This window comes from Nipponia nippon, unplaced genomic scaffold, assembly GCF_047370975.1.
Source record: "Nipponia nippon isolate SJK-2023a ecotype South Korea unplaced genomic scaffold, ASM4737097v1 scaffold_6, whole genome shotgun sequence".
NCBI lineage: Eukaryota > Metazoa > Chordata > Aves > Pelecaniformes > Threskiornithidae > Nipponia > Nipponia nippon.
The window spans coordinates 28462382-28586438 of NW_028262380.1; the positions used below are offsets into that span (position 1 = coordinate 28462382).

General features: G+C 38.1%; 1 protein-coding gene across 1 annotated transcript; it reads right to left on the reverse strand.

Annotated features, from left to right (window-relative positions):
* Nucleotides 1–59294: 59294 nt before the first annotated feature.
* Nucleotides 59295–121624, reverse strand: GABRG1 (gamma-aminobutyric acid type A receptor subunit gamma1). The gene is made up of 9 exons (XM_087736808.1): nucleotides 121430–121624; nucleotides 104107–104255; nucleotides 96204–96271; nucleotides 80610–80830; nucleotides 77725–77807; nucleotides 76288–76425; nucleotides 76008–76160; nucleotides 72665–72876; nucleotides 59295–67682 (listed from the first exon to the last, which is right to left on the reverse strand). The coding sequence occupies exons 1-9, from the start codon at nucleotides 121519–121521 to the stop codon at nucleotides 67404–67406; spliced, it is 1395 nt and encodes a 464-aa protein (XP_087592934.1). The 5' UTR covers nucleotides 121522–121624; the 3' UTR covers nucleotides 59295–67403.
* Between the last annotated feature and the right edge of the window lie 2433 nt (nucleotides 121625–124057).

Sequence of the window (124057 nt, forward strand, 5' to 3'; positions counted from 1 at the left end):
TTTGTGGGGAAAAAAAAAGCAAGAGTCAATAGACAGGAAAGGCATGAACAGCATTTTTTTTTTTTTATCCTTACTTGAACTTAGATTCCCCATTAAACTCTTTCTGGTTTGGGTCTCAAAAAATTTTAATGATTGAACATCACTTAAGGCAAGTCATATGTAATTTAGTCATGGCAGGAGTTGAAAGATAAGATGTAACAGCAAACTAGACATCTATTTATAAATATTCTTTTTTGTTTTCCCAGAAAGTTATCAACATTGTACTAATTCTGCTCCCACTGAAGTCAATAGCACTTTGAAACTAACTACAACACTAGCAGAATTAGGGAAAGTGCTGAATGTGTTTCAGGAGCCTACTTTATCACTTAAATGAGAGCATAAACATCGGATGAATTCTTTGCCCTTTTTTTCCCTAAAAATTTCAAACTGGCCATCCAGCTCACACAATGAACACGAAACCAACCAATTAGCCAACAAAAAATATTTTCAGCGTATTTAATGATCTGAGCCCATGAGATTTAAAGGATGACTTACAACTCTAGGTTTGCATAAAGCTCTGACATACCTACGGTTAGCAAAGTTGTTGGGTATATGTCGCAAGAGAAGAGTTAGAAATCACTCAGACAGATCTGACCTAGAGTTAGTTTATTGAGTTCTAATCAGTTAATTTAGGTATGTAAAATATTTAATAAGTACAGATGGACTGGCAGTCAATACTCTACTATTTACTACACTTAAAGTTAGTATGGGATACAAAGATTATTGCTTAAGCTTACTATAAGTATCTTAAAAGTTGCACGCATGCAAAAAATGTCACTTACCAACCCATCGATGTCTGGTGTCAGGTAAGGGATCACTCAGCCTCAAGGGGTAACCTTGAGAGGCGTCCCTACTCAAGGGGGGATCACTGCTGCACAGTCAGCTGCTATGGAGGGAGAGCTCAATGGGCCCTGATGGCTGCAGGTATTTATAGTGTAAAGTGGTTGATTTGTAGTCAGATTGTCTGTTGTGTCAATGCAGTTTCAACTGTTTATCAGCCCAGTATCCAGCAAAACCATTTTTTTTTTGGGGGGGGGGGGGGTTGGTGCTGAGTTGTCACTGATCGCCTTACACAATAGGATTAACTTTGCTTCGGCCTACTTGCTGAGCATCTGCCTGGACCAAAGTTCTGTTGGTTCAAACAGGAGGAGTGCATCTGTCACAGTATATTGAAATAATTAATCTAGAACTATAGAGACTCCTTCCTTGGGAGACTTTCCAAGATTGTAGAACAAACTCTCATATGAAATAAAAATGTACCACAACTTTTTTATTTTATGTTCAAAGATAGTTTTGAGCTTGCCTCCAGTAATGTAGACATATGAAACAGAAAACAGATATTATAGACTAACAGTGAAAATCAGTCCCAAAAAAACAGTCCACTGACCACACTGGTTCTTTTCTTCTAGAGGAGATGTGGGAGATAAGGAAGAAATGCTGTGATACAGATATTAGTCATAGAGATAAATACAACACTGGAAAATTTTCAAATTCTTGAAGTGATGTAAAGGACCTGTGTAGAACAGAATGGTCTTCTGGGAAAAGCAAATGAGCTCCAGAAAATTGTTTTGAAATTTTTGTTAGGTTTTGCAGTGAATCACAGTTTAGCTTCCATAGGACATATGGCAACACTGTCCATGAATATCATAATAATGTTATTGAGCCTGTTAAAAAAAAAAAAAAATTGACCTGGTTCTGCCCTGATGCTAGAAGTCTGAGTGGAAACTACTGGAGAATATTCTTGCACAACTAAAATCCATTAACAAAACATACTGCTATGGGAGTCATGGTCTTGTGCAGAGCAATTCCCTGTGTAGCAATTAAAGTATGATGATCATCAAACCACTTTCTGTGTCAAGCAAAAGGTCAAATAGCACTAGTAACTGATGAGCCAGAATACAGCTTTTAACCAACAAAAAAGTATTGATGGTAATAGTGATCTGTGGAGAAGTCTCTTCCCTCCTCCTCCTTGTTAACAGAAAAGTTACTTTAGGAACATGCCATCCTCCAGCACCAGTGTGCTTAGTTGGAAGATTTTTATTAATACAAAACCTTTCAAAAATGTCTTTCCAATTAAGTTAGATATGAAGAAATACTAGTGAAGATAGAAGAACAGGAAAATTTCAACAAAAGGAAAAGTATCTATGTAGATAAAATTACCTGAAAATTTATCACACTGCTGAGATTCTCAAAACTCTGCTTGTTGTGGTTTTGCCTATCTGCACAAAAGACAGCCAAATATTATAATCATCCATTTCTCTGTGTGTGTTTGTACCCTTTTCAGACTGTAGCCTGTACACAAACCTCCATCATCTGCTTCCCAAAGGAGTATACTTTCTCCCACTTTTCAGTGTGATGCTTTCTTCTTGTTGAAACCATTCCTCTTAGTATGAACAGCTAAATATTATTTGGAGCAGACATTCTGCCTAACCTTCTGTAATCTAAGGGGAGGGCCTTAATCAATAAAAAATGTCATTGGCTTATTCATCTTCAGTGTTTCTTCTGAACAGTGTTTGTACGTGGCAAGTTACTATACAGCCTCGTCATGATATATCACTCTGTGTAGTTGAAATTAATAAGGACTGCACACTGCTTAAGAATCAACAGCCCTAGAAACATCATGGTGTCTATATCCTTTGTATTTCAGTACAATTGTTCATTGAATCTGACATCTTTAATGGGAAAGTGGTCATTTTAGTGAGACTTTCACCAGAAACTAGGCCTGTTGCATGGATCTCAAGCCTTTTCTCACATAACTTAGTGGGCTGTCACAGAACCCAGAAAAGTCAAAGCTTGTGTGTTAACAGTAACTTGGTTCCCCTTTGGTGTAGGACAGAAGATTATTTTTTTTTACATTTTTTACATTTGGAAGTGCCTATTCTTAGCTGTGTATTTTGAAACTGTACTTACCCTATCAGTGGAGAAAACAATTAAAAATTGATTAAGAAATTAATTTCCTATGATTGCTACTGTCTTAATACATAAAGTATTAAAATATTTCCAACATATGTTATTTAAAATACAGCTGAAAGAATAATAATACTCTGCCTCATTGATTTTTTTAAAAACAGCAACATAGTAATCATATTAAGAAAAGGCGTGTTAAAAATAAATGGCCTGAAATTTGGCAAAATGTCATTGGCTGCTAATGAGGTGGACAGGCTGTTCTATCTGCAAATCAATGCCAAAAGAGGATGACTTTGCTTCTAGCTAATTGTCCAACTAATGATCTGCTTAAGACAGCAAAGTACATTGTACAGAAGTTATCATTTGCTCTTGAAGACTGAATCTTTTGTTATACAATCACTTTTTCTCAGTCATCAGAAGACTTTCAAAATTCCAGAAAATATTTCATTTCTGCTAACACAGAATGGACAATCTTTCTGGCTAGCACTCTGCAATTAAAGGACATTAAAATGTTTTCCAGTTATTACAAATTACTTTGAACATCAAGTAAGTCCATGTAGAATTTTTAAATTTTTTTTAAAGGAAGAATGAATGCGAAGGATGAAGACTTTAAGTTTTTGAAAGCAAATATTTTTTTATGCAATAATCTCATAATTGTGACAATCTGATCTTGTTCAGTATGAAACTTAGGACAAGAATGCATTCATAAAATGGAAAACTACAGCTCAGAAATGAAGAAACATTCTCTGGTCATAAATATATCACCTTAAAACAAATGGTGACAAAGTGGAAAAAAATCAAAAAATATTTCTTTCATTGGTATATAATAGCTCTTAGATACCTGACACTACCTTGGTTTAAGGAAACAAAATTACTTTCATCAAATTCAGCCACAGTTTTTGACAAAAAAATCAACTTTTCAAGATATTTTCAATCTTGAATCTAGACCGAAGGCTGAATATGGATTGGTTTTAAGTATTATAATCTGAGAGTTTTATTAAAATGTCAGTGCATGCTTGGAGAATTTTATATTAGTGGTATAATACTGACTTTAAACCTGGTTTTCTTAAATGTCTTAAAATGTCTGGAACATATTATGTCCAATACTACCTCAAATGCAGTATTGGAATATTTTCTTTGTTTAAACAGTGGTAGACGGTTTTCTAAATATTGATTTTGCCAAAGCAAAGCTTCAGATGAAGATTATTTTCTTTTATATTGTACATGTGTGTTTACTTTTTAAAAACTAGAGATATTAAAGCTAATCATAAATACTGCAGTTCATTATAATTGAATTCAGCATTTGAAGGCAAATCTATACTTCATAGAAAAATGAATTATGTGCTAAGCACTTATCTAAACTGTGATTCAGAAAGAACACATTGCAAATTCTCTTCTTGCTGTTTTCCCTTTTTCCAGCAGAAAAAAAATGTTCACTTACTTCTCAGAGACATACTACTGGCCTTAAATTTGAGAGAGGCGAAAATGGCATTGCTGTCAAAACAGAAGACTTCTGGGAATGCACAGAAAAATTCTCAAGTATCAAAGTAAAACCTGTGGAGGTAAAAGGTATGAAAAAGCATATCTAGGATTTGGTGGCAGGTGCCTGAGGTTTCAGGATTGTAACTTTGAGTGAAAGCACAAAATTTAAATCTAAGTTCCATATTAAGCACCTAATACGTGTGGATATAACTACTGTTTAAATTATCCTGGACTGTACAAGACAACATTGGCTTTAATTCGTTTTTTGCACGTGTGCCGAAATGACTGAAATACAGGCTACCGGAGACCAATTCAAATGCATTATACATCCAAATAAGCAAAACTATTGATGTTGCTACTGCCTGGCAAAAGGAATCTTTATTTGCTCCAGAAAAGGATTCTCTTACCTTACAGATTAAAAAAGAAGAGAAAAGGAAAAAGCAACCCTTTATTTCCACAACAGTACTTTGAATGATATCTTCATTAATTCAATTAAAGTAAACTAGTTTCATGGTATTCTGGGTTAAGGTCACAAAGAACTCACATGACATTAAACGTTGTCTTAACAATCGTATCACATCAAACACACTAGGGAAAATCATCCAAATAATTATGATTCTGAAGCCACTTCAAATTTTCTCAGGATTACAGAAATTCAGAGGAAGATCCTCAAACAGGTTTTACAGAAATTCAGATGAAGTTCCTCTAACCAGTTTAACAGAAAATCAGAGGTTTGGATGTACAGTATAAGCCTGATTCTAATGCCAGTTGCCCAAATCTTCCTCTAATTTAACACCATGAAGTGCAATTCTTATTTACCTCAGTCTGAGCAAGATCAGAATCAAATTCTATACCGAGTTCAGGAAATCCCTGGTTGCCTCAAGTAAAGGAAAGTTCAGACGGAAATGGGGAGAAAAATGTGCAGACACAGGAAACACTTTCATGTGTTCTTGCATTTGCTGATCCAGTGCTTACCAAACACTCTGCTCCCTCCATCTTTTCCTACTCTAGCTTTCCCAAGCTGAAAGAAGAAAATTAGCTGACTAAAAGAGCGGCAAAGAAAGAAGGAGAGAGAAGGAAGGAGACATGTTAGAAACCAGCTTCTTCAGCAGCCTGCAGATAGAAAAATCTGTCTTTCCTCTACTGGAACCTTCCTAGATCACTACCATAAACTAATTAATCTCACATCGGTAAGCAAGAAGTGACTTGGAGCTTGGTAATAATAGTTTAGTTGCTGATTGCACTGATCACAGATTTCTCCCACTTGAAGGGCTCTCTCCCATCTCCTCAATCTCACCAAAAGGAAATTCTGATTTATTAGTAGAGATTGATGGGAGTAGGGCATTACTCATTGCAGGGGTTTTATTTTCCTAGATGAGAAACTCAAGAGGGACTCATCAGTAAATATCTGAAGACAGGAGCAAAACCTAGTGCAAGTCCTGGTGGAGGAAGCATTTATATCTAACCTACTGGGAAGTCAAAGGAAACAAAAAAGGGATAATGGGAGATGCTGGAAGAAGGAAGATGATGAGAGAGCTGTGGAAAGAGAAAATTAACAAGTCAGGAGAAAGTAGTTCAATGAGAAAGAGAAGCAGCCTTTGAAGCTCATGAAGAGGACAGAAGTCTGTTGGGGACAGCCTAGGAACAGGAAGGGAGAAAAGCACAGGGTCCACCTCCTTTAATCTGGTCTCACAAAAAAGCAAGTATGATTAGTACAAGCTTACTAATGGAAAGCAGGGACCCTTTTCTTTAGGTCTTTACTTATAAAATAAATCCGACTAGCAGGATGGAAGAGCACTTCTATTTTACAGGGGTGAGATGGATCTTACCAAGATGGTAGCATCATTAACCTAGCACCTATGGGAGTTTTTGCTGCCAGGATCAGCCAAAAGGTGGACGAGATAGAGGAAGAAAGGGATGGCTCAGAGTTATGTCAGTAGGGGGAGAGGGAAGCCTGAGAAGTCCTGAAAACACAAATTCTTCAAAACAGATTCTTTTGCCTGCTGTGAATGCTTCACGTTCTTTAAAAACTAAGCTTATCATTCAGTGTACCAACTAAATGTTAGTGCTGCACAGCACTGTGAGAGTGCATCAGATGATTAAGAAAGGTGTACCTGACAGCTGTTGAGAAGTGTTCATTAAAAGCAGGCAGAAGAGCACAACTCAAAGGTATTCTACCGGGATCAATACTGTGTTTGAAGTACATTCAACATTTCACTGAATTAACTGAACAATTATTACATATAAACTGTGCAGGTAAAACAAAGGGTGGTAGCATCGTAAATAGTAGTAGTGACGGTGCAAAAGACAGGGCAATATACCTATTGTGATAAACAGGAATTAATCACACTGAATGCATTGTTTTCAGCCACAGACAAAACTACACATATGTGATATGAGATACTGAATATGTATTGAAAAAAACGTCAAAACCATATGCTTTTAAAACATTTTTAAATGCTTTTGAAAGAAGAAATATAACTGGGATTACTGAGTAACAACAGGGAAGTGATTTTCACTTCTTATGGCATGATGAGACAAATACAAGCATAATGAGTAGCAATGGGGGTTCATGCTACACAAAAACATTACTGAGAAATCACAAAGGGTGCAGAAAAGTATTCAAAGGCTGGAGAAAATGCCTTCCTGTGCAAGATATAAAGAATTCAATCACTACAGTTTATGCCAAAGAAAGTTAATGACAGTGGCTTCACACTGTCCTAGAGAGAAAATTTCTGTTATTAAGGCACTGGGTGAGCTACAAGTGAAAAGAAAGGCAAAAACCGATGTCTGGAAGCTAAACCAGACAAATCCAATATGAAAATGCACACAGTTTTACTACTGATTAATGACTGGAAAAACAATTATCAGAAGAAGTGATAGATTTTCTTTCTCTCTTGATTTCTTCCCTTTAAGACTGCATTTCTAGAAGTTAAACTGTAGCCAAACCAGTTAATGGCCACAGGAAAGGGGTAGGCGGAGATCAGCTGCGTAACTGTTTACTGATTCTTCTAGACTTAGTCATTCTAAGTCTTTGAATGCATCTCAAATTTAAGGGCACTTACTATTCCTTGCTTCACTGGGTTTTGGGGGAGGGTGATGGAAGGGGAGGTTAATTTGTCCCAACAATGGTCACGAAACCTTTCTCAGTGAACTTCTGCTGCCCATTTGTATTTCAAATGGCAGCAAGCTGTAATGCTCTTGTGCTTGACAAGAAGATGATAAGATCGGCTTTGAAAATAATGACAGTTTGGGGAAAGTTATTCTACTTAGGTAGGTAACCACTGCTTTAGATGCAGAGGCCACCACAGGACTTGACAGTGGAGGGAGAAGCCCATTTCTTACTGACCTGTACTTTACATCGCTGCAACAGAAGCAAAAGCTGTCCCTACATATCTTTCTTCTAGAGTTAGCCCAGACTGGAACGTCCTTTACTTTGTACAAAGGTATGGAACACATAAATTATAGAAAGTATGTATTCTTTTGAGTAATGTGCCTATCTGATGTGACCCATCTCCAGGTTCTTGTCCCTCAGGAAATCTAGCACACAGGCAGCTAAAGGGTAATTAAGGACAACAGTTGCTTTAATCATGAATGCCTTTATCCATCTTAGAAAAGCAGCTCTATATGCTGTTTGTTAAGAAGTGTCTCTCAGTGTCAATCGTCTGCATATATTTGCTGTTACAACCTCTAATCACATAGCTGTAGCTTTTTCATACAGAAGGCAGATAATGAAATTTTGTCTCTTTTGTTCTATGTAGGGTTTATCAAAGTAATAATTGTCATCCAGCTTGGGCTTATTTGGGATATAAGATGTTCTGGGCCTGTTTCTCAGGATAAGCTTCCTCTGAGAAGAAGAGATATGTGAATGGTGGTTTTGCCACCATTTTTCTTCATATTATCTGTAAATATAGCTGCAGCCATTTATACTGTCAGAAAGAGCAGAATACGTAAAGGTTTCAAAAATGTCTGGTTTACTAGTCATGCTACTGATTGTGCACTGTAGAACTGTGTGGATGGACACTTTCAAAAGAAGAAAGAAGAAACTCTCATTGCAGAATTAGTGATAGAAGGCACCTGCCCCTATAATGGACTTCATGGGTTGGAAATGTTGATTTTTAACAACGTACTTAACCCGAAATGGTAAAAATGAAGCATTTTAACAGCTGCTGCATATTTTACAACTGATTTAACTGACTATGCCATTTGAGACATGAATGACATTTCAGCTGACAAAGTTCACGATAAATTCAGCTGCTGGCAGTGCAATTATCCCTAGTCATTTATTCATCTGTATGTTTCCAAGCAGCAAGATTTCTGTGTTTTTGCAGATGTGATAGTCAACTATGTCTCTTTCTTACAGGATGATACCTATGTTTCTTTTTGTCTGTTAATTTGTTTTATTTCCAACAAAATAATGATTGAACTTGGTATAGTAGGAAGAGTACATTCTTCCTAGAATAAGAAATACAGTACTGAAGAGTGGAAACTGGAGCAACTACCTTTTACAAATAATGCAGTAATATCCAAAGAGTAAAGGAGAAAGTTGAGTATTATCTGTCAGAGTTTCTCAGCAAAACAACCCATGAAATCTCTTGCATAATCTGTGAAAAATAGGTCAATTTGAATTTCAGTGAATAGGTTTAAATATGAATTTGCATTTTTGGATGAAAATAAAGCATAAGCTTGTAAATGCTTGTCTGCATGGAATAGTTACTGAAGCATAATTACACTGCAGTGATTTCTTCACACTAACTCTGTGCCTGGAAAACCTCACTCTGTGCTGAGGGATCCTATGCTGAGTCCCCCTCTAGATAAAGTTACCTCGTTTCTGTAAGTGTAGAGAAGCCTCGGGAGATTAACCTTACTAGGCTAAAGTTAACCTTTGTGAATCTAATCTACAGGTGCTTGTGTGCTGTAATTTAGTAGCTGCCCAGGAAGAAAGTGCTGCTATAAATTATTTCCCTCATTTACTGTGAATTAACTGGTCTGTGAAGACACACCGTAAGTCACCTGGGTACCTTTGAAATGTATACTCACATTTTTACCTTCTCAGAACAACCACTTTCTTGTCATACTCAGACATAACAATCAAAGTCTTGACCTTGACCAGGATCTAGGAAGCAGCAGTTACTCAAAATCAATCTTTAGAAATACTCAAAGGCAGAAAATCAGGTTTTGGAGCAGTTTACTTTCTAAGAAACCCCTGTAGGTTCCTGGTTGATTTCTAGTGTTAGCTACAGAGACAGTAATCATAAAACACCACCTAATAGTTCATGGCACTTATTTATAACACTAGACAACACTGCATTTTGTGACGCATTTTGATTGGTCAACTAAATTTAATGTGAATTAAGACAGGAGGGGTCCTGGGTTTAAAAACATGTTGTTTCTGTTCTGATGCGTATCAGCAAAGAGCACTTTCTGGGAGTAGGAAAACAGACATATAATGGACACCTGAAGCAGCTGAAGTTGATTTCCTTGGATCTTGTCCTTTCCTAGGACATCCTTGAACTAGAAAAAATAAAGTAACAATATTGTTTTCTATTTTTGATTTATGCCTTTCCCTGATATAGGTAAATAGCAGTACTGCCAGCTGAAGATGTGATCTTGAATTTTTATTCTCTGAAAGTGTACAGAATGTTTAGCAAATTCTATCAGAACTTTTCAAACATTTTGTGCAATGAGTTTTGCATCTTAGCTGTCGTGGTTTAACTCCAACCGCTAACTAAGCACCACACAGCTGCTCGCTCACTCCTCCCTGGTGGGATGGGGGAGAGAATCAGAAAAGTAGAAGTGAGAAAAGTTGTGGGTTAAGGTAAAGGCAGTTTAATAGGTAAAGCAAAAGCCACACATGCAAGCAAAGCAAAACAAGGAATTCATTCACTACTTCCCATCGGCAGGCAGGTGTTCAGCCATCTCCAGGAAAGCAGGGCTCCATCACGCATAACAGTTACTTAGGAAGACAAAACACCATCACTCCGAACGTCCCCCCGTTCCTTCTTCTTCCCCCAGCTTTATGTGCTGAGCATGATGTCATATGGTATGGAATATCGCTTTGGTCAGTTGGGGTCAGCTGTCCCAGCTGTGTCCCCTCCCAACTTCTTGTGCACCCCCAGCCTGCTCGCTGGTGGGGTGGTGTGAGAAGCAGAAAAGGCCTTGACTCTGTATAAACACTGCTCAACAATAACTAAAACATGCCTGTATTATCAACACTGTTTCCTGCACCAATCCAAAACATAGCCCCATACTAGCTACTATGAAGAAAATCAACTCTATCCCAGCCAAAACCAGCACATAGCCTAGAGATCTATACATCTTATTTGAATTAGTACTTATTTTTATTAGCAAGAAACTATATTTGTAATCAGATGGGTTAGCAAAATCAATAAGCTGCAGCATTTCATTTTTAACACTATTTTAACATCGCTTTCCAGACTAAAGGAACAGTGAATGTAATTCTAATTCATTATATATAAGGCCTCTGGTCTAAATACAGAATTTTCTTTGAGAAGAGCAGAGATACTTTGTTTGAATTATAATAGCTGTTATTCAGGCTAATGTGTACATCACAGATTTGTAATGTGATAATTCTAAGTGTACTAGCCTTATAAAAAATTTACATGAAATCTGATGCTTTATAAAGGTACGGAGGAGAGAGAAAGAAGAAGAAAATAAGATGACCCACCCATCATGGTTATTATGTGGCAGTTGATTTAATTCTGTCAAACTTATAGTTCCAGGTCTGATATTTAGAAACCTTCATAAGCCTAGAGACATACTTATTGACTTCTGAATTAACATGTGTAAGATAAAAGCAAATGCAATTCTTAAACCATTACCATAGCAACATTATTAATGTTGTTAGTTAAGACTGCAGCAATGTTTCTATTTTTTACAAAAAAAACCAGTGCTTCTTCCTTTTTAGTAGTTCATATAAAATGGAAACTGTACAGAAATATTTACTTCATGTCTGCCTCACAATGAGAGATTATCATCTCAGATAATGTTGCATCTCCACTGAAATGGTATAAAATCTTTGGTGACTGATGCATTGTATTAAAATTTAACACCCTAAAATAACAGATCTAAATATTTTATTTACAGCTGATCCACAAGCAATACTGAAAATTCCAATAAATCTTCTCATTTGGAGTGTAAAGCCAATATACTTTCTACCCATTCCAGCAGCTGCTACATAAGGATACCTTTATGTACGTATGCACACTGAATTTGCTAGGCAAAATTTTCAGTATTATTTGCCACAAATTACTTCAGCTGATTATTTAGATACCTCAATATTTGCTGCCTTCACAGCAATAGGACTCACAGGACAGCATTTCTAATTGCTGTTTGCAGTTACTCAAAGGTAACCAATGTAATCCTGTTTCTGTATATGCTGTATGTAGCAATGCGTGACAGTTACATTTTCTCTTTGTTCTAGATTATCAGAACTTTTTTTGCAATTTGGCTAGATGTCTCCTACTATTGCTACCTCTTTCTTTTCCTGTGAGTTTAAACCCTAAAATATAAATGTATATTTTTTAATCATGAAAAGAGCAAGAGGTGAAAAGTATTGCTCAGGAGATTGTTGAGTGAAAACAAGACTTATATGGTCTACTGAATCCTTCATCCTTTCAATATTATGTCAACATTTTAATGGGTGAAAAAATAATTTATATTAGAATAATATCCTAAAGGGTAGTTAAACAGCTACATGGGAGTAGAAATGCACATAAAAATCACAGTGAACGAGAATCACAGTTCTCTCTGATGCTCTCATTTGCACAGCACTTGGATAACTTTCCTGTGCATTTCTGGGTACCTGCGATGGAAACTGCAGAGGGAGAAGTAAGTTCCCATAAAGCTGCTGTGTCAGCCAGAATGATTGGCACATTATGCGCTCTGCCTTTCTCCTTGCATGTACCTGCTTCATCCTGGAAGGCATTCTAGGCTGCAAGAGGATGGGAAACAAGGTATTACTTGTAATCAGCCAAGAATCCTCGGCAAAAAAAGAACATTGAGTTTTTTGCCTTCAGCCAGCTTTAAACATTTTTTTTTTCCCCTTTTACTGCTGTGTGTCTTCAGGAAGGGACAAGCATTTGTCCAGGCCTTACATAAAATACATATAAAGTACTTTCTGTTCCCAAAAGTAATAAATGCCCATTCTGAACCAATTTATTGTAGTCAGCCTGAAATGAATAGCTTTCTCTTACTGCCAAAATCTTCATTTCTGAAATCAACTACATATTCTCACTAAGAGATCTTTTTACTGTAGTGAGGTGTTTATCTGCATGCTCTCATTGGAAATGACATTACTTCTAAATGTGTCCAAATGTTCAGAATTTGGAAAAACATCCAGAAGTGACATTTTACTTGTTGCTTTTATATAACCAGATGTCATACTGATAAAAGGGTGCTAATCCAGAATAATTGGGTTTCTGTGAATGCAAGGCACCAGCAAGGATGAATTGTAGCAGGAAGGGTGAAACTCATCATGAGATAGCAAGGGACTGTCTAATTGAAATTTGCAAAGTGAAGAATGAATCATGTTCTATGTCCTGGAATGCTGTGAAGCTTTCAAAGGAAAAAAAACCCTACTTCTTTCAGAATATTATCCAGGCTGCTTATGTGATCTAGCAGGCCATCTCTGAGTCAGTTAGCATTCAGTATACGCTAACCTTCTGAAAAGGAAATTTGTCTTTTAAACTCTCAATGACTGCATGTGGAAGAGGTGGGAAAAAAGTATCTGGTTGTTACATGAAATGGAGGTTTTGGTTCTTTAATAATAATGAAAAGACAACTTCCCTCACTAATTATTTTTCCAGTGATGTTCCTCAGCTGATATATCACAGAAAGCAATGCAGTATTTTTAGCCTTATACATTTGATTTAGACATGCTCCTCATTACAAATAAGCCACAAAAATTGTGTGACACTGACTCAGTTCACAGTCCTATAATTTACCTGAAGTACTAAATTATTAATAATTGCTCCTCAGTTGTAATTAGGAACTTAAGAGAGCTGTTGGATTAACATTTCTAGTCTGATGGCCTATTTTTTCCTTTCCTTTCAGAAATGCAAGTGTCTCTGTAGGTAGGTAATGAAGCATACAATGACTTGGCATCCTTATAGGGATACTGAAGCAATGTTCCTGGGACTTCTGTTACCCTAGTATTTTTTAAAGTTTTCTTAACCCAGAAAGCCTTCTTGCAACAGGATTAACCTCTTTACAGATGAATGACTGTCCTGAGTCAGAACAAATGTCCCTCTGCTAAACGTCTCATCCCCAATGGTGGTCAAGAACAGATGCTGAGGGATGAATACTAGAACAGGGCAATTGGGCAGCAATGCTTTCCCAGAACACTCCCCCAGCCTCCAATATTTTACAGTTCAAGGACTTATTCTGCCAGAAGTTATATTCTTGTATTTAATAGTCCTTGGGGATTCCACTGATTTGTCTAATGGCTTTTTGAACTCATGTAAGCTTTTAACAATCGCAGCATGTCATGTCATGGAGCTCCATAGCTTGACTAGCTACCATGGACAGATGCACTTCCTTTAGTTTCTTTTGCATAAGCCTATTGATAGTTTCATCTGGCCCCTTGCTTTTGTACTGGAAGAAATAGTGAACTGCATCTTTTCCAAGAAGTTTATGTTTTCACAGATTGTTACCATGTTTGCTCCACTGTTTCTTTTCTAAGCAGAGAGTTCTAGTTTTCCCACATGTTCCTTGTAAAAAATTGTTCTATATCTTTGATTATCTTTGTTACCCCTCTCCAAAGATTTTCTAGCTTTACCACAGTCTTTTTGAGAAGGGAGGGGTGTGGGAGAGGCAGATGTTCAGAGCTATGCACATCATTCAAGATACAGGAGTACCTCAGATTTATACAGTAGGATAAAACATTTTTGTTAAAAGCCTAAGATTTTACTTCAGAGTACTAGTAGCCAGCTTACAGCCCAGGAGGTTTTAAATTTCCAGCTCATTCCCTTGCCAGCAATAAAATCTAAATTCTGTTTGCTTACTCCAGTAGAGCGCTATGGCAATCAAGTCCTCCCACATGCTTCTGGAGTCATGTGTGAAGAGTATACAATCAATACTGCTTGGTGTCTATAGTAATATCTCCCTGAGGTTTGTGCTACCCACTGCTCAGTCAAGAAGAAGGAATAATTGTTCCAGATGTTCACAAGTCAATGTTATCAGTGGTGTAACTGCACTGAAACCAACAGTGACCTGATAAGTTGCATTTAAAGGAAATGCTGGCTTCTCATGGGGAAAATAAAGCTTCTGCTCAGAATCTAAAGGCTTTCAGATTATTTCAGCTTTATTTCATTTTGTAAAGTGTACATGGCCCCTGATTATCAGCAGCATTTTCTGCTTAATTTAACTTGTTTTTATCACACAGTCCTATCAGTTTAAAAATTCCAAGTTCCTAACTGGCATGCTCCTAACAATGAACTGTTTGCTTATATTTATTTTTTTGGGGGGGGAAAGATGATGATAAATTATGTTTTCTGGGAGGTGTTAACATTTCTGCCTCAAATCTTAAGCGGCCAGAAGCCGGAGCTTACACACTGACTCACTGTCATTCCTAATGATATTCCATGCCTACAAACTATTATCTTCCTCAGATCAGCCAGCAGTCACACATGAGCTCGATGAGAGCTGCCAGGCTTAACAAAATAACCTTTCCTTTCTCTCCAAAATATGTTCAAAACCAAGCTGGACAAGACTGTAGCCCAAAACTACTTCTAGTTTCAAGCACAGAAATGAGGTACAGCTCTTCTAGTATCCTATTGAACTGGCAGCTTTCAGTTGTTTCCTCTGGTGGCCGATAGTGTCCACAGTCTGTCCTATTTGGATGAGGACAGGTCTTGGTGGTTTGGGGGGATTCTTTTGTTTGTTTTTTAATGTGAATGCAACAAAGTTCAGAATGGCTTTCAAAATGAAATTCTGCTGTTCCATATTCATTATCTCACAATGCTTTCCAGCTTAATTTCCTCAGTTGCAATGTAAAGATAATTTCCCCTGACTGGAAGCCCTGTAAACACATGCAAGGATATGTGGGTCACTGCATAGCCATGTACTTGGAAACGCATTCACGGTAGCACTGAGCAGGACACTTGACAACCCTTTTAACTGCCTTCATACCTTTAAGGAACTCAGTATTTATGATTATTACCCCTGTATTAAAATTAAATATAATTCATAATATTTGAATATTAATGTTATTTATAATACAGTGACACACTGAAGGAAAACATTTGAATAAAAATACCTCTAAAAATAGCTCTGGAGTCCTCAGCACAGGAAAGACATGGACCTGTTGGAGAAGGTCCAGAGGAGGGCCACAAAAATTATCAGAGGGATGGAACACCTCTCCTATGAGGACAGGCTGAAAGAGCTGGGGTTGTTCAGCCTGGAGAAGACAAGGCTGCAGGGAGACCTTATTGCAGCCTTTCAATACTAAAAGGGGGCCTACAAGAAAGATGAGGATAGTCTTTTTAGCAAGGCCTGCTGTGACAGGACAAGGGGTAATGGTTTTAAACTAAAGGAGGGTAGATTTAGACTGAACACAAGGGAAAAATTTTTCACGCTGAGGGTGGTGAAACACTGGAACGAGTTGCCCAGAGAGGTGGTAGATGCTCCATCCTTGGAAACATTGAAGGACGGGCTGGATGGGGCTCTGAGCAACCTGGTCTAGTTGAAGATGTCCCTGCCCATTGCAGGGGGCTTGGACTAGATGACCTTTAAAGGTCCCTTCCATCCCAAAGCATTCTGTGATTCTGTGCTTCTCTTCTCTTACTTTGAATTATCATTTAAAAACACCACTGTAAAGAACCATAAAGCTAAACAGTGGTGCCTTACTGCATAATTTATGTCTTTCAGCCAAAGATTTGGGTTGTGGACAGAAACAATTAAAACTCTACAGAAGAAAAGATTTTTTAAGAAATACTGTAACTCTGGGCGATAAGTTTCCATTAGGGTCAGTACATGAAAGAATCCTCTTTTCACCTTGCAGACTGTTATAAGTCATTGTTACTCAAACCCTGAGGCAAACTCTGCTGTATAATTGAAAAAGAGAAGCCACTGGCCAAAAGCATTTCCATGGGGAGAACTGTTGTATGTTTTTCATCCAAAATATTTTTTTTCAAACAAAGGATAATTCCATTCAATAAATTTAAGTAGTGGTAGGAAAATCCTATTTTACATGACTTTTAATGCAACATAGATCTTATGATTTTGTTAAAATGGAAAATCTAGAAAGTTATGTTATTACAATTTTTGTCTAAAAATGGGATTTGATCAATGTTACCCAATGTATAACTACCAGCAAAAGCTCAGCTAAATTACCATGCAATTTAACAACTTTAGTTCATGCAAATAAAAACCTCAGATTTTGTTACTCAAATTCAAAAGTGAAATTGTAGCTTACAGCTCTGGATGTTTCTCACCAGAATGCACAAAATAATTGGAAAAATGATGTTCTTTAAACCCTATGAACAGCGTACTCAGTGCATAAGCAACTCTGACACCACCACCTGGAAAAATACTCTGTTCAAAATGCCACTCTTCTCACATCCCAAAGTTTTGTTTCAGGGTAATTATTGACATCAACATTTTAGCTGACAGTCTCTGTTAGGAGCATCGTAACAGCAAACATTTCTATGCAGTGTCACTTTCCCATATGTTAATGTCCAATCATGCCCTGATGTTATTGGGTAGGAAGTCTGTAAATCCTGAAGGGTACTTCACCAACATCCTTCCTGCCCCAGAAAGCATTACCCTATTTTGCATAGGAGTACCAACACTTAATCCAGTAATAACAATTTCAGTGACAATCTCTATTCCAGGTTTCTTCTTCTATAGCTTTGCCTTACCAAGCGCAAAACCATATCTGAGTTCTGTTTCACAAGTACTCACAAGAGCAATAGATTCTTGGGGCAGGATAATCACTGCTGTGTTGTATTGGTTTTGGCTGGGACAGAGTTAATTTTATTCAGAGTACCTGGTATGCTGTTGTGTTTCCAATTTGTGATCAAAACAGTGTCGATAACACACTGATGTTTTAGCTGTCGCTGAGCAGTGCCTGCACAGCATCAAGGAGCTGTTTCTCATGCTGCCCCACCACACGAGTAGTCTGGAGTGCGCAAGCTGGGAGGGGCCACAGCCAGGACAGCTGACCCCAACTGACCGAAATGATATCCCATACTGTATAACGTCATGCTCAGTAATAAAATCTGGGGGAAATAAGGAGGAAGGGGAGACAGAGTTACGCTTGCGCACTCAGCTTTTGCTTTACCTATTAAACTGCCTTTATCTCAACCCACAGGTTTTCTCACTTTTACCTTTCTCATTCTCTCCCCCATTGCACTGCGGGCAGAGTAAGCAAGAGGCTGTGTGGGGCTGAGCTGCCCACTGGGGTTAACACGCAACACCTATTGTGCAAAACTATCATCTCTTTTCCTCAAGAATATAAACCTCTTAACAGTTTGTTTTCCTGACTTTGTGTGGAGTTGCAGTGACTTTCAAAGTCACCAATGAAGTCCTACACAGTCTACTCAGATTAAGCACTTTTCCAGTAATCATCTCCCTATTCAGAACTAGATGAAAGACGATGACTTTTGTAGTATTCTCCCCCTGGGTCCCTACAGCTCTCTTTGGAGCATAAGACCCAAAGATTGTTACTGCTGTAAACTTTTGGAATTGTAGACAGGTAGTTAAATGTGAGACTTACCTTTAAAATCACTATTAGGGAAAAGAGATTGCTGAAGAAAAAGCAGCTCAAGTGTTTTAGATTATCTTTGTAGTCTTCAAATGACAGCAGAATACAGCATCTGCTTTTTCCTAAATGTGAACTTAAAAACTGAGAAATTCTTTCAGTTCTTTTAGATAGTATCTATGCAGTAAACTCAAGTTTATCTAAGATGCACCAGGAAAAAAAAGTTAAAGACAGAAAGGTACCTGGGGTAGAAGAATGGTAGAACTATAAAATCACCCTAGAATAAAGTGAACTAATAGACCATAAGCCATAAACTCACCTCATGTAGTCCAGAAGAGCCATGATGGGAGAGAAGAGTGGCTGGCTGAATGTTTCAGAGACATGCTGAGCATTTACACCTCTGTCCTGTTTTCAGCTGGGACAGAGTTAATTTTCTTCTTATTAGATGGTATAGTGCTGTGTTTTGGATTCAGGATGAGAATAATGTTGATAACACACTGATTTTTTAGTTGTTGCTAAGCAGTGCTTATACTAAGACAAGGACTTTTCAGCTTTTCATGCTCTACCAACTGAGAAGGCTGGAGATGCACAAGAAGCTGGGAGGGGGCAAAGCCACGACAGCTGACCCAAACTGGCCAAAGGGATATTCCATACCATGTGATGTCACGCTCAGTATATAAACTATGAGAAAGCTGGCTGGCAGGCTGCTGCTCGGGGATGGGCTGGGCATTGGTCAGTGGGTGGTGAGCAATTGCATTGTGCATCACTTGCTTTTTATATTCTTTTATCATTATTATTATTATTATTAAACTATTTTATTTCAATTATTAAACTGTTCTTATCTCAACCCAGGAGGTTTTTTTTTCACTTTTACTCTTCTGATTCTCTCCCTTATCCCGCCAGGGGGGAGTGAGTGAGCGGCTGTGTGGTGCTTAGTTGCCAGCTGGGTTAAACCCATGACAACCTCCTACCAACTTCCCCATTCAGATTCAGAAAAAAATGTAGGGAAATGGAATAATGATCATGAATAGGACAAAGAAAAGGTGATAACAGTAAAATCAGTAGTGTTACTGCATTATAAAAGTGTTCATTAGTGCCTTTAATATCTATCAAAGATTTATTAATGCCAGAGATTACACAATAAGATTATACATGTTTTTCAGTTTATTTGACAGGCAACCCACTAATAAATGAACATTCAGGTCTAATGATTTGTCTGTCAAAGAGTAAAATTATGTGATGTTTCATGAATTGTGCAAAAATATAGATGCATTATGAGAAAAAGTCTGTGAAGTGACCCTCCTGAAATGCTTTAACTGCCCAAACAGTTACTGTGTAATTTGCTGCAAGCTAAATTCACTGAGTCATCCTTGAGCTGTCTAATAGATGAGATAATGCACCGTACCGGGGTTAATTTGACTAACACGCATTTTTCTTTGGCATCTTCAAGCCTTGAAAAGAAGTTATAAAGGTCAAAGTTTAAAAAGTTACCTGTTATAAGATTTTTTTTTTTCCTAAGAAAGCAAACTAAAAAAATCTTAATTAAGATAATAAAGATTAAAATTATTAAAAGATTAAAATGATTATCATAATAAAGATTAAAAAAATTGCTCCATTTTTTACATTCTTTGAGAATTAGATAAAATATTAATCAGAAAAATATAAGCAGAAAGTCCTCTGTAGCGGTATGAGACACACACCTCATAGGTGAACCAGAGTTGACAAGTTCTGACAGCTTTAATAGTGGCTTTGTCTTGCTGAAGTTTGCCATTTAGGCTGGAAATAATCTTACTCTTCCCTTTAGAGCGGCACTCATTATCAGTATCCTGGCAAAGTATCAACTGTTGAGTCTGAGGACAGTAAGGAAGGGACAGTGGGGAAAGAAGGAAGTTTTTGCATTGTATATGACTCAGCCAAGTTAGAGCTAAGGCTTGTTCTTCCATGACATCAGCAAAATTCTAAGCCCTATATTCTGCAAAATGGCAAAGATGAAAACCTGTCTGAAAACTATTTGATTCTATTTACATAGTAGACAGGATTAGGAATCTCTTTCTGTGGATCAGATATAAATGATGTGGATCAAATATAAATGATCAGATATAAATGGATGTGCCAGTTCTGAGAAGATGGTAAAGCAATAGCCACAGTTTTGCTGTCTTACCCCAGGTTAGTTATTATTCAATGCTTGCTCATTCTTTTGCTAGAGTGTTGGTCTTAGACATTATGAGTTAGTCCTCTGTTATTAAAAGTATCAGATCCCATCTGGATTTCAATTATTCTTTCAGTAAACAACTTTTTTTTCCTATATTAACCTCGCCAATCTTTTAATCTACCCTAACAACAGAAATGATCACTGAGATAGTCAGGAAAGAGGTGTAACTTTCATAAAATTATTAAAATGACCCACATCAAGGTCTTGTCAGATATTTTATGAGACACATTATGGGTTCATTTCTACATGCATTGAATGAATGAGAAGGAAAGCAAAATAGAGCCTGAAGTCACTGAGGGAAACACTGAGTTATTCTACCAGAGCATAGTAGGCTGCCCTAAGAAAGGGAGTAATTTTTGGTCTTGAAAGAAGAAAAGTCATTAAGAACTAGTCTTCATTTTCCTTGGGGCCATTTGAAGTGCTGCTAACCACCAAATATCGTTATTTTTTTTTAAATATTGGGTAACTATACTATTATTGTAGTAAAAGTAAGCTACTAATTTTTTCTAAGGTCTTATTATTCTATCTATTATTCATAGACAGTGAACAGTCAGAGTAGCTATCCCTGCATACCACATCCTGATGAATGAGCAAGATATTCAGCTGCCAGTGATTAATTTTCTGCTGCTGCAGTATCAGTCAGGAGTAAACCAGGTTAGTATGTCAGACAGCACACTAGAGAAGACTATATCACCTCTTCCGTATCTTTCAGTGGAACAGAAGTTTTGATTATTCATTGGCAGCACTGACAACCACCTCTCAGCTCTCCACATTTCCACCCATCTCCCTCCAAAAATACTTTTAAGTTTACAAAGCAATTATGGAGTCAGCATAGGATTCAGTTCTTCACATAAAGAGATGTAAGAAGCTGTTATGCCTACCATATTGTATGCTTCTGAAAGATGAACATTGTACTGAAGCCTATCCACAGCTGAGGAGGTTTCAAAACAGGCACTTTTGCATACCTAAGGAAAGGTATCTCATGAAAAAAAAAAACTCACAACCTAACAAAAAAAAAATTATGAGCTTTTGCAACATGCTGAGTATATAACTGTCATGACATAAGCCCCATGACAATGGGGCTGCCATAAATTGGAAGATGGATTGGAACCATGATGTGTAAGTGCAGAAATAGCTTCTATTTTGTGAACTTGAGTGTGGAATAAGAAAATTTGAAAGCAGAGAAACGCAACTTTGCAGTAAATCTTTTGAGATCTTAACTATTGGCAGCAAGGAAACACCTAGGACAGGTAAGGTCATGGGCAGAGATGGAGAAGAGAAGGAAACATCACTCCCCAGGTGTTCAGCAACACCTTTTCATTATTTAAGTTGTTCCCCCTGCTCCTTTTCAAATATAAAAGTCAAAAGTTCCATGTGTGGAGAAATCACAGGACACACCACGTCTGTTAAAAGAGACCTAAATTCGACTACATTAAATATATGTCAGACTGTGACAGTCCTTGGCCATATTTCCGTGCAACAGGAACATCTCCTTTATTGTCTGCAACTGGTTTCTTTCTCAGCTCCGGACTGTGTATGCGTAGCTGTTGGTACTGAAGAGGGAGTTACTCAAAAGGTATTTAGCAACTAAAATGCCAGCCAGGAAGAAGACAAACATTGATGAAGTCTCGTCTAACATCAGACTCCCTGCACTGAAAGGCTTCCTCCTTGTAACAAATGTTTGAGTTAATGGGAGGCACTCTGCATTTTCAAAAGCAGTCTTAAAGTTAACGCAAATAACAGTGTCATTTCACAGACTGTAGACTACTCCTGAAATTCCCACGGTACTATCAGAATATTTCTAAACTGGAATTGGTTAGATGGTAAAACTGCTACATCAAAAGCACACTGCTCTGAGCCTCACTGTGGAACCTTTATTTTTTCATAGGATTCAAAGAAAGAAAATGGATTTTTTTGCAGGAAAAGTCTTACTTTGAATGACGCAATGAAGCGTGAATTATTCAAGCCTACATGGAAAAATTTCAACTGCACGTATCTGAGGGAATTACTGACTCCTCCACACAAGTCTAGGTGAAAGCAAAGCCTCTAATGTAGACATAAATTTCCTGTTATCTTTCTCTAGTTCACTACAACACTAAGTTTGGTAGACTTCTCTATTCCAATTTCATTTTGCACACAACTAGAATGAACAAGCCCCAATTTATGAAGTTAAAAGATAAAAATCTATATTTATTCATTTACTCAGACATTTAGAATTTCAAATAAACACTCAGTCACTTAACAGGGGATTTGAATGGCAATTTCATATAGGTAAGTTGAAAAGTAGGACCATGAGAATTTTGGTATTCTTTGACTTCATTTCAAGCCTTTGTCTATTTGTGCTTATAAATGCATTGTAACACAGCTTCAGACAATATGGACAAATGCATCTTCACTGAAGCTAGTGGGCTGTGTCCATTTACCACCAGCTGCAGATCTGGTCCATAATTCACTATTTTGCTGAAATGTTCTATACAATGAAGCGAATAAATAAAATTTATACCCTTGTGCTTAAAACCAAGCTTTGGACAACCAGCAAGAATACAACTCATGCCAAACCATCTGCAAATCACAGGAATGCAGTTCAGCCCCTGCACATCCCTCTTCCAGAATATAAACTGGAGTATTTGCCACTTTCTCTCATAAGCTTCTTTGTAGCTAACATAGGACACAAAAACTCAGCTTGTCCTCAGACACAGAAGTACCCAATAGATACTAACAGGTGCATGCTATCTTAATGTTAGAACAATAAATGTAGGCTTAAAAATAATTGTCAGCTTTTTCCAAGACATCTGTTATTTGATTTTCTCCATTTTGACAGGTAACAGTGGGAAAGTTTGTCCAGGCATCAGTTAGAAGAAGGTGACTTAAAAATGTTAACATTAAAAAAATCCTTTTTTCATCAGCATTTCTAGTTCTCAAAAGGAAAGGTAAAAATAAAAGCATTTATTTCCCCATGGCTTCCTCTGGATTGCAGTTAAAACACCGAATTTGGATGTCATTTATACCAACGATGTGAGTGTATTATTTCTAAACATAAATATCTGTAAAAAAAATACCCAAACACCCTATATGAGTGTTAAACACAGGGAATTTTTAACAAAGCAGTGAGAAACACACTAGCAAGCTTGGTCCTTGTGTCCTGCTTAGGTGACAATGAAGAGCAGATTCTTTGCGCTGAATGTTGTAGAAAGGCAAGTTTCCAAGATGAAAACAGGGTAGGCTCACTCTTCTTGGCTTGGCTAGGCTTCTGCCTTCTCCTTGGTCTTTCTGTTCTCACTGGTGTCAGTGGATCCCACATCATCTGCCTTCTGGGAAGTGCCAGAAAATGTCTCTAGAAGGATCTGTATAATGTTGCTCAGCTGCAAGTTCTGGACAGTTGGTTCATTTTGGTTAGTGTATGTCATTAAGATGCAGCTGTCATTTAGCTATTCACAAGTCAAAACATAACTTTGCTCATCTAAACTGATGTCTTCCAGAGCATCACCCCTGATTTGAACTTTAGCATTGGCATGCCATGGATCGTTGCTAGGATCCACTTTCAGTGAGATGCCAGTCAAGATCTGTTTTTTTCTGAGAGACCTTTGGGTACTTTATAAGTGAAAACAAGTTAATAAAGTCTAAGGTCTTTACAAAGAACAGGCTGGTCTCAGTATTCTGATGGTAATGACCCAGGAGAAGAGCATTTACCTGTACTAGTAAAATTCAGTATTCATTCTCATAATGTAGTCATGTTTCCAGTTCTAATCAAAAGGAAATACTAGCACCCGTTCCTATAAGGGTGGGCAACTGCCTGATAAGTACCGGTAACAGTAGCTGTATTCCCCACCTCAATTAATTTCACTTAAATATGTCAGATTGATCACTAGCTCATGGTTCTCCTACTTACTGTAATTAATACTGTGCTAGCACCTCAAAATCTAATCCACAAGTGGATTTGTCACATCTGTTTTAGCACATACAAAAACCATAAAGACCAGAAAGAGCTCTTGCAGGCTCTGCAGTTCTGATCTTAAGATTTAGATAGTGTGTACGGGTAAACAAACAAAACAACTTCATGACTTATTCCCACTTCTATTATGTCAAGTTATTTTCACCTTCTTTTATCTGCACAGCTCTGTGCAACAGAAGGAACATAGAAAAGTCATATTATTTTTCAAAGTTACCACCTACTGTTGTAGATTTATTTTCTTCTATTCATATTCATAATGTACTCCGCAGTTTTAAATGGACCAGAAATGGTGTTTCTATTATTTGTCTAAGGGACTTACATTACACTAATGGTTCTAAAAGTGAAAAGATTTAACTTCTTCATTATCATTTACAATGTATTATTATAGAAAACATCAGTACCTACAAGTGATAGCTATTCAAAGTTTACATATTGCAAGACCTCTGAGATAAGACAGCTTTGTTATGCTCATGGAGTGCAACTACCATCTCTGGAACCCGGTATGAAATAATGGCTTCTGCACCGTAAGCAATGTTCTCTGTTAGTACATCCTGAACTAGTAGATAGATGCTATAGAGAAAATGAAATACAAATGGAAATATACAGCTATATTAAATAGACAGAAGCTGGTTTTACAGGTTTCCCAATGGAGGAAATAGCCTATTACTTTCTCCTTCTGCTAAGCGAGAATTGGGTTTATTGACTGTAGTATTAGCTAGCTTTGTAACAAATATTTTGTGCATGGATTTCCTTATTGTATTTGTTTTGAGTTAAGTGCTTTGGCATCATTGAATTAAAAACACTACCTGTTCTCTCCTTCTCCAGTACTCAACCTTACTAAGGTTTTAAATAACTGTTAGATCCCATTGGACAGACTAATTTGTTTCATATTATGAACACTAATGAAGAAACTGTACAAACTTGTTTGAAATTTTCTGGAACTCCTCCAAGATGAGTTTTTCCCCTACTATTGAGTTTTAGCAGCCAAAGTACACTGCTGAGAGATGTTAAACCTAGAAGCAATAACCGTTCTTCATATATGTATATGTATGTGCATATATGTATGTGTGTACATATATATTTACAGATTTACATTCTTTCCCTGATCTGGAACTCTGAGCAAGGAGGAACCAGATCAACAGATGATATAAAATGACCTAGGAAGCCAGATGGATGAAGTCCAACTAAATTTATACTACAAAGAGCTGTAGACCTCATTTTAACTTTTCAATAATCATAAACAATACAATTGTTTTTAACAGTTGTACTGTTGACAATACAAATTTGGACAAAAATGTTGACAATATAAACATTGACATACATTTATTCCCCCCAGAAACTAGTAACATACAGTGAACAACTAAAATAAAAAGAAGAAAAATACAGCAGACTTATGAAGGATGATTAGAAGGAGCAGATAAACATCCATTTTGTTAAAACAAAAAAAAGAGTAAATTCTAGAGCTGAATTGAACAGGATAGATTACCCTGTCATCTATAAAAGCCCTTTTCCAAGATATATATACATACATTATATATATATATGTATATGTACACATAAAGATATAAAACATGAGATTACCATAAGTATTTTCATCCATTATAAATGTTTTACCTTTAAAGAAACAAGCTGACTCTACCTTGTCAGGCCCACCTCCATATTCAGAGGCATAGAAATACCAAATTAAATACAAATTTCACCATTCTAATTATCTTCTGTAAAGCCTAGGCGAGCCCTGAACTTCTGATTGCTATACGACTAAGACACAGCTCACAAACAAAAAAATATCATCTTGTTTTCAAAATTATTTCCTTTCTGAATGTCACCAAAGGTAGAAATACTGATAGGGAAATAAGCCATTTCTATAAAGGTATGCAGAGTTTTCAGGTCAACACCATATCAAATATCTGTAGAATACCTCAGACCTCCAATTTTATTTATAGAGTCATAAAATTTCAAAAAATACTTTACACCACTAACATAAAAAAGAACAAAAATAACAGCAAAAAGTAACAAAAAAGGACTTGTAAATGGAAGCAATTCATGTTCCCCTTATGTTTATTCTTGTTTACCATCCTTTGACACTGCCATGTTCAAAAAAACATAAAATACCTTTCGGGTTCAAAAAAACATAAAATATCTTTTACATAACTTAGAACTGACTAATGTCCTTTCTGATGTATAACTGAAATCTGCTGATTCCCTTTCTTCTCAAAGCTGTTGAAATATTTGCAAAGGCTTGTTCTATAATCAATACACAATATTTTTCAGTACTTCTAGATCCCAACTCATAATTGTTACAGACAAATTATATTAAATAATATTCTTAATTTCCATTGCTTTCAGTAGAGCTATCCCTTTGTTTGTCCTACCTATCAAGATGAATTAAAAACAGAGTTAAATTCCACTTAAAATTGACCATGGAACAACAACAACAAAATGAAAAATTGTAATTATTATGGTGGTGATGATGATTAAAAAAAAAATTTCTGGTACCCACCAAACTGTAATCAGGAGTGACCTCCTTGGCCAGTTTGGCTAGTAAATCAGCATTATCAAATTCAATGTCTATCTGAGTTGCATTTGGTTTGGTGACTAGATTATAGATGTAATATTCAGTCACCATCCCTGCTTTACTGAACTTGGTGACTATCTCGGTTTAACCATATGCAGCCCAGAAGGCCAACCATATCCTCGGCTGCATCAAAAGAAGTGTGGCCATCAGGTCGATGGAGGTGATTCTGCCCCTCTACTCTGCTCTGGTGAGACCCCATCTGGAGTACTGCCTCCGGCTCTGGGATCCTCAGAAAGACATCGACCTGTTGGAGTGGGTCCAGAGGAGGACCACAAAAATGATCAGAGGGATGGAACACCTCTCCTATGAAGAAAGGCTGAGGGAGTTGGGGTTGTTCAGCCTGGAGAAGAGAACATTCTGGGGAGACCTTATTGCAGCCTTTCAGTACTTAAAAGGGGCTTATAAGAAAGATGGGGACAGACTTTTTAGTAGGGCCTGTTGCCGTAGGACCAGGGATAATGGTTTTAAACTAGAAGAGGATAGATTTAGACTAGATATAAGGAAGAGATTTTTCATGCTGAGGGTGGTGAAACACTGGAACAGGTTGCCCAAAGAGGTAGTAGATGCCCCATCCCTGGAAACCTTCAAGGTGAGGTTAGACAGGGCTCTGAGCAACCTGCTCTAGTTGAAGATGTCCCTGCTCATTGCAGGGGGCTTGGACTAGATGATCTTTAAAGGTCCCTTCGAACCCAAACTATTCTATGATTCTATGAAGAGCAAGAGTAAGTCTGATGCTGAAAAGCAGGATGAAGAATGCAACAATCAAGCCAAAAATGAGGATCATTCCAGCCACCAGGGCAAACGGAAAAGATAGGAAAGTGTAAAGGATGCTCATGATTGTATGTGCCCTGATGTAGTAAAAGCAGAACTATACCCTTCAGAGGGCTTCATATATCAGTGCTGGCATTCTGGTGACCTGTCCTTAAGTCACAGGCAGCAGCTTCTGCCTGAGCGTGTGGGAAGTTCTGCCACATCACAATTGGTCACATAGGGGCAGCATAGAAACCTCGCACATCTGACATGTCCTTGGGCAGTTCCCAGCTCTTACATGTCATGACTTTCCAGTCTTCATATAGCCATGTCATTATCATACTAAGCAACTTCTTCAGAAAATTTTAGTGCCTCCTAGCAATAACCAGGGGAGATACTAAATTTTCCTAAACTGTAGGTCATTTCTATAGTTGGTCCCTATCCATCATATACATAACCATGCACCAGAGATCAAAGATCACAGAATCACAGGATCACTGAGGTTGGTAGGGACCTCTGGAGATCTTCTAGTCCAACCTCCTGCACAAGCAGGGTCACCTACAGCAGGTTGCTCAGGGCCATGTCCAGTCATGTTTTGATGGATGGAGACTCCACAGCCTTTCTGGGCAACCTATTCCAGTATTTGACCATCCTCACAGTAAAAACATGGTTTCTTCTCTTCAGATGTGTTTCAGTTTTAGCTTATTGCCTCTTGTCCTTTCACTGGATACCACTGAGAAGAGCCTGGCTCCCTCCTTTTCACATCTTCCCATGAGGTATTTATACACATAGATAACATCATAGAATCTTTAAGATTGGAAAAGACCCTTAAGATCATTGAGTCCAACCATTAACCTAGCACTGCCAAGTCCACCACTAAACCATGTCCTCAAGCACCACATCTACCCATCTTTTGAATACCTCCAGGGGTGGAGACTCAACGACTTTCCTGGGCAACCTGTTCCAGTGCCTGACTACCCTTTCAGTGAAGAAGTTTTTCCTAATATCCAATCTAAACTTCCCCTGGCACAGCTTGAGGCCGTTTCCTCTCGTCCTATCACTTGTTACTAGAGAGAAGAGACCAACCCCCACCTCGCTACAACCTCCTTTCAGGTAGTTGTACAGAGCAATGAGGTCTCCCCTCAGCCTCCTCTTCTCCAGACTAAACAACCCCAGCTCCCTCAGCCACTCCTCAGAAGACTTGTTCTCTAGACCCTTCACCAACTTCCTCCCTAATCCTTCTCTTCTCCAGGCTAAAAAATTCCTTAGGTCTCTCATCCTCTCCTCACAGCAGAAATGTTCCAGTCACTAATGATATCAGCCATACCCCAAAGATATCATAAACCTTAGAGTTTCCACATCACACAAAACAACTGAGCCAGATTAGCTAGCTTGCTGGAACTTAGTGTAAATTGCAAATACACCAAATTTAGCTTTCTTTTGAAGAAAAGCCTAGTTCATCAAAACAACATTGTCTTAATATATTTAGTAGTCTTGTTTTTAATATAGTCAATGAAAAACAATAGAAAAAGTATGTACTAATATTGCTATTTATATTGCAATACTGCACCAAGATTCCACATAAATATTTATGAAGCTCTTATTTGCTGTATCTTGAGAATATCTTACTGACAAGTTAGCAACAAGAAAAACATATCAGTTTTGTAGATACAACACTATATATCTGTGGACTTGTGCTTGAAAACAGTGAATATATCTCATTAACATACTTTTCACTGAATCTACTTGCCAAGACAGCATATGTGAAAAAATGAAGTTTAAAACAGTTTTCAAGTAACAATTTGAGTTTATATATAACCATTTTCATACTCTCACTATGAAATGCATATTCCTGCTTTGGGTTGTTTTGTTCATTTGCTTGTTTTTAATTGCCAGCTGATCTTTCTGGGTATAGATATGGCCTCTGGAGGCACCATAGTAAATGGGACTGGCATTGATTCAAGCATGCCAAGTCCAAGGTTTGTATTTATTTTGTAAAGACCTAGCTCCTTCCAAAAAATAGGAAGACTAATTTTGAGAACTTCTTCGTTCACAATCCCACATCTAAAAAGCAACTTTTGGCGTTTTCCTGAAGCTTTAAGAAGGCATTCCACTTTGCCTAGAGCAAAGCAGAAAATTCAATACAGAAGTTTTTGGGGGTTTTCTAGTAGTAGGAGAAAAGAGCCAATATCAGCCTTAGAAATGTGTGTGTCATCTGTATAAGATCTTTAGCAGTTTTATAATATCCTGAGAGTCCAGAGGCCTATGCATACCTATGACTACATTTTTCTAAATTCAAAGCCAATGAAACTTGCGTGTCTGCTGTAGATTTTAACTTAAAGACCACATCTGCATATAGCAAAATTTCTCTGTGGTTTGATTAAGACCTTGTTCTGTCCTTGTTCTGTCTACCCCAGCAGGAGGACATATCTATGCACTGCTGGTTGATGCACATACAGGTGACTGTACCATATAGACTCTTTCACTGTCCACATTAAACATGCTAGTGAATAAAGAGAAACAATGGAATATGAACCATGATACAGTCATACCTGCAAGACCTATTGATTTTCTTACTTTTCTGTACATACAGAGAATGAAAACTTGATCCCATAGACTTCATGAGGTCCAGGCGAGATGTTAGCCAGAAAATCTGCTGAAAGAATTCTTAAATATGGTCTTGTGTGTTGAACAGCCATAGCATCTACTTTGAAAGATAACAGTATCAAATACAGTGTAAGATTCTTTCACGTCCTTTTGTCTGGGCCCATAGATCCTAATTAGATCCACAAGTACAGGCAAAAACTTGAATGGTTGCATACCAAAATTAAATATGTAAACTAAAGATAATCACAGTACAAGGTTTTTGTTTTTTTTTATAGCAGAGTTAATGTCTTCAGTTTATTTTATGTTCTTGGCAGTTACCCAATAAAGTCACCTTTTCTAGAGAAAAATTGAACCTTTAATTTTATTGGGTTTTCTTTGCCTTCTCATAACATTATAAAAGGATTAGCAGCTTCTGGTAAATTAACACCCACATGTCCCAGTTTTACAGAGCATCAATAATCAGATCTAGCCAACACTCTAAAAACTGAAACAGAGGGTGCCTCTGTACTAGCATTTTAGACAAGCCGAGGACTGCACTTCGGAAGCAAACCTTGTGCTTACCACCATCTACCGCACTTCACTTGGCATTGTGGAGTGGCCTGGAAGTGTCCTCACCACACTTTTGTATAAAACTAAACTGGTAAATAGAGTCCAGAAGCATACCAGACTAGAGCTATTTCACAGAACCCCTAGGGTGATTATAATACAGCTGACAGGTCCTCAGGGCCAACTGTTTCTCTGTACAGACCACTTCTATTAAGCTACACTGCTTGCTAATGGAGACATAGCCTTAAAGAACCTGTCTTTTCCCCTATATACATTATTTTATCCTAGGAAGACATCTCTTACTCTCATCCCTCCCTTGAATTGAACTGTCACCTGTTCTGCCTGATATTAAGAACTACAGCTGCTATTTAAGCACTTGTCAGAGCCAAGTAAAAGTGTTCCTGATACTATGGTAGCTTGTAAAAATCTGCAGACAAAAATCTCACTGGTGTGGATGCTTGGCTAGTTGGCTTTTGCAACTGTGTTGTGTTTTATTAGTAATTACAAATTTAGGCAAAGATGCATTGAAAAATTTTGCAAGCTGAATTCTAATCATTTGTTGTTAGGTACAAAACTATTCTGTTCCACTGTATTGTTTCAACTCAAAAAGTACCATGTTTTTTCAATTTAATATCAAAAAGGCAAATTAGGAATATCTACTTTCAGCATGGAATATGTTTTCATTCAGCAAAAATTTAAAAAAAAAATCTTAAAGGGAAAAATACTAATGCATTTTCTTTGAACTCATGATGGAAAACAATTTTGTCATTTTCTTTCCTGTATGACTTCTGGACATAAATAGGCATATACACACACTTATTTCAAAAAATCACATTCACTGCCCATTTAATTTTTACAGTATTCTGGACCATACATAATGCATAGTCTAATGAGATTCAAATACTGGTTCTATCATGATGAAATTAATTATTGCAATCAGCATGGGTGTTTTACCTTTCTAGGGACAGCTGCTTTCTGGAAAAGCAGGTAAGCCATATTATCATGCCTTGTTTTTCCCTTCATAATGAATAGAACAAGATAGTATATGTTTTTATCTAGAGTAACTCCTGTCATGGTTGCTTGTGGGAAAAATATTGATTGTTTGAGAAAGATCCACATTTCTAGAGTGGAGTAAGTGGAAACTATTAAGTGGCTGCTATAATTTTTTTTCAAGGGAAAGTGTACAACTTCTGCCTCAGAAATGAAAAGTAAACTATAGCTCTGTGAAGATTAGCTCTAACATGAAGAATCTGAATGAACCATTTTTATCTCAGGTTTCAAATCCCCATTGTAGAGGTTCATAAAGAAAAGGTCATTTTGTATTCACAGGCCTCACATATTTCAGCAAGAGAAGAACATTCTCAAGTATTATGAACAAAAATTTGCATTTGCTTTTATGAAGAGGTTTTGTTTTATCTGCAATTTCCATTCTTTTCAAGACAACATCTCTTAAAGATATCTTGTGAATGCATAATGTTTAAATATATTTGTGAAGGGAGAGGATAAGGATGAAAAAGTGCTTCATATTTTGTACATAATGACAATCCATGTTCTTGCTGCAATAACCTGAACAATACAGTTCAGTGTCTCTGCAGGTGTCAAACAGCAACAATTCAGAAGTTCTTGGTTTCTCCCTATAGAAGGATAAAAAGAGGTCCAATTTATTATTTGTAAGTCTCCCTTCCTTTATAAGCCTTGCAGAGAGGACAGTAGGAAACAATTCCTCCATTCCTGTTTTTGTTCTGCATAAAAATGAATCCTGGTTCTGCTTCCCTTCTAAAAATTGCCATACTGCAAAAATTTACCACACTGCTCACAAGTCTAAATAGGTCTAAATACAACTGTAACTTCCATTTGACACTCTAGAATATTTGATGCCCTTTCCTTGGAAGTTCTGATGTTTACCCCCAACTTCAGGTTTCTACTGACTTCCAATGGCCAGGACATCACTCCAGTTCTTTTGCTTATTTTGTTATTTAAACAATGTCATGTAAATAATCTGGGAGAACTGCTATTCCAGACCTCACAACAGAAAGACAATGAATGTCTGGCTCCATGTGTTGTTTTCAGGCACCCAATTCCTTCATCTGTCTTAGTGTTTAATCTTTGCTTTTTCCTGTTATTGTAAAATGTTATTCAAAACATTATAAAAATTGACAGTAATGTTGGCACATAATAAAGACAAGTATGCTTTTTCGTCAGGGTGGAGGTGAATGGTAAAAAAGCCAAGTTCCACTGCTTTCAGCTTCTCAATACTAAGAAGCATAGAAAAGCTTAGAACATCTTCTCCATACCTGCAGCTTCCCAGAAATGACTGCTCACTGCTACACACTCTACTTATCTTAATGAGACGCCACCTTATTCCTGCCAAAGACCATGAAAAAGGATGTTGAAGTGTCATCCCTCATAAGCTCCAAGCAGTGAAACTGAAATGAAGTAAGAGTTTTAGGAAAGCCACTTTTGCTGACTATTATTAGATCTGTCTCCATTTAAATTACTTGTGTGTTGGAAAATTATTATTACTACACTAAATGTGTCATGTTCTTTCCACAAACCACATAATATAGCTCAATATAATGAAATAGTTTAAATCTACCTAGTTTAATTGTCCCTGCTTGTATTACATAACTGTCGGAGGGTAATCAATGGGATATGCTCACTTAACAGATGCAAATTATTTCACTTGGGATTCTTCTGGCCTTATCAGGCTGAACTACACCTCTAGGCAGTGCTATGAGCTGCATTTAAAAGGGTAATATTGAAGACTAAAACAATAAACACTTTTAAAAAATGGCTCTTTATCCTTAATAAAATATAGAAAAATAAAAATTTATCTCAATTTATCACTTACAGTAACCTTAATGAAATGTTTAAACGCAAGAGAAAAGATCTGTTGGCTTGGATGTGATGTGCACTGATGCTAGTTTCTCATCCATATTTAGTGAGATCAATACTAAGTGCCTCACAGGCACTTAAAGGATCACAGATTGGACTAGTAAAATCAACTACCTTACATGCTCAGATGACTTCCATTATTAGATGCACCCAAGCACCCAAAAGCACCTGAATCAGCATCAGTCCTCTTAAGAGCTCTAAGGACTCATACTGATATGATTGGAAAGGGAAAAAAAGATAGACAAAGGTAAACAAAAGGACTTATCTGAAAATCTACATAGGAAAACAATAGCAAAGCAGATAATTTGAAAGGAAACCACATTTTCAGGCTTTATTCTATTTACTGGACTACTCTTATCTTATGCACTCAGAAATACAAAATAATGTTCAAAAGGTGCAAATTTTCATTTAATTTAAGATTGTGGTGAACAAGACAGGGTACAACTTACAACATAGTCCTTCCACTTGAAACAACCTGTTTCCTAGAGAGTTGCAGAAGAGATGATCTCCACTGTATAATTTGCATTAGCCCACCTTCACAAATGCTGTCCACTTCTAGAGCCCATTGCAACAGAAATTCAGTTTCATTTGCACAGGATCACTCTTGACCTTTTCATAGGTACGAGACCAACCACATTTACACTTATATTGATCATAAAATTGTTAGTGTAATTGAATGCAAATTGCCAATAGCTTTCTATCAGCCAAGTCATAAGATTAATAATGTTAAAACATGGAATTCCTAAATTATAGGGAAACCCAGGAGAACTAGAAACAAACTCCAAGCAAGCCAGAGATTATGCTGCACTACCTACAAGTACTTTAAAATTCTGTTTACTGCATATGAGGAATTTTAGACCTACCTTTTCTCTTTGAATTCATGGCATACAGAACGGCTTAATGCAAACTTAGTTGGAGACAAATACATTTCAGTAACCTACTGGGTCTTACATAGGTCTTAGCATGACTATGACTATGTGGCTGCTAGCAAGCTGACTTCAATCAGGCTAATATTTATAGAGAAAACCTTAATTAGGCATTTAATGCAATGGGCAGCTTGTAATTGGCATGAATATACGTTCTGCAGAACAGCCTGATTAGTCATAAATAAGCATTGCAGTATTGCTGAGGGTAATAGATGAATACTGTGTTTTACTGGTACCAAGGCTTATTGACTTGAATAGATCATGATGATAACATTGTTTTAATGAACTGGAGCTGTGAAGGCAAAGTAGAGGACAGTTTGTGTCATAAAGCTATAACCCCAACATTTTAGATAATGAGCACAGACTAATTTAAGATGACACATGATAACCTGATTGCAACAATTCATTTGCAATTGGGCAAACAGAAATATATATACAGTTGTGTAGGTGTAATTGGAGCTTGATAGTTAACCTTCTTGCACAATAATCACAATTATACACAAAGATCCGATTTGCCGCAATGCCCCAAGGGAAGACTATTTCAGTTATTGCCAAACTGACTATATGTTTATAATGCCATCTGGCAGACAGAAACTGGAAGTCAAATGTTTCTCACTCCACAGGAGTATGTTTGCTCCATATGAAAAACTACCTTAAAGAGAATTTGTGTTTAATAAGCAAGTTTTTTTAAGGCATTAAAGATATAGATTCCTCTTTGTTTCATAATTACATATACATATATATGTACACAGGTGTTTATGAAGCTATCTATATATAATTATCTACAGTTATGTAATTATAGATGTGTGTGTGTGTACCATATACACATACATTCCCCTACTCTTAAAAAAAGAGGCTTTTAATTCCTGAGAGCTTGTGAACATTGGGGTATGAACTTTATATAATAAAAGCAACAATCTTCACAACTCAATAGAATTAGAACTCAAATCCTCTCACTATGATTACAATGGTTTTCTTTAATAAAGGCTATAGGGGAACTAGAGTGGAAAAGGTGGAATTCTAGATAAGAAAATGCTACAAGTTACAGATACTATGAAAATTTTAATGAAAATGGCACCCAAATAATCAACAAGTGTACAGGATTCAACAGTAAGCAAGTTTGGGCATATCTATCAATTATAGATACTTTAGTGTGGTCGGCTGCTAGAAAACTATCACTATTAACAATAAATACATTTAAAACTTTATTACAGATACAACAGAAAGAAAAAAAAAGATAAGCAATGTATAACTTTTACATTTATCTGTAAAGTTTTCTCTGAAGAACTCTTCTCTTGTTTTTTGGAATGTTTTTTGCAGACAGCACAGAAGAAGGTAATAATCACTCTTGTTCAAGGAAAAGTGAGTTGTTCAAGGAATGATGAGAGTATATTTTGTGTTTTTCTTAGTGGAGTTTAATCCTATTTTCCTGAAGATGAAACAATACAAAAATACCCAAGAAGGGAGAGAAAAGGAGAGGTGAAAAACATAGTGTCCCTTTCTGGTGTACAGTCTTGCTAATAACACCTCTGCTGGATAATGACATAATGGATATTTTGGATGTTCTTATGCCTTTCAGAGGACTTAATGATAAGCATTGTTTTCATTAGTCTTTAACTGTGGACAAGATTTTCTTACTGTTTTTCTTTCTAGCTTCTGACAAAGTAGTTTCTATTATTTGCTTTTGGTGGCTTCTTCATTTTTCTAAACTTCAAATAATTATTTATTCTGATTTTATGAAGTTTCATGTTTGTTTTCAGTGACTTTTCAGAAAATAATGTAGTTGTAAAGATTATTCACAGCAAAACGGTGATTTTTATTTTTAATTAATCTTAACAGACTAAATGACATTTGCCTATTTGCAACTTTGTTTTGATCACAAAACTCAGCCTGGATCTAAAATAATGTATGGTCTCTGCAGTTGTCTGTTCTCTCCCCTCACCCCTCAGGGAGCCTTCCTTTACCATTTTCTTTCTGTTCCACAACTTCTGAGAAGAGTCCCTCTTCTTGCAAGTAGACTAGATTTTATATTGGTCTTTGTGCCTGAGAAAATATTTTGTCAATAGATGAGAAACACAGGAAGTAGTGTGGAAAAATAGTCTAGGTCTTTTGTTTCTGAGAATATTCATTTCAGTGCTCTGCACTAGAATTTTGTAAGCACACAGAGCTTCAGACATAGCTCATTGTTACAGTCCAACCAGCAGCAGTCAAAGGTATAAACAGTTGAGGGTTGTTTTCCTACCAAGAACAAAGAGAACTGAGCATTACTGTAGTATTTGCTGTGGGAAAGCTTAGTATTGATGAAGAATCCAAGTAGAAAATAAAACTAGGGCATGAATTCACAACAGATCCAAGTTCATCTGGGTTCAGCATTAGCCAGCTGTCATTCATCCATAAGCTGACCTTCTATGTGCTCTAGGCCATTTTGCTAGCAAGTGTGGAGTCACACATGGTGCAGGCTAAGAATGTGTGCCACCCAGCCTGCACAGTCTGCCCATCTCAGCTAGTGGCTGTATATGAATTCTGAAAAGTGATGGAGAGAACTGACACCGATTCCCTGACTGGGAGGCTGTGCACTGGAAGTACAGTTCCCGGTCACTGTTGTTCATACACAGAACCTGAACAATATACATTTTCCCCCTCTGCCACAATCCATAGCACTTTCTTCAAGCAATACATCAGTAGTTTCATGGGCAATAGTACTCTGGAATGACACTAAAGATTAAAATTTAGTTGATATAAGCCATCAATGCAGAAGTAAGCAATCAAAAGGAAAAGAACTGATTGTGTAGGAAGCAAGTTAAACTGTGTGACCTGAATTTTAAAAACCTTTCCTTATATTAGCTATATTAGCTATTTGACTTTTCCCACCACCATCTCGAAACATGAATGTGTGCTCTGTAAAAGAGCATCGTGCAGTGGTCATAATTATTTTGGAAAGAGCATAACATTTTCTTCTTGAACATCCTTGTTGAATTCTGGCTGATGCCTGCTGATGGAGATCGCCTTTACTCTGTCGTGCTGATGAGCCTGTCCTGCAGACTCATCAGGGTAACCTCTCTCTCTCTGTTCCCAACATTTGCTTATTTACATCCATCACAACAATTTGCCAGTGCAGCTGAGGAGCTTCTTCCACCCAAAAATCCACTTTATAAAGTGTTGTAATAACATCTAAGTACAGCTCTCAGTTTCACTGATCTTGCACTAATATGGATATAGCTTTAAAGGCATCCTACCTAGTGGTATTTCTGAAGAAAGTGGTTTTACTCTACTGTTCACTCAGCTGCCCAGTAACCAGTTCAAGGAACATGCACAGAGTGACAGGTATTAATCTGTGCTACTGTTTTTTTCCTGATCATCTTGCTAAGCATCTGAATTTCAAGTAAGATTATGTAGGAGAATAAGAGCTGATTTAATTTCACAGTGTAAGTACCATAGCATAATACTTGCCACATACCAAATGCATTTTGCTCATTCTTTTTTTTTTTTTTTATCTATTTCTTCGGGAGAATGTCATAAAAATACTGAAAAGCTTTTTTTACTAGATTTCTCAATGTCAAGGTGTTAAATCATATGATTTCAACTACAATAAATTATTCGAGCTTATTACTAAGTCTATCACTTGCTCGTGGAAAATGTCAGGGGGGGAAAAATTAAGGTACTGAACTTCAAAACATTTGCAGACAAAGCATTTGCCTTACTAAAAAGCAAAAGCTCTATTCTTGTTGTAAAGTAAATTTAGAAGACACATTTGTATACCAACTAGTAGGTAGTGAAAATCACAAATTCATCTTCTTACAGTTTTATTTCTTTATCCTACAATTACCAGTGAAACATACACAACTTTACAGGACTACTTTTTCTATCTTCTTTTTTTTTTTTCCATTGTCACTTTGTTACTCAGGTTACACATATACGAACTACAGAGGAGAAGTTCTAAATAGGTAGCAATACAAAAGCACTTATTAGAAAGAAATCAAGGCTATAGTGTAGAAAGTCCCATACCTCTCTGTTGAAGACATTCCAAATAGAAGTGCTTACAGTCAGATGGAGCAATGACAAATCACATTATTCACTACAGGACAGAGTCAGCTGGCCAAATCCCTGATCAGCTTTGAACACAGTCTGGTCCCCCATCATCAGATTCAGTGACGAGGCAATATTTACTGCCCAGTTACTGATTTTAACCCCATCAAGAGACACTGTCAAAGTGTTGACCATTTCACTATGAAATGAAATGCTGGCTCTATTGGTGCTGGTCTGAAATGCTGGCTCTATTGGTGAAAATATGCTTTTACTTATTGCACAGTTTGCACAAAGAATGAGTTTCTTTGCAGGCAATGCAAGTCTATTTAAAAAAAAAAAAACACGACACATGAATCTATTTCTTTTAATCTGAACTTTAACACAGGATTTACATCTCTTCTCTACTGCTTTTCCAAATTTTTGAATTAATAAGGTGTTTCAAAGGTTTTCATTAGCACTTTACCATTGTCTATTCCTACAATGAACTGCTGGCAATAATTTGCCAGATAATTTGAAATCAAGGTCCAAGTTTTGATTGCAGTCTCTTCTTTAATGACAATTAGTTCTTTTCTATCATCATTTGCCACATAAAGATCCTTTTTCCTCTTTCAGTCAGGTTTTAGTTTGAGCTAACAATGTCTAAGAAGGCATTTTTTTTTACTTGTATCATGCTGTTAAACATTCTTTTTTTCCATTTTTTTCATGGTACCTAATTGGCACGAGAGGAATCTTACTGCCATAAGATCACTGGGAGTATTATTTACCAATACCATTGTCATTCTAGCAGTTATCATCTTTTAATCATTATTCTTAATCATTGAAAACAAGCAGACACACAGAAATATGCATTTAAATGGCATCTGTTCTGGTTTTTCTATCAGCTGTCTTTATCTGTATGCTGGTACATAGACACTTCTAAATGAGTCTGTGTGGAAGCAATTGGTCTTTGATGCTTAAATGCAGCAAAGATGCTCCTGCATAATCAGAGAGGGAATAGTTTTGCTCTCCTAAACTTGTGACAGGCAAAGAGAATTCACAGCTGAGGGGAGCTAAATACAGCTGTTATCTCAGTCAGAAACACTCTTTTCTAAACTGCCTGACTGAGCTTCACCATACCAGTAAGTTTCAGGTAACTATATCCCAAAATAAAAGCTCATTTATCGCAGCTGCAGTTTGAAGATTTGTTTTGCAGTCCCAAGTCAGCAACAGAGCGGGCATTATGGGGAGTGGCAGAGATAACCAAAAAGCAAAAACATCAAGAACAAACAGTTTCAAGCCTTGTACGCTGACCTGGGTCAAGGCATTTAAAATGGGCTGAAGAGAACACTTTCATCACTATTTTTCAGAGTCTTTCCTCTATTCTTGCTCTCTTTAATCCCTAAGACTCTCATATCAGCATAAATTAAACCTCCTGAAAAAGAAATGTAGTTTTAGGAGTTTGCAGTATCATCAAGTCTCCCCTGACACTGTTTTCTTAGATTGGAGTGGCCAGTATTATCTGATGGCATTTCATAAACAGGTCAGAGCAACAGAACCAGAGGTGAAAACCAGAAAAGGCACCTTTCTGATGTGCTGAATTACTGTGGTCCTCTGACATTCTGTTTTTTGAAAATATATCTGGGAACAAGATTTGTGGAGCTACACACATACATCATCAGTCTAAGAATTGATTTTGTACTGACAGAAATTAAGTCTTGGTGATTTCAGACAGCTTCAAGATTAAGGAGATACAATTTGAGGTCACAGTTTTGGATTTCAGCACTAAATGTCTGCATGAATCCTGCTTCAGGAATCTTAATCCTTTACAATGTCTGGTCCCTGATCCCATTAGCCTTGCCAAGACCTGGTAAACTTGTGCCAGTGTAAGGATATTTGAGACAGTTCTTTTTGCCGCCTTTCTAAATAGAAGAATAAAGCATTTTTGTTAAAGAAAGCCTGTCTTAGTCTGCTAGCCAAATAGTCAGCAGAATGCAAATGGAGACAGAGATAGAAAACAAATGTGGCTGGGGAAAGAAAAGGAGACACAAGAGAGGAAGAGAAAAGAAGGAATCCATATTACACATCAAATCTAGTGTTAAGTTCAGCTGTGGAAATACCTCTCTTTGACTTATTTTGGTCAGGACATCTTTCAGGATGAGGTTCATGGAGGTCTAGTGGTGTGATGGACAGAGATGGGGACAGTAGCAGCTAGAAAGGCAAAAAAACCTCACTGTCTTTGGTTCACCCATCCCTGTAGCATCATCATCAAGTGAAGATCTGCAAGAGGTAGAAAGCCTAGTATTTTGTTCCTCAGTTTGTCACAAGAGTTTTGATACATGCATGTGTATCGCTGCTTCTTGCTTATCTGATATAATCCTAAATACAGACCTCTGAATGGCAAGATTTAGTCCATCTTTAAACCATTGCTGAATATAACATTTGTCTATTGAGCTAAGCTGGATCTTTGTTTCCTAGGTCAACTTGCCAAACTTCCACATATTTCTGAGCATCTAAGCATATTTCTACCACTGAGTAACACGAACTGCTACACAACATTACATTGGAATCCCCATAGCTCATGCCAGAGACTTTTAAATATTTTTCCAAGGGTAAACAGAGGGGCAAATGAAAAAAATGGACCTGTTCCATTATAAAGCAAGCTGGACGGTGGCAAGCTTCCCTAGAAAGAAAAGAATGAGATGTTGGATGAAAAAAACAGATTTTCGTCTTCCAGTAGATTGTTGAGACTAAGGGAAATTAGAATATGGAAGGCTGGATAGAGGTCAGTTGGGAGCTCAGTGGGTAGTATTTTTGGTTTAGATTAGTTTTATGGCTGAGAAAAAGGCATAGTGAACTACAAAAAAGGGTGCTGGTTCATTTGAGACCTTTTTTGTAACTGCAGTTACAGGGCATTTTAGGAAATAACCATTTTGCACGCATGCAAAAAACTCTCAGGCAGATTTAATCAACTTAAGAACCTTGGGAAGTAGCTCTGGGCCCTGGTTAAGTTGATGAGACCACTTATCTTTCTGAAATGCTATATTTCAGTCTTTATAGATCAAATTCTATTCATCTCTCCTGCAGCAGCTGTGCTAAACCTCAAAGGCCTTTTTTTAGCCATGTCTTTCATTTAGAGCTCCTATTTTAAATTGTCTAGTCTACCTACATAGCTTAGTATTTCTCCAGATCATAATACTGCTTAATGTGATGTGATGTGATGCAAATGTCAGCTTGAATCACTGCTAAAACTAAATGACACTTTTTGGGGCAGCCTAGGAATTAGAAATGGTAAATAAATATTCTGCTGTCAACATGTCTCTGCATCAGGCTGATCAACAGTCTGGCCTTTCCCTGCTGGGGTACTCTGAACAGCAGCAATTTTGCTTTCGCGTTTTAATAATACTAGCAAACATTATCAAGGGGGCTAGGACTTTGAAATGGTAAATATTCAGTCTCATGAAAGATATTATCCGTGGATAAAACAGGATGAGTACCATGCATCTACAGGGACAAATCTAAACAATGTGGTCTGAAAAACTATTTAGGTGATATTAATAGTATTCTTCTTCTCAAAGGAAAATTTAGTTAGTTACTGGACTCCATTGCAAGGTTTTGTTAACAGTAGCTTTGCTTTAACTTAGACATTCTTAACATCACTCAAGCAGTTAGAATAATTGAATTGTATGAAAAACATACATAAATTGACCAGAAGAATGTAGCTAACTGACTGTCAGAAATTACCTCCCAACTTTGACATTTACTTGCAGAATTTGTAATTCATCATTGATTTAAATCAATGGTAGTACACTGAGACTTGGTGAAGATGAGCTATACTGCGATCAGCAACATTTTTAGAATGTAACTCTCATTCATGAAGATTAATGACTGAATTTTAACCTCCTGTGATAAGGAATGTATGGTTTCTATAACCATCCTTGAATCCCAGAGGAGTTCAAGATGGAGAGTGGTCTTCTCAGTACAGTCATGCCATATTATATTTCTCCCATGACTGATTCATAGTACAAAAATAAAATGTTTCAAGTTTCAAAACACTTTCACAAAGCTTACTTCTCAAAGTAAATTTCAGGCATCGCTGGGAATTTGTGCGAGATTGCCCATTGGGAAGAGACCAGGGTCCAACAGACCCACCACAGGACACAGCTGAGCCCATCAGACAAACTGGTGGCACCTCTGTGAAAACGTCTTTTTAAAGGGGCAGAAAATGCCACACAGGCAATAGAGGAGGGAACAAAAGAGTGAGAAACAGCAGTGGGAACACCAAGGCTAGAAGAGGAGGAGAAGGAGGAGGTGTTCAGTGGCGGATCAGATACTCCTGAAGAACTGAAGCCTGTGGAGGACCCAAGCCAGAGCAGAGGAAAAATGTAAGAAGGAAGGAGTGGCAAAGAGGAACCATTGTTTCCTGATGGTAACCAGCCACTTCCCACCCTCGCGCACCACTTGGTGGGGAAGTAGAGGAGTCTGGAGTGAAGGAGTGAGGTTGAGCATGGGAAAGGGGGGAAAGGTGTTGTTTTAATGTTTGTCTTTTTGTTTCTCCCTAACCAAATCAGTAATTAAATATTTATTTTAATAAATTAAAATAAATTAATTTTCCCCAGGTTTACACTGTTTTGTGTGAGATGGAATTGGTAAGGAATCTCCTTGTCTTCATCTTGGCCCATGAGTTTCCTCACCCCTTTTCTTCCCATTTTCTCCCCCCTCAGATGGCTGAGGAGGGGAAAATGAACAAGCAGCTGGGTGGGAATTTAGCTGCTGGCCAAGACTAATCCACCACAAACACAATCATTTTTTCAGAGGCACTAGAAACTGAGGGGGACATTTTACCTGCCATCCAAGAATAACCAGATATTCACCAAAGCAAAAGAAAAACATTTCAAAGGGGCTTACTAGTATTTCTGCAATACAGGTACCAGAAATATCATGTCAGGAAGGCTGTTCTGCAGATCAATAACAGAGACTGGCCATGCTGCAATGACAAGAGCCAGCACTTTCCAAAGCAATATCCTCACAGCTTGATTCACTTGTGTAAATGTCAGGAATCCTAAATTTCTGTGTTTTGTTTTGTTTCCTTGCTTCAGTCTTATAAAAACTCTGACAGACACATGGGAACAATATGCTAATGTCAGATGTCTCCATAATAGGATTGCAGCAATTCTCTAAAGTTCCAGTTTCCAGATGTACAGAATGTTCTTCTCTTTACCTCAGAAAGAGCAAGATTGTTATTCTAGCACAGCCCAAAGAACAGGATAGTACACATACCAAATCCCCTCTGGATGGCACTCTGGCTTAGAAACATCTTTTGCTGACCAGAGGGTAATTCAGTAAAAGCATGACTCAGCCATCCTGGCTACTAAGTAAAAGCAGTCCCAAGCAGCTGTAATCTGCTTTGTCTCTAACAAACAGATCTTCTACTATTGGAATTAAAAAATTATTTGTTAAGACAGTGTTTCAGTAGGCTTTCTTAAACTGTCTTGCTAAAGAGAAGCCTCAACAGCAGTTGAGATTCTTTCCCTTCAGGTATGTCTTTAATGAACTTTACTTTCTGCAAGGTTTAAATAATCAAGTCAGAAAAAAATTTATAATGTCATCAAGACTTAGCTCAAACCACTTGGTAATATCCAGCAGGACTGTATGCAAGATTATCCAAACCTCACAGTTTCAGTCACAAAGGAAGACTTTCTTGCTTAATATTTCTATTATATTTCCATATTTTCATTTGTCTGTTTACTCTGTAAACTGGGGAATTAAAAAAAAAAAATTAAAAAAATCATCTAGGGCCTCCAAAGAAGCTGCAATTCAATTTAAGTCCAAAGCAAACTCCATAAGATCCAAAACAGTTCTCCCTTACTCTGTTATTTATGATCTTCTGTTCAAACCAAAGGCCTAATCCAGCTGATGCTTTATTTCAGGTCCTACACAATGGATTGTGGCTTTCTAATTAGTTCTACAGATATTCCTGCACCAGGTTTAGGCTAAATTAGTGCCTAGAAGCGCAGCTCCAAGCAGGAGCTGGTAATTCTAGATGAGCTTAACTCGCCACAGAGGCACAGGTCATTTCTGAGCAGCCAACACTAAACGTCTTCCAAGGCTCTGTTGTTTGGAGGTGAGATTTGGGGGAGAATAAGTTGTCATTTTAAAGCCGATTCAACTAAATCAATTCCAGCTTATCTCTATTGCAACTTCTACAACAGGATCCACAAAGACAGATCCCTGAGCTCTCAAGGGCTTTCATTTGTGAAAATCTCTGCGGGAATCCTACATTTCATGTAGAAATGTCACTAAAAGATGTTAACACAACTGTTATCAGCTAGCTACACAGCAGGAGGAGTTGTCAGGCTTCAATAACTTCGTACTAAGGAGAAATCTATGATAAACCTGTGATTTGTCCATTTCACATCTACCTCAGCCCTAGAAGGGGTATAAGAAGATCCACACACACAGCAATGCAGGAAGAGTCATATTTCAGGGCCAAACTCATGACTTAACTCCAGGCAGCAGTTCTGCCTCAAGAACAGATTACTAGCAAAGACAGATCACTGGGAACTTTGTGCAGCTACTCATCACAGAAGCTTCTAAAAACCGAAACAAGTAATGCGGAATGCCATGTCAAAGATATGTCATATGTTGAGAAGAAGAGCTTTTTGAACTGTGGGCAGAATGATCTGATAACCTCTTCCATAGAATAAGGTAAGTTTATAGGTTACTACAAGTTATCAAAAATCGAAGTGTGTTCAGTCCATTTTAAACAGCCAATTTCCCATTCATAGCAAGGAGGTACTGACCACTGACATGCAAAGTTAAAAGTAAGATATAGAAATTACAGCTCAGAGCAAGAAAATTGTTCCTACAAAACAGTATGGAAAATGGTTCAAAGAAAGACAGCTGTAAGAAACACAAAATGATAAGTGGGAACTCCAGGTAGCCTCCTGCCATTTTTTTTTTATTTCAATAGCATTCAAAACTAAAAATTAAAAAGCATATGTTTAATGGTTGATGGGTTACTAACAAGCTTTGAGCATTCTACAAGGAAACCTACTAGATTCAGAGTATTGTCTTTCTTCCTTGAGGTCGACCAGAGATATGGATATAGTATTCCATTCACAGTAAAGCATATGCCACAGTACTTCCACTAGATTTTAAGAATAGGAAAATAAAAAATAAAATTTAAAAAACGCGATGGAAACAGCAATGAAAACAGAGTCAAACTCTGCATTGCATGTGTATGATAGTAACTTTCACATATTTGTCATTTATATTTTACTCCACTTCAGTGTATTTAAGTAATTTTGAACTTCCTGAATCTGAAATTTTTTCCATTCATCATTAATCACTCCCCTTTCCGCATGGTGCTAAGCAATTACTTGATTAGTTTCAGATACCCCTATTAGCGCATGATGAACTGGTGAAGAAAACGATATAGAAACAATCTACATAGTGTTTTGAAAATTATGTGCTCCATTTTTATTCTGTTCTGCTATATGAATCTGCTTCCTAATCTATGTCCAGTGTCTGAGCACTGTCTCCTTTGTATACACGTGCAAATCCTCCTCCTCAATGACAGTTTCACTGTGACAATGGAATACAGCTGTTCTGGAAGGAAACATGTAGATCTTAAGTTCCAGGAACAGCATCCAGTAATAGAGAGAATACCAGGAAATTAACACTGGCATCAAGATTATATACATTGTTTACAGTATTTGCCATGCAAAAATAATTGAACCTTCAAATTCTTCTAGAAGTCTTTGCTGCATTTCCGTTGTTGTAGTTGTTAATAAAACAAGAAAGCATAGCTGACGCATCAAGTCAACTCTGTGCTATACTTCTCAGCCTATAATTCAAATGGTCAATAGAGCATATGAGACAGGTGAAACACACAATGTAAAATAATCTGTATTCAGGGAAACACTACAGCCTGCAGCTGGACTTACAAGAATACCTAAGGCAGCCGAATGCCCACTGTTCACTGTTTTGAGGAAGTGCTTTTCCATTGTAGGAATGTTGCAGCATGTGCAGTCAATAAACATTTTGGCACAATAAGCCTTTGACTGCATCTTTGAGCCCCTCCAAATCAGGGGCTTCTTCCTTACCCACCTCTAAGTTCTGGTAAGACCTCCACTCAAATTTAAGTCTGAACATGAAAAGGAGTTTTAAAAGTATTGGGAGGCAATTCAGAGGGAAAGAATTTGTCCCATGTGAATATTCAAGGTTAATTAAAATACTGGAACTAGAGGTTTTCTCTCAACTAGACCACTGATTAAGCTGATAAGGGAATATTGTACTCATCCTCAGCACTGAAGAGCTCTCAGGGAACACGAAGAGTTCCAAATACAATTCAAAGCCCAAAGAAAGGCGCCTCTGAAAAAGAGAGCTTTTTTGGATTATCATAAAGAGGATTACATTATATAATGGAGTAAAATGTCAAGTTCCCTTCTAGGTAGAAGGTATTGGCTACTCATAGGTTCATTAATTCTTTAGACACAAACATTACAAATACACTGACCAGTACTTTAAACCACAGCATTCACAGAGAAAACAAGCAACAATGAAAAAACAGTGAGAAAAACTGAGCTTTCTTCTACATTACCAAGTTAAATGGTAGCATCTCCATTTTCTGAGTTTTGAGTCATGAACAGACACCCTTTTGAAAGCCTGATGTAGTCAGACTGATGTTTTTTGGCTTCTGTATTCGTATATGAATTATATGAAATGTACCACTTTATGATATAGAGTAGATCATACCAGATAATCTCCTGGAATCTCCTCAGTATCCCCAGACATTGCTTATTAGAGCAACATCTTTATGTTCTGGAAAGCAATACCTAAAAGAACATAAACCTTTCAGCAATAGGCATTATTTGAGTCTCAAATGAAAGACAGTCCTCACCACTTGTTTACCCATGTTATTCACTGACTGTGGATTTTATCTCCTTAAAGCATCCTTAAGCAACTGCTCTTCATTAAACTAAAAGTGATTTGTCCAGCTGTCCTAGACACAGTGGGTATACCTTTAAGGCATTGCCACCGTGAAAAAGAAAAAAATGTTCTTTGTAAGAAAAAAAGAAATAGAAGATACAGACTTTCTGGAAAAAAAATGTATCATGCTCTTGCTACAAAGAAAGTTAAGGAGTCCATCTTATAAACAAATCATGTAATTAGTCTTTACTTATGAACTGAATCAGAAAGAATAAATGTACAACCTTCTTTCCTATTCCTCAAATATCTCTCTGCTTCAAGTCAGGCCAGAACTTCATTTCCTCGAGATTTCACAGCTTTGAAGTAGAAGATACTGGATATGGCTTCTGTCCTGAGTTTATAATTAGGTAGTCATTTAACTCCATCTCTTTCAGAAGGAGGCTACTCAGAACCTTGTTGATAAGTACAACTTTGTATGCACTATAAATAAAGGAAAACAATTTTAAACAGTGAGACCTATTAACTTTTTAAACAGAAGTTTTTACACAGTTAATCTTCTAGTGCATTCCCTGTTTATTAAGAAAATTGGTATAAATTATAGGCTCTGAATATCTCCTCCCCCTTTATTAATGAAGGGCTGATTCCTCACTTATGTCATTGACAGAAAAACCTTCCTAGTAGCAAAAACTATTACGACTGGTGTTTTCAAGTAAGTCCAACTCTTGGCCTTGTGACACTTTCTTCAAATAATCCTTTCCATGGGTTTCTGTGCGCCTTCATGTGGTGCATAGGACTATGGGAGTAGAGATCCCCCAGGTGACTGCATGAATGGGTACCCCTTCTCTCAGCACAATGAATAGCTGCTGTCCCAGGAACATCACAGTCTCATTGCCACATCCCTACAGTCTAATTAGCTTTAATGTAGAGCAACCATCCTACTTCTTGTTCTGGTGTTTGCTATGTCAGCAGTAATTTGAGGGTCTGTGTGCTGTGTAGACCTACTAGCACCATCTATAACTGAAATTAGTGAGATTCTTATCAAACACTGAGATCAAAACTGACAAATAATAAAAAGTCATATTTGACAGTGTTGTTTTACTTCATGTGACATTTCTAAACAAGACAGAAAGACAGACCTATATTCAAAATAACTAAAATTCATCAACAATGAAATTTTTGAGACTAGTTTATTTTTTAATGAAGTAGCTCTGAAGGTATTTTGACTTCTTTCCTTCCTTCCTTCCTTCCTCCCTTCTATTCCTTCCCTTCCTTGCTTTCCTTCCCTTCCTTCCCCAGCAGTTGAAAACAAACATTTGAAACATTTCCCATGAAATTTCTCTGCAAAATCCTTCACCTCTCCCCAGAGAAGATCTGAACAGTTCAGCTATCAGGTTTAGTTTATATCCTTTATCCAACAATTTAAAGCAACTATTCACAGTCCCTTAAGGTATAGGAAACATCCTCCATAAGTTCTAACCTTTGGATCCTGAAATCCTCGTTCCCTCCTTCTACAACCAATTCTTACATCGTATCATTCTTAGCATAGTTTTCTCTGTGCCTCCTTGGCATAGTCTCAGAAAACTTTCCTACCCTATTTGTAAACTTTCACAGGCTTCTTCATATAACCTTCCTGGTTATACTGCTTTAGCTTTTTCTCAAGTCCATGAAGAGAGACACAAAACTCATTTCTGCTTCTGCTCTTCCTGATGAGGAACTCACATCTGGGAAGAAGGTGTAGACACCAGTCTCTACCTTTTTCGGTCACTCTTCAGGCACTTTAAATAGAAAGAGCAGGAAACTCTCTCATTCCCTCTTTCCTTCACTTTCTGTAATAAAACTGTCCACACCTCATACAGCTCTTATGCCTTCCCAGCTTTCGTGATGAGAACTACTACACCAAACATACTTCTGTGAGTAGTCTCTTGCACTAAGACTGTGCTGGCTATACAGATCACAAAGGATCAACAAAAACAATCTGAGTAAAATGTTCAGAATACAGTTTTCTGGTAACAAAGGTTCCACATTAAAGATATTGCAGTATTTCAGATGATTTGAGTTTCATGCTAAATCAGGAAAAGAAAAAAGATTGTAGACTGTAATTGTTTTTCCCATAATATTTATGATTGTCAAGATGCAGTTTACCCCAGACAGTCTGAATTGGCTTCAGCCAGTATTTCCCTGACCCTAACATTCTTTGACATTAGTCCCTGTAGATAGATACCCCAGCAGCTAATCATATTGTTCTCAAACTTTTATGCCTTGAAGACTAAATCATCCGGTGATGCATTGAAAGGTATAGTGTCTTCCACTGACATTTGAAGTTTTGTTTAGCTACTTCACTGCTTGGATCTTTCTGCTTTCTGTTGCCTCCTCTTTCTAGGGAAATGCCCGTGTAGCAGGAAACTGAAGAGACTATTGTTGGAAAGCTTTATCTGGGTAGCAAAATGGAGTAAGGAGGTATCCTCAGTTTCCATCTGCCAGTCAGGGTGTCTCCAGGTAAAATGTTGCCTTTCATGTGGCCTTTCCCAAGGGAATAATGACTATTAGAATGCAGCTTTGGTTTACCGTGCAGAAGACTATAATTTCTCTGCTGGACTATGACTCATGAACTAGTGGTTTATTTTCAGTCTAAATTATCAGCTAATTATTATTTCTCAGGCAAGCAATAATCCGTTTCATGAGGGAAAGCCTTCAAAAGGAATATTTTCAATCGAGAACACAAAGAGCTTAGAAATACAAAGCAAAGAAAGGTTAATCTCAGCTTGGTGCAAGCTTTCTCCCTTCTCTAAGCAGTCCAGAGCCTCAAGTGGTTGGAAAGGTCTCGAATACAGAGATTTTCATTTACCCCTCTGCTATAATCCATTTAAAATGTACAGCTGTGAACCTGACTGATTGGTATTTTAAGGGCAGTCTGAAAGTGAAATGGTGACAGGCAAGATAAAACAGAAAGACAGAGAAACAGCAGTGCTGGTAAAACTGAGGTAAACTCATGAGAAGAAACACAACTTTCCCAGAAGAACAGTAAAATACCTGATGTGGGGTTAGCTGATAGCACTGGCCAGGACACATTCTGCAGAATTAATTCTACAAATGAAGTTACTCTGGTATTTTTCACCAAGCAAGAAGAATATAGATATTCTCTCAGATATTCATTTCTGGTTTCATTCTGAAGTACTGCACCAGCCAGCCCTGAAAAAATGCCAATATGGACTGTGGGCTGGTGGGGAGGGAGCATAGCAGTCTCCTTCCTCGCTGTGAACCATTAGTCTCTGAGCAGAAGGCACTGCTGCCTTTCTCCCAGAAGGCAGGAGACTGGAGTGATGTCGGGAAGTCTGACTGTTGCATTTTAAAGTTTTCTGTTTCCTTGCTGGATTAAGCAGAGATGCTGGAAAGACTCACGCTAAGTAGAGGAGTTGATCACTAAGCCTATGTGTGCAATGCAGGGCAGATGTGCCTGCAGCACACCACCAGCCTTGGGCTGGGCACCTGGGGAGCTACCCAGAGCATGCTGGTGGTCCACCTGGGCCTCCTGCCCACAGAAATCACCAGACAAGCAGCAGGGTTTATTTGGGTCCTGTCTCAGTCTCTCTTGCCTGTCTGATCCCAGTACCGAGTCAGGATGCAGCTATGCCCTGCTCTGGGAAAGAAAAAGTACTAGCATAGCTGGACCAAGGATCATGGTGCTCAGGAAAACACATCTCAGCGGAGCATGGCATAGCACTCTTCATAATGCCAAGGGGTCCTCAGGAACCCACACCAGTTCCTCTAACCCCTTCAAAATTTTCTTTTAAACTCAACCTTTTTGTCCTTCATTGTCATGCTTTGCCAAGCAAGCATCAAAGGAAATTATGTAGCTGCCTTTTCAGTCTGTTACAAAACAAGAATTCCAGGATTTAAATTTTATTTTAGTGGTAGCTCATAACTTCTTGGTCCAGTCCTGCCTATTTCTCTACCTTTGAACTTCATTTGGGTGCCTGAAATGTTGAGCTGTTAATCTGCCTCACTGATAGCTCAAAATGCTACTTTATAAAAAAAAGCACCACTTTATAGTTTGATGGGGTTTTGAAGTATTAGTTCAGCTGATGCAGCTGAGTTTCTCCAGGGGGGGAGTGGTAATGAGGAGGGTCAGAGGAAACAAGAAAGAACAAAATCATGAAAATCTCTAATGCAAGTGAGAGATGGGAAGCAATGGTATCACTAGATGCTAGACCTTGCTCGGATAAGGAACTGAAGGAATTGTTGAGAGGTGAGAAAAACATATACAAAGTCAAAATACAAACAATTGGGGAAAAAAATCCTACTAAAAATAATGTGAAAACATCACAAGATTTTACTCATTTTTAACTGAGGATTAGAAATTCAATTGTAGCAGGTGCCCCTAATCTCTCAGGTGTTGTGTTTTAGCCATATGGGCTATTCTACAATAGTGGCGATTTTCATTCACTTGCATCTCTTTTGATCTCATTAATTATTGTATGGCTTCTAGTTATTTAACTCCCTACCTGGCACTGAAACTTGTTTAGAAAAAGGGAGCTGTTTCAGTGAACAAAGACAATGCATGCTAGTTCTACACAGTGGTATAAAATATCATTCTCTAAAACAGGTTTGTAAAAGAACAAACATGCCTCCAGTGCAGAGTTCATAGGCAAATATACATTCAGCATTAGCAAACCTGTCTTAAAATCTAAAGGAGGTAGCTAAGGATATTTCTGTTGTGTATTCCCTCTACTGCAGCTAAATCAACAATTTCAGCTTCTCAGTGGAAATTACAATGATGCTTTTGATCAAGTTCTGAGAATAATATCTGGCAAAGTGGCTCCTGTCCTCTTTCCTAAGGCAGCAATAGGATGGTACTTGCTCCATGCTAACAGAGATATTAAAAGGTTTGCTGCTGGAGAGGAGCAGACTGAAATGCTTCAGGACACAGAGGCGACAGAGTGCACAGAAAGCTGATAGATCTTAAAGGCAATCATATACAGAGGAATTCATAATCTGCACTGATTGAATCACATACTAGGTGGTCCACATAGTCAAATACCATTTATTTCTACATATCTTCACAACATCCAGGTTTTTGCAAGTTCATAACTGCTGCCTGTATCACAGGACACTCTGTCTCATAGCAAGTGGCCAGGAGTGTTGATCTGCTTGACAGCAGGAAGGGTCTACAGAGGGATCTGGACATGCTGGATTGATGGGCCGAGGCCAATTGTATGAGATTCAATAAGGCTCAGTGCCGGGTCCTGCACTGGGGTCACAACAACCCCATGCAACGCTACAGGCTTGGGGAAGAGTGGCTGGAGAGCTGCCTGGTTGAAAAGGACCTGGGGGGGTAGTCAACAGCCAGCTGAATATGAGCCAGCAGTGTGCCCAGGTAGCCAAGAAGGCTAATAGCATCCTGGCTTGCATCAGGAATAGTGTGGCCAGCAGGACTAGGGAAGTGATTGTCCCCTTGTACTTGGCACTGGTGAGGCTGCACCTTGAGTACTGGGTTCAGTTTTGGGTCCCTCACTACAACAAGGACATCGAGGTGCTGGAGCGTGTCCAAAGAAGGGCAACAAAGCTGGTGAAGGGTCTAAAGCACAAGTCTTCCGAGGAGCAGCTGAGAGAACTGGGGTTGTTTAGCCTGGAGAAAAGGAGGCTGAGGGGAGACCTTATTGCTCTCTACAACTACCAGAAAGGAGGTTGTAGTGAGGTGGGGGTCAGTCTCTTCTCCCAAGTAACAAGAGACAGGACGAGAGGAAACAGCCTCAAGTTGCACCAAGGCAGGTTTAGATTGGATATTAGGAAAAACTTCTTCACTGAAAGGTTAGTCAGGCACTGGAACAGGCTGCCCAGGGAAGTGGTTGAGTGTCCACCCCAGAGGTATTTAAAAGATGGGTAATGTGGTGCTCAGGGACATGGTTTAGTGGTGGACTTGGCAGTGATAGGTTAACAGTTGGACGTGCTGATCTTAAGGGTCTTTTCCAACCTAAACAATTCTATGATTCTATGATTCTAAGTGCACCATTAATGGCTGTCTGCAAGCTTCTGACTGCTGCCCAATTATTGACCACTAATCCGCAGTAGTCTAGAGGACAAGTCAGTTGTGATGTATAACTTCCCTTAATGTGTTTTTTGGAATACTGTGACGATAACACATGCACATTTATCTTCATTGTCGCTGCTGGGAAATTTGAAGGTTGTCTGTAACAAGATTTTCCCGTTTGGTTAAATAATCATATTAGGATTTTAAAGCACTCTCTGTTGTCAGAAGGCAGCAACAAATCTCTAACCTAACAAATGGTAGATGGATGAAGATATTTTAGCAAATAATATTTCAAAGCCTTTCTGCACATTGCTGTAGAATTCCAAATACAGGGAATCAAACCCAGTTCTCAGTAGAGATGACTCTACTGTTAAGTCATGAACATTGCAATTGACTGCATGGATTAAGTAGTAAGTAAGTACTGATGGGAACAGTGCTGAATGTTCATTGACAGTCTGAACAACGATGGTGTGATCTCACCGTTTACTACGTGTTGAGAAGGCTGTAATTCCAAAACCAGTACTTCTTTGATGCAAAACACTGGTGATACTTCTCACCCATGTCAGAACATACAGCTCTTAGCTATAAAATAATTTTTGTCATGCAGCTGCAGCTGTAAATCAGTGTAATTCTATTGATTTCAGAAGACCCTTACACTGAGACTCTGGTCCTGTCAACTTTTAAATAAAATTAGATCAGCAGTCTTGCTACACACACTAAACTTTGTTATTAACCTTATTTATTCTCTGTCAGATTTTTTTTTCCCACTCGTTCAGATCTTAGGCAGTGCTGAGCTGCACTTGTGACTACAACTTAAGTTACTGCAACTATGCAGGTCTTAGAGTCTTCCAGTACAGTCTGTAGGACAAACTACAAATAAAACCAGTATTAAGATAGCATGCTTTGTTATCAGCAACAGACCCAAAACAGATAACAGATAAGCAGGATAAAATTGCTTTTGTGTATTATCATTAATAACAACAGAAAGATATCACTGTACTTACTTTCACAACTCTTTCCAGAGAGTTTTCATATTCAGAGGATACTGGCGAGGTAGCTCTGCTCCTGGTTACTTCTTACTTCTTGAGATGAACCCTGATCACGAAGTTCTTCTGAGGATCTATCTTCATTAATGACTTTTATTTACCTTTTAATACTTGCACCAAAAATATTTGTATTAGTAGGGAAGTTCCAGGCACACAACTATCACCTGTCTCCTTAATCAGCATAGTTCCCACTAAAGAGATGCACACATTTTCCTTCTCAGAATTGAAGATCAACAATGTAATTCGTTCTAGTTCTCTGACAGGTCCTTTACAAGAAAAGCTGAGTACTTTGCATTCACTAATTCAGTGTTAATTTTAACAGCTCCACGAGTAGCATTATTGACATCTTATGGATATAAACTGAGGCACAGGGAAACTATTTATCTCAAATAAAACAGAAAATATTTGAGTCACACAGATTCAGTGGTAGAATAGGAAAAGAAGAACCTTAAAAGTCCAAGTCTAAAGGCTCATATCTAACCTTTGATTCATGCTCTGAGCATAGCCCCCAGCATCAATCTTAAGCTAGGACTTCTCGTAGTGGTCTCTATGGTAAATAAGTTAGAAGCAGGGAAATAAGGTCAGTATTGAGGTATCAGTGTCCCTATTTGTTTATCCATTGCTAGTAGGAAGCTTAGTAAAGTATCTGAACTTTTGCTAGGTTATCCATCTTAACATGCCATAAGAAAAATGTATTCAAGATCCCAACCAGCTTTGAAGACACTGCTGCTGAGAGCTCACTGACCTCAACAGCAGAGCTATGTAAAAACACCCCGGACAAAAATCATTCTCAAGGATGTTTTGTCCTTTTTGTCTTTAGACATCCTTAAGAGAGTGCTAGGAAAGATCTGCTTATTTACTATTTCTTGTCAGATGACTTCACACACCAGACAGAAGTCTCTGAGGGGTTCTTCAGACAGCAGGAGGCCGATATCTCCTGACAGCAGGAGCAACCTGGCCTAGTGGAAGGTTTCCCTGACCATGGCAGGGGGGTTGGAACTAGATGATCTTTAAGATCCCTCCAACCCAAACCATTCTATCATTCATTCATTCTATCATATACTGCATCGTCAGACTACTGGTGGTGTGTGGGGAGGAAAGGTCTTGTTTCTTATGTTAGCATCACTTTCACAGCAATCGTCTCACACTTTCCACAGTTCTCATCTGTGAATGTGTGAATTAATGCATGACTAAACAGAAAATGAGAAAATGAAGGTGCAGAAGCAGGTAAAAGGATGGACGGTACAGTGGAAGTTCAGGAAGACACAGTGATTTCTAATGCAAGGAAAGGAACCAGGTATCAGATTTGCTGAGGAAAGTTATAAGCGGATGGTAGCCGACAGCTCTAAACAAGGAGAAGGGGTGGGGAAACCTGAGGTGGTGTTTCTCACAGGAAGGAATAAATCAGAAAACAGAAGAGCAGCAGCTAACCTGACACAATCCATCAGGGACTGGTAACAGATTATGAAAACTTTCAGTTGCCAATATATACCTAACATTACCTAGTCAGGTCTGAAAGCTGTTACCATATGCTGGCTGCTCACTGGCCTGTGTGGAATGACTTTAGTGCTCACGGTCCCCTTCCCAAAAGAGAGGTGAAAGCATCACAGAAGTCACCCTTACCAACGGCATCTCTGTTGGCAGTCTCAGGGCATGCGGACTGGGTTACTCCCTCAGAACAAGCCACAGTGCAGGACCTTAGGGCATGAGAGGGAGTGCAGAGACAGCTTTACCTACTACTTTGGAAAGCAGCAGTTGCTTCTTTTTGACTAGGATTTTTAAAGATCCACAGGTTTCATTTGGACACTTTGAGCTCCTAATACACATTTTAAAAGAGCTCTTCAATTTCTACTGTAGGTATTATTAGCAAATAATAATATCGGATATTACAAAGAAATATTTATTTATAATAAATTTTGTTTACTAATTATTAAAAAGTAAAATCTAATATTAGATATTACTAAGATAAAGTAGTTGGGAACTCTTAAAAATTTGCTGCCTTATTCTGGTTCTGCACTGACATTTAGTAACTTCAGTCAGCAAGGCTTGTGCCCACCCCAAGTCTTAGCAGTCTCAGTTTTGTAGAAAATAACATACTTTGGCCTGTCAATGAGAAATGAATTCATTTTAGCTCCTTGCAGGCATGTATTGCTGAAATTCACCCTATTGACAGTAATAATGAAAAATGTTTACCTTAAAAATATAGATGACACATTTTACTTTGAAATCTGTACATAAAGGTTTTGCCTAATTCCCTCATTCATCAGCTACGTCAATACTGTGGAAGATAGAGGTTTGATTCTTTTGAGCTAAAAAGCCATTCAAAACATTATGCTCACAGAGCTTTGCTGTTATGTAATACCAGAGTTCATTGTACCATTTGCACAACGGAGAGGACATCAACAATCTAAAAGAAAAAGATAAATAGATTCTATTATACCTTAAGTAACCTTAATAATTTAAGTAACAGCTGGCAAGACATAATACCAGAGGTAGTTACCAGGGAAAAAAGAACATACAATGCAAAAGGGAATGTAGGTATTGCTGGGATCCCCGACTTTAATCTGAAAAGGATGTATGAGAGGCTGCAGAAATCTGTGGCATTTTCTCTAAGATGCTTAAAGCATCTTTGACTTCTTTCCCAGAGTTTTTATGTTGACTGCATCCCTCTTTCATTGCTTTTCCACACTCTGTTTAGAACAAATTAAAAACATTTCCTGGGACTGACCACATGAGGAAGCTGACACTTACAGGCAGATCTTCGTGTGGACCAGCAAGACCAGAGAACAAAACGTATTTGAGGAAAATAATGAGGAGTGATTTTCCTCTGGATATTTATTTGCTTTCAGTGTGAGCCCTGCTCCTTGTCCCCTGGCACGTCTAATAGAAAGTTACAACCTTTTCTAAAATGACAAACAAGACAAAGAAGAGGGAGCCACACATTGTGGCCATGAGGGATTCTGGAAGGGGAAGGAGAGCAGGATCAGCCAAGCACCAGCGCTGGCAGAAGTGAAGGCGTTGCGGGGGAGAGCAGGAGCACTCCCCTTGGCAGTAACAAGCAGATCTTCCATTAGCTCACTGCTATAAAACTGTTCCCAACAAAAACAGCTGATAAAATGGAATTTTAGCTCCAGAGCTTTACTTCTGTGATATGACTGATATTCTATTTACATTATTATTTCAGGAAGGAAAGTGAGGGAAAGAGGAGAGGAAAGGAAGGGGAAAGCAAAAATTTTAAAGCAAGTAAAGGCATTGCTCTCTGTCAGAGCAGTGTGCAAGACTGTTTTCACCAGAATTACTATTATCATCATGATCCTAAAGAGAAAAGAATGTATGGCATGTAGAAAATAAATAACATCAGAAAGTAAGTAGCCAGGCACTATTTATTTTTTTCACAGTGTAACCAATCAACTTCACAGCAGATAGATACAGTAAAAACAATGCATTACAACTGCTTAACAAAGTTCAGTGTTGAAACTCTCTTGATTCTTACCAGTTTAAGAGACATCAGATCACAAACATCTAATCTGTTCATTTTGCACAGAACACATGGTATTCAATGGTGGGGTTTTTAATTTATTTTTATTTTTTAAGAGTATGGCTTTCAGAGTTTTACATTTAGAAGATCACAGGCTACATCTCAGAAACATCTGTATGAACCATGCACCAGGGTGCAAGCACATTCAATGCACAAGGACTAGTGCAACATTTATGTGAAAATTCAATAGACATTAACATTCACAGTACAGTCATGAGCTATAAAACCTATCCTTCAAACTACTGTCAGCCTTCTCCTGGCAAGAGGTTTCTGAGATTTTGTTTTTTCTAGAAGTCCTTATAGCCCAGCTCTCTCCCATAATCTAACTTCAGAAATTGTGTTTTCAAAGCCTTGAGCAGCCAAGCCCCTTCTGATAATGAGACCCATAAATGCCTCCTTTCTGAGCTTGTTAGTATTATTCCTGTCATCAGTCTCAAAGTCTCATCAGTCCTCAAAAAAAAAAAAAAAAAAAATCAGCTTTTAGCAGCTGATGTACTACTCCGCATGAGTTATATTGTTGTCAAAAAACAAAACAAAACAAAACAAAACAACCCCATAGGGTGAAATCCCTCCATTGGCTTTTATCTCTCACCAGATCTCAAGAAAATTTAAAAAAAAAACAAAAAAAACCAATCCCACAGGCAAGACAGAACAAAAGGCTAGAAAACTCTAGCCTTGAATCATATTTGAACTGTCTGCAATATTCTATAGCAATCTAAACTTTACACTTATTTTAAAAACTATCAGTGATGCCTAGTTACTCACTTTTGGAGTGCTTTAAACTTAAAGTTTAAGGGATGATTTTTAGAAAGGGCTAAACATTCATGATTTGAAAAGCAGGTCTTTTTCAGATGTCTTAAACTGCATATCAGAAAATGAGGCATCCAAAAACTAAGGGTATATTAAAAAGTATAAAACTCCAAGTCGATCTTTTACCATGGTAGCAATAGAATTCTCAAAAAAAAAAAGAGCAGAATCCACCTACTCTGCAAATGCAATCACAGTAAACTTCTTCAGCACTGAAGAAATTTGCTCCTACCTGTATCTATAAATTGACTTTTCACCAAGGAGGGAATTTTCATGTGTACCTTCAGTGGTATCAATGCCTATCTTCAACCAGAACGTTTGTGTTCTCCCTTTCTTCTTTAGTTAAAAAAAAAAAAAAAAAAAAAAAAAAAAAAGAGTTACATTAAAAAAGAATCCACAAAACCCATCAAATGGAGCCGTAATTATTTTAAGCTTCTGAACCACTTCTACATTCTAACTGTGCAAATCTAAATGGTTTTTTTAGGACCTTCTTGGTCACATTTAGAACATAAATTGGGGGAGGGGGGAGGGAAGTTTTTTAAAATGACAATCAGAACTGGATGTATATGTAAAAATTTTCAGATCTTGCTCTCCAGTGTGTCTTTGCCATTGCCAATATCATTTCTACTGCACTCATGAAGTCTCAGCTGTATGGGATTTAGCCAAGAGCATCATCAGTTTATCGTCTCTGAAGTCTTCTGTTTCAGCCACGTTCATTAATAATGTTGTCAAATATTAGAATGATTATATCAATGTTTCACTCTAACCTGGGAGACAGACTATCAAAATGGAGAAGCAAATAACATTCAATTTAATACCTGAAAATGCTTTAGTTTTGGCATTGCACACAAAAGATTATGGTATTTTAAGAGACTGAAGAAGTCATGGCTCAATCACATTAAAAGCCTGTGAGGATACCTTGATGTTTCTAGGTAATTGAATATAATAATGGATGAGTGCATACCAAGGCTATTGGAAAAGTACCAAATAACTGAGTAGAACTGTAAATATCAGCACACTTATAATAATAATATTAGCCCAACTGAGGAGGCTTCTGGAAGGAAAACTGAAATGGAAGAATAAATTTGCATCAATATTGTGTATTTTATATATAATCCTTAAAAGTAGCATTGAGAGTTACACAATTTATCTTAATGTTCCACATTTTTTTCAGTAAGTTATCCACAAGGGCTTTAATAAATAATTTTAAAAGGAACATTGATGCATAATATTGCAACATTGTCCACTGGTGCCAAAACACTATCAAATTAAATGCATGGTATGAATGTTCACTTAGGTAGTTAAAAATATCAGCATCTTTTAAAACCAGAATGAAAAAAAAAAAGATGCATTAGTAAGGGGAAAACTGTGAATCACTGAAACACTATGTGAACTATAGATGCTGAGACAGAGACTTGCATTAAGAGTGTGTTTGAATAATGGAACCTCAATATAATAAATACTGAAGCACATAATAAATCAACAAGTGTTATTTTTGAAGGATATTTATGTAAATTTAGTTTTTAGATTATACACTGTAACTGTTTATAAAACTTCAATGAAGGCGAATGCAAATTATAGTGGTATTATTTCTTTAATTGGAAACAACAATTAAGAACAGATATTAGATTTTTCAAGATAGGAATCACCATGAGATTGCCAGATTCTGATCCCTCAGTTTCATTTGAGGAAGTATTTATATTCTATAGCAATTTAAACTGTAAGTAAAGGTATCATAGCACAACCCTTCATGTTCAGACAATGTTCTAAGCATTCACAGTGGACAACAGTGGGAAATACAAAAGATACTGTGAAGACACACAAATTTTTTCAGTGACTAAAGCGTGAACACAGATTGTATATTTACACTGGGCCTATGAATATGCAAATGTCCACATTTACCTATCTTGGAAAAGCTGAGCCATCGTGGAAACCTCTTCAGTGTTCCTGCTCCTACACTGTCAGTGGGCAGAGGAACGAACATGATTTTGTCTGTTTAAAATGACGATGACACGCTTTCTGCAGACTTCACAAGCCAAAAGATCCTATTTACTTAAGGAGAAAAAAAAATTTAAGGGGAATTCTTCAGTGAAATAACAACTCATCCTCACTTCCTACCCACAGTAGCTGTTTTCGGGTTTTGTTTTTAAATATGGAATTGGCAAAGGTAATATATCCTCTGCAGGGGTAGTACTGGTCATTGCTGTTTAAGTCTTCAACCTTTTCAAGTCTAAATGACAAAGCAATCTTAATGACACCCTACAGAGCCAGCCTGCCTCCTCAGCTGGATGAACTGAAAATCGCTCTTCCAATGTTTGGTGACAAGACATTTCATACCTGCAATGCCCAGACAGGGAAACTTCAAGGGGAAACCTTTTCTTTTGAATTCAGCAAGGCTCAAACCATGATGATAAAGATCATTCTGTGAAGCTAGAAACACACAAAAGAATTGCTTCCAACCTGAAAAACATTTGAGTCTCAGGCAGGCATGCACAGATGTATAGAAAAGCAGCTACCACAAAGAATTATAGAAGAGAAGCCTTATTACTGCAAGCAGACTCCTGTCTCTCTTGGTCCTGGCAGCTATTGGGACTCAGGCCCTGTCATCGGTAGCAAAATTGTCCTCATTTACACATGCCATACATCTACTCTTCTGAAACTCTTTTCTTGACTAAGAGAAGGGACTGAGAGGAAGAATACGGTAGTACAGTTTACAGGTCTTCTGTCTTACATCCCCTGTGGCTCTCCTCACACAACTCAAATAATGTTGATCTATCATAAGCAAAATTTGCAGGCAAAGCAAGATTTGTCACTGTGAAGGGGAATGAGATTCCCAGGAATTTTACAGATTTTTTTTTTTTCCTTAAAGTGCCATGAGGCTTTTTAAGAATTTTTTAGAAACAGTGCACTGCTAGTGGGCAACAAGACCCACCCATGGAAAAAAGGGCTAGATCCTTTAGCCTATTACAGTTTTAGCTGATCTATCTTCATGGGCTGTCTGAGGTTTCCTCTAAAGCCTTTGTAATGCTCTGCCTTCCTCAGTGAGATTTACTAGTAAATTACATTCAAAAGATTAGTATTCACTGCCTTTTCATTAGCTTCATAACTGATCCAAAAGACAACTCAGAACGCACAATACTGAGCCCTATGACAAGATTCAGACACCTTGCCCAGAAGTGCAATTGAAACTCTCTCCCTGCACTACACAGGGAATACCTCAGTGCCTCCTAACAGGACAGTCACCTCAATGAAACCGCTCCTGTGCAAAGATAAACATCAAGTGCAGGGATGCTTTTCCATCATTCTGGAAGTCACAGTTCACATCCATCTTCTGAAGGGAAGCATATACCCTGTTTCAAATTATAGTTTAGCAGGCAGAAATCACCCTTCCTTTTCACCAGAAAGTGTTACCAACCTCCCTGGAGTACACCAGCTATCTTAGTTCTCACCTGACATGATCACAATCCGCCTTTCCCGCTCCCTGAAGGAGGGAGGGACTCAATGATTGAATGCAGTCTGGGTCAGGTTTCCATTCCCAAACGTTGTAGCCCCCAAGGGGTTCTAACAGTGATGTAGACACCTGGGTACTAGCTCTTTCCCAGTGTCTATTGTACTAATTAATACTCAATAATTTTAAAAAGTTTTATCATTAATAATAAAAGGAGAAAAAAGATAACCTTTTTCTGATTTAACCTGATTTCTGACTTTCTGTCTGACATTTCACCAGAATGATCACTCAAGATAACTGTCTATTGCTCATGCAGTCTGTAACTGATGTATAGGAAATGCACACTATTTTTTTTTAATATAAAAAAGAAAAAGATTTAATTATGTTGCAGGGAAATCACAAGCATTATCACAGATACCCATGAGAAACCTATCAACTAAATAGAAGTCACTCAGATCCATGATACTGGATTCTGGAATCACTTTCCCCTGCGACCTCTTCTCTCCCATCTTTCCCCTTTCTCCACACCAGCTTTCAGTGCAGATTCTCAATGGAATGAAATATGCCCATCATAGGAAGCCATCCCTCTGCCTCCAGCTGCAAGTTCCCATCACCTGTCTTGGACCAGAACAAATGGTCATAGTCTTGCATATTCAGTCAGATGACCCCACCCATCTGGTTGAAACATTAACTTAGAAAAGAGTAAAATAAAGATAAATTTTCAGGTTTTGATTCATCTGGCAACATGGCTTTACAACTGCTATTGCTGGCACAAGTGAAGCAGAAGCAAAAGACGACTGAAAAAGGAAGGACAGATCTATTTCTTTCATTGACTTAAACCACTCCGGTAGCAAGCCCATGGCATGAACCAACGCAGATGCCTTTTCTAAAGCTCAGAGAACATTCTGCCTCTCTCCACGTGTCAGTCTCCCCCACAGCACATTCATCGGGCCATGCGGACATTCACTGAGCTTTTTCAGAAATGGAAGCACATCAATTCTTTCTAATTCCTGGCCTTGTATTCCTTATCTGAGGAGTTCTATGTTAGTTTCTATTTTCTATATCTATTATAATGACTACAAAATACAGTATTATTTCACAAACATAAAAGATCACATTTAATGTATAACTGACAGAAACTACAATGAATTAAAAAAATAATTATATTAACAACTATTTAAAAAAATTTAAATTAGATGTATTTGCATTAATTCTCAGGTATTTAGAAGCAGTAAACTGAAACGATGACTGATGCAATTAAACAAAACATATCTTACTTTTGGCAGATAGATATTTAAATCCAGACTCATCCTGTTGGGCTTTCAATTGAAAGGTCAAAGGTGTTCACAAATTACAAAGCACAGTTCATATATCAATTTTAAACAAATCTTTTGCTACCATAGCAAATAAGCAACAGAAAATTATAAAAACCATGTTGGAGGTGATTCTCTTTCAAAGTCGTACGTAATCCTATGTCTCTGAACGAGAGAAAACTGGATAAGGTTAAAGCCTTTGAAGCACATCAACGTGTGAATATAAAATACATTACCCAGAGCTCATGCTTTGGTTGCACTGCCACTACATAAAACAGATTCATTCAGACACGGAAGACATGCACTGAAGATCAGTGAGGTACAATCATAGACAAAACCTTACCAAAAAATAACATACTGAGCTGTACTCACTACTAAAACAGACAAGTCGTGAACAGTAATACAGAAATATCAAGGAAAAGTTATTTTTGAAAAATACATTTCAGGACATGCCTAAGATAGGTGCAGTATAAAATGGTTTCCCCAGACTTTCACCTCTCTGCCTTTGTGGCAATTTCTCCTCTTATGTCCCTCTCTTTCAGTGAGAAAACTTCTTACTGAAGAGGCTCTGGCTCACATCCTTAATGTTCAATCATTTGAGCTACCGAATACTTATTATTGAAATTAGTGCAAATTAAGCATGTGTTAATGGCATCAATTCAGGATAGCATCACTCTTTATGACAGTACATAAGCACACACTTTTCTGAATTCTGGTCTAATTACAGTACTGATTAGGAATAGGTTTAAGCATGTGCTTAACAGTAATGGTCAGAATAATATGACTCCAAATACTGTGATCCCAGCTATCAGTAAATGAACTTTTATCCAGGCAGGTTTGAAAAATGATTGCAGCATCTAAGTCCAAGTAATTATAGTCTCTGTTTCTTGCCATTTTTTTGAGTATCACTGAGTTTTCTTGGAATCAAGTGTTTACACGCAGATTAGAAAGAAAACACGTAGGACTAAAATAACACATTTATTACATGCCATGCTACAGTTAACTGCATTCCCATTTCTATTTGCGTTCACAGTACCATGGGAAACTAAAATTATTTCATCAGAAACAAATGAAGTACACAGAAAAGTTTGTCAATAGACAGAAGCAAGTGTATCCATAAGCCAAACAGCCATAACATTCAATAGCTTTAATACTCTATTACATTGTTTCATGGAAATTAGAGATGAAAGACTTCTTATCCATCCCTTGCCAATTCAGGATGTTTTCTGTTCTCCAATTCAGTTACCGAAGGCCGACTGGCAACTGACAACCACATGAATAGAAAAAGCTAACTAGATGTGCCAGAGGAGAGCAGGCTGTGAAATTTGTATTTCCCCTTGTGAAGTGCCAAGTTCTTTCAAGTTCTTTTTGTTTAAAGGTAAATTAATGAAACTGAGGAGCTCACAAAATCTGGGCCTTGTATTGTATAGCAAGCAGTCTGCTTTTCAAGTACACATCCAACATATTGTTGCTGAAGCCACCTTCACCCCTCCTACAGAGGAATGTGTTTAGTGTGCTGTCAAAAAGCATCAAACTGCACTATGGAATTAAAGCTGACACATTCCCATTGTACTAAACATTTTCTGAAAATGAGACTTTAAAGAAACAATAAATTATAGTTGATCAGTGTTGTTAATGATGCTGCACTTCTACGCTCAAGCAGTCAGAAGTTGGTGCTCAGAAAGGTCATGCAACAAATGTCAGCCAACCTCGACAGCAGGCTTTCAGACTCTCTCAACCACTTTCATATTTCATCAGCTAAATATTGAAATAAAGCTTGTATTAAAAATGGGATCTTCTCTGTCACACTTTCTTCCAGAATCAGTGCACATAGTCTTGCATTCTCTATTAAACTTCGGGGCTGAACACTGCAGTAACATTTCATCTGCAATGTGTATTGTATATCATATCTTATTATGTCTGGTACCAACTAGAATATAAAAATACATTAATCTTTTCTGAGAAATTCAGAGGAGGGAGCACATTCAACAGAAATATTGCGGGGGGAGGGTCCTTCATGTATCATTTTCTATTATTAGCCATTAATCATGTCTTTATCTCCAGTACTGAACATCCTTACCTACAGACAAATGCTAATCCCATTAATCCTCTTTAAAGATCTGTAAGGTCTTCTGTGTAATTCTGACTTTTACTTAATGCATATCTTAATTTTATAGTGATTTTTACAAGATCACTTGAGACCAGTTTCTTTTTGAGAAAGGAGGAAAGACTGCACTTTTACATAATGAAGACAATGGATTTAAAACCAGAAATGAGATACTAAATGCTTCCAGCCAGCAATAGTCAACACAGAGAAGTCAGTCCAGAAAGGCTACTACTGAAGAATTGCTACCAAAGTGAACAGAAGGTCTGACCACAGAAAGGATGAAGAACCGGTCCTATGATTTTGGAGGGATACATCCCATCTTGGAGAAGGATCTGCAATGCATAAGGATTATTTTTACTCCTCCTCCCCAGTAACAGGGCTTTTCCATTAGAAACTAATATCAAGGAGGTAATTACACAGCAATCCATAACATGGGTTCAGTAAATTCATACCATTTGGCTTTGGCTCAGTGAGTAGCATATGCAGTAACAAGCAGAATCTACAAAATTATACTGTATGCAAAGTGGAGCAGGTCACACGCTACACTCTTAGGGCTGGAGATTTAACACAGTGGCTTTGAATACAATGATGATAGCACTTTACAGGTTTTCCAAACTCTGATGATACAAATTCTACCAAATGTAGAGTTATGACTTTTTCTCTGGCCCTGAGTACGAATCAGACAAAGGAGAGGGGAATGGGGAGGATGTGAAGAGCATTATGCTTAATGGCCAGAATCTCAGTTAGACAATATCAGTCTGATTTCCATGAAATGAGCAAGCAATGGCAGCTGGGTAGGAATTTTTGAAAGTTGTAGACCTTTTGGAGAACTTTGAGGAACTCACAACAGTGAAGTAATAGCAGATGGAGCACAGATGATACAAATGTAATCTAAGGCTGAAAGCCAAAAGCCGGTATCAATGGTCAGGATAAGACAAGCTCAGAATTACCCTTGGGGTTTTTGTGATATATCCATTTCTTGCTGCTGTAATCTCTGCATTCTGTATAAATCTGAAAGTGATTAATTATGACTTAACCACTCTTTTTAACATACTGCAAAGAACAAATGGCTGGTTGAAAAATAGAAATGTTCTATTTCATCTTTTTAAAATCAGGGATTAATAAAATCATCACCTTATGGATGAAATGGATGAGAATAACTAATCCCATTTTATTAAGGCTTTCTTTGTAAAGGTGTAAGAGATGTTACAAAATTCATCTACATTATCATTTAGGATTAAAACTGAAAGCTTATGTAGAACTGTCCAGCTAAATATCATAGCCTCTTGACTCTGCATTTTGTTAGAGCTGGACAAAATATGTGTGTGTTCAGGCAAGTTAAATCTTAGGGGTTTAAATTTGCTCTTCAAAATACCAATATCAGTTCTATAGTTGATCACAAGAGGGAGACTACATCACCATATTTCCTCTCATTGTTTCAAATTTGTAAAGCATCCAAACATTTTGAGTCATTTTGGATCAGCTCTAATCTTTGACTGCTCACTGAAAAGTGTTAATGATTGTTCAATTAGCATTTTTTTTCTGAGTTTGTCAAACCTCTGAAATTTATAGATAAAGATAGCCAATCCAGTAAACAAGATTGAACAATGCAAAGGCAGTTGGAAAGAAGATTCGAGAATAGGAGTCAATTTTTGCAATACGAATGTGTATCCTTCCTTCTCTCCAAGATCCTGTGCGGCAGTCTTCAAAACAACAAAAGAAGCTAGCACAGTCTTTCCCTTCTAGGCACTCATATCCATAATCATCATCACGTTCAGGGAGATGATTAATGTTATTAATTGGAATTAGTGTTGATCCAGGTCGAACAGCAATTGCAGGTGGTTTCTTAAGAAAAACAAAAAAGAAAAATATAGTTTTGCTTTTTTTTTATCCTCACATTACATAATTCCATAGACTTTCCATAGCAAAGGCCAATGTAAGCACATTCAGTACAATATACAGAAATTCTAATATTAAAAAAAAAAAACAGTTTGGAGAGTGTTGTGAATTATGAACTGATGTATATAATTAGCTCATGCAGGCAAAAGATCATGAATGATTTTCACCTGCCACAGTGAAAACTGGGTTGTGCTGGGATTTGGGAATAGTGGATAATTAGTTACACAGGCAGGGTTAGCTGATCCCATCTACACAACACAAACGAACATTTTGAAGTCTGTCACAGCTTGACAACTGGGTCACAGGCAAGTCCACAAGGAGGCTATAAGCATCACTACCAAGGGAATGACAGTTCTCCCATCATTTGAAGTCTTTAAAATGAGACTGTATGTGTTTCTGGAAGCTACATTTTCAACAACAACAACAAAAAAAAAAGCTAATGGGATTAGTACAGCATCACTGGTGAAGTTTAAGAGACTGAGATGCATAAAGCCAGGCTATGTCATCTAACCCTCTGATGTTAAATCCCTGAACAATATGCCCCACCTTTAGAAACCAAGACATAAGACTCCTTAGGAGAATGCCATTCAAGTCAGTGAAACTGATTAATTCAGCTCTTAATTCTTACTTTTACTTTCCGTGGGGATAACTCAACCCTCTTGCAATCTGGTAAAAACTTAGTGTAACAGATGTTAAGGTTCCTAAATAATTTTCATAGAAAAAAATCTGTGTGCCTTATTGCCTAGTACATACACTGTTTGCTGTTCCCTTTCTTGTGACTTTTGCCTTTTCACCTTCCTTTTACTTGCACTACCACAGCCTATCTTTCCCCCTTTTATTATTTTGTTTACATGCAGTTCTTCACTCTTCATCCTTGTTTTCCTGAATACTTGAAAAGACATTCTCTTTCTCTATTTGTCCTTTTTTCTTTTTCTAAATCTCATAGCCTTTTTAAACTAGTCCATAATCCTCTTTCTTTCAACTCCTCCCACTTTTGGCATCTCTTCTAAAATCTTCAGGCTGAAGACAGGGGTTACATCAACACTACTCTTACATTGTATTCTCTATTTTCTACCATCTCTGTATTTTGTCATGTATGGAATAAATACAGTAGGAAAGGATGCAGTCAGAAGAACTAACTGGGTATTGAAGTGTAGAGAAGAATCTCTCTTAAACAATTATAGATGATAGGCAATGAAAAAATATGGAAAAAAAAAAAAAAGAAAAGCAGGAAGCCACATCATTTAGATTCTTGTTATGTTTTAGAGTCCTGTTGTCCCACTTCCAGGGGATTACTTTGGCCAGTACAGAGACCTCTATACTTTGTTAAGGAGGCACTCTATTGCTGCAGGGACATTTTACCCAGTGTCCCAATGGGTGATGTTAAAGCAGTGCAGTATACACCACGTTTTCAAATACCTTTATTTAATAAGTGTCTTTATCAGAGGAAGTTTCACACAGATTACTGTTTCGACACTTTTTAGACATGATGACCTAGGGAGCTAATTATCATCCTAAAGCACCTCATTATTCTTTTCAGTTATGATAAAATACTGACAACACTAACAAACAGCAGTTACATGCTTCTACCCTAATTTGAGGCATTACAAACAGGGCTTATTTTTATAAAACATAAAAAGTAAGTTCACATTTTTTTTAACTTACAAAATCATTATTTTATTGAAGATATATAGGGAAAGATGCTTATTTCTGATTCACAACTACTCTGGCTTTACAAGAATTTTCTGATTGTTGGTTTTGCCAATGTGAGATTCATGGCATGATTTGTTTCTACTAGTGGGGTAAAACAGGAATCCCCAACTCAGAAACACCATGGGAGGAGGAAAAAATAACAGCACTACTTTTCACTGCTCATGTCACCAGCACAGACTGAAGCTGATTACCAAATTACAGGTTTGAAGAGGTTGCCCGAGAGAGGCAGAAAGACAGTGCCATCATATACGCCTAACTACCTACAGAGGATACATAAAATGTGTGTAAGAAAGAGACAACGTGAGGGAAAAGGGGGAAAGAAGACCAACACCTCACAAAAAAATGACCTTATATCAACTGGCAGAGACCTAAAAAACACCAAAAAACAAACATGTAGATACAGTAGCACATGCTGATTGTTCATGTACATGCCTACTGATAAAACTCCACATATAGTGAGAAGCATTTATAATACACTCGGATAGGACCAAAACCAAATTATTCTGCATTAGTACTAATACATGTACAAAAGAAAGCCATCATCTGTGGAGATCATAGCACAAGTAATGCATTCACTTCAGGTGAAATGATGATCAGAACAAGATCCACAACTAATTAAGTTTAATCTTTCCTGCCCAAATTCGTTATCCTTACTAACGTGGATTTACATAAACCAATTCATGCTATCTTTCTTGAACGATGCCAGCACATATTTTGTAAGATAAAACTGCTGTAATCATTTGTAAAATCTCACCATTTTTTTCACAAGATCATTTATAGCACCTTCTTGGCATCAGTTCCTGGAATAATAAGCTTTTATTGCATTTTGCAATAGAAATAAAAGACCTATGCAAGGCAAGCTTTCCAAGGAAAAAACACCTGTAAATGAGTTTTCAGAAGGAATTAAACTAACTATTTTAATTAAACTGTTTTTTTGAGTTACATATCCATAACTACAAGAGAAAAAGAATGAATAGAAGTCTTTGACAAAGATAAAGGAGAAAAAAAAAGAAAAAAAAGAAAGAAAAATATGGATTTGTAATTGTACGACTTCCCATTAATTAATCAGATGGCTTCTTTAATTGTTCTATTTGGAACAAGAAATTTTATAGCTTTTTATAAAACATCACCAAAAAAACCCCTATTTATCAAATTAGAATGCTTGCATCTAAGTATATTAAATTTAATCCCCCCCCCTTTTTAGAGTATGTAGTATGGTCTTATAGCCATAACATGCTGAAACATGTTTAAAGAATTCTGTGTGAAAAGATGGTTGGTTTTCAACTACTTAGAAACAAAAAGCATGCTTTAAGAACACGGTAAAACACAACCGAACAGCGTTTTGAGTATTATATTGCTAATTCTAATCTTAGTCCAAACTCCAGCTATTTATTCAATGTGTCATAGTTTCTATCTCACCATTATTCTACATTTTAAATTGTCATATGCACTGAAAATCTCAAAACATTTGGCAGATTATTGCACAAATGGCTGATGTGTGAACAGATTCTGTAAAGTCTCATTACTCCAGTCAATAGAGTATACTTGCAAACCACTTCAATGGCTTTTGATCTGCTAGCAGCTGATCTTTAATATTTCCCTGTTTTGAATAATCAGTATTTCCTCCCCTCTTCCTTTTTTCCTTGCTGTGCATGCTGAGAGCAGACCTATTTCAGCTCCCTGTTCCCTGAGTGTTGTTGAGACCTCATTGCAACAACAACCTAAAACTGAGTCTGCTATGCTAACACTGGGAAGCCCCCCAAATTCTGCAGCCTCTGTTATCTTTTACCCTCATTGCTCAGCTGTGGCCCTTGCCAGAGCCTGTTTTCCATCCTTTCCATTGTGCCCACATTTGCTTCTACCACTAACAGGAAGGAGGTTTGAGGTTTCCATTTTCCAGTTCTCTCAGCTGTGCTGGATTCCCTGAGGATCACAGTGATGTCCGGCCAAGGCAGCACAGGGCACAGGCAGCACAGTATTAATCCTTCACTACTAGCCTTGTCCTAAATACACAGCTGATCCACTTGGACCAGCTCACCATATGAAACGTAAGGGCTCTCATTTCCCTGGTATTAAGCCATAGCAGGCTTGCAGGGCCCCCGTAAGACAGTCTCCCACAGCAGCACTGCTCAAACTGGGTGCACCAGCGCCTCCCGACACGAGTCACAGAATGGATATGGTTCATAACAGGATTGCTGCATTTCCATATCTGGTTTTCTGTAATTTCATTTCAATTTCTGTTTGATCTTACACAGGTGGTATTCACCCTTCACCCAGAAAAGACAACTGATATTATGATCCAGCTATGCTCCAGCCTCCTTTGATGAAATGATCTGGAAGGGGGTTTTATAACATTGTCCTTCCTCTTAGTCTCTCCAAAAGATGACTACAATCAAGCCTCAGATATTAAGACTAGTGTTTGAATGAATAAGCTATTTAACACCTTTACCTCAACGTTTTATTAGTTTAAAGATTAGCTTTAACTATTTGTACTGGCTTCCAACAATAGATTCTTTGGAAGTTCCAGTATTCTTACTACACGAACAGAAAGCCTCTTAAAATTGAATAATACTTGCTCCTGGGATATGTGGGGTTTCACACCATACAAACATCGACTTATACAAGCAGAAGGTTCATTTTATCAGAAAGAAGCATGGAAGTAAAGAGTTAAAGTAGAATTTCTGAAATGGAAGGGAGTCAGAATACTGACCAATAATAAGCACTTTTTCCTTTGCAAAGCTAGTGAGGTAAGACCCAAGTTAGGTAAAGCAGACCCAAACAAATCCTCATACCTTCAGTCCATTTACATTCTCTCTACTCTACAGTCTTATCTACGGTTCTTTGCCAGGTGCTGTTTTCAGAAGCACTGTGCCCAGACAGAACTGTCTCCATGGGCGCACACTCCACAGGCAGCTCTAGAAGCACCAAGGGCTTGGACATGGCATGGAAGCATGGAATATTATATTAAACCACCCTCTAGCTTAGGCTTGTGTGTTCTCATTCACATATGAGTGGAATGACGTAAGACCTTTGTTCATTAGTAGTATTTACAGAAAATGAGTACAAGCCCCCAACTGTAAAAAAATGGTAAAATAAATATTACTGTTAATTATCTTTTAGTATTAGCTTTTCTACTTAAGAACCAGCCTCTCAAAATTAATGCTACAATAAAGACCATTCTGTATTATTTTTTCTTTTTGTTTGGCTAAACTTACTGATGGCTTAGATTTTGCCTTTTTTTCTTTTCCCTTGTCCCCTTTTCTGTTGCTGGTAAAGTAATGCAAGGTGCCATATTCCATCAAGGCAGCAAACACAAAAATGAAGCAAACTGAAACAAAAAGGTCCATTGCTGTCACATAGGAAACCTTTGGGAGTGACTTCCTAGCAATTGTACTCAATGTTGTCATGGTCAGCACCGTTGTAATGCCTGTTTGAGAAAGAAAGAAAAAACGACAGGAAGAGGGAAGTGTATAAGTAATTCAATTATATTGTCACAAAAAAAATAATTCTGAAATTAACCCTTAATTCATTCATGAGGCATACAAGAACTGAGCCACAGCAGGGTTCACCGCTGATCACACCCACACACATAGGTGCTATTGCAAGAAGCCACCCCTATGGATCTAGTGGCCACTGTGGGATCATACAGAAGGCAGCACATTTCACCTTCAGTTTAAATCCCTCCCATTTTCAACACACACTGAATAAACAAAGACACAGAGAAAGTTTGTGTCATTTTATAAATCTGTTGTAGAATGCACACATAAAACAAATACGATAGACAAACAGGTACAAACAAGCACACAAATTTTATAAAAACACAAAAAAACCTCCTTTGACTCTTGAAAGATTAAAATGTACAAAAGGAAACATTCAGGAAAAAAGGTGTGTTATTTATCAATGACTTCGAACTTTCAGAAAACACACCAAAAAAAAAAAAAACCAGAAAAAAAAAGGAATAATGCTTTCAATTGTTTGTTTCTGACAATGTAGCAGGTCAGACTAGATGACCTTCATGGCCTTTCTGGTCTCGTTCTAAGTTACTAGGTATTTTTTCAATACTGTGTCTTAAGTAATAGAAAATGTTTCCCTTGGTTCACTTACATACAAGTTAATTAAAAGAACAAGCTGGCCTTAATAGCAATATGTTCAGAATCTGAACTATACCACTTTTCACTGGTTTAACATTTAGAAGGTGTTAACACTTTCTTCTTCTATTTGATGCTTCAGGGAGATGCAAAGCCTTTTTTATAGCAGTCCAAAATTAAGATATGACCTTTCCTTTGGAGAGCAATACTTGAACAAACAAATAATTCGTTATTTACATGCACAGGCTTATTGCAAAAAATGTGTTACACCAGTCTAAGGCTGTCTATGGCTTTTAAACCAAAGCATGGAATCAGGGGTCACTATGGACTGATCCTGCAGCAGGAAAGCAGTGGTGATTTTGCGACAGATTTCCCACTGAAATTACATGCCTAAAAGGGCAAACAGATAACCACAGAGTTTTTCAAAAGTGCTCTGCTCCCACTGGATGCTTTTGAAAATCAATTAGGTGTTTCTCTGCATAATTAAATATCTAAATACCTTTAATCATCTCAAACCTTTTGCTTTGGGAAACCACAATCTGCCAGAATCTATACAGAAGAAAAAGGCCCAAGCCTTTTCAGTGTACCAGACCCCAGCACCGCCTCCAGGTGGGAGGTGACACCCACCATTCCCGTTACTGACTTCTGTTCAGAGAGGACAAAGGAGACATGGACTTTCCCAGCCCTCTCTACTATGTGAAAAGCATACGGGGGGCTCTCACAGGGAACGAACCTTCCACAGCATCATGACTGCTTGCCACAATGGCTCTTGCTTAGTTTTGGCTTTCTTGTCTTAATTTCTCAGTCTTTTTCTATAAAATTGTGTCTATTCGACTGGTATTCTCTTTCTTCTTCACCAGAACATCTGCATGTGAGAAAAGCCATCTTACAATCTGTCAAACGATGACTTCTGCATGTTCACACAAAAGGAGCTCAGAGTTAACTGCAGGGAGCTGTAAATATGATATTGCAAATGTTTGTAGTACATCTCAAGTAGATGAAGGTTAGTACTGTTGAAGTGCGAGTATGAAAACTCTAGCTTAACCATGAGATCAAAGGCAAATTTGCTAGGTTCGTGGCATAGAAAAAGTACTCTGTAAAAAGAACAAACTGGATACAGAACTAGCAGGATACCAATGCAACAGTTTTTCCTGTTATAGGTAGTGTCTTTCTAGACAGTACCCACAATGATGTCCAATGATTAGTCAGTCAAAGAAATCTTATAATAAATTTCTAAATCAAGATTTGAAACTATCAAGAGACAGTTTCACTTATTTATTCAAGTTTTAGGCTCCCTTCACTAAACTTTGCAGTTCTTCTTAAAAGCATAAATTAAGATCCAAGACTCGGATTTTTGTCCCTTACCTTTTCTTTAGGCTACTGAGCCATGCTCATTTTTGCTTACTTTCTTTCTTGACTCATTAATCTTGCAGGCTTGACTGCATTGTGGTCCAGTTTCAGTGGGAAAGGCAGGGAGTTAAAGCCTGGACTCACCCTTCTGGTAGGAAACACTCCTAGAACGTGGGAATGGTGTGTTCACAATCCTATAAGCTGATGACGAAAATTAACTCACATCTCTCACTTCCTAAGATACACTCTCACCTCTTGATCTTTTCCCCAAAACAGGTCATACTGCCGTCACCAGTTTTACTAAAACCATCTGTCACTGCTAAGCTCAAAGTTGCTAGTGTGCCTTCTGTGTACTCCACACACTGTGTCTGTTCTGCTTTATGTGGGGACTACAACACTTCTCCAAGACAGCGCATGAATGCTAACAGTCAAACATAGGAGACTGACACCATGCTAACAGGTCAGCCAAGGTGACACTAACACAGAATTATCTCTCTAGTATTACTTGCAACACACTTCAGTACTGTCTGTAGTAAAAGCAGGACAGTGAGGCAGTTTTTGTGAGTTATATGCTTAACTGCTTGAAGTGCAACTTTGGTTGCAAATTTTCTGTCCTATCCCAGGCTTAAAAGAACAACTGACTCATTTCTATTATTAAAAAAAACAACACCAACAATAAAACAAAAAAAAAAAGAAAAAGAAAAAACAAAACAAAACAAAACAAACAGATCTTCAGTTTTCGCCTGTATAGTAATGACACCCTTTGTTCCATGATGCTAAGTGAAGTTTAATCATGCTTGTCAGACTAATGATTGCCATATTGCCATCCCTGGAGACGACAAAAAGAACATAAAGGAGAAAAAATGTATTTATGTGAACAACAGTAGATCCACAAGGCTTGGATCAGGATTTCCAGATTTCCATTCTCAACGCTCCCTCCTTAAGCCCTGCTGTGCAACCACAGCAAGATCCTCCTACTCTTAATCTTGCAGTTCAAGAGAAAGGGTGACCAATGGTCACAATCTGAAGGGGAATAAACTGTAGTTAATTTACTCCCTGCTGCAGATTTGTATTCCTGGGGAGTACCAGATCCTTCAAGGTTGAAAAAAGACATTCTTACCCAGAGAAGTCCTTGCAGGAACTGCATCCTTATTGATCCAAAATGACACCCATGAAAGAACAACTGTGAGTATACAAGGAATGTATGTCTGAATCGTAAAATATCCCATACGTCTGCTGAGATCAAAGAAGATTGTCATAATAATATAATCACCTATCAATTAAAAAAAGAAAAAAAAAATACTTACATGACATTGAAAATGGTTTTCAGTTGTATCTTCATCTGTTAGTCTTGTTCTGCATAGATATTACATGAAATAAAACTTAACACTTTGCCTTACCAGACAAGGTATGAGAAATTTCAGTTGTATTTCGTAAGCCTACAAATGCAAACTGATACAATCTCCAGTATTTTGGATCTGCCACTTCAACAGAGGTTTTCTTCCATTTGTATTCAATTTCATTTCTGGGATATCCATCTAGAATAAAACAGAGCAAATCAAGCGTTCAGCCACAGTATATACTAAAGCATGTTCTGTGATCTCTGAAGTTGTTTATAAACTAAACCAGGGCTGTACATAAAGTGAATCAGAGAGAAAGCCAATCTATAATCCACCTAATACACTTAAAATGTAAGCACAAAATATCTAGCCTCAGTTTTAAGCCTAGCTAACTGTATGATTGATCAAAAACTACGTAAATACAAACATTTAGGAAGTATCTACACAGTATTCTGGAACTCAGATATGAAAAACAGGTTCAGAATCATCACGATGAATTAATACACAAATGTAATATACATTACCATTACAAGAACACAAAGAGTTTAAAAGGACAGACACTTAAGTACATAATTTGATAAAATTCTTATTGACATTTATTGAAAATTTATTTGTCTATTATTCCCAGAATGGATTTTTGTGGCCTGATTCACTGTCCAGTACTTCAACCTTAAGGAAGTGAAACCCTCTTGATTTTCATGTGCCTCACACATTGTCCTACATTATCTTGCAGAAAGGCAGAAATGACATTAAGCAAGACTCGCTTGTGTGGTACAACTATTTAATCAATGGAGCTACCAAAGCTCATTTAGTTGGAAGCACTCAAGAAGGAAGTACTAAATGAAAACATTAATTTAAAGAGAATCACTGAAGTTTGATTTCATTGCCTATTAGGTTTCACATTTAGGAATAAGTTGTTTAGCTGAGTGCAGGTGGTTTGGGTTTCTTTTGCCAATAATAGCACAATTCCCTTAGAATAATTTATTTTTTTTTAATATAGCTTATATTAAAGAAAAGCAGCCTGAAAGTTGTGTTTCTTGCTCACATAAATAAGTCCCACTGAAAGTAGAAGGACTTCTTATACTGATTAAGCATTTACAGGAACAGGTTGAAGAAGACAGATCTTATTTTTCCTTTTAAGTATACCACATGGAACTAATTCAAAGCTGGCAAGTCTGACAGGCATAGAAAATAAAGTTCTTCCAGGGCAATAGATTTCCATTAACTGGAATGGGCATTGTATCAGACTCCTAAGCAACACGATTATTTTTAAAGTTGCAACTAAATGAAATGCATGTAATTCAACTAATTCATTACTGCATTTAAGAATGCATTAAAAATGCAATAAATCTAATCAAAACATAAACAGGTCAGTTCTTTCCTTCACTACAGGGTTTTAAAAAGTAAACACTTGCTCTCTTGCTGCCAGAATTTACGGAAATTTAAAGCCTGAATGTAAAGAAAAAAAAAGAAAAAAAAAGGTATTTTACCACCTACAGCTTGAAAACTCCAGTGGACAGGAGTGTTCATCCATAGGAAAGTTATGAAGCTGAAGATAACATTCAGCATTAATTGTCAGCCTAATTAGAAAAGGAAGGAAAAAAAAAAAAAGATTATATTCAAGCATCCAGACACTTCAGACTAGATAGTAAAGAACATGCACAGAAATCAATTTTGCCAATTAATGGATGTTACGCATAGCCAACTGTGTATCTGCAACAAACATCCAGCATCACTGCCAAAGAACAGAAACTCTCATCATATGCAACCTGAGGACCTGTGTTGTTTCAGTTGGCATTTTGAGCCACTTCAAAAATTTCCATTGATTGTGGGGATCTCTCAGCTCCCTACCAGGAACAGGGGATAAAAGGGAGGGACTGAAGGCAGGGCAACATGGGGAGTTTATGACAGCAAATAAAGGAAGCTTGTGAAGAACACATTTGTCAAGTCAAATTGCATTTGGCATCATTGTATCTGGTGGCTATATACACAAGAGAGAAAGCGGGGACACTCCTGGGCTTGGTCTATACTCACAGAAGCAGCTCTGGTGAAGACAGTAGCATGGATAGCAAAGAGCAGACTTGATATTTCTACTTATTTAATGTCAAAGGCATTCAAGTAATTCAGGCATCTAATATAAATTTTAGAAGTAGTTTAGGACTCATAATGGTATCAATTGAATCACTTGCTGCTTTTGGAAATACTACCAGAAATTTCGAAAGACCTTCCAAGAGACCACTGCAAAACACAGTTCTGCTAACTTTCATTAGGAAAGGGGCTAGAATCCCAACTGCCTTCTTTGAATTTAAAATAGCTCATCCTTTGTTGGTAACACAGTGAATAAAGTCAGAATGTCTTCTAAAATCAACTTTGAAAATTAACATAATGCTTACATACTGGACGGTACGCAATACTTGCATACTAGACAAAAACGGATGGGGAAAGGAAGATTCTGCCACACGCTGCCAGAAAGCCCTATAAGTCTGTGAACAAAGTAGTTCTTCTACAGAAAGCGTCACTAGGACCTTTCTAGAAAGCTGTCCTGACCAAGAGAGAGGTTCAAAAGGGAAAGTGTGTTTCTTGCCATATACGGGGGGGGAGAAAAAAAACACATTTCCAAATAAAACACTTGCATCCCTCTGACGCTGCTTTACAATTTGCTAACTACGGTATATGTATTTATTGCCTTTGTTTTCCATTTTCAACCTCTGGATAGTCAAACACTTAAAGAAAAAGAAAACAAAATCAGACATTTATTAAAAGCAACACAACTAGATCTGGAATTACTGATGGGTGCAATGGACAGACCAAGGACTACCCTCAGAGGAGACTCAGTGAGCTTGACTAACAGAATCACCAGGTCTGCTCCCTCTAGTACCATCAGGGAAAGAGTGGTGGTACAGGGGAGACCGTGAACCTGGAGCACTGTCAAATCCTATTATTGTTCCTTCAATAACCAACATATGAACCTCTCAATGTTACTCCACCCTAGGCCAAATTCAGGCCATATCCTCACCTATCCAGATGTTTGCATGTTGCAGTGCTGGGTGAATACCTGTTCTGCTGTTTTGTTACTAGCTCATTGCACTTCATAGCTCATACCGTAGCACAATAATTCTAACTTATCGCTCTGGGAGACCTCACATGGTTTTTTTGGTTGCATTTGTTTGTTTCTTTGTTTTACTTAGACCCTGTTTAAAAGAAATTGTACATTGAAACTGAATGGGCAATGGAAGGGTAAAGTCCAAGTATAAGTCTAGAATTGTTAGCTACAAAAAGAAAAAAAAAATATTAGCATGTGAACAGAAGAGGCTCTATAGGGATTTTTTTTATAAACAACAGCACAATAAACTGTTTTAAAAGTGCTCTTCAGCGATATTTGTATGCTCTCAAATGAAACATACTAAGAAAAAATTCAGTGAAGAGAATCCTTTTAAAACATTCTAATTCTTCTTACTTCTGATACAGAAGACTTTTATAAATTGTTCATACAACACAACTAGCCTGCATATGAAAACAGCGTAAATGACTGAAAAGAAAGTAATTTAAAGGTGCTACTTTTTGTTTTAAATAAATAAATAAATAAATAAATACATAAACTCTTAAAAGCAGAATCAGATTTATGGCATCCTCTCCATGGACTGCTTCGCGATCAGCTCCTAATTTATTGCAAGGTTTTTTAGGCATACTTAAAAAATAAAACTGAGAGATGACCCTAAAATGCTTTCTGTAGGCTACAGCCTAGTGACTCAAAGATCAGTGCAGATAGCCTAGATAGTAAGCTTAAAACCAGCCCAAGCATCCCCCATTTGCCAAGAAGAATTATCACCAATATGTTTACTTATGCCTAATTTGGATGAACAGATTTGTTGATTTTAATAGCTTGCAAGGGTAAACATGTGAAGAAATATATGCAGGACTGGGGCCTTAGCTTTAATCAAACTTCTTATGACTTTTATTATCCGAAGCATTTCATCTTTTACTTACAAAATATAATTTGGTGGAAATTAGATACTGAACTATTTAGAACAGAAATTCTGCAAAACAATTTATGACTAGATCTGCAATATGTTAGTGACAGACCACCAGATCGTGCTACATGTTACATAACATCTTTTATTTTTAATCTTGCCTGTACCAAAATGAGATTAAAATTTGCTGTCCCCTTCAATTGTCTTTACGCAGTTATCTAGGCAATATATTTCAATGCTATTAATTTCACGTTTTTAACAATACAATCATCTTTTTTTTTTATTTCTCCTTTAGTAAATTCCTGTGGTCCACAACAAAAGAGATGCCAAGGGCTTGATTCACATTCATCATTTTCATATTCCTGGTCATAACAGTTTTTATTTTTTTCTACCCAGTTAATAATCACCCACCTTAGAGTGTATAATACTCTTCCATCACTCCAGATTCGAAGCAAACGATTTGGAGTTGTAATCCAGTGAGCATCAGATTTCCTTGAGTTCCGGAAGAAAGTGTCTGGAATCCAAATTTTTCCAACCATGTTGCTATTAAGCATAAGCACTTTCATTGAGCTGTTAAATTTTAGACGACTGTCATACCACGTCTGGGCAAAAATTATATCTATGGTGTATTCCTAAAAACAGAGAAACAACCATACCTATGTATACATCTACCAAAGTCTGCAAGCCAAGAACTTTTAATTCATATATAAATCTAAGGCCACTTCTTCTATTCTCTTTTGTATTACCTTTTGCATAGCATACAGCAGCCTGTAACCCCAAACTGAGAAATTACAGACTGATGAAAGATGTACACAGCCTTTTGTCTCTACCTCCTCCCCCTTCACACACATCGATTAGTTAAGGAAGAGGAGATGTGATGGGAATCTGCTGTAACTCGGAGGTCCCTGCACAGTGCAACCACCGCTGGGGGCCCTAGACAGAAATTTAGGGGCAACCTTAATATTTCAGGGCTAGACTATGTTTGTTAAGACAGACATTCTATGTCTTTTAAGAAGCAAACCAAATAAACTTCCTACATTTTTTCCCCAAACTTTACAACATGCAATTTAAGGTCCTTCAAGAAATTTCAGATTTTGAAAAATTCATGAATATGCAGGAAGTAAACATCACAGTTTGCAGAACTATCTGTTACCATCTGCCTCATATATCTACCTACATGCACACAAAAGTATACATAATCATAATAAGGAAGGAAATTTCCCTAAAGCAATTCCACTTATTAAAGCCTCAAGAAAGCTCCTTTTGTGATAGAAAGTCAAATTCCTCAGTAGACTTATGGCTAGAAAAGGGTGAAAAATTAATTAATTAAATAAATTAAAAAAAGGAAAATACACAGCCTTTTAATGAGACAATTCTTGACATAGTAAAACTTGAGGGAGATAAACATTACAGATGCAATGAAATATTGTTTTTGAAAGAATCCAGCCAGTTGCTCCTACCCTCTGGAAAAAGGAGCAAAGCAGCAGCCTCTTCTCTGCTGTATTTGTCACAGCTCCAGATCAGGACTCTGATCTTAAGGGCAACAGCCTCTCTACTTGATGGCAGATGTGATCTTTCCTGCAGGGCTGCCCCATGAGGGCTCCAACGAGCAACTTGGCAGCTCCTCTGCAGGGAAAAAGAGCTGGAGACCAGACTTAGACACTTTGTGTTGGTTGTTCACCTCTCAGTTATGGGATGAGTGGGCAGGGGGAAGAGAGAAGGAGACAGTGGTTCACTAAAGGGTTCACTACTAGTTTACTTGGTCAATGAATATGCACAGTGCAGACAGTCAATTCTGTTTTTAAAGAAAATAAAAGTGGAAGGCTTTGCTGGTTGGAGTGGGGTTTTTTGTTCATTTTACTTTTAAATAATCACAGCAGCCAACTGTATGAGTTACAGACTCCTCACTCATTTCTGCAACTGATACCACCCATCTCCCAGGAAAGTTTGTGAAATTTGGCACTTCATCCTTGAGAAGTGCCAAGGCAGATATTCCAGAACTACCTAAAATCTCTCTCAATTTTCCCACCTCTCCAGGTGCGAGAAGAATAGGTTCAGGAAACAGATATGCAAGAGGGAGATACGCCCTTGCTCTGTGATGTATGGCAGCTGAATTACCACCAGGACTGTGGTAACTCAGTGACTCTCAAAGGTTACAAATAACTAGTGTATGAGGCAAACAGTGGAGGGACAGAAGGAACAAAAGGACTAATCAAAAATGCATTTTAGAGATTACTTTCTCTAAAACTCTGCTTATGGAATGCAATTCCTGCATTGCCATCGGGGAAGATTCTGCAGGTCAAAACAAGTCGCTGATGATTTTATTTCTGTAGACAATGTTCAAGACACCTGTGAAAACCCAGGGCCTGTTTAACCTTAAAATTCAGCTTTCTGTGCTCATCTATAGTGGTTAAAAGTGGAAAGGAAACTTGCCTTGCTGTAGTGTAAATGAGAGCCTGAGGCAGTGCACCGGAGAAGTGTTTTAATGGGCTTAAATGGAACAGAATGAACAAAGATTTATGTGTTGCCTTTACAGTACAAATAGGAGAAAAAAAAAGCAGCCAGTGAGTGAAATCAACAGACACGACCAAATGTATGGAAAGAGCACACTGTCTGAGTTTGAAGGTGCTGCTCTAAGCAGCCACTTCACAGCAGCACTGCATTGTCTGAGAAAAATAAATTTATCAAAGTGTCATTACAGTCAAATCCACCCAGAGCAAGAAAACTCAGGTTGTCACAGAATACCAACCACCCTAACAAATTAAGATAAAAAAGGAAGAGGAGCTCACAGATTATTTTGAACACAGAAAGCAAAGGAACAGCCTCAGCAGACCGAGATGCTTGTATTCTCTTACCTTTCAGTATTAAATGTGCAAGTTTTTATCATACTCATGTATTACAGGAGTTGTTTAAAGAACTTTTTGGAAAAAAAAAAAGAAACTTTGTTAAAATCCTTCATGATACATTTATCACTGTTCAAAAAGAATCTAATACATAATAGTTTAATATCATAAAATTAGTAACTACTTGTTTCAAGTATCTTGCTGAATGTATAACACGAGATCCAGTTGCTAGCCTCTTGTCACATACCTGCAGAGGGTGATCCTCCATGTGTAAGCTGACACTTCAGCACTCAGACATCTCCCTCTCCTCAAGAGTCAGCCAAACAAAGGCATAATCCTACTCTTCATCCCACCTGAAAGATGTGGATTTGCAGCCTCACGGTGGGTGGCAGCAGCAGTTCACCCACCTCTTCAGCAGGGACCCAGAGTCAGTGCTCTCTGAGCACTTCTAACATCTGCCTTGGTGGACATTACTACCTACTTCTTCAGCATATCTATTTGTCTTATGCGTCCCAGAGACCTCTCTGTCTTTGAGGGTCCATAATACATCCTTAGGCTGCATATATTCCTCATACAACATATCTCACACATTTTCAACTCATTATATCTGTACTATCTTTCACTGAAGTGAACTTTAGCGTAATGTCCAAGCACATACATGTACTCACATTGTAGAGGTGCAAGGCATGTGAAAATGGGACTCATGTATATTAGCTTCCTTTCTGAACACAGGGTTCCCTGCAGAAGAGGCCAGATGGCATAGGTCCAAATAGACGCTAAGCAGTCACCAAGCACAGGCAAACATATAGGATGATCAGACAACTAAGAGTCTGGCAGCATGCAGCTGTGACAGTATGGACACTTGAGAGCAATAGCCTGAAACTCTGCTAGGGTGATTATCAAGAAAGTTGGATTCTTTCTGAAAATCTAATTTTGAAATGGGCTTGAAATTTTCAGGTTTTATGAATCCCCTTAAATTTGCAGATTTTATGGATTCATACACTGAATTCCCTTAAATTTGCAGTTCCTGAACAACATTTCATATTTCCCTATAAAAAGGGGAAATCTCGGTCCCTAAAATTTGTTGAAAAATGAGGTAGAAAAATCACTATACTGTCTTTCATGGAAGTACTTTGTTTCCAAAACTAGATGAATAAAAGCCCTATCTTTGTTTAAACATCCTATGAGCAAGCACAACAGCACACCAGATTTATACCACATTCTTTTAGTGCAATACATCTCTCTGAGCAACTATTTTGTTTTCCTTGTTTTCTTACAAAAAGTTCATTTTAACACTCTTATCACTACTTCTATTAGTCTTTCATAAAACTCGCCATTCAATGCCACTGTGTAACCATAAAAATTGGTTTACTACTCTCTCTTTCAAATGAAACTAATGATAAAATAGCCATGCAGAATAAAATGGAACCAATCTGTGGCTGCGTTAGTCACAGCCATAGCAAAATGCATGCTTATTCATATTTAGCCTCACAGGGTTCAATGACCAGGGCACACGTTAGCTCATATTTGGCGTTTGATTAGATAGCTAACTCTTTTTTGCACAGCTGGCATAAAGAGCACACCTGCCTAATTATTTACGGATAACTGCAATCCTCCTCCATCTCTTTCCTCTCTAAAAGATCATAACAAACTCCAAAGGCTGGGAACACAGTGACTAATCAGAGATTACCATTGAAGGGCCAGGCAGTGAAAAAACTGTGAATATTGATAAGCAGGTGTATAGTCTCAGAGAAAATCATTTAATAAATAAAAGCAATTACTTCAAATAAAGTAGGAACAGCTACTGTATGGAATAAATGGAATCCTCAACATCAGTTTCATTGTCATGCACAGTTCAATTACAGTCACACATGAAAATGGGCCAGTGGATTGGTTTTTTATTGGAAAGCTGTGAAAGAAAGGGACGCAGATACCATCCTCCACAATTGTTTCTCAGCGCAAACCGCATCACACCAATTCCAACATAATATATCAGTAAGGATGGAAAAAAATCCCACAAAGCAGAAAAAACATTTTTCTTGGATATTTTGTCTGGCAGTCTCACAACTGATTTGATATTCCACAGTAAAAAGTGTGGAGAAGTCAAACAATGAGTGGGTAAATTGTTGGCTGGAGCATGTTAACTACAACACATTTTGTCTGAGAACAGGAAAAACATGGGCTGGTTTTCTGGGGCCAAACACAAAAGCAATGAAAAGTCCCAAAACCAAACTCAGAGGTGAAAAATTGTGTTAGCCAACTACAGGCCTGCAATACCATTACCAGTGAATTTCAGAGAAAAATGGATAAAAACATACTCCTGTCATTTCATCTTTGCTCAGAAACCCACCCCAGCTTTTCTCCCAGATTCAAAATTTCACCTGAAGGGCACCTGGAGTTTTCGGGAACACAACAAGCTAATTCAGAAATCTGTTCCGTAGAGAGCTCCTGAACTCCGTTTGATTACCAAGTGTGACATGGCTTCATCTTACTCTGTATCTGAGCTTTGAGATATTTTCCCCATGTTTCTTCATTCTATTCAGCTTTCTGATTCCTTAAACTGGAACTTTACGTGAGGCAGATAAGGAATTCTTCAGAAAAAAAATGAAGGGGAAACTAAAGAAAACACTCTACCAACCTATATGTTTTGACATTAAGAGATGTGATTTAATATCAGAGACTCAGTCTAGTATGCTGATTAAGAGGTTCAAACAACAAAGAAAGTCATAGACAAAACTGGTAAGCGCATGCTTCCCTAAGAGGTAAGCACCAAATAAAGCATCAAGCATTAGCTAATTTATTTTCATCTTGCCAGTGTGTTGCCAATAAACACTCGTAACCTTTATCTTTTCCCTCACCCAAATATCTCTGGACATCAATAAGGGGTTATTAAGTAATTTATTAAAATACCTAACCTATCTTTGATGTATAACTACTCTTAACAAAACATCTAAAATGTGGTTGCTCTCCCTGGTGTGTTACTTTAAAAGCCCTTAAAAAAAGATTTTTGAACTGCTTCAGGGCCAGCAATGGTTTCAGAGCTTTATCCCCATGGCTGGGGCTGAAGCAAAAGTAAAATTTCTTGGTTTGGCAAACCATTTTAGTTTGCTCACTACAGCAATCTAAACCTAGTGACCTTAGGGTGAGATCTAAAAGATCCAACAGATCACAATGATTCTGACATGTACCTGTAATACTACATTAATGATACTGCAGCTGTGGTAGAGGTGGGGGTTGCAGGAAATACACTGAACAGAAGTGCACAGCATCTGTTCCCAGAGTCTTTTAACCAGTCAGATTGTTATAATTGTACAGGTAATCACACTGGAGGATGCTATGAGAACATATGCACAGGGTAAGTGGAAATATGGCAAACCATATCTACAGAAGGTGAGGGAGAACAGAGAGACCTACATAGTCACAATACAGAAAAAATCCATCACTCTTCACATAATAATTTGGCATCTGTGCTTATCCAGTCCTTATTTTGAACATGCAAAGTGACAGATGCAAACAACAATATGAATAAAAGGCAAGATTTATTTCAATGCTTTGTAGATTAGAAACTATAATTAAAATCTTGCCAATAGTCAAAAGATTAGCTAGAAAAGTAACTAAAGCACTTCAGCAAAATCTCTGCTTTTATTTGATCATCTTAGATTTTGGGAATTTGAAGAGAGCATAAGGAGAAAAAGTAGATTATATATATAATCTATATAAATTCCTACAATGAAAATGATATAAAAAGTTTTGTTTTGCTTTTCAATTGACACTTGAATATTTCAGCTGCTGCCACTCATAAAGAAACATTAAACTACAGAAAGAACCAGAGATGACAACTCAGAACAAAAAAAATCAGACATAAATACATACATATACATTAAAAACCCAGGAGTGAATACTGATATGGATTAAGGGTTCAGCTTTGAGATTGTCAACAGTGATTTATCAACTCCATTAACTGTACTTTCTAAATTCTGCAGCTACATCTACCTTCCAGTAACTAGAGAGGCTCAAGCAGTCAAAATTGGTCCCACAAGCAACTTCAGCAATAAAGCTGCACATTACTCAAGCATACATGGTTTTCTCCAGTTTCCTTTTATAAATAAACTATAAAGTCTCAAACACAATGCTTCACCTTTCAGTATGGTGCAACTGCTTTTAAAGCAAGATTAATTGCGCAGTTACTGTTTGCCTTTTTATTTCTATGGTTTTCCTGTCATGCTTCGAAATCCCAACTTTGATGGCAAGGAGACTTATCTGGCTTTGGTTTCTACCCTGCAACTCCTGTAAGATACATGATCCTACATGAAATACAGCACTCCTATCAGGTTAGCTTTCTGGTTGGTGAGGCAGTCCTGCAACTCCAAATCTGCTACACTGAAGATATAAGAGCATGGACAACTGTTAAGAACTGCCTAAAAGACCCTCTGTTTACTTATTGGTACGAAGGGCATAACCCTTTGTGGGGATAACCCTCTACAACAGAGACACTACTGTTATTCAAAAAGGTGGAATGTCATACAGCACTTACTGTAGGCCAATGAATGACAAACTCCAAAATAGTCCAACAAAAAGTGTTTTAGATGTGCATTCTCTATGGTGGTCAAAATAACTGTCCAGAATGTATAAAACTTGATGAAATTTAAAATCATACAACAGCAGAATAAAAATAATGAAGACCAAGATCAACAGGCAGGGAAGTTACATTCACTTACTAGCAAAAGCACGCTGCGTTTCCTAACAGCTATTTTGTCAGTGCTGCCACCCCTACGAATAAGGGAGTAGGGCAAACACTCTTTCCAAGAGTAGGTCTGCTTCCTTGGTAAACAGCTTGGAGGTGCTGCTGCAGAAAAGGGCATCCAGACCATTCCCCCCCTATGTAAAGTGAACTTCCCATAGCATGCACTGTGAGGAGAAAAATCCTGTTCCTGTAGCTGCCCGCTTTTAACAGAGGATGAGGTTTTGTAGTGTCAGCACAGATCCTGGCACCGGCCATTGTAGGGGCCAGTGAACAACAGCAGCTTTCCTCTGGAGCACAGCAGCAAAGGAGGCAATGACAACCTGTATGGTAGGAGCCATTGCCAAGGACAGTTTCTATTGCAACAAGCTGTTACAAGCTCTCATAAAAATCAAAGCACATCTCCTGCCTTTTTTCCTGAAACCCAGTTCAAATCTAGGCCAGCAGAATTATTCCCACAACTGGAATGCAGCATCGCAAATTTCCATATAGACAGACAGATTAGGAATTAATAACAAAGAACAGGTGTGTAATGTTCTTCAAAATATTTATCATCTATTTGACACAAAGATAAGAGGTACAAGACAAAGAATTAAGCGTAGCTTGTCTCAGCTGCAGACACAAGGGAAACAACCACAGCAGAAGCAGACACAAAGTATTTGGAGAGGATATTAAGGCATCAGAAGTAACAATAAACTGTAGGACAGAGCAGCCAAGCACTCCATGCAGTTCTGGGGGAAAAGCAGGGGTAAAACACTGTTTGAGTTAGCTTTAGCACTAGTCAATACCTTTACCTTCTCAGTAAAGTACTTATATTAAAATTATTCTTGGTTTAGATCATTTCAGATCACAACTGAATTATGCAGGCACTCAATACTGGTTATACAGGATACACGTTCTCTGCAAGGAGCTTACAGTTTGAATTTAAAATAAAAGACAAGATTTGGAAAGGCAACGGGGACATCAGTAACGGGAAACAGAGGACCCAATACCACTCAGAATTGCAGGTAGTGATTCTAGCACAACAAAAGCTTAATAGTTTATGATATTTTGTAGCCTCCACAAAAATAAAAAAAAAAAATAAAAAAATAAAATAAAAAATAAAAAAAAAAAAAAAAAAAAAAAAAAAAAAAAAAAAAAAAAAATAAAATAAAAATAATATAAAAAAAAAAAAAAAAAAAAAGTAAGTTTAAACAGGAACATGATGAGAAACAATGAAGAGGCTTTGCAGACATCTATAGAAAGTTTCTTCAAGCATAAATGGTAGCATGGGCAAAAATGGTAGGAAAAGTTGAAAGGATGGGAGCAGAAGCTAGTGAGATCTGAGATAGGAAATGGCCTCCTGGGGGGAAAAGCAACTAAAAATGGCTGGGGATAAGCTTTGAAGTGCCTTGAAAGTGAAAGGAAACTGCTTATGTGTGAGGTCCAGTGAAAGAGGAGACAAAGGAAGAACCTGAGCAAGAAACGACTCAGTAGAAACAATGGAAAATTCTCTCTGTAGGACATGTCTAGATGGTACGAATAGAGCAAGACTGCAACTGAAAAGGTTACAAAAACATGTTATCTTAACAATGGGAGTCTGGACAAGAGACTCCCTGTGATGGATTAAAAATAAACTTAAAAAACCCTCAAAGTTGCTTTGCAATCAGAATTTGCAAGACTCCAACTGAGACCCTACTCCTGGTTCTAAGGTCCACCACATCATAGAAAATTTTTATATTTCAGGCCTCAATGACATACAGAGTAGTGATTATCCACAGCAACTGAGACTGTGGAAGGGGCAAAAAGTGGGAAGATTTAAAGCTATGATTTAGCCATATTGAGCTAACTAAACATCTGTAAACAAATACGAGGGACACAAGGCAATATTTTGGATTGTCCAAAAGGAGATACACAGAATAGCAGGCAACTGGCACAGCAAGGTTGCTGAATTTGTGAATGAAACTACCAAGAGAGCAGGAGAAGAGGGGGTGATCATGGAAGACATCCTGTACAAAAGTACCAAAGGAAGAGCTTTAAGTACATTCACATCAACACTTAAATAGATAAAGTACTGGGAACACAAGAAAATAAGGTGTTTGCTCACAGCACACTGACAGACTGACCACAGATAAAAAGGAAGAAGTTTTTCAGAATTGTTTTCTAGCCCCAACCGTGTCCAAAGCTCAGGACTTCTGCCATTTCTTTAACAAATTAGCCTTATGCAAATACAGAACACTAACATCAAAGGCAGTTTGGTTATTGCTCTGGCTGTGGATGCCAAGAATCTGAGATTACATAAACTGGATTTCCAACCAGTATATCCTGGCACACTCTACTGATGTCAGGGGAGTTAAGTCAAAGTGATATTTTTTTTCCATTATTTATATTGAAACTATGCCAACTGTGGCTTAAGTGATACAATGGTATTATACAAAAACAGTGTTTCCTAAAGCATGAACTAGTCTAACACAAAATTTAAGAGTGAACCACAGCACAAGAAGACTGCAACCTTACATTATAGTATTAATAAATGGCATACACAAATTAGGGCATATTTTACAGCAAAGAACGTAGATTTTTCTGGTACCTTGTGTAGAACCTTAACTACCTGTCCTGACTTCATATCTGTTAAGGGACAACCAGTAAACTGCAGCTGAGAATAGGACAAGTACTGACTGCTGTTTAAAGAGGGGGCTGAAAAGATGGCTGTACTCTGGTTTGGTTTCAGAAAGCTACTGCAACATTTGTCTGTCATATAATGGCTGCTTTTTCCCTCATCCCTCGCCATTCCCTTCAAAATGATCACAGAAATTGGGAGTGACCCAGGAACTGCTGTGCTGAGCCAGTATGAGCAGAATATTGCCTGTACTTGGCCAATTCCCCTGAAACCGAGTATGGCAAGCTTGGAGCTACCTTGCAATAGCAGTAGGCAAACTAGCTGCCTGCAAGAGCCAGACTGATCAATTTAAGCTATTTTTTTTCAGAATAAACCAGAAAACATTCATGAAATTTTATTTGTGAAGTATTACTCAAGTGCCTAGAGCTGGTAAAATAAAGAAATACTAACAGACGTAAGGTTTTTGATACTTAAATATATTTCATAACAAAGAAAAAACAATGCTCAAGCCTACTGAAGGAATATTTACTCAGCTGCTGTAAATGAACACTGTGTCCATCAATCTCGAACACTCATCTGAGTAACAGTCAATTAACTCTGATCACTTGCAGTGCTGACAGGCACCAAAATGATTGGAATCTATCTTTCCTAATCAAAATAAAAGAGTAAGTCGGGAAAAAAATTATTATTCTAGCTTAATCCAAAGAAGATGCTCTATGATAAGAAACAGATAATATATGAAGACTTACTGGTACTTCTGTCCTGATTTATGAACAAATATTCCTGCCACTTGAAAGAGAATGGAACCAGTTTGCATAAAATGCACACATCTGACTCTCCAAAAATTTGCAGTGCTTGCACGCTGAACCCATGCAACCTTAGGAAACCTCATAAATTCTCAAACATGGGTAGGAGTGCATCCCTCATGCTCTTCCTCTCAGTCTGTCATCATGAAGCTCATAGAGACAATGGTTCTCCTCAAAACGGTCTTCTTCAAACATGAAAGCAATTCCAACCTCCAAAAAAAATGGAGGTTGCAGAGTGTGCATCTTTGAGTACTGGATTTCAGGGTAGCTTCAGATAATGTATCTTTGGGTCATAATTACTTATATTCTAATGTGCTTAATGTAAATTACCTGGCTTTGTAAAGTAAGAGTACAAAACCTTCAAACCTTCAATACAAATTTAGTGACTAGTAGAATAAGTGCAGTGACACAGCTGACCACAAAATCCTCCACAAGTACAATAACATTGAGCAATCTGTATTAGGATACTGATCACATTGATACTTCAATACCTTAAAAAAAAGAAAATCTGCTGCTAGTTGCTGCAACTTGAGAATGAAATGGAATTTATAAGTCAAAGTACACTTAAAATTCACCATCAGCACATTCTACACAAAGTCATAAATGGTACAATATGACAGGAAAAATGGTATCCTAACAATGTCCAGGCCATGCAGTCTGTGTACCAAAGCAGCACATTGTGTTTCCTGTGAATATCTGATTTCTTCAGTGGTTTAGCTATATTGTTAAAAATAAGAGTGCTAGGCTTCAAAGTATGGCCTTCAGCTTGTGATCACAGTAGCCTTCAATGGATAACTAGCATAGACCATGTGACAAAAGCTAAATCATCCACAGAAGAAAGAGAAATGTTGGGAAATAACAAGGAAACAAAACTGCTTCAGTGAAGTCCAGTCCTAGAAATTTATCCTGCAATTTTCAGTCTGGACCTTCTAATACAGAGTTCCATTAACAAATACAAAAGCTGAATAGAGAGCATCTTCTGCATCCACAGCAAGGGAAGAAAAAAATATATAGCCCTCAAACAAACTAAAATGGCAATGATAACATAATGTTTCAAAATGTTAAATCATGACTTAGAAACACATGAAAAAGCAAAGGAATTTTAAAACATAATTTTGTTTCTGTAAATATACATATTTATATACATATACACTTAACACAGACGCATATAGACAGAGAGGCAGAGCATTTTTGTTTGGCTAGTTTTTAATCTGTCTATCAGTCACGATGTCTATGCATCTCTTTAGAAATGATCTGCCTCTTTCTAACCCTTTCCACATTTTTGTTACTTGAGTATTGTTCCACTATTTACTATATGAAACTCAATTAAATAGACATTAAGGACAGGGAAAGTACAAACTTTTCTCTTTGCTCTTCATTTTTGACACAATGATGCAATACTGCTTCTTACATAAGGAACTGCTCCCGTATTCTTTCTCCAAAAATTTCTCTCATTTGGAGTAGCAGTCTCTTATTGTCATGAGAGTTTTGATCACACAGAGATTACAAGATCACGTATTCTCTTAGTTAAAGGAAGGTGAAAATGCCATGCCTCTCCCAACTCACTGAATTGCACGCTTGCACGGGCTTGTCAAACCACAAGAGCTGGCATGGTTCTCCCTGGACCCCTTGGGGCACCAGTAGCACAAAACATCATGTATTTATGAACACATAGGGTTTGGGGGATGAATACAGGGCAGAGAAAGCCAATGAGGCCCACAGGCAACATGGGTCAACACACATTTCTACACAGGGACCATACATCAGATTCTGCTATCTGTACCACCAGAGTGGCTTTTTTTCATCTTGGCCCTACTTTGGAAGGAAAGAGAAAGGTAGTAAGAGCCTAGTACATCTACGTTAAGTGCTCAACTGAGTGAGGTTCCACATAGAGGAAAACCAGGCTCTAAATATTCATTGCATGTCTAAATTCTGCTAAGAAATCCCTAGACCACTGTAGAGCTATTGAGGATCAAGATTTTGGCCATAAAAATGCACTTAGTTGCACTTTACATGATTGTTGCATGATGCATAGCACAGGTTAGCTCTAAAAGACAGATTCAAAAATCTTTAGACTGAATGAGTATTAGAAGCCTAAATACTCTGCTGATCAAGACGCTTGTTAAAAATGTTTACTCAGGTTGTGGATGCCTAAAGAGATCATGGGCAGTAGAAAAATGTCTCTTAAGCATGGGGTGTCTATACTATCTAGAATTTTGGGTAGACCTTTGCTAAATAGTGAAAGCCAAAACACAACAGCCTTCAAAAAAAAATTCTAATGAATGTTACACATACAGTTAAAGCGTCCCTTTTATGAAAGTGAAGTCTATCAGATAGCAAGAGAAAAATAGACTGAATTATAAAAATAAATCAGTTTCATATGTGTCCTCTGAAGCTTTCAGACAAACATACTCCCTTGATATGCTGCTTCAGCATCATTGTTAGAAAAAACACTCTCTACATCATGCCATATTGTATCCAAACTAAATAGTTAAAGGACATAATTTGCCAGAGTGAGTTAATGTATCTGGCAAATGAGTAATCCAATGGAGAATCACAGATATGTGTTCTCACATTAAGGGATCAAATGAAGGGCTAAGGACAGCCCTTGAAAGAGAAGCCATTTTTGGAGTATTGGTTAACAATCTCAAACAATATTGACTCCAGGTGAAGTGCCTTCCTAATGAAACCAACAGCTCTCACAAAGTGAGCTTACAGGGTCAAATCTGTAATTATTTTTTTGGCTGAGAATGTTGTTTCCCAGATTACAAACATCTTTATTGGAAACCTTAATCAAATTATTTGCATATATATGGTTTTATTTATTTTCACAAACATTTGATTTTTGTAGTGATGTTAGATGCTTATATGATCCAGGTTCCTGGAGTCCAAGCCCAGTGAAAGCAATTGCTTTTTTATGACAGCCATAGTGCCCTTAGACTATAATTTAAATTGCTAAGTAATTCTCTGCCCATTTTTAAAAAACATAGAATAGTTTTTAAAGTTCTATGTCTTAATGACATTTACCTTATTACCCTTTGGTGACATGCTTCATTGTTATCTTTTTTTTTTTTTTAAACAGAAAACAGAAGGTTAGAGGGATAAACATTCAGTTGATATACATTATAACCATTAGGATCCTGCTCTCTAATGAAGTAATATGCCTTTTCAATATGATGCTATCCTTACCTTGGACTAAAAGCCAGTATGACTGGCTTTCATTAGCACCATGGCAAAAGCATCACCACCCAGCTCTAGGACAGCTCTAGCAGATCTGGGGAGACCTCTAAACAAGTGACATGAAATAGTCCCATGGCTGATATTACTGCACGTGCAGTGCATGATAATGTTGCCTCCCAGGCTCTGGGCTGAGCAAGCAGAAGGCAGCTGTGGGCACAGGAGAGGCCGTGGTACATAGCAGAGGGGAGATTGCCCAGGGGCTGCAAAGACAAGAAGAGGGCATGGGAGATGGGGCAGGGCTACCCTGCAAAGCCAGGTACATGCTGGTTCTTTAAAACTGGAAAACTGAAGCTGTAAGCATTTCTCATTTTCAGTTCCAGTGTATGCAATACCTACTGGCCACAGGCTGAAGGACTTACATTGGTTACTGGAAAAGGAAGCCTCTACCATTTGCTACATTCTCCTTACAGGTAACTGTCTGTCCACACATTTTGCTCCCACAATAAGTTCCTTCAGAAGAGGATAGGAAGGAGAGAAGCAAAAGAGAAAGACTGCAGTAGGAAGACAGACAAAACCAAAGACACTACTTATACCGGACATGAAAATTGAGAAGTTTCCCCCATCCCGTCACTTTTCTGCTCTTTCATGCATTTCTTTATGCACAGCCCTGGCCCGAGACATGGACTTCCCTGCCACAGCCCCAGATAATGACAACACTGAGCTTGTTAGACCATTGAATATCCTCTGCCACAGATCTGCATAATCTACTTTTGGCACCTTTATCCACAGTATCTAAGTACCATTGTTTTTTCCTGCTTGGCTTCCCATCACTGAAAGTCAATATTCCCCATCCAAGCAAGATGACATACATGTAAACCACAAGATCCTTAATAATAATCTAGAATTACTGTGCTTTCACCAAATGCTCATAAGCCCCCTGCACTGGCATAGTCCAGCCTCAGATTGAACAAAATGCTTCTCCGCCATGCAAAGTTAACACTGTCAGCAGTTCTGTAGGGAGGAGGAAAAGGAAAAAGGCAGGAGGGGCCTGAGCTCAAACTTGCCCAAGGGCCAGTCCCAGTCTTATTCCTGGGCAGTGGTCCCCAGGAGAAGTCATGCAACAAGGCCTTTCTAAAGCCTCCAACACCACCATTTCATACAATGCACATCGTGACAGATCTAAGTGATTTAAGAAAAGGCCACAGACTCAACTTCCTCATAATTGCTGTTACTTCAGTGTTGGTACCAAATAGATAGGTCAGATCTCAACAGGTCTGCTGGAAACTAGATGAAATGCATTGCTAAAATTCTGAAGAAACCAGCTATGTGTACACACACAAACTGAAGAGGACCCGTAAGACTAAATAAGAAATGGAAAAAGGAAGACAAAAGAGTTCATTTCAAATTTTTCTTTTTATGAATTTGAAAAATAATAATGAATCACTGCACTGAAAATAGTTTTATTCACAAATGCTGGGTCAATTGTTATTTTTCTTAACCTCTGAAGAGTAGCTCCAGGAAATTATACTGGGCCAGAGATAAACCAGGTATAAACAAACATAGTGAAAATATTCAACACAAACCAAAATAAAGACCTGATACAATGTCCTCTGTGTGGTCTCGATTTTTTTAAAGAAGAAATACATCTTAAAAATTACAACAATTTCAAATAGAGAGAGTCTAAGCATGTTGTGGTAGTAATCACAATCATATCTAACAGCATAAGAATACACAGTAAGAAATAAATAAACTTATTTGAATGAGATTAGAATTATTTCATAATATTAACCCATAGCATCATTCAGACAATGTTTTCTGTCAATAATCAGAACTTACCATATTGATTGGGTCAACTGGGCCAATGCTGTTAACATAGACATCTGTTTCAATTACTGTAGTTCTCACTAAACAAAACAGTAATGATAATAATTACATATTTAATTAAATCAGTACATTGTTAGTGTAATTTAACCTATTCACTAAAAAAACAACAACAATAATTAAATCTCTGGTTTGTTCATTCCGTGAAGGATCATAAATGACTTGGCTCCCTTATTCCATATGAATTGTTAGAATTATCAACATTAATTTTTTACTTCATAATGCAATTCCCACCTGCGCTTTGTAAACAGATATAAAATAGACATAAAAGGTAAACGAAGGAAAAAAAAAACAAACAAAAAACACAAAAAAACCCAAAACATGTCTTCCAACATAAAAATTGAGTCATGAACAGAAAAAAAATGTTTGGAAAAAATTGCTCGTACAACGAACCATGAGGTCTGGGAGCAGATGTGTTTATCAGCTGTAAGGAATCAATACGCAGTGCTTTGTGTCAATTCCTACTGAAAATGGCTAACAAAAATAAACTAACTTTTCACCACAGATTTCTTCAATTCATGCAACTATAGCACACCTAAGGATTACTAATGTCCTTTCATCAGCTTGATTAATACACTGCTTCAAACACCAAATTAAAGCTCCTTGAGTGAAAGTCATTTAGAAGTTAAACATTTCCAAACTTACTTTTCTTTAAAACCACAGGGAAACCACTCTCACTGGGCAGACAAAAATTAACTGTTTTAAAAATATATTCTCTTACAGAATATACTCTCTTACTTTGTACACTTACAGAAGGGCACAAAGTCTAAGTGACTTCCCATGAAAGTCACATCTGAAGTACAGGTGGCACTGATAATTCTTTTTTTTTCCTCCTAACTGGTTTATAGGGGAAAAAGGTACAAACAGAAGAAGAGGTCAGGACGCATTTTAACTTGAACAATTGACCAAGCATTTTCTTCTAGCTTGTACTGGAGAGCCAGAATGTGGACACAAGACACTAGTCCCCAGTGGAAAGAAGAGGGTTAATTATAAAGCTCTGCTGGTCTTTCTCTCATGATCTGGCATGTTAAAATGAAGCATTTCTGTCCATCTGCAGATGGAAAAGGGGGAAGGTACAAACAAAAAGGCACTTTGGTTTCATAGGAGAGGGACCCTAGGTGATGAGATTTGATTTCTTTATACTGCAAACCACCAGAGATTGCCCAAGTGCTCTATAACAAACCTAAAATCCTAACAGGATTTTTCAAATCTCAAAAATATAAAACTCAGACACACACAAAGAAACAGGGTATCATTAACATCCTTACAATGACAGGCAAGATACATTTCCTAAATAGCACAAGATACTTTTCCCTGCCAATCTCATTTGGGAGGAAATTCTCACAGATTCCAAATCCAATTACTGGTGTGACCCTGAGCCTGATGGCAAGACACACCTGTGAGGCTGCACAAAGGATTCTTTGTATGACCACAGAGCACAGAGTCACTTGATCACCATCCTCTCCCCAGCATGCTTCACAGAAAGTTTAAACAGACTCTGGAAACCAATTTATTTCCTGGGGAAAAAAAAGTAAGTACTTCCTGAGTTGCAAATGTTTTCAGTATCTGCAGGGCTCATAAAGGAAGGGTGGCAACGCAAGAACTCATATCCACAGACTGAAAAATCAGAGTAAAAAAAGTATATAATGCGTATGTGTATATAGACATATGTATAATATAACGTATTTTACATATGCCACATCTCGCAAACAGATATCCTCTTCCTTTAATTTTGCAGCCCTATTTATCTATATAACAGCAACCCCACTGCTAGAGTAAAACACAAGGAGGTGGATCAAAGTGTATCTTGCCTCATTGCTCAAGCAATGCTGAATTCATTGTTTTTTCCCCATATTAGTAGGAAATGTTTAATTCTCCTTAGTGTTAGGAAATCTTATTTTGTTCTGAAGTTCAAGTCTTTGACTCCAGCTTTCAGCACTGCCTAGCCATATATCAAACCTCTTCTTCAGGCGCAAGTACCTACACACAGTGATTAAGGTCACCTCTGAAACTTGCTTTCGGTATGCTTAGCAGTTCATACCTCATACTGCAAATGCAACCTACAGATAATCTGTTCAGCTTTAACTTCTAAACTTGCTCCATTGTTTCCAGATCCATCTTGAAATGTGGACACCAGGACTGGAAATTTTTATAACAGTGTTATCAGTGCTGCTTGAACATTTCCAGATTTCTACTTGTTGTGCTCCTTTTCAAAAGGGGACTTATCTCAGGACAATGCTCAGGGGATACATAGCTAAGATCTTATGCTACACAAAATACCTAAGTTTTCCCCTCAATCACTGCTTTACTATGCAGAATCTCTCACCTTGAAATATGACCCACAGGCTTCCTCCCCCCCCCCGTCTTTTTTATTTCCCCTCTCAATTTTTGTGTCTCCAGTCTTACTGAAGGAGCAAATTATTACTCTGCAGATACAGCCTCTCCCTTTCCAACAGTCTTTGTGTCACCTGCCAACTTTACTACAAAAATTAATTGCTGACATCATTCAAAATATCATTATTCTTGATCAAGACTTTCCTATGAGACCCCACTATAGACAGCCCAGCCACTGATATTTCCTTATTAACAACTAAATTTTGAGATCTGTCAGTGAGCCAGTTTTTAATGGGGGCTGTGTCAATTTTAAGAAATTCCAGCTTGCAGCAAGCAGTACTTGATCTGCCACAAGGGCTCTCCTGTAATGTGCCACAGAGTTCAATTTGCCTTTTCCATACTGTTCTGAGTAAGATTATTAGAGCTATTAAGAGCCAGTGAAGAGTCTGAAAATCTTCCTCTGTTGAAATTATTTTAATTGACCCAAATGATCCAGAGAAAGAGATCCAATTCAAGAAGACTGGAAGAGGCTGTTTTGTTACCTTAGTTCTTCTGTGTGGTACAGAGCAAAGTAATTCTGTGAATTAGAAGAAGGAATTCATTCTTCTCTTGTTCTTGAACTAGAAGTGATATGAGTCCACAAAAATGACAAATGCTGGAGGAAAATACATTCTTGATACTCATCTGACATCCATATAATTACTATTGTTCATTTACTCTCCACAAAGAGGTAACAGAGAAAGATGGTTTGAGGAGATGTTTCTACAGTGAATACTTCTTATTTTACTTTAAAAATTTGGTATCAACCTTGAAAACACTAGGAGTAGGAAGAAGGCTAACACATCCTGCAGGAAGTGCAAAACAGTACTATAAACTTACAGAAGCTTCTAAGGAAGGGGAGAAAGAGATAGCACACTTTAAATATTTACCCCGGAAGACAATATGAGCCAGGCTAGAGTAAAGTAAGAAGGTGAGAGGACAGCAGACTGCATACTCAGAGAAAAAGAGGAGCACCAAGGGGTAGCTGCCCCCAGGGGATAGTTCATCAGCTCCTAATGTAGCTGAAGCACACAGGCAACCTGTTTGTTAAGCCTGATCTAGAGAGACCTACTCACACTTTCTGATTTCCTGCTTTGAAGCCTTTTCTTTACTGAACTAAACTTCTTCTAGTTTAAAAGGTTTGACTGGTATTGAGCACCATCTAACATAAGCACATAGCTAAGGACAGGTTTGTCCCAAGAAATAAACATAGCAAATAAGAGACTCTTGTGCCTAGAATTCAAGAGCAAGAATGAACTTCCTGACAAGCAACCAGACCTGAAAAGAAGTCTCTCTCAGCAGGCACGGACCACTACACTTCTGATAAGGGATGATGCTGCATTAACACCCAGGCATATTCTGAACCCCAGTCTGAGTTCAAAATCTGTATTTTGAAAAATGTTTACTCTCAATTATAAAAATCATAGTGATAAATATCTACCTCAATCATTGACAAATTATTTTAGTAATTGCTCTCACTATCAAAAGTGCCTCTTTTTTAGCCTGTATTTATCCAGGCCTAATTTGCAGCTTTTGATATTTCAAATATCTCTGCCTGCTACATTGAAGAGCTCTCCTTATCAGTTATTCTCGGTTTATAAAGCCCCATCTCCTGACAGGAATGACTATTATTATTGTAAAAGTGCAGAACATTGCACTTTTTATTGCTTAATATTACTCCATTTTCATTACTCCAATCCTCAACATTACCCAGTAGCGTGTTAGTCCATCTAAATTCACTAACCAGTTCCCGTAGTTTACCACAATTCCCCATTTTGGAATGAAGGTCTAAGACATATCACCTTTTTTTTATTATTATTACTTATCATGCTATTTAAGTTAAACTAAGATTACTTTTGATAATTTTATCCAGGCTTATTTTCTTTGAGCATGTTTTCTGTAAGTCCTCATTAATTTCCTAAGGAAGCATCTCTTCTTGGTGATAAAGCAATTATGTGACTACCACATTCAGGAATAACAGAGGCCTTCAATTCGTAATAGTTTTTAATGGAATAATACAATTCTCACAATCAGCTATCTAAGAGTATTACGTATATGGCTACCTATATTGAAAATTTGGCCTCAAGTGTCTACAGCAGGCTTCCAGCTCCATCTCTGAAGAATTTTTTCAAAGTGATTTTGATGAAAGCAGAGCCCTGTTCTCCACACTTCTTCTTTTACCTTTTTATTTAAAAGAAACCCATCTTTAGCAAATATTCCTACCTCACAACTTTTATTATTTCCATCATTTTCTATGCAGTGCACACCTTCAGTACCCTTAACATTCACTGCATATGCTCTTCTACATCTTGCTCTTGTATTTCAATTTCCTTCAATTCTCGCAAAATATTCTTCATCTCAGAATACATACCTTTCTAGCTTTACCTGATATTTTCCTGCTTATTCAGGCTTATTACTTTCCTGCCTATATCATCCTTTCATCAATGCTACACTAACAGCACCTGCTCAACAGAATTTCCCATAATATCCTTATCTTTTCAGAATTAGTGCTTCTATTAGTCTCTTCAAAGCCCACTTTTTGTCCATGTATCCCTTATATCCCTAAGTACAAGTCTTTTCACATTAGTGCACTGAGATGCAATTACTCACCATGCCCTGCTTATAGGGCAATTACAACTATCCAAATTTCTCTAGTTATCCAATTTCTCTATATCCGTGAGCAATCATCCTCACCATTCTTAAAAATTCTTTCAGTGATGACTTTCCTCAAACTGCTGATTGAAAACGCTCCATTAGAGTTGTAGATATGTGATGATTATTCCCTATTTTTAATTAAACTCTCAGATTGATCAGTTGTGTTTCACTCATATAATACACAACACTGGACATGAGACATAGCTGGAAAGAATGTGCTGTACATTGATAGGCTAATATTAATATATCAGTGTCCATAAGGTGTCAGAGATGGAATAGTGTGCAGCCAGAATTCTTTCCTTGAAAAAGGAAAGTTGAAAAATAACAGGTAGTTTGATGCATGACTGAGGCTAAAACAGTATGGTTATAAAATCAGGTAGCCAAAAGGTAATGTTACAGTGAGAATAATACTGCTTTATTAATATATCAGCACTCCAAGGTTGTATCTGTAATTAAAGGATACTACAGATAAGAGACTTCATCTGGTAACTACTATTACTTCATACTGAGCAGAAGGTACTTTAATACTAGTTTTTTTATGCTCCAAACACCTCAAAGTATATTACATAAATTGAGATAAAGATTAGTAAGATTAATAAACATAGCATAGGGTAGCAGTTAAGAAATCACTACAACTCATGAATATTTGAATGAGACAAACACAAAATGACAGTGTGGTTTTCACTTATTAAAATTCAGTATTGCCTCTGACGTTTCAATTTTCATTTGGCTCTCCTTTATCACCTCCCTCAACTAACTTCATGTTTAACAATTAAACCCCTTATCTCACTCTGAGATGCTGACATTCTGTGTCAACATCAGGAAGAAAACAAAATTCTGTTCTGGTATTCAAACCAAAAAAGTCCAGGTTCAAAATAAAAAATGTTGCCATTGTAACTGAGCTGTGTAATTCAATAGTAAAAATGTTCTGTGCAATATTATTGCTTTGAAAGATAATCAGAATTCCAGTTCAATAACCTTGTTGTACAAGTACTGACATATACTCTGAAGATGTGGAATCTGACACCAGATTTTATCCACATAATTGAAGCAGACTAAGATGAATGCACTATAGCCTGATTTTGTTTTTCTATCTGTTAAATATCTGCTGCATTTCCCAAGCAGCTGGACAGAATGCAATGCTTTCACTCAGAAATTCCATCTTATGTTAACCAAAATTTCTGCCATGTGGCAAAAGTCTGCAACTTCCATCCAGAAGACGAAAAAGAAAGGGAGCATTTATGTGAGAGAAGCTAGAACCAAGTGTTGTCTTTCAGGAACTGATATTTGGAATCCAAAAAGTTGTACATTGAGTTACTCACAAAAAGGCAGAGTTCTTGCCCTATCAAGACTCAGTACATAACCAGAAAAGTGAAGGTAAGGATTACACCAAAATTCTTCCTTGCGCATCTAAATCCATTTGATGTGTCAGAATAAACTTCTCTTCCTCTATTTTCCCTCACTTTATTTCTAAGTTTTATGGGGAGAGAACAGAAACAGAATTCTCTTTTCTTTCATTACCACCTACCAGCTAACCATTTGAAGGAATCCTAGTGGAGACAGTTTCATAATCCCTTTGCTGTCTGTTGCACCAAGCAGTCGGGGGGAAAAAAAAAAAAAAAGTAATGCTATACATCTGTCACACATTGAGAATTTAAAGAAAAATATGCTGGAAGATTTTTATTGTTGCCTAAGTGTTTGCAGTAATTCAATTAAATGAACATGAAGGCGAAGACTTACAACAAACTTCATGAGACTCACATGTGATTGTATTACGACAGGGAGAGAAAAATTGCCATTCAACATCTTCAGGGTAACAGTCAACAACAAAACAGAACTAAGAAATTTGAGGAAGAAAACAATTTGTCAGACGCTTTCAAAAGAAAATACTTAGTTTGAGATTCCATCTCTCTGTTGTCCTACATAAATGAAACAAGTCTGGATTGTTGTATTGTTTATCGTATAAGCAGCTTACAGACTTACATAGCATTCCTTTGATAGGGAATGCCAAGTATTTAACAAATAATTGTGTCCTCCACCTCTCCCTTCACAGTTCAGGAAACAAACTCAGAGAAAATAAATTATTTTTCTTAGTTTGATCCAGCATGCATGTGGTACACAAGAGCTGGCAAGGTTTCATGTATTCCATGTCTTCAACACAAGATTTTTCCAAATATCTACACTTAATAGTTATATGCAAATTGATACTTTGACTATTGAAAGACAAAATTGCCTTCCTACTAGTTGCAAAGTTTGATCTATAGTAATGCAGTCTTCCTTCTTATATTCCTCTAGAAAAGATATAGTCTTAAGGGTTTTTTTTCAGATTCTTATGAAGTTTTTCAGAATCTGAGCTAAGGGAAGAAGAGAGCTGAGTTCAGTTAAATTTGCTCAAAACACACACTTGCAACGCATTTTCTATGGTAAGAGTAAAATATCTAGGAATAATTCTTTAATAAACTCCTACAGACTCAGGATCAAATTTTTAAATAACCATGGCTGGTTTGTATCTACAATTCTTTCTGTCAGAAGATCTTAGTTAAACAAAGCAAAATATAATTGATTTTTAATAATTTATTATAGATTGCCCACTGTCCTAAAAAAGCAACACTTTACATAGGAAAAAGAGACTGTAAACATAAAAATTTTACTCTTGCATAGAACATTATTTTTACCAGGTCCAGAAAACCACTGCATTTTATTGCTGTTATATTTAACTTGCTATATTAAGTTTTAAAAATTGCATTAAGTGGGTGTTTGCCATCTTTGATGAAATGCGGACCATCTCTGGTTCACATCTTCTATTTACTGAATTATTTTAAGGGCTTACCCCCAATATCTGGCCGAAGCTTATTGTCATATCCTTGAAGTAAGGAGTCCAGTATATGAGTTACATCCCCGCCATGAATCTTTGGTGCAAGGACCCATGTTTTATTCACAGTTAGATCTTCATCATCCTCATCATCTGTTTTATCAGCTCTATGGTGAGTGAATAAAAAAACAAGGTTAGGAAAAAAAAAACCAACAGTGAAACTAAATACACAAGAGGTGAAAAAGAAACTGATAAAGCCTTGAACACTATTTAGAGTACTTTATAAAAATCCAAATGCATTCTGGTGCCAACAGAAAGAGGCAAGCCCTTATTTGAAACACCAACATTTTGTTTTATGTAGAAGTAGAGAGTGTAAGCTAATAAACATGTCAAGAGAAGCATTAACACCTCACCCATATAGAAAAACTCAAGCCATGATTCAAGCTCATAAAAGCAGCAGCAGGCATCTTCTTACTGTCAGCCTTTTCCTGTTTTAAAACACAAAATGTAATTCCTACATGTATTCAATTTTCAGATCATGGTACGGTATTGGGTTTGCATGGCAAGGTTTTGGTAGCGGAGGCGCTACAGGGATAGCTTCTGTGAGAAGCTGCTAGAAGCTTCCCCTATGTCCAACAGAGCCAATGTCAGCCGGCTCCAAGACGGACCCACCGCTGGCCAAGGCCGAGCCCATCAGCAATGGTGGTAGTGCCTCTGGGATCACATATTTAAGAAGAGGAAAAAAAAAGCCTGCGCAATTGCAGCCAGAGGAGAGGAATGAGAATATGCGAGGGGAACAACTCTGCAGACACCACGGTCAGTGAAGAAGGAGAGGGAGGAGGTGCTCCAGGCACCAGAGCAGAGATTCCCCTGCAGCCCATGGTGAAGACCATGGTGAGGCAGGCTGTCCCCCTGCAGCCCATGGAGGTCCACGGTGGAGCAGATGTCCACCTGCAGCCCACGGAGGACCCCACGCTGGAGCAGGTGGATGCCCAAAGGAGCCTCCTTGTGACCCCATGGGAAGCCTGCACTGCAGCAGGGTCCTGGCAAGACCTCTGGACCTGTGGAGAGAGGAGTCCATGCTGGAGCAGATTTGCTGGCAGGACTTGTGATCCCATGGGGGACCCACGCTGGAGCAGTCTGTTCCTGAAGGACTGCACCCTGTGGAAGCGACCCACGCTGGAGCAGTTCATGAACAACTGTAGCCTGTGGGAACGTCCCATGATGGACAAGTTCGTGGAGGACCATCTCTCATGGGAGGGACCCCACACTGGAGCAGAGGAAGAGTGCGAGGAGTCCTCCCCCTGAGGAAGGAGGGATGAACAAACTACAGCCCCCATTGCCCACGCCCCTGCGCCTCAGGGAGGGAGGTAGAAAATTCAGCAGTGAAGTTAAGCCCAGGAAGAAGGGAAGGGTGGGTTGAAGGTGTTTTAAGATTTAGTTTTTATTTCTCATTGACTTACTCTGATTTGATTGATAATAAACTAAGCTAATTTCCCCAAGTCAAGTCTGTTTTGCCCGTGATGTAATTAGTGAATGATGTCTCCCTGTCCTTTTCTCGACCCATGAGCCTTTCATTATATTTTCTCTCTCCTGTCCAGCTGAGGTGGGGAGTGATAGAGTAAGTTTGGTGGGCACCTGGTGTCCAGCCAGGGTCAACCCACCACAGGTACTAATATTTCTAAGAGATGCTTAATCAAGGTAATAGATACATCTTGGTGTCAAGAACATTAACAGAATCTCCTTCCCAGTAGCCTCCATTCTAGTTATGATATAAAAAAATAAGACTGTATACTTATTCAACTCAAATTTTAAGAAAGCAAACACACATTACATCCATGTGCTATGATTAAACACTCACAGAAGCTGAAGTCGTGTGTCAATTATGTGTGTGCATGTATACGTGGTATAGTTAAAATGCTGTACCATTCCTTTCAGTTAAGAAGATCATTTGTTAACTACCTATTTTATCGAGATTAAACAAATGCACAAGGAAAACACTTTTACACATTCATTTATTGCCTAACTTTTAATTAAATAAGCAGCAATATATAGTTTATCACTGAGTTATTAGAAAAAAATCGCAATACCTCAGTTGCATCTGCAGATTCACTCAGATATCACCAAAAGGTCAAAGAATGCCTGGAAGTAGTTTTCTTTCCATGTGAATCAAATGAGAGTGGACTTAAGTATTCCTCCAGTGCTAAAGTTTGCAATCTATATTACTCATCCAGCTTATTTCAGGGAACTGCTATGGGCTTCAAGTCAAGCAAAGTGCATCAGACTGATAGCAGTAACTCTGACAGTCACACAACGTATCTTCACAAATGGACACTGGCTAGCAATTATTACAGAGCATATGCAATCCATATAAATCAGTTCCAATGTTAGCATAAGCACAGATATTCCAGTAAAAGAAAGGAATTAAATTACTGTCCTTGTACCAATTTGTATTGTACACTAAAACTAAAAATGTTACTGCTATATTATTAGAAAGGGATTTAAGGGCTTCTAAATTACACACGGACATACACTGCCCTCAAAACTGAGGGTGGAATTTTTCAGTAAATTTCCTACAGGAATGAAGACCACCAGCATGTTCCACGCAGAGACAATACTATGCCTTCAGGAGGAAAGGACAGAAAAAGTCAGGAAAGGACAGAGATGCAGTAGGCACGCCTGGCTTTTATTGCACCCCTTTGTGGGAACGCACCAAACCAGTTTGTATTCGTAAGACCTTGAATCACCTCTCAGATAACACTAGCAAGTCTCACTGAAAATCAAGACTGTCATGGCTGTAGAAACTGTTTGGTGGTTTTGGCACGCCTGCTTAATCTGGGAAGTGCAACAGGGAGCTTGCCACAGCTCAACAGGTTCCCAGAGGATGAACAAAAGGCACTGCTAGGATATTGGGACTTTCATACCTAGCTTGCTGCAAACAAGTTGCAAGAGTCCATTATAGCTGAAAGTAATATGCAATCTAAATACAAGGTTCACTGACAGCCTCCCCTGTAACAGTCTGAAAAGTGCTTTCATTCTTTTAAATTGAAATGCACCATGAAATACTTAATCTTTAGTGCACTACATAGACATTATAGAAATGTCAGATATTAAATATTTAATATTTCCCATTAGCAAGATCCCACTAATGGGAGCACTAAAAGAAGCAGGAAGCTAAGTTTTTTGTAAATGTACACTCTTTTTCCCCTCAAAGCTACCTATTGCCTTCTCTTTCATGTTTCATTACCACGCTGCTTTTTTTATATATATTTTTGGTCTCCTTGTATGTCATCTAATTACTATATAAATTAGCTTACCGTTGCTAAGAGTGCAGAGGCAATCCCAGCCTTTCCCCAGGGTCATTAAGATGGTGAGGAGTAAAACTTAATTTATAAGCAGCTCTCTAAGGAAAGAGACATGCCCACTACAAAATTGACCTTTTCTTCTTCCTCTTTTTGTCCTCCATCCCACAAAGAGCAGAAAGTACAGCAAAACCACCAGATCACTGTAAAGGCTTAGGGCACCTGACCCTTAGGATCACCCCAATTATTTGCAGAGAATTTGAAGAATTTTAACTCTTTTTTAAGATATGCCCAAGACCATTGAGCATGCAATAAAGACTATAACACCTCTGCAGTGCTGATGGCAACCAGTTCTACACTTTTGATTCCTAAGCTGTAGCCACGGACGCACAGCCACTGGACTGAGATAAGACAGGAATGATGTTGGCTGGAAAACAGAAGTGACCAGAATATATAGAAAGTCTTCTGTATGCTCTCCAGTGAAGCAGAGCACACAACACCTGCCAACTTGAATTCTCAATCCAGAGGTTTTGAGAGGAGTTGCATAAAGCAGGTAGCTCCCCCAAAAAAGCAGCTAAACACACAAAGGCAACAGGACAGACATTGTGTACATATTCATTTCCAGGCATCTGAATTACTGATCTTTGTCATACAAAATAGATTTGACCCACTCTGTTTCAAAGGCAGAAATCCTTCCAGAATTATACAGTTGGCAGGACCAGTTGAGATGGTGCACTGAGGGTGCTAGACCATGTTCGTTAAGAAACACTTATTTTGGAAAAAAGATGGTTCAAAACTGTTCACCTTTTACCCAAGTTTCTGTGTGTCTCACATTGCGAAGTCCAGCTTTTTCCCCAGGGTTTGGAATGGGGTAAAAGGAAAGACAGAAGACAGCAAACTTCATTCCAAACCAGAAAATAAAATGTTAAATTCAGGTATGCCATTCAAATATTTAGCAACGGTTAACTTGGGCTGAGCACCTTTTTACTTCTTTGCAGTTAAAATAAATCTAACAAACCCACGAAGATTAATGTCAATTAACTCCACCTTCACTTTAACAGTAGCACTTTCCCCTCTCTCTCACAAACCCAGGAAGAAAGGCAAACTTAATTAAAGGGGAATTCTTTTCCTTTCCAAGTTCATCTAAAGGTTATTTCACTATACACAGAACATAATACTTAACCCTCTCTCCATTTACTGTAAAATATTTTTTTTCAATAAAGTTCACTCAGTAGGTCTTTTTCAGAATGTCTGTAGAGACAATGATTTAGAACAAAAAATGTTATCAGACATTAAAACATTTCTGTTCCATGGCACAACACTATTTTGCATCTATTACTGCAGGTGTTGATCCTCATTTTAATGATTTTATAAATAAGAAAGAGACCTAACTTCTTAACATGCTTGCTGTTACAACACTTCAGCTAGCCTCATAAACTCAACAGTAAACTGCATGTATACAGTTAACAGTAATTAGGTAAAAAGTGCCCTAATTATGCTCTCTGTCCTTCAACTAATTGGAGACATTACCATGACTAATAAATCCCTGAGCACAAGCGACTAATGACTAAATAAGTCTTTTCAACATCAGGCAACATGCTCTTCTTCAGACATTAATATCATAGGTCTTTGTTCTCCTTTAAATATGAGAAAAAACAATCAGATTAGCTTTAAGTTGCAATTAACATCTGTCAGGTTATGTAATGAACTGGAAAAAAAAATGGACATAGTGAGAGTGGTCCTACTGCTATTTGCGTCATGCGTATCAAAGTATTAAATGTAGAACTACACGTATAGCATAGCTGGGAGTATTTAAATATAGCTAGGGATTAATTTAGTTGTCCATTCCCAGGCTCCTCTTCTCACCCAACACATCTGAGGGTACCCAGTCCTCCAAGTGGGGCTGATTTATAGGGAACTCATAGACTTCTGGAGAAGCAGTAGAGACTGGGCTGGGAACCTTTGTTATCTTCACCGACCTCTCATGCCTGTGCACAAGCAACTCAATCAAGGCCTCAGTGGCCATGAGGTTTAAACAACACTGCACAGTAGCTCTGTCTATTTGGAGATACAGTGTTCCTTCCATACAGGGAATGCTCTTATGATCATTTAATTAATAAATAAATAAATAAGAAGGAAAGTCAGTGTTTCAGATAATTTCTACACCAAAAGAGCTGAAAGGAACATAAAATTTTCCTTTTTGCATTACACATGCCAACGAAAACCATGAAAGTAGTTGTGTTAGTTCATTTAGCTGAGGATCTTCTCCAACAGCAGCCAAAAGCAGTTGCTTTGGGAGTTTTACCAATACAGGGGTAGGGCACAATGACACTTCTCTAAATCACAAAACATGCCTTAAGACAGCTGTTATTCACTGGCCATGCTTCCCAGCATATTACATTTATGCTCTTTGTCTAGGTATAACACAATTTAACTTTTGTTTTCCAGTACTTTAAAAAAAAAATACTATTTTTCTCAACTTTCAGACAAAATGGTAATGTTTCCCAAATTGTAAACATGGGAGAATACTTTGCAAGCAACAGTACAACTTCAGAGGTTTGTTAAAATACTGCATTTAACCAGACAATGCTTCATAAGAAGTCGGTCAAGACAGACGAGGTTTCCAGGGAAGGTTTCCAACCTATCAGACACCTAACCAGACCCTACCTTACTCCAGAATAACAAACATGATATGCTTGTATGTGGTAAAGAAGTATATTTCATGGCCCCATCAACAAGAGTTCAGGGGTCATCTGACCTAGCCAAATCCTACACACGAAAAAAGACCTAGCGCATTGCTGAAAAACAAAACACGGTCACTGACACCCTCACATCCAGAGTCAGACACTTTTACAGATGCTGGTGATGATTCTAATTCAGAAGCTAAAAAAGCCAGTACTTAGCCATGTGTCATGTGCATGACAAAGGTATAGGACCAGGTATAGATGAAAAGCTGAACTCTAGAAGGATGATAAGTTTAAGCAGTGCCTGAGACAGAAGAGCTTCCTTACAGAGAGCAAAAAATGCAACTTCAACATGGTAGGAAACAGCAATTACTCTTATCTCTGCAATTTAAAACACATATTTACATATTTTCTTGGATCTCCCTAAGATAAAACAAGGGCCTCAGACAGACTTGTAGTATCCTTCAGAAGCTGAAAAAGGATTGGGGCTCTTGCACATACACAAATATTACTTCTTATCAGTAGCAGCAATAGCAGCAGGACCACATAGTCAAGACTACTAGAATAGGACACAATTGCTTTTTTCTTCAAAAGATTTTGTTGAAAGCTTTCTTCCACTGCTAGCTGTCAGTACTGGATGGTTTAAAAATCTCTCAAGATTTATCTTCCGAACTTGATGGCTGACTTCATACTCATCAGTTCTATTACATTTCTGCAGAAATTAACTCCCTTTTGCATTTCATCATCAGCTTCTTCACTGATGTGCTTTATTCATTGCAGAAAATTTCTGGCAAAATAAGCGTAACTGCAAGCAAAGCAATGCAGCTACTGAAAATACATCTCCAGAAGCAAGCATTACTTGCTCTTCTTAATCCTGTGGGATATAGAGTCACTGATGTTGTATTCCTTCATCTTCATCCTCCCTAAACGGGTTTAGACACTCTCTTGACAAAAATCTTTTTTCTCTACCCTCCACCCATTCCATCTCAGACACTTTTATCAAATTATTTCCCCCTCCTTCTGCCTTGCCAGACTCTGGCATATTCTTTTGTGTGTCAAAATGTATTTCTCTCTCACACTGAAGTATGTTTTACTTATTTCCTACATCTTTCTTCCAGAGTACCTACCACATACTGTTAGGTTGATTCTTCTTCTGGGTGCACGTACTGTCTTCTGCTCTTCACCATCCTGAATCTCATATTTATCTGGCTATTTATAATTTCCTGTGCTGTTTCCTCTTTCCCCTCTCCTTCCTGAGTTTTTACTGAAGGGATGAATCTGGACCTTAAGTCAGCAGTAAAATTATCAGGGAAAAGTGTGGAAGAAAATATTAAAAATTCTTATATAGAAAGAAACATTAGATTTTTAGGATAAGCTACATAAAGAAGTTCACTTAGTATTAAATAACTAAAGCCTTGTTTAAAAAAAAAAAAAGAACAATCATAGCACTAACAGAATAAAATCAGGTACCTCTGTTGTTCATTCCCTGTAATGAAAAGAGTTGGTTACATATTTGACTGTTTAGACTATCAGACTTGTGATATCTTAATACATATCACAAGCATCAGGTGATCAAGCTCTTTTGAGTCATTACAGCTTTGAAGTACATCTCTGAAAGATATGAAACATTTTCTCCCACACACAATAACTTCAGAACAATTAATTTTAATCTCAGTAAGACCTTCATTTAAAAGTATTATCACATTTCTTATAAAATGATCTTCAACATGTCTGTGATACTAATATAACAAAAAGTAATCCAAACAGAAATTACTGTAAAATACAACCAGACTTAACTCTAAACACTTGATAAAAGCACAACCTGACTGCAAAGAACATTTATAGAAATGTGAATTTTTAACATGAAGAACAACAGATATTATTAAAAATGTATTCCAGAAGAACAATTTTGTTCTGGGATCCACACAAATTGCTCTCCTTCAAGTCAACTTTCAGATAATGCTACATATTATTTGAAATGACACTGGTCAAATTTGTTATTAATTCAAATGGTTTTTAAAGATCTCACAAAAAATATCATCTGGACTCAAAGCATCACAGATATTCTTTATCCATCAGTCCTCTCATATAATACAGAGTTAATCTTCTCTCCTTGAAAGTTCACCCAAATATTGATATGCTCAGACCAGTATGACTGCTGCCTCTACTCCTATCAAGTTGCAGTCCAGAAATCAATTGAAAATTTTCCTCACATCTATCTGTCCAAGTACAGGTAATTCTCTGTGCCAGTTCAGAGCTGCTGGATTCTCAAACATATTCAACTTGATTAGTATAGTGATCGCACTTTGACCGTCTTAGTAAAAATAACTCTTTATCTCCATATGGGGTCACAAAAGTCTTCTTCTCAGTTTTGCACACCTGATGGAGACAATTACCTGTTTCTGCACCTCTCTTTTAAATGCTACACAATAGAGAGCAAGAATCTTGCACAAGACAGCAAACGATACTAAAACAAACAAACAAACAAACTAACTAACCCAACTGAAGAAAAAAAACCAAGCTGATTCCTGCTGTTTTCTACAGAATCATGCAATTTTAGAAGGGATCTTGGGAAGTTGACTTCTACTCAAAGGAGGGCCAATACTGAATTCAGACCAGGATGCTTAGAGCTTAGTCCAGTTGGGTCTTTGAAAACTCCATGGACAGAGATCCCACAACGTCACCAGACAACTTGTTCCACTGTTGAATTTTTTTTCCTTAATACCTAGTTGGGACTCCCCTTGTTGCAATTCATCACCATTGTTACTCATACTCTTACCATGCACCACTGTGAAGAGCCAACCTCCGTCTTCTCAATCACCTTCCCGTAAGTGCTGGGGTCTGCTGTTGGGTCCCCCCAAAGCCACCTCTTCTCCAGGCTGAACAGCCCTCTCCTCACAGGGCAAGTGATCCTGCCTCACCATTTTGGTAGTCCTTTGCTGACCTCCCTCCAGTTTAAATCCCAAACTGGATGCAGTATCTAGATGTGGTTTCACAAGTGCTGAGCAGAGGGAGACAGTCACTTCCCTCAACATCCTGAGTGTGTGCCTGGTCCCACAGCCCAGGAGGCTGCTGGCCCTCTTTGCTGCCAAGGTGCCATGCTGTCCACCAGGAACTCTAGGTCCTTTCTGGCAGAGCTGCTCCCCAGCCAGCTAGTCCCCAGCCTGTCCTGCTGATGGGGGCTTCCCACCCAGGTGCAGGACTTAGCACTCATCCTTGATGAATATTATAACGTTCCTGTCAACCCATTTCCCCAGTCTTTCCAGCTCCCTCTGAACATCAGCCCTGCCCACAAACATATGAACTTGGTAAAAACAATCTTTCAACATGAAAAGAAGTAAATTGTCTTCAGGAAAGGCTATGCTAATATCATTATTCCTGATGCTCTGAGCAGTTCTTATTTCACCCCAGAGAAGCAAGGAAATAGGACACACTTCTCACTTGTCTTTCCTCACATCAATTATTCTATGTTCTGATTACAAACTTGCAGAATGTGTTATGTGTTTTGTTTTGGCTTACAAAAACTGGGTAACTTATTGATCGTAACACCCACATTTGCAGTGTAAGTACACCTCTTCCTCTGTTCTGAGAAAATCGTTACTATGATACCTTAAAGCAGTTCTTTGCCTAGGAAAGTATTTGAAAGTACCCATTATCTCCAGTAAGTAGGTCCTTCCTTTCTTATAGTACAAACATTTCTAATGCTACCTGAAAAATTAGTAGGGGCCCTTATGTCAACTATATTTTAATCTTAGAGATCAAGAGCATTTTGTTATAAAATTTTCAGACAAATATATATTCACCTTCCTCTACAAAATGTCTTCTAAGGAAAGCCTTCCAGCCATTGCATGCAACAAAAAATAAAATTTATCAGGAAGATAAAGCAGGCCTTAGGATAATCTGTACTGCCTTGACTGAAACTGAAGTGTAAACCTACTAAAATTCTTAGGGAGATTTGTTTCGGATAGATTTGAATGAAACATAGAAATGTAAATTGGTAAGTCTTATTTTTTCAGTTGTTAAGTTTTACCTTCTTTGTGGGTTTTGGCCAGACCATGCAATCAAATAATTAAAATGTAAACAGCCATATTGCACTCTTCATCCAGACAAAACAGTGGAGAATAAATGAAGATTCAGAGAAGAGAAGATAAAAGGATAATGACAGCAAATTATGGAGTCTAAGTAGATATAACTGAAAAGGGACAAATGGTATTAAATAAAGGACAAAATATCCCTAAACTGCTAAGGAAGGACATGATGATGAAAAGGCATCACCTGTCTGGATATTTGAAACATGTACTAACCACAGCAGTATCAGATCTCCTGGGAGTTTCAGACTAAGATCATCACACAAGGACAGACACACATAAATCCATGTGCCATGTGTCAGCACCCTGTTCAAGAGAGCGCAGATCTCTATCTGCACTTGACTGATGAAAGGTTAATTGTCATGAAGTTCAGAATGAACTGATATATTGTTGATGGGTTAAGTGCCTTGATCCAAGAAACACTTTCCATAGCAGAACTAGACTTAAAACAAACATAACATAAATGAATGCTGAGAACCATAACCTCAATAAAAAGCAGTTACCCTAATTAAATGCCATCCCACAGTCACTATAACATTCATCAGATTGCAAAGTCAACTTTGTTAGATTTCTACTTTAAAATGTCACCAGCATCTCAAGAAATACATAAAAGATCTCTCCTTTATGAGAGATTTTCAATTATTTAAGCTGCTGGTACGTCAACACATTCATGTGAACATTTGTTCTAACACAATTCGTTGCATATTTCCTGCAAAATCTTCAGGTAACTAGGAATCTCCTACAGCCCTTCACAAAACCAAGCTTATTTCAAGTACTTCCAAATTCTGGTAGACATGTGAGCAGGTATCAGTCTCCTCCCACAGAAGGCAAAGAAATACGTATAGACTGAAGTAGCAACAGAACCAGAGACTTGCACTGAACTGCGCACCATAATAGTGGCATATAGGTGAATCTGGCTTAAAATCATAGAAAAAAACCATACAACTTTAATAACTAGGCAATGACAACTTGTCCCCAAGAGAAATACAGTGAATGGGTTCTACTGAAATTTTAGTGTAACTGTCATTAGTCAATTATGGACTAATCCAAAGGTTAATGAAATTAATGAATAATTGTACAAAGATGTGAATAGACTCCGTAAGGGCTAATGTAAATTCCTAAACCATGTAATAAAAAGCTTGCTGTCTCTCTCTCTCTCTGCAAGCAAAATTATCTCTTTTCCACTGTAATTTATTGTGTATTAAATATAACACACACCTTTTACAACAGGAGTATTCCACCTCTTGTCAGATGACAATTAAAATGTATGGCTGTCAGAGTTGTTCACTGCTGAATGCAACCTGCAGACCATCAGTTGGATGGCCCTCATCAACAAAGCAAGAACCTAAGGTACAGGTCCATAGCCCACCTGCAGCAGGTCTGAAACAATCCAGTACATATTTCACAGCTGTATGCTGGTAAGATCAAGCACCTTTCTCCCCATGGAAAACACTGAGGGAACTTTATTTTTAAAATCATCTACGTAATTTATTCTGCCATGTAAATATGGCATCAGATAATGAAGAAAAAAATTTGTCATGACTTATACTGACAGAGTTAGCCACCTAAATTAATACTTAATACTACAACTCTTTCCTGATGTAAATTCCATCCAGCTGAACTTTATTCTGAAAGAAAAATTGGACCATAATATTACATTAATAATAATAAGACTTAATAATAATACTTAATCCCTCGTGGTACACTGCCTTAAATAAGGAGAAAACCATATTAAATGAAAGGACTAACAATCCATTTAAGACCTCAAATAATTTAATCCAAAGGAGACGTATCTCATGTTACCTCAGATCTTTCCTACTCAGTATGTCTGTCTTCCTGAAAATAAGAAAAATTACTGCATATAAATTTAGAAACACAGAATTAGCCATTCACACCTTACCAGAGATAAATGCAGAGACACAGAAAAGAAATTGAGGATCAAGGCAGGAAGCAAAAAGAAGATGAGGTACACCGGAGCAGTACTGGAGTGAATCCTGGGATAGAGTATCTCAGCAGTATGAAGCAGGAGTAGGGAAGTAATATTCTGTGTGTATCTGCCATTAATGAGGCTAATATTTATATAATCTACCCATTTTTTAGGTATATTCTTCAAAGAAAAAATGGAAAGGGTTTATAAAATGGTTAAACAAACAATTCAATATTTTCTGAAGAAATTTAAGTATCTCACTTTACTTATCTGAGAGAAAAATCTAAGCTGCTATCAAGTAGCCTCTTAAACTACAGACACCAGGGAAATACTTCTAATAGTAGTCAGTATGACTGTAGCATGGGTAAATCCATTTTGATGGAAATTTCCACTCTGCGCAGAGTATCTCTGATTGTGACACATTTGTACAGAACTTTCATTTTGGAGTAGTTCATTCATCCCGCAACACCTGCTAGGCATATAACTGCACTGCAGCTTCTCATCTCTGAGGTGAGGAGGTTTCTCCAAGCAAATAATCTACAACTTATCATGAAAGACTAGGCTGGAAAGAGAAGACAGCAGGATGTTTTCTGGCCAAAATGCTGATTCCTTTAAGAATTTTCAGGATTCATTTGAGTTCTATTCAAAGCAAAACATGGCCGAGGCACACAGGGCCAGGAAGAGCTTTGGTGACTGGTTTTCCTGTTGAAGAGCAGCCAGATGCACACCACACTCCTGAGGAGCTGCTGCAGCCATGGTCCGCACCCTGAGGTTGCCCTGCAGAACCAGAGATATGAACCAAGACCTGGATTTCCCCACAGACAGATGGATGTGGGATCCAGTGGCTGAGCCAGCTGTAGCAGGTGGTACTGGGAAAAAATCAGGCTTTTTTCAGCTAGCAGAGGATCCACTGCCTGGAAGCCAGAGAAACCTCAGACTAGAAATACTGTAAAATACTTTATTGGATTCCTCCTCATCCAAGTTTCTATGCAGGGACTTAGAAAAGTTATATTGAAGCAACAAACCTGATGCAGAAACCAGGGCAAATTCTCTAGTTTTGTTTATTCTGATGTCAGCCTGGGTTGTCACAGCGGATCCTACTGAATTGAACATCCACCAATGAAAGTGTATTTTAGAAACTATTCCTTTCCATCTTTGCCATATCACTGAGATTTCCCTCTTCTTTGAAACAAGTTCAGTTCTGGTCAACTCCTGCTGGTCTTTCTAGTCTCTTCAGTCACCTCTATTAGTTCAGTGTTGTTGCATTATTGACCATTTTAGGTTTAGATACGTAGCATCAAGTTTTTACATAGACAAGTAGGCCACTGAACTCATCACACTATTTTCAGCTGTATTAAAAATGTTTGCATGCATAAAACTGCAAAATCAGGACTTCTGTGTTATCTCCATGTTAATTCAATTGCATCTGAATTACTCCTTACAAATTACTACCGTTCAGAGAAATTGTTAAGAAATAAAAGTTAGTGTCACTGTCATCCACCATCCTTTGAAAGGCTCCTGTCAGTATGCTACATACTGTCATTTATAACTATCACTCTTTCTGTTGCTCTTTACCAAATAAGTTATAATATTGTTATTTTACCTAAGTACATGCTCTAATTTAGTATGCAGTGCAAGAAAGGGCTATGCAGGTAATTAAAAAAGCCCTAGTACTCTTCTCTCATAAATGTTGCTACAAAAATGGCTCTTTGCCCATCTTGGGAGATGCTCACCTTTGTTTTTATATGAGTTCAACATACATGACTTTTTAAGTATACATATGATAGCACAAACCAAGACAACTCACTTTCAAACAGTGCATATGCCAAGTCCATTTAAGTAGTCCTACCTACTGGCCATAGAAGCTAGGTGTTGTATTCAACCAAGATTATTACAATTCCTCTACAGCTTCAAAGAAAAAACACAGATTCCCCAACCACCTTGTAATTTACTCTGTGGCCAGACTTACGTATCCACAAGAAGTTGACCAAAGCAAACGAGTGCTCACCTGTAACCTTTTCTATCCAGCTCAGAAAGGCTTGAATTGGTAGCAAGGGTGGTCTTATATAACATCAGGCATATTTAACAAACAGAAAGTTAAAAGTAATTGAAAACGTAGTTCAATTTGCTATGAGAGCCCTTTTTTTAATGGATTGCCATAGTTTGAAGGTTTCCTTTAAATCCATTGTAAGAAAATTGTGTGCAAAGAATATAAGTATTTCTCAATATTTATGTCTCGTTAAACTTTATACTAATAAAAGAAAATATTAATAAACTTTTAATAAAATAAACCCTATTTGAAACCACTGGGGCTGCTAAATAACAAGTTCTTCACTGTCACATCATGAACAAAGCACATAAGAGTGAGGATAATAATGAATAAACATCACAGATGTTCAAATGAAACAGTAAATCACTATTATCAAGCATTAAGAAACCCATGTTGTTATGACAGGCTTAACTCTGATCCAGGAATTTATATGAGAAGAAAACATAGGCTGTATTATAAAAGTATTTTCCTAAGAGATACTTTGAAATAGAAAAGAAAATATTAGTTGACATTTGCACCTGCTGACAGTTACATTCCAATGGAGCATTTATAATTGCTTTTTAGAACACTGGGTTACAAAACGAAAGGGAAGAAATGGCCAAAATTAAGTTAAGCTTACAATATACGCTTAGGGATGCTGACCAGCACATACCATTTAAAGCAGTATAAATTAGAAGAAATGTTACAGTTATGCTGCACCTGTATGGTTAGAACTAAGGAGATAATATTAATTATGTTGTCAGCTCTTATGCTCTCCCTATGAATTATCTATTTATTTGAGTTCAACAAGAATAATGGGTTTGCTGAACATTTAGGACTGCAGTGACTGCTGGGTAACTACTCTTTTCCTGCACATACCTTATAGGAAGGCTCACAGCCCAGTTTCTGCTACAAAAGAGATGTCAGCTATTGACAAAAATAGTCCTTCAAAATACTGACTCATGAAGTTACACCAAGTGCATTGGCCATTCTGGTCTGTTTGTGGTGCATGTGCAGAACTGGGGGAAAACAACTGTTTTATGGGACAGAGTTCAACTGCAATGAATCCATTTGGTGAAGCAAGTTCAGTCTAATGTCATGCTACAGCTTTTGGGGCAGTACATTAAAAAGATAAACTCTTAGTTGTACTCAACTTCCAACATTCTTGCTTAGGATTTAGCTTCATTTGTTATACCTGAAGTAACTTTACTCACACTCAGCACAAAGTACTTTCTGTATAAATGCATACTAGAAGTGATGCAATTTGCAACCTTTTAAAAGTATGTGTTGAAAAGGTGGGTTGGCTCCTGCAAGATGTTTTCAAAAAAACAGCCAGAATTGGTGCAGCCTGGTCTATTCTTGAGAAAAGCATTACTTCCGTGTTTTAGTCTGAACTTCAAGGAAAAGCTTGGGCTGAAACTACAGAAAGGCATCCAAAGAAGCAGAAAAATAGTATTTTCATCCTACTTTGTGTCAGGCTGCTGCTAAAGGGCGCTAGAGCTCCTGAGCTCTCTGCAAACACCTCTGAGTTGTAATGCACTACATACCAGAGAGTCGGGTCTGAAAAACATGGCCATTTGTGGTCACTTAAAAAAAAAAAAAAGGAAAAAAGAAAAATCTCTCAACCACCATTTTCCCATGTAGCCTCTGAATGAAAGGCAAGCCTGAAAACAGTTGATTCAGATACATGGATATTTATACCAAAGGTTCCATTTTATCTGAGATGTTCTGGAACACAAAATAAAATAATTCTTGTAAGTTACCTCTTTTTCTCACTGAAGACTTCTTATCAACTTATTTATAAATGCTACTGTTAAAGAGATGTAGACACAATAATCTAGATCTAGTCCTGTAATCACAACCACACTTGGACAAACAAAAAAAAAAAACACCAAACTTTTTTTTAGGTAGTCCTCCCCCTTTGTAACTAAGTCTTTGAACTGATAAATTAGCATGCATATTCTTTTCTCTCAAACCACTTGATAATTTCTTTCATACCTGAGGTACAATATGTTCATTAAGAAACATTCTGAAGATGCACAGCTGCACTGCTGTAATTTCCATCAATGCTTTTGAAAAATATTTCCATAATATGCCAAGGTTTTAAAAGACACAGATTAAGAAAAGTATAATCAGTGGTGTTTCTAAGTAGGGTAACATGGCAGCCTTCTGAAGATGAGAGATGAGCCGAGATCAACACACTTCACACAGATTGATAAATCATCATTCAGTATGGGGAAGGGATCTACAGTCTGATGAACTTAAAAAAATGTTTAATAGTTTGTTTTGGGTTTTTTTTTGCCAGCCTTCATAGTACACACTTGGTATATCCTCTTATAATGGTAATTTGGTCTACCATTGAAAAGAAAGACACACTGGGCAACAGCCAAATACCCTCAAATACCCTTTCAGTACTGCCTTCTGATTTTTATGAGAGTATAACCTGTGGAATGACTCACATTAGCTCTGAATTATTAATGGAGTTGAATGAATCCTTTTCGTTAAGTTGTTACGAGTACTAATAACACAGTACCAAACTGTTGTTTCTTCAGAGCCCTTCAGATCAATTTTGTAACTCTCTCTTTAAAATGCACGTTTCCAACTTCGGGGACTTGAGCAGCTGCCCGGCACCATCCCACGCGTGGGCCCAATCGCACTCCCGCGGGCTGCAGAGGCACGGGATGCCGTGCAAGGACGTCCCGCTGCCGGGACAGCCCAGTGAACAAGTGCCGGCACCTCGAGCAGTGCCCCCACCTTACCACCGACTGCCGGACCCGGCTCTTCCAAAGCAGCCGTCAGCGCCACGGCCGCTCGCCAGCGAAACTCCAGCCTCCGCTCCCCGGAGCAAGCGGCGAGCGAGCGGGGACGGGCAGGCACCGCGGCGGGGAGGTGCCGGCGCTGCGGGGAGCTCGCCGCCCCTGGCGGCAGCCGCCCCGCCGCCCCTCCCCGGGGCGCAGGGCTCCCCTGCCAGCCGGCTGCCCCTGCGAGGGGTGGGGGGACGCGCTTTTCCCAGCACCGAGCTGAGTCCGGACTCACCGACTCGCTCAGCGAACAAGTGGAATGCGGCAGAAGTTTTACTTTGCCGGTGCCGGCTTCCCCCGCAGCCGCCCGCGGGACCCGCCGCCGGAGCACAGGCACCTGGAGGGGGGCGGGGGGGGGTAAGTTTGGCGGGGCATAGCACGCCCCCTTCCCCCGCCCCAAGCCCGCCCAGCGCCCCCCGAGCTCAGCCCCGGGCGCGATGCGCAGGTAGCCGAGAGCCGGCGGGAGGGTGCGGGCGGCCGGGGCGGTGCGGGCGTCCTCGCCGTACTCACCCGCTCCCCAGCCGCACGGTCAGCAGCAGCAGCAGCAGCCGGGCCCCGCGGCGGCGGCTCCAGCGGGGCGCGGGGCCCCGCCACGCATCCATGGGCGTAAAGGCGCTCTCCCGTCCCCGAGTTTTCTCCGGAGAGGCTGGGGAATAGCGACCCTGCCAATCCCACCGTCCCCCCCCCCGGCACACGGCAGGCAGAGGGAGGGGAGGGGAGGGGAGGGGAAGGGAAGGGGAAAAAAAAAAATAAAACACCCAAACAGGTAGGAACCCACGCTACAAGGACCGAGCAACTCGCCCAATAGGCTCATCAGGTTGCTCCATAAATTATCCTAAAAATTGCTGGGCGAATCAATCCCTAGCAGAGGTGGAGCCTCCTTTACTAGAAGGGAAACATGCTTGGGAGAGAGGGTGGCATTTATTTGCTATTTTCTCCAAAGAGGGAAATAAAATAGATCTCATATATATATATATATAAAAATATACATAATATATAAAATGTTAAATATATATTTAAAGCTACATATATGTATTTAAATCTTTATTTTTTAAAGCTGTTCTTGCAGTCTGAGAAGCAGCCCCTCGGCCCTGCCAAGCGGACCCCCGCAGCCGGGAGGAGAAGCGCTACGGGATGTGCGCGAACACCCGCGGGGACTGCGCGGCCCCGCGTCCGGCACGACCGCGGTTTTGGGGAGGGCGGCACCAGCCGCGGGGAAGGGGGTACCCTCCGGCCCCTCGTCCGTCCCCAGGAGAAGGGGGTCCCGACCGTTCCGGAGGCAGGCGGCATGCTCGGCGCGCAAGAGCAACCGCGGGAATTCCGCGTACCCAAGAAACGAGAGTCGCGCAAGCCCGGAGGCTGCAGGCGGCTCTGCGCGGCCGCGGAGCGCCCCCGGGGGGGAAGGGGGAGGAAAGCGGGCGATGCGCGGTGCTGCGCTATAAAATGCGCCGGGGCTTGCTATAACATGCAAAAACGGTTCCCTCCCTCCCCCGTCTCCCCTCTGCTGTTCCTTCCTCCTGCCTCTCTCGGGAAACCTACGGGGGAAAGTAGCCAAAGCAAAACCAAACAAAAAACCCTAATATAACCCCCACCAAAACCAAACCCGAGGCAGGAAAAGCAACCGCGGCGGCGGAGGCGCGGCGGAGGTTCCGCGCTGGCAGCCCTCTCCGCCGGCGGTGGGGACAGGCGGGTACGACCCGGCGGGACTAGCGCTTAAGTAAAGCGTGTTTCTTTGCACGGCTTCAGGGTCGGATGGCCCCTGAATCTCTCCCCAACCCAATTCCTTGGCCCCGGAGCTGTTCCCGCTTGCAGCTCTCTATGGGGCACTCCTGGAATAACCTGCGCTGCGGGATTCTCGGCATAAGGAGCAAACCCTTTTATAGTCGTCATCATCATCATCCTTTGAGTTAAGATTTAACTGCATAGAAATGTAAATAATCCCCCATTCAGTGGTTATTCCGATAAAAGGCAGTGTTTTGTTTCGGCTTCTCCTGCTTCTTTACGCATCATCATCTGGTTATTATTTTATATGTACAGCTTACATCTGCTTTAATGGTTAAAGAAACTCACCATGCTTCAGAGAGCTGCAGTACATTAAGTGAAAATTCAACGACTTGAAAATTAATAGCCAGTCCTAGGGGTACTGGCAGAATGTAAAGGCACATATTATTGTATGACCTGAGGTCTCTTTATTGGTGGATTAACACAGCAGGCAGCGTCCTAGCGTGATGGCAGAGGCACGAGCTCAGAGGAGAGAATATGCATTTATTATAGAGTAAGTGCAGAAGCAGCTCCCCTGCTGCAGCTGGTGGCACTGGCTCCAAGGAGCAGGATTGCTGTCCCCCTCAGCAAGAAAATAAGCACAGCCTGTCTCCAAGTCCCTTTCTCTCTGGGAAGTCCTTTTGCCCTGAAAATAGCCGTGATCCTTATGGACCTTAGGTTTATTATGGATTGATCTGTCAAATTGACTGCATTTTGCAAAATATGCAATGAACTCTTCTGATGCCTTTGCATTCTGATGTTTATGGAGCCATTAAAACTCTTTACTAGTCTATAAAATTTCATCCTGTCATTAAAATATATTACGTAATTAATGTGACTACTGAGAAAGTTTGATGTTAGAAGTTTAAGGGTACTTACAGGATTACAAGACATCTTTCTACATAAGCATTTTGGAGTATCTATTTAAAAACACTTAATTTCACCCCTGTGTAGGTTCAGCAGCTTGCTAGTACTGAAAGAGGTGGAGGATTACAGCTAAAATAACATGTAGCATTAATAGTGAGAAAATAAAATTTTTCATTTCATTTCTGGGTTTAGAATGCTAGGGCATAAAAGTGCCATTAAAAATAATTTAAAATAAAATCAGCGCCAATAAGATTTCTCAAATGACACAAGACTACCGAAGCTATCAGGACAAACTGGTTTCAGAAAGTCCCAAATCTGAATTCTCCTTGTAGTTTAATGTAAACAATAGAAATCCATCCCTCTCAAAACTAGAGAAGAAATGATTCCATGAGTAAGTAAAATACCAGATGAAAAATAGGTATAAAAATTTTGAAAAGCAAACAGGAAACAAAAATAATAAAAACTCTTTAACTACCAGAAGAAAACTTGAGGGAAAAGAAATCGTCTCAG

Bases quoted from the DNA above. Each gene is read 5' to 3' on its own strand.
- GABRG1 (XM_087736808.1), bottom strand. From the start codon at position 121,521: ATGGATGCGTGGCGGGGCCCCGCGCCCCGCTGGAGCCGCCGCCGCGGG. The intron at 96,272-104,106 runs GTAAGCCCTTAA...TGTTTTGTTTAG, and splicing joins GCTTCGGCCAGATATTGGGG to TGAGAACTACAGTAATTGAA. The intron at 67,683-72,664 runs GTAAGTTTAGCC...GTTTTTCTTAAG, and splicing joins AGGCAAAATCTAAGCCATCA to AAACCACCTGCAATTGCTGT.